The sequence below is a fragment of the Melopsittacus undulatus genome, chromosome 4 (assembly GCF_012275295.1).
Source record: "Melopsittacus undulatus isolate bMelUnd1 chromosome 4, bMelUnd1.mat.Z, whole genome shotgun sequence".
Lineage (NCBI taxonomy): Eukaryota > Metazoa > Chordata > Aves > Psittaciformes > Psittaculidae > Melopsittacus > Melopsittacus undulatus.
The window spans coordinates 110,226,723-110,370,901 of NC_047530.1; the positions used below are offsets into that span (position 1 = coordinate 110,226,723).

General features: G+C 42.7%; 2 protein-coding genes across 2 annotated transcripts; both read left to right on the plus strand.

Annotated features, from left to right (window-relative positions):
• The first annotated feature begins 4,598 nt into the window (after positions 1-4,598).
• Positions 4,599-97,605, plus strand: PTPRE (protein tyrosine phosphatase receptor type E). The gene is made up of 21 exons (XM_034062569.1): positions 4,599-4,666; positions 5,650-5,716; positions 66,337-66,446; positions 72,880-72,982; positions 73,228-73,301; positions 75,091-75,227; positions 80,134-80,224; positions 80,742-80,818; positions 81,156-81,192; positions 81,878-81,975; positions 83,419-83,538; positions 83,981-84,141; positions 87,193-87,328; positions 87,721-87,870; positions 89,275-89,368; positions 90,506-90,582; positions 91,126-91,260; positions 91,986-92,111; positions 92,895-93,055; positions 95,328-95,463; positions 96,109-97,605. Exons 3-21 carry the CDS (start codon positions 66,344-66,346, stop codon positions 96,181-96,183), a joined length of 2,091 nt encoding a protein of 696 aa, XP_033918460.1. The 5' UTR covers positions 4,599-4,666; positions 5,650-5,716; positions 66,337-66,343; the 3' UTR covers positions 96,184-97,605.
• Positions 97,606-108,198: 10,593 nt separating this feature from the next.
• Positions 108,199-128,876, plus strand: MKI67 (marker of proliferation Ki-67). Its single transcript, XM_013127978.3, has 15 exons — positions 108,199-108,290; positions 109,759-109,840; positions 109,922-110,037; positions 110,930-110,999; positions 111,851-111,920; positions 114,532-116,034; positions 116,535-116,773; positions 117,735-118,155; positions 119,952-120,067; positions 120,273-120,444; positions 120,533-120,667; positions 121,352-122,730; positions 123,926-124,001; positions 124,545-127,583; positions 128,209-128,876. The coding sequence occupies exons 1-15, from the start codon at positions 108,199-108,201 to the stop codon at positions 128,355-128,357; spliced, it is 7,659 nt and encodes a 2,552-aa protein (XP_012983432.3). The 3' UTR covers positions 128,358-128,876.
• The last annotated feature ends 15,303 nt before the right edge of the window (positions 128,877-144,179 follow it).

A 144,179-nucleotide genomic window follows, 5' to 3' on the forward strand; every position in this document is an offset into this window, starting at 1 on the left:
TTTCTTCCCCTCTGGGTAGCTTTGCAGGCAGCCTTCTGAGAGGGGGCAGAAATAGGGATTTGTTTCTGCCTTTTGGGACTGGGTGAGGGGAATGGGATAAAGCATCATGAATTTTATGTAGCTGGAGATGAAAAATGTGAAGCTCAAGTGAACTGCAAAACTATTGCAAGAGCTGTTTTGGCAATTGAGAGGGATGTGATCCCAGTGATGTTTGTGTACCCAGTGCTGCTGGGGGTGGATTTGTACTGTTCCATCTTCTGCTTTCATTCTTCTCCTTCAGAGCAGTGCTACTGAGAGAAAAACCAAACACATTTTCAGTGTTGCTTGGATTCCTTCCCAGGAAATGACTCGAATCTTCTCAGCTGAGAACTCAGTCTCTAGATAGTTATTGATTCCTGAGCTCTTATGCTGGTTGGTATTGGAATGACAGCCGGAATATTGTGCTACCCCTCTGAAACAGCATCCTCACGTGAGCAGCCAGTGGGAACAGAGACTGATGCATTTCACCTTGAAAGATAAAGGTGGAAGATCCCAAAGCCACCATGCTGGTCTCAATGCAAGTACAATGAGCAACACACTGTTGTAAAGCTGCAAGAGCATTCCTCCCTCCTACCATCTGAGTACTTCAGCTCGTGCCTTGAGGCACAACCTGTGCCACTCCAGAATATATTTACAATACAAATGTGTTCTGTACTCAAATACCTGAAGAGCTCATGGCCAAATTTCCCTGGTCTTGGTAGAGGAGGAAAAGCCACATTCAGCATCTCCTTAACTTGCCCTAATGGGAATAGCAAGTGGAGGAGATGCAGGGGCAGCCCTTGAAATAGCCTTTACCCAAAGGTTTTGAGATCAAGAAATTAGCCAGCATTAAGTGTTGATAAGAAGTTAATTCTTCCATTGGAACATTTACCTTCTAGAACTTCCTATCCAACACATACAAGGCACAGGAAGGAGAGCCATACCTCGGCAGCACGCTGACTTCTCATTCCTCCTGTTCCTCTCCATTTCCAGACTGTAAAATACCTGGGGCTTTACACAGAGCAACATGGGCCATGCTGGTTAAATGGTTTTCAAAGAAAGAATGAAGGTGTTTTCCATTTCAATTTAACCCCAAAAGTCATTGCCTGCAGTTGCCACAACAGGAGCTCCACTAAAGCCTCTAATAGATCCAAACGTTTTCCCACATCCCAAAAGATGACTTGCAGAACCTTAAAATAGTGTGTTTTCCTATTAAAAAGCTGCTGTTACTCGTGGAATAATAATAGCACGAGTTGAGTGGTCAAGAATAGGATATTGAAGAGTGGAAGCAAAAGCATTCTGGCATTGTAAGAAGGAGAAAATAGTGCCTATGCAATGCTTTCCATCTACTGAAATGGGGCTTTGAAGCTGCTCCAAGGTTTGTAATGTTTAGAGCAAACACCAAAGTGAGGATGAAGGGAAGAGCTGGCTGGGCAGGCTTCCATTTATTGCAATTTCTGTAACAATTATAGAGCTATGTAGTCTTGAATACTTAAATATGTTCCTAGATACTCATTGTTTTAGATTTCATACATAGAAATCTCTGACAAATGTCGCTTTGAAGTCATTACATTAGCTACTGCTGAGATGTTACATCTTCCCATGCTTTTGCCCAATTATCTGCACTTTATATTAGAGTATTTAATGTATTTTCAGGCTGAGATATATTTGCAGTTACAGAAATCATGGGTCTGTAGCTGTTATTTGCTGTGCTGCCTCTGATTTTCTAACTTCTTTAGTACATTAGCATCTTGCCTTCCAGGATAGAGACAGATCCACCAGGATGCTGACAAAGGTGTAATAGCCATTTCTCAGTGAATGTGGGAGCTTTGCATGTATTTGGAGAGCTTTTGTTTAAGTAAGTGAAGGAAAGTGGGAGATTATACTCAGTGTCATATGCTTTAATAACACTATAGGTTCTCCTCCTTGAAACCCCTTTCTCTCAAGGCTGGGACCATGTGTTACCTTTTGGGTTAATAGGAATGTACAGAAAGAAGGAAACATAATTATATATATATATAATTATATATATATTAATCTATGATAAGAAAGAAGTTCTTCCCTTTTAGGATGGTGAGGCCATGGAAGAGGTTGCCCAAAGAAGTGGTAAATGCCCCATCCCCACAGTGTTCAAGGCCAGGTTGGACAGAGCCTTGGGAGACATGGTCTAGTGTAGTGTAGGGTTGGAACTGGATGAGCTTTACGGTCCCTTCCAACACAAACCAATCTGGGATTCTAGGATTCCACATCCTTTGCTGGGGTAACACACCTTCCACAGTGTGAATCCCGGGGTGCAGGTGCTGGGTCTCTCCAGGAGCTGTCAGAAGCCCACAGCATCCCTGGCAAACCAGAATCAAGGGTGGAACGGTTGCCAAAGAGCTGCCATTTCTGAGAACGGATTTTATTTGTGATGGGATGAGAGGAACAGACAGAGGACCAGCGGGATGCGAGGCAGACAAAGAAAAGCCGCTGTTGGAGCTCTGCTGGGCTCCACATACAGACATCTGCCCAGTATTATCTTGTTCTTGCTACAGCCTTTCAGCCTTCCTATTTCTTAGATTTATCTTCTGATGAAGCAAGTAAGCTCTGTCAATAGAGCTAAATTGCTTCAAATCCCACAGCAGCTTCCTGTTTCATCCTCTCCCCTTTCTTATCAGCATAAACTCTGTTCAGACCTTGCCTGGAGAGCACTGAAGGTGGGTTTAAAGATGCCTCATTCTGCAGATCCCTCACTCCTAGGCTTTGTGGAGCAGTGATGTAGTTTTGTGGATGAAGCACTATATGGGAGCATCATATGATGTTTTCCTATAGCCAGCAACTGATGACAGAATCAGCTTTGGGCTTACTCACTCTTGCTGGCTCCAGCTCATCAGTGTATCCTAAAACACATCCACAGTGTAAACACAGGCTTAGAAGTAGCCTGGATAATGCAAAGAAGCAGGGCTAGGACCACTGAGGTGGCGCAGCAAGGCTGTATCAATATCAATATCAATGCTGTATCAATAGGGGTATTTTGGCCTCAAGCAGGGGATGCTGGAGCAAGAAAGGTTGGATGAAGTTTTCCACACCTTTATTTCATGGTTGTGCAGTTTCTTTAGGTTCTCCCCTTATCAATGGAAAATCTCTTTCCCCTCCCAGTAAGACATTAATAATTACATAATGTACAATTTCTTTGGCTCTTTGGAAGCGGCTTCACATTCCTTTCTCCTGACTAATTAATGTGGGAGCCATGGTACTTCTTCACCTGCAGGAAAGCTGGAGAGGGGCTTGGGACAAGGGCCTGTAGGGACAGGCCAAGGGGAATGGCTTGAACCTGCCAGAACAGGGGAGACTGAGCTGAGCTCTTAGGCAGAAGCTGTTCCCTGTGAGGGTGCTGAGGCGCTGGCACAGGGTGCCCAGAGAAGCTGTGGCTGCCCCATCCCTGGCAGTGCTCAAGGCCAGGTTGGACACAGGGGCTTGGAGCAGCTGCTCCAGTGGAAGGGGTCCCTGCCTGTGGTAGGGGTTGGAGCTGGAGGAGCTTTAAGGTCCCTTCCAACACAAACCATTCCACCTCTCCTGGAGGACAGACTCTTGCAGGTAGAAGGCTCTTGTTTTGCAAGAGGAGGTATCCAGGGGACTGGAGACAAAAGGAAACAACATCCAGACGCCCTGATTCTTGCCTTTCCTCAGTAATCCCCTCCTCCCTGCCCTACTTTTCAGCCTGGCATTTCTATTCTGGGTTTCACCGTCCCGGTTCATTGCCCCGTGCAGCCTGAGGTGCTGCTGAGGTTTCCTGAAGGGAAAAGGTTGATGTCAAAGGCTTCAGACTTCTCTTGTTCACCCCAGCTCTGCAATGCAGCCATCTAGAACGTCCTATGGAATCACAGACTTGTTTGGGTTGGAAAGGGCCTTAAAGCTCCTCCAGTTCCAACCCCTGCCACAGGCAGGGACCCCTTCCACTGGAGCAGCTGCTCCAAGCCCCTGTGTCCAACCTGGCCTTGAGCACTGCCAGGGATGGGGCAGCCACAGCTTCTCTGGGCACCCTGTGCCAGTGCCTCAGCACCCTCACAGGGAAGAACTTCTTTACATCCAACCTGAACTTCCCCTGTTTCAGTCTGAACCCATCACCCTTTGTCCTACCACTACAGTCCCTGACGAAGAGTCCCTCCCCAGCATCCCTGTAGGCCCCTTCAGAACAGTCTTCCCCAAAGGGTGCTCAGGCATCGGAACAGGCTGCCCAGGGCAGTGCTGCAGTCACCATCCCTGCAAGTGTTCACACACCGTGTGGATGAGGTCCTCAGTGCCATGTGTCAGTGGTGGCCTTGGCAGTGCTGGGGAACGGTTGGACCGGATGAGCTTAAAGCTCTTTCCCAACCTGGTTGATCGATTCTATGCTTCAAACCCTCGTGTTCCCGCACATCCCAAACGCTGGAATAACCGACCCCCTCCCCGTGTGCCCGGGCAGCACCAGCTCTGTCTCCAGCGCTCTTGCCTGCCGCCTCCCGAGCAGCCTCCGAGCGCCGGGTCCCCTCCGCTGCAATACCTCCGGTGTCCGCCAGGCGGCTCCAGCCCCGCCGCCGCGGCGCCGGGGAGCGGGCGGAGGAGGAGGAGGAGGACGGAGGTTTCCTGCCTGGCCGCCGCCCCGCACGGGGAGCCCAGGGCCGCCGAGGTGAGCGGGGCCGGGGAACGGGAGCTGCGGGGCCGCTCGGGATGGGGGATGCTGCGGGGCCGGGGCTGGTGCTGCCGGTGGGGACGGGGCGGGCAGCGCAGGTGCGGGGGCAGCTCCGTCCTCCTCTTCCTCCTCCTCCGGTTCCCGTCCTTGTTCCCTTCCCGTTCCCCACGCGGTGATCCCGTCGGAGGCCGGGCTGCCCCGCTACGCGACGGGAAGCGGACGGTGCTTGCGAGCTTCCCGGTGCCGGTCCCCGCTGCTGCGTTCGCCCTTCCACGCGTGTCCCTTTCCCCACGGGATGCCCGTCCTCGGGAATTACGGCTCCCGGTGGGAGAGCAGAGGGGACCTCATCGATGCGGGTTATGGTAACGGGAAGGGGGTTTGAGTAATGCGGGACCCACCCGCTGTAATAGTGAGGCCAGGGGAGCGGGCAGGTATTGCTGCTTCGCTTCGGGCATCGCTGTTTACTCCTCTGCGCCCCATCCAAGTGGGAAGCGCGGTGTCCGCGCTGTTCAGGCTCATTCCCGGCCCCTGGGATGGAGCTGGAGTGGGAACTTTAGCTTTAAAAACCCATGTACCCCTGTTAGTGTATCCGTGCTGTTTCCATCCAGCTCTTCCCGAGGCAAACGGGCTGTGGATGCGGTTGGAATTCAGACATACAGGATTAACGACCAAGGGGGTGATGTGGCTGCGCGCAAACTCTTTTACCCTCTCTTGGCCAAGAGTAACGCTGCCTGAAACCCATGTGCTTCCACTTGCTGTTGATCAGTTCCGTTTGATAGGGGCTGCCTGGTTCACATCACCAGCATCGCAGTTGCTGCCTGGCAAAGGCTGTGATTTGGCATCAGATGGTGCCTAAAGGAAGGGGGTTACCGGAGGGACCGATATCAGGGGTGCTGCTGGCAAGGGAAAAGCCCCTGGTTGTGAGGAGGTGGGTGTAAACCTTGCAGCTGATGAGGAACTTTGTGTTTTCCTTCGTACAGGCTGACGGGGAGACATCAAATGAGGCTTTCATGGAAAAGTTCACCTTTATTACTTCCAGAAACAAAGGTATTGTGGTTTAATCTCTCCTGTTTATGGTTTTGGTTAAAATACTGAGAAAAATAATGAGAAACCTTATAAAAGTAATGAAAAAACAACTTTTAACTATCTCCCATCACTGGGTTATATTTCTTGCACTTGAATTGTGGTTATCCAAAGGGTTAATGGATACCTGCCATGTGACTGAGCAGTGCTTTTGAATGGGAAAGGGTATCTCTTGTGTTTGATTTTCCTTTGAGGTTCCTATCCTTGTTTCCATAGAGCGATATGCTGTGTGTGAAGCTGTGTAGCCTCCAAACCACTGCCTGGGTCTGGTTTGGATGGTATAGACCCCTGAGCTGAAAGAAATGGTGCTGCTGAGTGGGGTTCTGTTGCTAAGATGTTATAGGTGTTATGAGAAGACTTAGGAAGTGGAAACTAAGAGGTTGAGAGCTGAAATATACTCGTGATGTGCATGGGGATCTTCTGTGCATGTTGTGCTGTGGGGCTGGGGAAATAAAGTAACTTTTGAGGAAAATTGATGACATTTAGCTGGAAACTTGGTGTCATTTGAAAGAGATTTTTACATGGATGCAATGGGCTCTGCTCATCCAGGAGGTCCGTTAAGTTCCCAGTTAGCTCTGATGGGTAACAAGTGGAACTGTTCAAGTCTTGATGTGCGGTGATGCAGGTGGTCCATGTGTTCTCGCTGGAGGTGGATGAGGAGTCCCTAATGGGGGGTAACAATCTCTAGTTGCTGCTGGTGGGGCAGCCTGCATCTGCTTTGTGTTTGGGGTGGGGTGTCCCCTAAGAGAGAAAGGGGATAAGGATGGAGGTGGGAGAAGCAGAGATGGTGCAGCTGAGGTCTGTGGGTACATGGGGCTGTGCTGGTGTGTGCTGGGGCTCTGCACTGGGGAGGCTGTGAAGGGGGTTAAGCTGCAAATACTTGTTTTCTGAACTGAGGAAAGCAATTGGGTTAGAGATGTGGGAGAAGGGAAAGAAAAAATGTGAGGAGGAAAACGGTGTGGGTGTAGTGTCTGGTTCCTTTAGTTTGTGCTGTCTTTGGGCACAAATGGAAGAATTACATAGGAGCTGTGTTACAGCAGCCATCCTGGCTTGCTGGGCTTTGGCTAATGTATTCTGTATGCCTTAAATGCATTTAGTCACAGAATCCCAGCCTGGTTTGGAAGGGACCTTAAAGCTCCTCCAGCTCCAACCCCTGCCACGGGAAGGGACCCCTTCCACTGGAGCAGCTGCTCCAAGCCCCTGTGTCCAACCTGGCCTTGAGCACTGCCAGGGATGGGGCAGCCACAGCTTCTCTGGGCACCCTGTGCCAGCACCTCAGCACCCTCACAGGGAACAGCTTCTGCCTCAGAGCTCAGCTCAGTCTCCCCTGTTCTGGCAGGTTCAAGCCATTCCCCTTGGCCTGTCCCTACAGGCCCTTGTCCCAAGCCCCTCTCCAGCTTTCATGTGTGTACATACTGCTTGATGCTTGATGTAGTTGTGTATATTGTTCAGGAGCTCAGAGCTAGGCAGTCCTACTGAAGAACAGAAACAGAGGCAAGGCACGTGTTGAAAGCTGCGTGGGATGCAGACCACAAGGATACCAAGGAATACTGAATGTACTGATGTGAGCACAGTCCACCCTGCTCACTGGAGGAGTGGGAGGTTCTGTGGGAGAAGCTGTTCAGTTACACAGAGAAACTGAGGATGGTGTCTGTGCCTTCTGAATGGGACTGTCATTTGTAAATGTGATATTGTATTTCAGCCTCGATTTCCAACAGAGGGTTTGGCACAGATTTATGCAGGGCTTAACACCAGGTGGAGATCCTGTGTCTGCAGGTGGTATCAGAGCACTCAAAGGCCATCAGCAATGAATGAAGATGCTTTAGTAGGAAAAAACCTGCCTTTATATAGAAACATGAAGGTGAATGACTGTGTCTGGAAGCACCCTGACAATTCCTCAGCAACAGAAAGGAAAATGGATTAAAAGCATCTAGAAGGTGCTATTTGATGCTGGGGGTTTGGTAGAAGGGACTGGCTGAGTGATGGTGGCTGCTCTGTGTGTGGAGCAGAGGCTGGGGTCTTATTGCTGCCTGGAGAACAGGGGAAGCAGCAGGGACCTGCACTCTGGAATGATCCCATGGTCACACCTCTTGTTTTGGCAGGGTGATGCTGGTGGTTTGATTTTCATGTGAAGCACGGCAATAGGGGCCAAGCTGAGGAGAATGCTGAGTGTGCAGTTATGTGTCTGAGTTTGCTGAGAGGTGTAAAGGGGTTTTGTCAGGATTAGCAAGCGTGGTGCAAAGGAGGTGAAGAGCTGTCAAGGAAATTGCTGATTGTTTAGGAATGGAAGGCTTGGTACTGGAATTGTCATGTTTGAGCTTGGAAATAACCACTTTGGGGTTTTAGGTTTCTGTAGGAATAGTGTAGTAAGAATCCCAGAACCCCAGCCTGGTTTGGGTTGGAAGGGAGCTTAAAGCTCACCCAGCTCCAACCCTAATGTGGGGCTTGCTCCAAGCCCCTGTGTCCAACCTGGCCTTGAGCACTGCCAGGGATGGGGCAGCCACAGCTTCTCTGGGCACCCTGTGCCAGCGCCTCAGCACCCTCACAGGGAACAGCTTCTGCCTAAGAGCTCAGCTCAGTCTCCCCTGTTCTGGCAGGTTCAAGCCATTCCCCTTGGCCTGTCCTTAAAGGCCCTTGTAAGAAGTCCATAGTGTAGTGTTCTCAGGGAATGGGATATGCAGATTTATCTTGGTTGCTTGCTTTATGTCATTTGCACACTGGGATGTTGTGGCTTTCCAACCCTGCATCCTTGTGTCCTGGGAAGTGGCCGTGGAAGAGCTGAACCTGAGGGCTGCTGTTGCAATGCCCGCAGTGAGCAGTTCTTTGTTTCTTGATAGGCATTTTATTACTGATTTCCTGATACAATATTAATGAAAGCAGAATCCCCTTGTAACCTTAAATACAATTTGGTGCCCCATGATCAGAGTATTGTAAATTGAACGGATACATAATTTAAACCTCTTTAATAATGTATTCTTTGTGGAGCATCCTTTATGGGTACCTTGTATGTGATGCTTGTTTTATGGGTTGAGAGCTGTCTTAGGGAATGATTCAGATATTGCCTTAACTGATTTGCAGTGTGGTGCAGCAGAATTCAAGCTGAATGGAAAGAGGCTGTATCCACGAGGCTGCTCTGTGCAGGCTTTCCACATCCTCCTGAACTGTAATCTTGTTGTTGTCACCTGTGCCCTTCTGCACAGGTTCTCATCCAGGTGTAGTCCTCATCCTGTCTGATAACAATAGGTGTTGTGTGATCGATCCCAAGTGCTGTGAAGGTTCATATTTAATATTGGCTGTACTCTGAACTTCTTGCTGTAATGTAGATAACCTTTTAAACATGTACCTACAACAGACAGGAAAACTTGTATAAGCCAGAGCTGAAATGAGATGCTGATAATACAGAGATAGGAGAAGCACAGGGTTTATTTCTGAAGTATTAACAACATGGAGTATATTCTTAAGGGATGTGCACAGCATTGTCCTTCTGAATTCACTCTGCTTCCTGCAGGTACAGTAATTCCATCAATGATGTCCCTTCATGTGCCTATTCCTGTGTGCTGCCTGCAGAGGATGCCTCTGGGAACTGGAAGGATAGATGGGAGAGGGGAATGCTGTTGGATGGTGTTTGGATTGTGGTGTGCTCGGATTTTTAGAATCATAGAATCACAGAATGGTTTGGGTTGGAAAGCACCTTAAGATCATCCAGTTCCAACCCCCCTGCCATGGGCAGGGACACCTCACACTAAACCATGGCACCCAAGGCTCTGTCCAACCTGGTCTTCAACACTGCCAGGGATGGAGCATTCACAACCTCCCTGGGCAACCCATTCCAGTGCCTCAGCACCCTCACAGTAAAGAATTTCTTCCTTAGATCCAATCTAAACTTCCTCTGTTTCAGTTTGAACCCATTAACCCTTGTCCTGTCACTACAGTCCCTCATTTTTGCTCCTCTGTAAGGCAGACAGATGATTATCTCCAGTGGAACAGCCCCCCGGACAAGCATAGCATTGAAGGCTGCTCTTTGCCCTCCTTACTGGAGGGAACTAGTGCACTTGGGGGTAGTGTGTCCTGGGACATATGGATGTTGGGCATCGGGGGAGCTGCCTCTGTACAACCCAGTCCGCTCCTCCTTGAGTACACCTTCTGTTGGACAGTGATAACCTAAAAATGCCCTTTTTCATATAATAGAATCCTGGAGTGGTTTGTGTTGGAAGGGACCTTAAAGCTCCTCCAGCTCCAACCCCTTCCACTGGAGCAGCTGCTCCAAGCCCCTGTGTCCAACCTGGCCTTGAGCACTGCCAGGGATGGGGCAGCCACAGAATCACCAGGAAGTGTTCAGTCTCAGAAAAGCATTGGGTCAATGGTGCTATGCATTCTTAAGAAGCAGCAAATAGCAGACACAGGAAGCAAGTGAAAAGGGTTTTAGTTGTGTCACAGAAAATCAGGACAACATAATTAGCTAATAATGATTAGATAACATAATTGGCTGGAGGATGGACTTTTCTACCACAGCAGGGGGGTTAGGTGAACTAAGAGGTCTCCCCTTACCCTAGGTTCTGCTCTGGCTCCAATAGAGGGTAATTCAGAATGAAATATGCTCTCCACGTTCATATGGAGACATCACCACAAGATCTTGTTCTTTTGAGACCCGTCAGTGTCAGGTTTCCTGATGGTTGGGTGTTTCTTTAACTGCTGTGTGTTGAGTCTCCTTCCTCTTCAGGAAAATCAATATCTCTGTCATCTGAAATGACTTTGAGAGCAAGCTTAATGAAAATGCAGCGCTGCTGTCACCGGTGATGGTGCCCCTTGTATGGGACTGATTGAAGACTAGCAGAGTAATCTTGATTATTGGCCAGCACAACCAGACTGAGATGAATTGTGGGAGTGTGATGCTTTAAACATCTCTTCCCTATGGATGTGGTGCAATGGGGATTGTAATAAGGATAGAATAATTTAGCTGGTTGTACAGAGCTAGTATTTCTCTGGCCTCTGTCTTTGCAAACTAAAGGTGATGGTCCCCTTGGTCTGCTGGGGTCTTTTCTATGTGTTCCCAAGTTGGGACCACGCTCAGTGATGTTCATTCTGTTTTCTTCTCTCAGCATTTGCTTCCATAATTTGTTACCTGTAACAAATACTTCTTTTTATACCTTGGTTCTTTTAATGAAACCTTTAATCAGAAACAAAAGCTAACTCTGGTGAATGATGGGAAGCCCACATCATCATGACTTGAAGGCAACACCGAGAATTTGGGGCTAAAGACCCTCTGGTTTGCAGTGCATTTGATAAAGGACCTATATCTTTTTCCTTACCAAGAGCTCTAATTCTTTAGCTTCAGTGTTCAGTTTTCACTATTACATTTTAATTTGTTTCTTAGAGGAGCAATTCACTTTTTTAACCAACCTTTCTGGTTTTTAGCTTATTTGGGGTATAATATGGCAATTTGTGAGCATATCTGTGTGCAAAACCTGCAGAGAATTTACCAGGGCTTACTTGGATACTGTCTTGTGTTGCTTGAGCAGTGCTCAATCTGCTCTCACTGGTGAGCTTCAGTTGCAGTTTTACACATCTGATGCTGTAAGATTGTGGTTAGAAGAGTGTCAACCTTTCAATGCATACTTAACACTGTTTTCTTCCTAACAGATTTTATAGCTAAACATGCAGATTTCTTTACCTGTAGCCATTTCTCAAGTGATTTCCAAGCTACCAGTGCAAATTAAAGGATAAAGAAGCAAACAATCGTGTCCAACACAGATATATCTATTAACCTACCTTCACCTTGCTATTTCTTTAGTAAATCCCCCTTTAATTGGCTTTAGCCCTGCAATCTTATCCTGTTTGCTTTTGTCCTTCAATGGTTATTTTCTATGCATTCCTAGCCTCAGTGTCTGCCCTGATACACAGAATATTGCTTGCACTACGGTGCTGTGATTTACCATGAGTAGTGGGCTATTGATTTAAACAAGCAATGAATTATGCTTATATCCCATGTTCTATGTGTTTAGATTAGGTACTTTCTGAGGTTATTTTACATTAGGGTTGGGTTTCATGACTGTATTCGGTCATACAGCACAAGGTCACTTAGAACATTTAACTACTCAACACTATTAATTTAGTAGCTGCCTTTGTTTCTACTGATCTGTTACAATTGGGTGGAGTTAGCACATTGCTACTGGGAGCAAGACTGTGGGCAAATGCCTTTCATATTGCAGAAGAAAAGCCTCTGTACCTAACCAAGTCAAAATGATGCTCTTCCTGTTAAATACAGGCATGAGTTTAAATGGGTTTGCGTTATTGTCTTGTTTGCAGTTGCCAAAATCTCATTAATTTCAAGTCAAACTACTGCTGTTCCAAATTGCTTTTAAATTACACGTGTGCCGATCAATCCTGGAAAGCCAAATTAAGAACCCACCTGAGGGCACATTTCAAGGCCACAGATACAGCACTTACTGCTGATCTGTTTCTCACAGGCTCTCCTCCCAGCTCAGCACCTCTCTGGTTCCTGATAGGAATAAGGGGAGAGGAGGCTATAGTGACTTAAGCATACATAGGAAGGTGGGGAGGAAAGGGAAAAGTGGAAACAGTTAGGGTTAGGTTAAGGTTAGGTTAAATACATTAAATACATTTAAATAATGACCTATTTGCATGACTTTAAGCTGTGAGATTCAAATTTAGGAAGATGTGATGTTGAGGTTATTGGGACTGCCAGAATATGGGATTTTTCCAGGAGACCTGCTCCTATGCCACTGTAAATCCCTCTTGAGACACAGGCATGGAACACACAGTGATGTACAGAGCATGTGACAGCCAAATGCTTCACTGTTTCTCAGTTTAAGACTTTGGCTATTGAACTGCAGACGTTATTTAGAAGTTCTGTGTAACTTGAGTTGTAATTTGTACTGAAGGAGCTTGGAATTGCTGTACTACATCAAACTTGATATATGGCCTTGTTTACCAGCATCTTCAGGGGAAGAAGCTTGAATAATTTCCTTGGAACATCACTGAACCCTCAAACCTTTCTCTGTAAGCAGTGTTTTACATGTCTGAAGGCCCTTCTATAGCAGTTTAGTCTTTAAAATGCAAGCTTAATGCCTTCTGAAAGAGATTACGTGTTTTATCTAGTGCAGCTCTGTGTGCATTTAACATCTTGGGGCTCAGTAGCAGTATGCCTCACCAGCAGGTCTACATACTGCTTTATCCTCTGGTGATGTTGTATTTAAATATATGTATATTATATATATAATAAACCTTAGCAGGTTAAATATGCACAGTATCTTTTAGGTGTTTGTGCTGGTGTTGGTACTCAGTCCTGCCTTCTTTACAAGGCTCTTCCACATCAGTTGTAGCAGCTGTAATGTCTGTATTCCTGATGCTGTTTTTGCTGTAAAGAAATGGCAAGAAAAGATCCCACAGTGATTGAGTCTTTGTGGCATCCCTTATATCTGAGGAGAGAAAACCCTGTGGAAGTTCTGTTGGCAGAGTTGGAAACAGCTTGAACCGATCTGTTCCTTGATAATCATGGAATAGTTTGGAAGGGACCTTAAAGATTATCTATGCTGATATAATATATTAGCTTCTTTAGGGCATTCCCCTTTCTAGCTGATACTTGACTTCAGTTGATAATTTCATAGAGGCCAGCCTCCTTGGCAAGTGGAGGCATCTCCTGGAGAAATGAAACACAGGGACTGTCAGATGGATGAGGGGATGGAGCATGGGAGTCACTGCAGGTTATCTCTAGCCTGCCCTTGTGATCCATACTGTGCTGATGTTTTAAGCAGTTAACACTATGCAGGATGCCTTGACACTGAAGATGTTCTTAAGGGCCATTTGTGCAGTTTTCATGGACTCAAAAGATGGATGGAGCATCCCCGAGCTGTGGTCCTCAGGGTGCTGTGCTCCCAAAGCTGGGCTGCAGCCGCCTGCCCCATGGGATGCTGCCATTGCTGGGAGCTGTAATCGGAACCAGCTCCGGAGCGTGGGAAAGGAAGGAACTATCCTGCTGGACAGCAGCTTGCATGGGTATGCCAGCTGTTGAGGGGCCGGGGAGAGGGGGAAGCAGTGTTCTAGCAGGTTTTTGGCTAGAAACCCATTCACAGCTGTGTGTCAGTATTCAGAGGTGTCTTGGACGTTTGAGGATGTTTTGCCTTCGTACCTGAACTTACATGTATTTCAAATAGATATTCAATGTAATGGCTTATTCTAAATGTAGTATCCTTCAAAACATCCAGGCTCTCCTGTTCTCTTATAGCCGAGCATGAAGTGTGCTGTTCTCCTGTGCTGCTACACAGCCCCAGATTTATACACCACTTTGGGCAGATTTAACCACTGTATCACAGAATCCTGGAATGGTTTTGTTTGGAAGGGACCTTAAAGCTCCTCCAGTTCCAACCCCTGCCACAGGCAGGGACCCCTTCCACTGGAGCAGCTGCTCCAAGCCCCTGTGTCCAACCTGGCCTTGAGCACTGCCAGGGATGGGGCAGCCACAGCTTCTCTGGGCACCCGGTGCCAGTGTCCCACCACCTTTGCAGTGAAGAATTTCTCCCTTATATCTAACCTAAATCTCCCCTCTTTCAGTTTAAAGCCATTCCCATTTGTCGTGTCTTGAATGATGATGTTGTTATGCAAAGACATGTTGAAAAGCTGCTGGGTTTCTGCTCATCCATTGAACACATTGCTCAATGTGCTCTAATGTTTCCTAGTGTTGGTGTGTGGCCATCCCTGCAGGAGCATTCCCAATGCTCCGTCCTGCTGCTCTCGACCCTTGTTGCATCTGAGTAACTAATACCCTCATCACTGGTTGTATCCACCAGGTCTGGGTTTTATTAAGCTGCTTGCAAACACATTGCTGAAGCCGTGAGTCACTCTGATGGGTGACAGTTACTTCCCCAAAATACCTTCAGCCTGGGAGCTGTGTTCTTATTTTCACTGTAGTGCTAAGTAATAACTGTTGCATGGCAGATAACGGAAACACCGCTTTGTAGCAACCATAAAGTAAGGGCCTGGCGTGGTTTATGTGGTTTACAAGTGTCTGTGTTACTGAAAGCAGCATATCCTCAGCTCTTTCTGTATGTGTGCTTTGTTATAGCCAATAGAGGGTGAGGACTCGGGGTCAGTAAGACAGCCAAGCAGCAGGATGTGTTAATAGATACCTGTTAATACAGTTTGTGGTAGGGTCACTCCAAAGTCATTCCTTTTGTTGAAGTATCTTTATGGAAAATGTTTGTATTTTACTTTTAAAAACACAGAAAAAAAGAAAATCTCTTAAAGACCTGTCCTGCAAAGAATTGTGTGCCCTTTTAATTGTACTTTAATGCTTAGGTTGATGTGCTCCCTTCTGAAGCTGTGGCTGCCCCATCCCTGGCAGTGCTCAAGGCCAGGTTGGACACAGGGGCTTGGAGCAGCTGCTCCAGTGGAAGGGGTCCCTGCCTGTGGCAGGGGTTGGAGCTGGAGGAGCTTTAAGGTCCCTTCCAACCCAAACCAGTCTGGGATTCTATGATGAAGTATATGGACAAATTGAAGTTCAGTGGAGAATAGATGCTGCATCACAGTTCCTCGCATGCAGAACATCAGACTTAAGGTCAGAGCTGGGATTTTCTGTGTTCCTCCCAGTAGTTTTTGTATTCTTACAACAAGGAGAATTGAAGATGCCCTGCAGCCCCTCAGGGAAATAGTCCTTATACATAGTGTGTGGATGTGAACTTGTGTTATTTTGCTGTGTTTGGGGCCAGGTCCAGCTGCTCAGGGTGATGGAGTTTCTATCTGTGTATGAGATATGCTGCTGGTAATATACTTCCCAACCTCAAATGTCTCATTTAATACTGTGTTTGGTTTGGTTTTCTTTTTCCCAAGACTAATTTAATGTATTCATGTGTTTTCCAAGGGAAATTACTTGTGAATGTCACATAATTCAAGTTTCTAGTAACCTAGATACATTGCTATTTTAGTATTACTGGAAATATGGTATTTGTTAGTTTATAAACTTGGGTATGTGCACTCCCCAGCACTGTACCCCTAAACTATCAGGCTGGATTACTTAAGCTCTGTCTTTAGTTATAGAACCATAGAATGGTTTGGATTAGAAGGGACCTTAAAGATCATCTAGTTAGAGACAGTTGTCTGTGGGGATAATGCAGGCAATCTGTGGGCTTCTTCCTGGCATTGAGGTCACTTCTTGTCTCAAGACACTTTTCCTTCCTCTCTGATGAAGGAAGGGAGCATGGGGAGATTAAATGGTTGATTTCCAGTGCTGGGTAATGTTTATTTCATATATATGGGTCTACAGATGTGTAGAGAATGATTCTTATCATTAAAAGAAATGGTACAAGAGAAAATTGACTAAAATATTTTTGATGTGTTATTTCTACTGTATGAATGACTATGATCACCTATGAGATATTGGTAGGCAGAGTACATGGACAGGTTGAATGGGAATAAGGCAAAATGTGATTTTTAAGGTTTGATTTGAAGTGAAACATTAGCCTGTTGATGTTTAGCTCCCAGGGTTGGGAGGTGGCTGTGGGGGCAAGATGAAGAGAGCAGATAAACGTGAATTCAAGTGAGAGCTGTGCTGGTGTCTGGGTTGAGTGGCAAATGGGTCAGCTTATGAAAAACCTATGTAATGGGCAGGGTTGGAAAGGTGGAAGTGGGTTTACAGGTTCATGACTCTGATCAGCACCTTCTTGGTACAACCATGTGGAGGACAGAAGTTGCAGCTGGCAAGGGTGATGGGCTTGAGTAAGAAGAATCTAAATCCAAATCACAGAATCCCAGACTGGTTTGGGTTGGAAGGGATCATAAAGCTCATCCAGCTCCAACCCCTGCCATAGGCAGGGACCCCTTCCACTGGAGCAGCTGCTCCAAGCCCCTGTGTCCAAACTGGCCATGAACACTGCCAGGGGTGAGCCATCTATAACTTCTTTGAGCAACCTGTTCCAATGTCCCACCACCTTCATAGTAAAGAATTTCTTCCTTATCCTTATATGCATTAAAGCCTTTGTCATAACAAGTGTTGTAATAGCAAGACCTGCCCTCATTTTTTAATGAACTGAATCTGGCTGTGCTGTAGCTTTTGCTTGGGTAGGCACATTTCCCGATGGCCTTTCAGCTCAAGGCATTCTACAGCTTTGATGGCAGTTATTGGAACTTGCTTCAAAACACAAGAATGAAAGGAAAAAGCTACAACTTTAAAGGAATCTTGTCTTTCTTCTGTCTTTCACCGGAGGTGATACAGCACATCTGTTGATGTCTGGTAGGCTGCTGCTCAACCCTGACTTGAGGAACCACAAACACCCATTGTGTTGGGCACCAGGACCGGCTCTGGAGCTCGCTCGTCACGCAGCGCCGAACACTGCAGCTATTCATGGTGCCTGATTTAAGGGGCTGACAGCAATCTTTATCTCTGCATAGAAACTAGGATTGTTCTCGGGAAAGCAACAGAAGCAACAAAGCCAGAAGGGAAAAATGACTGTGTTCAGCACCGGTTTGTTTCATCCTGTCACCGGCAAGACTGGAGCGTAGGGAAGTCCCATCTTCCTTGAGGCAAAGGCAGGTGATACTGACTTTCTAGTGTCTGGGGCTTATGGTTGTGTATTATATATGTTCATCTTTGTCAGAAGTAAGGCTTTTTATTTGTTATTCCTGATCTTACTAGATTAGAAGGGTGTAATGCTTTTCTTAAGGATTTCTTGTAGCATTGGTCTTTATTTACTAAATACTGTATTGATCATATACAGTTCATTAGGGACTGTAGTGATAGGACAAGGGGTAATGGGTTCGAAGTTAAACAGGGGAAGTTTAGATTGGATATAAGGAAGAAATTCTTTACTGTGAGGGTGCTGAGGCACTGGAATGGGTTGCCCAGGGAGGTTGTGAATGCTCCATCCCTGGCAGTGTTCAAGGCCAGGTTAGACAGAGCCTTGGGTGCCATGGTTTAGTGTGAGGTGTCCCTGCCCATTGCAGGGGGGTTGGAACTGGATGAGCTTAAGGTCCTTTCCAACCGTAGCTATTCTATGACTCTATGATATATGTATTGATGAATTATGTCTATGGGATATAAATGCTTTTCAAATTGTTGTGATCTCAGGTTCAGGGAAACGGGACTTTTCTGTTGAGTTTCAGCATCTAAAATCAATGCTTAGAGTGATACATCATACATACATCAGAAAAAGTACTGCGTTGCTGAGCATTAGTGCCATGTCACCATTTGCTGCTTAGGGATTTGCAACACTCGAGCAGTAACAAATGAGTTCTTAAAGGAATTAAAGAGACCCTGTTAGTTTTCAGAGCCAAAACCAGAATCAAAGCCCAGAAACCACAGAGGCATTTGTGTAATTCCTATCTCTGTGTTTAAGACCTCCCAGGAGAACCTCTTAAACCAACAGGTGTGTTCTAAGTTTTTAGATCTTTATTGTGTTCTGGCTTTTTAGGTCTCCCTGGAAACATTTAAACAGTTGCATCACATCAGTGCTCTTTGATCTGAGTCTTTAAGGGCTGAACCTCTTGTTTAATTGCAACACAGGCTGTTTGGTAAGATGTTTGTGAAACAGTGTCCTTATAATAGCTTCACACCGAGGTCATGGTAAATAGATGATCAAGCTGTTATAGATATTCAAGCTGTACCAGGGTAGTAAGTAGTGGCAGTTGGCAGTTGCTGTACTAATATGGATACAAGGATTGCTGGAGCAGTGATATTGGTGTGTTTCTTTGGTTGGGTTTTCTTTTGCAGTTGAATGAAATTATAACCCATGTTAAATCATTAAGGATGAAGTTTATGGCAGCAATTCCCTAGTGTTGTATGCCTCAAAACAGGAGATTTCTCCGTACCGAATCCCTATAGCCTGTGATGTTTCTGGACTGCTTGTCAGCAGTTCATTTTCCCCAAGGCATGCAAGCAGGATTGAATACATTCACACTGTCGTGTCTTTCTGTAGGAAGAATGGGCAAACAAGGCATTGCCTGTTTATAAAGTTTCTGGAATGCTGGAATCATTTGTGTGCTTTGTTTCCAAGCAAACAAAGTCAGGACAATGGGGAAAGGATATTGTGATTGGGCCTCTGGGACTCTACTGCTGCATTTGATTTTGAAATAGCCTTTAATATTTGTGACCTGATATCCTGAGCAATAGAAGAAGATTCCAAGTGGGCAGCAAACCTTCTTGCTTGTGGGAATGTCTCTGCTTCCCCTCATTCTGGCTTTTCTGAAGGTGCAGGTTACTTTCTTAGTGGCAGAACAGTGTAGCTGAGCATGAGAAGCTGATTCTCAAGACAAATCAAACCAGCAAATTCAGTGTCAGTGACTGCCAGAGGGTAAAGCAGGAAGTAGAAAAGGGAAATAAACTATGCAAATAAATAGCATAGCAAGAGGGAGACCTCCGAGCAGTTTCCAGTATCTGAAGGGGGCCTACAAGGATGCTGGAGAGGGGCTCTTCATCAGGAACTGTAGTGATAGGACAAGGAGTGATGGATTCAACCTGAAACAGGGGAGGTTTAGATTAGACATTATGTGTAATCTGTTAGGGTGCTGAGGCACTGGAATGGGTTATCCAGGGAAGCTGTGGCTGCTCCATCCCTGGCAGTGCTGAAGGCCAGGTTGGACACAGGGGCTTGGAGCAGCTGCTCCAGTGGAAGGGGTCCCTGCCTGTGGCAGAGGTTGGAGCTGGGTGAGCTTTAAGTTCCTTTGCAGCCCAAACTATTCCATGATCCTTAGTCTTTAAAAAACAGTTCTCCTTCCACCCTTGAATAGTATTAACAGGCATTATTCCATAGATGTCTGCTACAACTTCATTTTAAATGCTCTTTCCTGTTGCCTGAATGCACCGGAGCAGGCAATGATCTCTCCTTCCAGCCTGAAGGAAAGCACTTTGACAGCCCTTCAACACAACAGCCTGGTTTGATGCTGTCTGGGTTTAATTTAGCAGATCTGGGGCGTTTTCTGGGGTTATTTTTACAAGAGAAGGAACAACTTCCTTGCTGGGAGTGCTGAGCTGTTGTTGTTGCATGTGGGTGGGCTGTGTCTGGGCAATGTTACACTTCATTTCAGCTCTTGTCTTGGGGGACACCTTCTCTCCATTGATGTCTTCAATAACGTGTTTACTGTTAGCACTTAGGAAATCTGCTGCTTTTCATTTTCCTTTTGCAGCGTTTCTGCATAACAAATGGAACAAATTCATTGCATGTTCTGGCTGAGTTAACCACAGTTGCTGTAACCCACAAGGACCAGCCAGGAACCAACTTGCTCTGTGCAGACTCTATTTCAGCAGCACTTCTGCTTCAGTACCCTTGAAATAGGAAGTTTACTGATATCGTGAGGTAATACATGGTTTGTGAGCAAACTGAGTTTATCATTGCGTGGTATTGAGAGACTGATAGGGATAGATACCTGGGCTAATGTTGTGGCCTTCTGTGCTGTTCCTTTTGAGCCTTAGGCTGTGTAATTATAGAATCATAGAACAGTTAGGGTTGGAAAGCACCTTAAGATCATCCAGTTCCAACCCCCTGCCATGGGCAGGGACACCTCACACTAAACCATAGCAACCAAGGCTTCATCCAACCTGGCCTTGAACACTGCCAGGGATGGAGCATTCACAACCTCCCTGGGCAACCCATTCCAGTGCCTCAGCACCCTAACAGTAAAGAATTTCTTCCTTATATCCAATCTAAACCTCTGCTGTTTCAGTTTGAACCCATTACCCTTTGTCCTATTACTGCAGTCCCTAATTTTTGAGAGGATCTCCAGTACCAGCCTGGTGGTGATGGTTTTGGTTGATATGTAAAGTGATTATTCCTGGTAATAAAAAGGTACTTCTGCCATTTGTGTCTGTTAAGGGGACAAGGATAGTTGTCAGCAGGAAACAGCCATCAAAAGAGGAGGTAGGAGTTGCTGTCAACATCATTTTACATTATGATGTGCTAAACTTGCCATGTGTCTGATGAAGTCTTATTGGCAAATGTAAGTTTTGGAGAAGAGGAGCTACAGAAAGGTGCTGCTTCTTATAGTAAATGCAGGAGGAATGAAGAGAGAGGATTCCTTCCTGCAGTGCACAGATGTATTTGCTGCCATCAGTGACAGTGACTCAGACATCCTGTGTATTGTCTCAAAAAGATTAAGAAAGTATCTGTAATAGTTAGAGGACTTTATGACAACTTGGCACTAACCCTCATCTTCCACCATTCTTGCCATCATTTAACTCCTGAAGACCCTGCGCTCAGGTGATGTTCTCTTTGGTTTTCCCTCATGCTATTATGGTTTTAGCCAGTGAGAAGCTGCTAAACTGGTCTTAGCTCCTGAGGGCTCTCAAGTTTAGATTGAAGGATGAAACAGAGGTGTTGTGTCCCCCTGAAATAGATCTCTCTGGGTACCGTGGTTGTCATAGGGGCACTTTAACCTCCACAAGGGGGTGTAAAACTGGGCATAACTTTCATCTATATAAGTGTAAGAGACTGAGGCAGCAGAAGAGCCCATGGAGAGTCAATTGTACATCTTGACTTTAAAACCTTGTCATATGTGGACTTCACTCCAGACAAAACCCCATGGATAATATATGCATTGAAACCTATGGGCCTCTGGAGGTTGCAGGAGTCACTGTACCAGTGGTTGTCATCCTCATCCTAGAGCAGTTCTTGGACGTCTCCGACAATATATTGGTGTTCATTGTGTGTTTCAGTTTAGAGTTGCAGAACTCCTTCCTCATTGTATTCTTGCAAAAGGTTCCTTATGACATCTCATGTTTCTGAAAGGAGATTTATCTGTCTTCGTTTCCCACCGGTGGTTTTTGTTTTGCATCAGGATTTAAGTTGTTTACTCAGTCTCCAAACATGAATGTCTGATATGCTCCTGGAGCCAGTAGTAATGATGACTAAAGGAAGAAGGAAGTTTACCATTTCTCTTCAGATAATTGCATAGAATAATAGCCGAAATAAGCAAAACCTCACACAAGGTTGAGTTTTCATCTCCTACGTTAAGCACATAGTGGGAGATACCCGAATGTCTTTGGGTAGCAGCATCCACGCAACAAGGTCAAGTGTCTGTAGGACAAATCCAGTATATTCAAATGAAGGAAACTTTGTATAAATGCAAACATGAAATCCTCCCTGAGGGCAAAAGCTTTTATTTATCCCCTCAATGGTACAGAAAACAGACTTGGAACCAGTCTCTGCTCTTTAAAGCATCACTGTCAGTCTCTGGAGGATGCTGTTGGTCTTTCAGGCCTGTTTATGTTCTCTTTGCCCACAGGGAGCTGTTATGTGAAGGGGATTTTTAGACAGCAGAAGTTACAAACTGAACAGAGGGGGAAGCCTGAACTAAATGAACTAGCAGTGTTCTTGTTTAGCTGATCTGAATGAAGGCTGATGTCGTTATGTGAATGGCTTCTTCCAGCAAAGAATCCGTTAATAGTTTTCTGCCTGTCCCCAGTTACTAATTCTGGTCCCTGAGCTGCCACTCAATGAGGATGTATAATGTTATTTGCAGGCTGTAAATCAGATAAGGGAGATGCTTCCTTCTGCAGGGCTCATTCTTTTGTATTTTTTAATGTATTTATATATTTTAACCCAAATATCTCCTTCGGCTGGCTTACAGCAAACAGTTAACCCATCATCAGTGGTGGCATGGTGCAGAGCAGTTGAGGAGATCCTCAGCTATGGAGGGTGAGGAGTACAGAAGAAAGGGAAAATAAAAAGGAGCCTCTAATCTTGGATGTTGTTTTTCTTGCTGTTTCTATTTATGCAAGAGCTACACTCTTGCTTTCTGGTGCTGTGAGCTGGGCTTCCTTTCAGTGTTATGTTGGAAAGAAGATGTCTATGCTTATATTGTTGGAGTGAGTCCAGAGGAGGTCATGGAGCTGCTGCGAGGGCTGGAGCAGCTCTGCTCTGGAGCCAGGCTGAGAGAGCTGGGCTGGGGCAGCCTGGACAAGAGAAGGCTCCTGAAGGGGAGACCTGAGAGCAGCTCCAGTGCCTAAAGGGGCTGCAGGAAAGCTGGAGAGGGGCTTGGGACAAGGGCCTGTAGGGACAGGCCAAGGGGAATGGCTTGAACCTGCCCGAGGGGAGACTGAGCTGAGCTCTTAGGCAGAAGCTGTTCCCTGTGAGGGTGCTGAGGCGCTGGCACAGGGTGCCCAGAGAAGCTGTGGCTGCCCCATCCCTGGCAGTGCTCAAGGCCAGGTTGGACACAGGGGCTTGGAGCAGCTGCTCCAGTGGAAGGGGTCCCTGCCCGTGGAGCTGGATGAGCTTTAAGGTCCCTTCCAACCCAAACCAGTTTGAGATTCTATATGATGATTTAGATGGCTGCATTGCAACTCGTGGTAGTGTCTTAAAGACATCCCATGAAGAGAAAAGTAAAGAAGTTGGTCAGGAAGAGTAATAACCTAGTTATTACTAACAAGGTATGAAACTCAACGAGGGAGAACCCTGTTTCTGTAAAGGCTGTGAAGGAGCTGCCCATTCCTTGGGCAGTGTCAGTAGGTGCCATAGCAGTGCTGCCCTTAGGGCAGAGGTACTTGGCGTTGACCAATAACCCAAGACTCCAGCTTCAGTTTGTTGCTTTCCCTGTACATCCCTGTTTGAGAGCACAGTCTTGCACCTGTGAGCTTGTCATCTTTGTGCTTTGTGTGCCACTTCTCTGATTGTCCTGGAGGAAATCACCCATGTCTCAGTGACCCTTTGAGCATGAGCCTCTTGTCAAACCCCATCATTACTTATGGGTGTTGCAAAGTGAGGTTGTTCTCAAGATGTATATTGCCACTTATTGATGCAGAGCTTAGTTATCAAGTTCTTTGCATGGAAATCTGTTGAATAACTGTTTAAAACTATTAACTAAGAAATGTATTTTGGCTATGTAGAAACTCTACAATAACAAACACATCTGGGCTATTTAAATAAGGCAAGAATCTCCCATGTCCTCTGTGTAGAACTCCTGTTATCTTCAGAAGTACAATTCCTCCACCAACACAGAGGGTGAATCCAGAGCTCCTATAGCACAACCCTACCATGTTTGCTGCAAACACACATCCCTTGTTAACTCGTATTTACATAAAACATGCTGACACCACTTTGGGGACATGGAGTAGGATGCTTTCTCAGCTGTGGAAATTTGCACACGAGATGGAAGATGTTTTGATTCAAGAAAGAAAGGGGGGTAGCTGGATATTGCTTTCCACTTATTCCCAAGTGACAGAATCAAAGCAACATTTCTCCAGGCGTTTTGCCCATTTTCTTCTTTTTTGTTCCTCTTGTTGTTTGGGTTTTTTTCCCTCAAGGTTTGGGTTTTATTGTTTTTTGTTGGGTTTTTTTCCTCTTAATGGAGGAATTCAATCTCTTAATGGGATAAATGCATGTAAAAATGCTTTGTTGACAGAAATGAGCCTAATATTACTGGGTTTAGGTTCTTGTTTATTTATAGTAGTGTTTGTAAGTTTATTCTTTTATTTATAGGCATAGAATCATAGAACTGTTTGGGTTGGAAAGGACCTTGAGATCCTTTAGTTCCGAGCCCTAATAGGCAGTGGTGAACTGGGGACACCCAGTGGGAGACCTGTGAGACTTCACCAGTAACATCTTCCTGCTGTAACAACAGTCATGAAAGAGATGGCAGCAATAATGCCTATTTTACTTCTACACATTCTTCTGCCTTGTAAGTGTTCTATTATGGAGCCATTTCTGTGCTAACATTTTAGTCTGTGATTGCTTAGTTTATTTTTAAGCTGTATTTCCAAAGCCTTCAGTCGAGGAGGAGAACTCTGGCTTCTCTCATCCATGTTAAAATAGCTTCTTAAAAGCATAAGATAGAATCTTATCTTTTTTCCCCTGATGTGAGAAGCAACATTCCCATTCTCATTCCTTTGTTTTTATTTGTTCCACGTGGATGCTCGTGCTTCTGGCCGCTCAGAAACTGGAGTAAAATCTGGTTTTAGAAACTAGAGCAGAATCTGCATATTAAACCTGATCTCGTGCAGATTTGGAGCCTCCTTTGGGGGGATGTGAGGGAAGGAAGTTGGAACTGGGGAGGGTTAGAACCCATGTAACTTCAAGGATGCGTATTCTAAAAAGCCTCCATGGATTTGCTGCTGCTTGGATTAGAAGACCCTTTAATTTGCTTTTAATTAAAACGATTTTCATTTATTCTGTGCCTTCTTCAAAGGTCCCAAGGCACTTCACAAACTTGTGATTATATATGTGAAATGCAAAATCCATATTCATGCGATGCTGAGCTTCCGCGTTCAAGTTAAGGATGAAAAAGAGTTTTAGCCTCCTTTTTGCTATCAGTATATTTAGAACTACAATTCCCCTTTATGGAATTTAAAGCACTGTGGTTGGACATATTTGATCTCAATGAGGTTGCAGTCCGAAGCGTAAACATTGACCTTCCATAAATACCTTATGTGAATATTATATTTAAATAGCCAAGGTTTTACATAAGTATTTATAAAGAAAACCCTTTCCTAAAGATGACTGTGCTACACTGCATTTTTCTTGTGCACTCCACGATAACTACTAAAGAACGAAAGAAAGAGGATCATCAACTGGGAAATATCCGTATTTTATATGACTTCTGTGATTTCTTTCTTTTGGGATATTTGCTATGGAACTAAACCTGGTGATCAGCATGGAAACTTGGAGAAGTCCAAGGTGTAGTGTGGATAATGGAGTGTTGGGAATGAATTGGATGCTAAGGTGATGGTGATGGAGCTAGTGATGGGAGAGAGAAGCAGCAAAAGGGGAGACTGAACAGAGCAAGGATGTGCACATACTTCATTTTTCCAGGCTGGAAGAATTGCTTTTATGTTGCTTTTTGTTTTGAAAGAATCATCAAGTGCAGTGTCAGAGATGCTAAGATTTGAAGTTTTCTCATGCTCATGAATTTAAATAGCTCTAAATTAATGTTGGAACCTTTTTGTAACCTCCCAAGGTCTGCTGGAGGCACAAGTTCTCTGTGTACTTGTGCACAATGTGGGCAGTTGTATATATTCAGTAATGGTACCATGAGTTTTTAATGTGCAGTAATGAAAGTGGGAAAACAGAACTTTAAAGTCCTTAAAAACAATTTAGACATTTATTTCACAATAAAATGGTGTCTTCTTCCATCAGATAAGAAAGCCTGAACCTTCTGCTTGTTTATAGAGAGCCAGGAATGTCAGTGCTGGAGTTGGGGTAGGCAAAATGCCACTTTTGACATTACACTGTTGGTTGAGGATATTACACCAGAATTGTGAGCAGCATATTTTCCTCATAATGCTGGGTTTGTGTTCTGAATGAATGCAGCAGTGTTGGCTTCCATGGAGGAGTTGTTCATGAGGAGTGCACAGAGGAGGGTAGATGGCTGTTCTCAGCAGTTTGACTGACATTTTGGGGGATTAACTTCTGAAGGGCTGGAATCTTTGTGGGGATATCTAATGTAGAGTTTAAACCAAAACCCTGATGTACTTGTCTACAGCAGCCTGTTGGCAGCCACCTGCTGAAGGTGTGCAGGTAGGGTACAATTGGTGCTGGAGGACACTGCGATCGAGTAGCAAGAACTGAGTGATCCCAGTGAAGGGATAACTTTGACTTGCAGGATTTTCCTCCCTAACACTTGAATGTTTCAGTTTGAGGCTTATGGGTTATTTTAATCTGTTTCTGTTCCACCATTATGTCCCAAATCTGTTTGCCATCTCTTGCACTACAGTCATAGAATCATAGACTAGTAGTATGGGTTGGAGGAGACCTTCATAGGTCGTCTAATCCAACTCCCTAGGTCATGTAGTCAAACCCATAAAGTCTAGGTATTAATTTCTGGCATAACTGGTCAATAAAGGTGAATGAACATGTGAAGGGGTTGTTATTTGGAGAAGCATCAGTAGAACACTTTATAAGGCAAAGTGTCTCCTAAGGGCAGGTGCCTCCTTCCTGCTATGTTGTCTTCTGTCCTCTGTGGTTTATTGTGGGAGGAGGTTTATGGGTGAGTCTTTCTCCAGACTTGCAGTGGCTTGTTTGCAATGACAAGTTGCTTCCAAACTTTGGCCCAAGGATCCATGGATTTCTGTGTTCTGAAAACACATCTGGCAGTAGGAGAACTGCATTTTGAATGCAAGTGATAGTTGCAGAGTAAATCTGGAAAGACCTTTCAGTTCTTCTTGTTTTCAATTGGTTCTTACCTTGAGTAAGATGTCTGACTTGGAAAGATGGTTATAACCATCTTATGAAATCACTGTGTTCTGTTGCAATGTAAATAGGTTATAATGAATGGCTGGTTTGAGGTTGTGTTCATCTGAGACCAAGGAAATGCTGCTGCAGGGTGATTTCTTGTGAAATTTAGGCTGTTCAGATGATGGACTGAGTGGCAGCTATCCGTGTACAGCTTTATTAAGGATCGGTTTATGCATTTGTGGTGAGAAACATAGCAGCTGTGTATTTTAAATGACTTTGCAAGCCATCTGTATTGCATCTACTGTGCTTCGTTGTTTTATTTAGGCACAGATGTTACGAAAAGGACTTGAATAGAGTTATGTAAAACTCCAGTGGAAATTGTTATCCTCTTTGAAATGAGGATGTCATTGTCTTGTTTTGGCTCTGGGGAGGTTTGATGGAATGGGCTTCTTAGAGGAACATCAAATACCATTGTTTTAGCTGAATGTGACCCCAAATGCTTTGGGAGAACTCGCTGCTCTCCATCCCTTTAGTGGTGCTACCACCGTGTGGCATCGGTGTGAATTATGATCCCCAGGAAAATGGCATGTACACTGTGTGTCACTGCCCTTGGGAGGATGTAAAGTACCATCATGTAGGAAATCCAATTGAAGAGGTGTAGCCTGCTGTCCTGATGTGCTGCTTCAGGACAACAAGGTGTAAAAACATACCTGGAAATCATATAGACTCCATTGCACAGCCTCATAGACTTCCCACAAAGCAGTGGTCACTGCTCTTTAGGCAGTGGTTTGTATGTTGAAGGCAAGGAGAAGGTATATGGTATTCCTGACATAACCCATGTAACTGCTGAGGGGTTTAGCTGGGTTCGTTCTGGTGCAGCTTCACCTCTGCTATGATGAGGAGTTCATCTGTGAGTTTATCTAAATCTAGATAGGCAGCAAATGCTTCAGAGTTGTTGTCATCTTGCTCATGCACGAAAGGAAGCTCCTTAATGAGCACAGGGTAAAAGTCATTTTCATAATTGCTGTTCTAAATAAATCTATGAAATACTCATTACTTTACTTGACTGTGCCTGGAAAACCTAATCTGAGGCCTGGCTTTCCACAGAAGATGGGACTGGGTGGTCTCCAGAGCTCCTTCCCAACCTCAGCTTTCCTAGCATCTATTATAGAAGCACTTGGTGTGGACTTGCAGCCTTTCAGTAGATGCAGTTAATTAATTTCAGGTAGAAAGAGTGCTTAAAATTAGCCTTTGGGGGGTACATGTAAACTGGTTCTAAGCTTTTTCTGGAGGATGGAGGGGTGGTGTGTGCAGACCCTTTCAATACATGCATTAATGCAGGGTAAACAGGATGTTAGAAATAAATGGAGTTGCACACCCATCAGTGAGCATCCGAGTTGAGCTGTTAGTATTCCTGCTGTGCTGAGGTGTAGTGATACCTGTGAGCTCATATCTCTCCAGTGCCTGTGGCAAATGGTCAAAACATGAACAACTGAAGAATGCTGAAGTAACATGCATAAAAGCATGTTATAGTCATCAAGAAACAGGTTTTGTTTGAGATGCAGTACAAGAGCTGGATGTTGGTTAACGCAGCCCTGGGTCTGCATTCTGTACACATGTAAAACATCCTCCCAAACATCCTTTGTACCTCATGGGAGGCATGCAAAGCCTGACCTCTGAACACAAGGGTTTCTTCCTGTTTACATTGGCCAAGGCCCTTAAAAACAATTATTTATTTAGTTTTGAAGAAGACTCCCAAATAAGTTCACATCTGTGGAAGCTTGTGCAAGGCAGATAGTGAAACTTGGCATGTTCCACGTGTTCTTGACCTTCCAGGACATCATTCAGGACTTTTGTGTAGTATCATCGTCTTATCATGGGAGACACATGGATCAAAATGACATGACTCCTGCTGTGGTCTAGCAGGGAGCAAACTCTCAAATCACATTTGTCCAGTATCTGTTCCTCATTTAATCTGAACAAACACGAGAGTGAAGGTCTTTATATGTCATATTCCACTGGAAATGAAGACGTTCCACCATGTATTCCCATGTAACATCTCTACCATGTATTCCCATCTAACATCTCTACCAGAGCCCTGGGTGAAGGGGTGAAGTGCACACTCAGCAGGTTGGCAGATGGCCCCAGTTTGGGAGCAGCGCTTGCTGTGCTGGAGGGCAGGGATGTGAAAACCTGTGCAGAGGGACGTGAAAACCCCTCCTGTCACTGGCCAAAGGCAAATGCAAGGACATGAGAATGTGAAGTAGGAACCTAGAGGAGAAGGTTTTCAGGGGGGAGACTGAACTGCAGCCTTCAGCTACCTGGAGGAAGGCTGTGGACAAGGCAAGGAGAATGGCTTGAACCTGCCAGAACAGGGGAGTCTGAGCTGAGCTCTTAGGCAGAAGCTGTTCCCTGTGAGGGTGCTGAGGCGCTGGCACAGGGTGCCCAGAGAAGCTGTGGCTGCCCCATCCCTGGCAGTGCTCAAGTCTTATTTATGGAGGAAGAGTTTTGCTTTATTACTGAAGAATCGAGTTGCACATTCTCAGCGGGTTCACCCGTCACTCGCTCAAAGGCACTTTAAAGAAGACATTGCCTTATCTCAGTAGCACATCTTGGAAAGTCATTTAGTGAGCAAATTGCCAGATAATTGAATTGATCTGCGGCTGAGAAAAATGCTGAACGTGAACTGTTCTTAATGCTGATATCAGAATGGTGCTTCTGTGCTATTAATTAGCATGCTGGGAAATAGGGTATTTTATTTAAGGAAGCAACTTAAGCTGCTTTGGTTTGCTTTTTGGTTTTAGTTAACACTTTTAGCTGGTTCCCTGAAAGAATCATAGAATGGTTTGGGTTGGAAAGCACCTTGAGATCATCCAGTTCCAACCCCCCTGCCATGGGCAGGGACACCTCACACTAAACCATGGCACCCAAGGCTCTGTCCAACCTGACCTTGAACACTGCCAGGGATGGAGCATTCACAGCTTCCCTGGGCAACCCATTCCAGTGCCTCAGCACCCTCACAGTAAAGAATTTCTTCCTTAGATCCAATCTAAGCTTCCTCTATATAAGTTTTAACCCGTTACCCCTTGTACTATCACTACAGTCCCTAATGAATAGTCCATCCCCAGCATCCCTATAGGCCCCCTTCAGATACTGGAAGCTGCTGTGAGGTCTCCATGCAGCCTTCTCTTCTCCAGGCTGAACAGCCCCAACTCATCAAAGCTCTATGCCTGTGTGTGAGAGGGAAAGCAGTTTCTAGAATGTGGATGAATGAAAACACAAAAGGTTTTTCCACACAAGAAATGTTGTGTGTTTCAGGATTTTGTGCTGAAACATTTTACTCTTTCCTCCAACAGCACTGTTTTACTGAGAGTTGTCCACCACTGACATCATGAGCTCTGCTTCTGAACCAGTTGTTAGCAGCACGATGCCTACATTATCATTGAATCCCAGCCTAGTTTGTGTTGGAAGGGACCTTAAAGCTCACCCACTTCCAATCCCTGCCATGGGCAGGGACCCCTTCCACTGGAGCAGCTGCTCCAAGCCCCTGTGTCCAACCTGGCCTTGAGCACTGCCAGGGATGGAACATCTTAGTTTGTCATTGCACATCTGTGTTTTCTTCACTGGCCTGGTCAGAGAACATGATGACTGAGCAGAGAGGACCTGTGGAAAGGGAAGGAGTTTGGCTCTTGCCATGAAGTTTATACCTGTCTTGGTGGTTTTGGCAGAAAAGCTTCTGTTCAGACATCATAGAGTGTTTATGATTTAATTTGCTTTTCTCTCACAAATACACTTTCCTGTATAGTCTTTACTTGGCCTGTGGGTTGTTGGATTTAGTTCTTGTTTTCAAACACTTTTATGCAGACTAAGATTGACTTAGTGTTGACCTAAGTTTAGTTATCATAATTGTTGATTATGATAACTAGTGCTTGTTGATTATTAGACCTGGCTTTCTGCTCTCTGGTATCTTTATGTAGTTATTTGTGTGACCAAAATGACCAAAAAGCTATGACAGTGAAATAGGTGCAGAATCAGTTGGAGCCTGGAAATGAGTTACAATCCTGTTACTTGTCTCATTTATCTCTCAGAAGTACAACTGTAGCTTTCTGGTGGCCTTTCAGCAAAGGTACAGGGTACATTGAGTATGAAGGGAGAAGAATTGAGGATGTGATTCCTTTTAGGATTCCACTGGTGCTACTTCTGATAAGGCTGAGATAAGTTTTATGTGGCACTCTGGCTTGCACTAAATTGGATGTGAATGGCTTCAGCTGGAAGAGCAGGTCTTAATAATCACATGCATGCCACAGGGCAGGCTTTTGTAGCTAATGTTGTGATGGGAATGGAAGGAATATGTTCCCAGACAGACAGCAGAGCTGCTTGTAAATGCAGCTTGGTTCCATTGCTCTCCATCGTTGCAGCATGCTCTATCTGGAATATGCGTGTGTGTGTGTAATATATATGTGTATATGTATATATACCCTTTCAACCACAGGATTGAGCAGTTCTGCCAGGTGTACTATGCTTGAAACTATAGGAGAAAATTATCCCTGTGTTCTCTCAGTGCAAAGAGGTTGGCTTGAATCTAGCAAAATCAGAGCTACCCACTGTTGGTTTTGCAGCTGCCAGAAAGATTTCTTGACAGAAGATCAGGTTTTCCATCTAATGATGTTCAGCATCCATCTTCATCTCCATCAGGTTCTTCATGAGTCTTGCTGGGACTTCATTAACTCAAGTTTGTCTGCTTTTAAAATAGCAATTGCTAATCATAGAGTTCTGGAATGGTTTATGTTGGAAGGGATCTTAAAACTCATCCAGTTCCAACCCCTTCCACGAGCAGGGACACCTTCCACTATACGAGGCTGCTAAGAAAAAGACCTTGTTATCTGAACCAGTCCCACAAAGTACATGGGTGAACTCTTCCTCTTCCCATCACCCTGCTCAGAATGAATGTGAGTTATACATTAGTTGCTGTGGCTTCCGAGGAAGTTATTTCTCTGCTTTTTTATATCTTACAGGCTTCAAAAGAACTTTTCTATCTCTGAGTATGGCTCTTGCTTCTTTAAAATGCCTGTGAAACACGCAGCCTGCTGAGCTCCCAATACAGAATATGGTTAAAATTGCCCTGACTGGGGGATAAAAACCTGGTTACTCTTTCTAAAGGTGCCTTCTATCTCAAGTTGTCTTTTTCAACATTTCTGTTCTTTCTTTCCTTCTTGTGGGATGTTTCCCTGTGTGTATGAACAGATAAAGCAGTCGGAGATGGGGTTTTGAATTCAAGCTCATACAAAGAGGCTGCAGGAACCCACTTTGCAAGCTGAGTTGTCCCATGGCTGGGGGAAGCAGCTGGTGTGGGAATATGGTGATGATGTGCTTGTAAGGAAAAGGGAAAATTACATTAAAATCAGATTCCTGTAACTTCCCCTTCCTTATTCCCCCAATGTGATGAGCCTGAGGACTCTATGTGGAATATCTTGTTCACCTATACCACAAGTAGATTTTCCCCTTTACTTCCTGGGACAGAAATACATGGCCACGTTCTCAATAGCTGCTCTGTTAAGAGGGGGAAAAAGAGGTGACTTCACTTTGTTGCAGTTTAACCAGTCATTGATCAGCCTGAACGTTTACTTTTCCAGTCACAGGAGGAAAATGTTGATGTTCCAACGTGGCCAGAGCCTCTGAGGTTATTCCATTGAATCCCTGGGATGAGCACGTATCACATGCTAAAGCCGCAAGCTAAATGTTTAGTGATCAGGGTTTCCATCACCAGGATAGGACTATACAAACACACTGAATTTATCCTATAAAATAGCTCACCCTTTGTTTTGGCTGGTATATCCTGAAAGACCAGTTTGAAGGCAGCAGGGTTCAACTGATCTGAGAAAATGGATTCCATGGGGGAGCAGTGTTTGTTCGTGCGCATCTCTGCATCAGTTGGAAAGCAGGTAAATGCAAGGGAAATAAAACCAATCACTTTGCATAATGGAATTTAAGGAAGAGTGTTTGTATTTCCAGATGTGTGTTGTCTTTGGGACCACAGAAGGGGAATACAGGAGATGTGTGTCTCCTATTTTACCATGCAGGGGTATATGTGCTCAAATGGTGCTGGAAGAGGAGAGCATAGCTGGGGGTGCAGGGTGGTAGAAGGGATCACTTGAGACAGGTGATGGGGATGGAGACAGTAGAAACACCTCCGATACTCAAGTCTTGCTGGGTATTAGAAACACCCAGTGTGTTCTAGTAATAACAGAAATATAACCAGTGTATTTAGATAGAAGGACTGAAAATCAACCCAGATTACTTTCAGTAGGCTAACCATTTACTGACCTGAAATAGTCTCTTCAGGAATATTAAGTAAAACATAAGGAAATGAGGGGCAGGAGTATAGAACAGCCAAATATGAATTACTTGGGTGAACAGAGTTGGAAATATATTTGGAGGATCTCCTTGGACCTATATGTTTTATATTCTAGATTTAGATATATATATTTCTATATTTCTATATTCTAGACTCTATAGATTCTTGGACCTATATGATTTTTCCCCTCTACACATATGACTTGTCCCTGAAGCTGATTCTATGGCTTGAGCTTAAAAGTATGGGTGTATATTTGTGCTTTGAGTGGTTGAACATACAGGGGAGTGGAAAACAAGTTGATGTTCCCAGGTCCAGGAAACAGAGAACTAAGAAGGTGTTTTAAATATTTACTGCTTTTGAAAGAGTCACTGTAGTGACATTTGTTACAATGGAATAACCCATTTCTCAAAATATAGCATGAAAATGCAAACAAACCAAAGGAAATAGAGATATTGGTACCTATGTGTTTGTAAATTATACTGCTTCTGCACTGTGGGTTTTGGTCATGCTGTTTTAATCCTGTATCATCGTAAAGAGGTATTAAAAGGATGTAAGGTTGACTGGTTTTGTGTCTGAGGCTGAGTGTGTCATTTAAGTAATTTTAGGGGTTTTCTGTGTCTGGCAAGCTGATGTGTGGTTATGTTTCTGCAGCCTGAGGCTGTCTGAGCTCAACTGGAAGTTTTATAGTTGTCTTATTAAGAAGTTGCTGTTAAATTAGCTATATCATACTGATAGTGTCGTTTTATTGCATCAGAAGTAGTAATGGGAACATCCTATGGTGTATAAACATCTGGTGTGACACTAGTAAAATTGCAGTTCTAGTGAAAACTTCATGTTCTTTTCCATACGGAAAGAAAATTCATGGAATCACACAATGGTTTGTGTTGGAAAGGAGCTTAAAGCTCATCCAGTCCCACCCCCCTGCCATGGGCAGGGACACCTTCCACTAGAGTGGGTTGCTAAGAAAAAGACCTTGTTGGGACCTCAGAACCCCCCTGTGTCCCTGTAAAATCCCTTGGCAGGAGACAGAGATCATAGAATCCTAGAGGGGTTTGTATTGGAAAGGACCTTAAAGCTCATCCAGTCCAACCCAATGTTCCTGGGAACCTTGGCTCATGCTTCTCCTGGGGTGTGAAATGTGCTTTTCACCTGCCCTTGCCTTCAGCCCCCAAACACCCCCTGCTTGTGTGATCCTCAGTGTGTGATGTGAAATGAGTGACCTCCACATCACGTAATCCTGTCTGAAGCACACTCCTTTTTGTTTGTGCATCCTCCACGTGAGTCTGGGCTACCAGCAGGTTTCCAGTAAGCAGAAACAGATGGCTCAGGCAGATGCAGAGCTCTTGCCAGCTTCCCGTTTTTCAGAGGAAGCCATAAGGAACACTGGGGAAGGAAAAAAAAGACATCTTTTTACTAAAAAATAAAGAAAAATAGGGTCTGCACTTCCAAAAAACAACTGGTTTTACAATGGGAGGAGCTTTCCTGCCCTGTTATTCTGATGGATGCTGGTGCTTTGTGCCGATGGGGAGCCAGGGCTGGATATGTGCCTGTCAGACAGCACCAGGTTGTAGGCTCTGCCCTTGCTGTTGTGTGTGGAACTAAAGCCTGCAGATTAGGGAGCTCTGCTGTACAAATGCTGGGTTAGTATTTCTTTTAACACTTCTTTTCTTCCAAAATAGAAATACTCTTTGGTCTTAGATCCAGGACACTGTCCCAGGACAGAAAGTTATTCCCATGGTCAGAAGCCACATTTGACCAAGTGGTATTTTCTACCATGAAATACTTTTGGATGATCTTAAGGTCCTTTCCAACCCTAACCAGTCTATGGAATAGGCCAGTATCTGTAAACATGATGGTAGAATCTACAACTTCAAGTGTGTCACTCCAAGGAGGTTCCAAATGGGACTGTCCTCTGTATTTTCTACACATGATGACTTAGAGACAGCTGTCAAGGGCTGGTGGGAAAACTCTGCCAGTTTTTATCCCTGTCCTCAAAGAAAAACATTCCTTTATGCAGGAATCCAACTGACAGAGTGAGGAAGAGGAGTAAATGCTCTTAGAAATCCTTGCAAAGTTGTGTTTCACTGAGCTATAACAAAATCGGCTGTAAATGCCCTGAGCAGCACTCAAAACTCATTTGTGCTAAATACTTCCCAAGAGGATGCTGCTGTATCATTGCTATTATTACTGTACTATTAATCACACCCAGTTTTTCTTCTGTTCCTTAGTAAACATGGTCAACAGTAGCAATTCTCTTTAATACCATGCCTTGAAAAGAATTGATAAGGATTTGAATGCTGGCTGGCTGTGGATGTTCAGTGCTTTGCTTGGGATTTAAGATGTGTGTATGTTTTATCAGCACTAATGCCATCAGGAATTCTGGTGATGGTTTTAAAGCACATTAAATAGTAAAATATCAGTTTATTCTGTGGAAAGGCTGTCAGTAAATGTACACTGTTGTTGACTGCAACCATCATTGGAAAGTAAATATTCCTTAGGTTATTTATTTGTAGGCAGCAGAAGTGATGACAGCAACCTATAGGAAAATCAATAGCTGGATTTTCCATCAGTCACTGCCTCCTGCCAAACTGCTGCTCCTGAATGAGATTGCTTCAAATTAGATGTGTTTGCACACTTCTGTGTTAATTAATGTTGGTGATGGCTGAGCAAAAGGAAGAGGGGATTGTGTTTTAGTAGTGGACGGGACAAATGGCAAAGGGAGGAGTGAGGTCTGGTGGTTGGGTTTGGGAGTGTCGTGGTTTAAGCCCAGCTGGCAACCCAGAAACACACAGCTACTCGCTCACTCCAACCCCTTCCTCCTCCTGCTCCTGGAGGGATGAGGAGGAGAATGTAAAGGATGTAACTCCCACGGGCTGAGATAAGAGCAGTCCAGTAACTAAGGTATAGCACAAATCACTGCTGCTACCATCAATAACAATAATGATAAGGGAAATAACAAGGGAAGAGAATACAGCCGCTCACCACCCGCTGACTGATACCCAGCTCGACCAAGCAGTGATCTAGCCCTTCTGGGTAACTGTTCCCAGTTTATATACTGGGCATGACGTGCTGTGGTATGGAATACCTCTTTGGTTAGCTTGGGTCAGGTGTCCTGTCTCTGCTTCCTTCCGGCTTCCCCTCTTCCCTGGCAGAGCATGAGACTCACAAAGTCCTTGGTCAGACTGAACATTACTGAGCAGCAACTAAAACCATTGGTGTTATCAGCGCTGTTCCCAGGCTGAAAGTCAAAACCACAGCACTGCACCAGCTACTAAGAAGGAGAAAAATTACTGCTACTGCTGAACCCAGGACAGGGAGCATCACTGTTTCCTACCAGTGTACTCCAGCCATCATATCCAGGGGATTTCACCTTCCTTGGTGTCATCTCTGCTTGTGCTTTGGGGAAGAAGCGTCATCAGTTCTTGATTTATTTCTCATCATATTTTTCCCTGTTACTGTACATCTGCCAGTTCCTCTTCCTTTCCTCTGAGTGATGCTTTCAACCTTCCTTTATTGCTTGGAATTTACTGCTGGAAATTATCTGCTGATTCCACACTGGGTTTTTGATTGAAGTCCAGCCCCTGCCAACCTCTTGAGAAGGACTTACAAGGACTTTATTAATGAATAAGCAGTGGCAAACTGGAGCCTTTTAGCCACATCTGCTAATGATCCCATAGGGAGTTCTTGTACAGGCTTTAATTTATCTTCCAACTTTGAAACCTGACTTTAAATCTCTGATGCTACATGATGTTCATCCCTGGGGAGGTCCCAAAGGAGTGACCAGCCTTCCTGATGGTACCACAGTTGCCCTGCTTTTTATGCTGGACCTTTCCTTCCATGGGTCTTTCTGATTTTCCTTAAATACACAGTTACAGCTGTATCTCAGAAACTGGCTGGTATCCATCTGCTGCCTTCCACTGCAAGTTTTGCCTTCTCTTAGCCTTGTTTCCATGTGTTGGAAGTGCATTTTTCCCTTCTCTTTCACCCACCCACTCAAACCATGTTTGAAACAAGTGAAGCAGTGGCTTTCTGCACCGAGGGTCAGGCAGAAAGAGGGACTATAGCACAAGGAAGGAAGAAGTGATATTAATGGTGGAAAACAAGCACTTGAAGTTAATTGAGGCGTAAATAAGTGTATGTTGTACACATCAGCATGGGTGAAACTGAATGGGCTGTTTGGTAATTGCAGTGATGGCAAGCAATTCTAAATCCAGGCTACTTCAGATATTTTTAGGTATCCCTTCAGCCATCCGCTTCCGCTTTTGTCTGTTCCCAGCACCGGTGGGAAAATCCAGCAGCTCTTTCTCCAGAAGGGTCATGCTGTTCTGAGATGTGATTTCTTTTACTTCTTTTTGTGCATGAAGGGAAAATGCAAGGGTTTGAGTTCTTAGAATTATGCTGGTGAATACTTATTCCCATATAGATTAGATCTAAGGCAGAAGCTGTTCCCTGTGAGGGTGCTGAGGCGCTGGCACAGGGTGCCCAGAGAAGCTGTGGCTGCCCCATCCCTGGCAGTGCTCAAGGCCAGGTTGGACACAGGGGCTTGGAGCAGCTGCTCCAGTGGAAGGTGTCCCTGCCCGTGGCAGGGGTTGGAGCTGGATAAGCTTTAAGGTCTTTTCCAACCCAAACCAGTCTGGGATTCTAGGATAAACACATGGATATTTCCTCTGATGAATTATCTTCCATCCAAACTGTAACACTCGGCAAAACATGAAGTAGCAGCACACCTGGAGATGTGCTTTCATCTTCTGGCAATCTGCTGGGTTTGTATTGAGTTGGATAGCTACCAACAGTCCGAGCAAACTAAACCATTCTTGGCAATCTTCAGTGAATTGCTTTAAAATAACTTAAAAGCTTGGCTGTGTGAGGCCAAGTCTTATATCCAAGAACTGCCTGGTTTATGGGTCTCTGTGTGGCTCTGTCTTCTTGTGTGTATCTTAAATGCACTAAGTGAAGGATTATGAGGGAAAGGAATATAGTGAGATTGTATATAAAGGTTTTAAAACTCTTTCTTAGCTCCTTTCTTTCTGGAAAGACATTCTGCTAATTCTCCAGGAGTCCATATAACTGGAGGCAGGAACATGGTGCTTTCCTGGAAATGGTGATGTTGATGTGAGCATAGAGAGGAGTATCCAGCGGAGGGATGCTGAGGGCATCTGCAGACATAAGAGAAGGGTGGGTTGACCTTATAGAATCATAGAATCATAGGCCTTCCTCCTTTTCCATCTGTTGTTGGCCTGGACTATATTCCTCTGTATCACGTTAGCAGCACTAAAACATGGTGGTCTGAGTGAACTTCTATGGTGAGCCGTGCTCATCAGAAGAGATGGATTCAAACACCATTTACATGCCACAGCTTTTTGTAGCTCCTTCAGTCTATAGGTCAATGTCAAGTTGGTGAAGAAGAAATTCAGTATCTTAGCAGGAAGGCTTTAAGAGCTTGGACTCTGATGGAGTCAGGGTACCAGGGCTGAAGCTCTCCCTAGCTGAAGGCCTATATTGTACTATGGCTCATCCACAGTACAGTAATCTTTTCCATTTTGCTATTTTACTCCACATAAAACTTTAGAAGTAGTTTGAGGCTGCTATACTGGTTAATAAACCCACACTGACTATAACAGAAATGAGTGGGAGCAAACATCAGTCACAGCTGAAACCGCATTGGGATGGAGCAACATACAGCAGCAGCAACCCACTGTTTCCCATGTCAGGCTGCAGCAATAATTGAATATAGTCAACTGCATCCAAGATCTAAAGCAAGGTTTACAGCTGGCAGGCAAAGCTGGGATGAAAAGGGGAATGTCATGCACAGAATAACATAGCAGATGTGTTGAATGGTATACAGATTGTCTTGAGGATGTAGAAATGTTCCTTTTCGTTTGCTCTTAGTCTATGGGGTCAGGAAAGCCCTTGCTGTTGTAAATTAGGGCATATACCTACAGTTATTCACAATGATAATCTTGTGCAGTGCTTGTTACCTGCAGAAGAGTGGCTGTAAATCCACATGGTGTTCAATGATGTGGACACCTACTGTAACTTGGTGTGTGCACAACTGAAATACAAGATGAAATATATTCTTCCAGAATAACTGGGCTTCGCTGTCTGCATTGGCAGTATTTGAACATATGTTTGCTGTCAGCTTGGCTTGCAGATGAAAACCTGAATGTTTCATTAAGGGGAGGTGTAGCAGCCCCAAGAGCCTCCTCTGCTGACTCAGCAGTGCTGCTCTTTGAGAGCTGGTGATTCATTTACTGTATTCACAACAACATTTGTTATACCCCAAGATTATCAGTATAGACTTATATAATAACTCCATATATTGTTATTTAATTGCTCTTAATGCTGTTGAGATACCTGATTTGCTATGCAGGGTGTTCAGTCATTGTGCTGAGGTGCATAGGTCCCTTTGCTCAGTGAGACAAAGGGGGGGGTTATGTCAAAGCCCAGCCGGGTGTCTGCTCATCGTGCTGACAGTGCTGGATGTGCAGGATAACCTAAATACAGTCGTAGCCGGCTCGAACTGAATTGATTTGACCTCCTTTTGTAAAACACAGCAGTTAAAGGAGAGCAGGCAGCTTCTCTTGTTCATTTTTACTTTCAGTCTGACTGTTGAGCACCCTCACCTTTGTATTCAAAGGACATTACCTTAAACAGCCCACTTTGCTGTTAGGTACCAGGTTGGTACAAGTGGTGTGTTACTGCAAGGAGCTGCACGTGCAGACCAGCTCATTAAGTATATATCATCACGTTTAAACCCATTAGGTATTCTTCCAGTGCCTCCGCTGCTGTCATATGATTACTCATGAGTATGAAAGGAAGAGAACAAAATAAACCCCACAGCTTGTTGGGGGCTTTTTGGGTTGTGGGTTTGTTTTTTGCCTTGTAGGTTTGTGAGTATGTGTTGGCACACAGTCATTTTCAGTTCGGCATCAGGAATTGCTGGAGAAGTTAGTGCTTTCTCTGAATTCCCTTATTGTAAAGGCAGATTTCTATGGAAAAGGTATGTCTCTAGGAGGTGAACTCATTGTATTTTCATTTTGGATGTTATAGTCTGAACGAATTTGCAAATAGTGGGTGGAAATGTTTGTGTGCGTATATACAGGCTACAGATCTTAACCCAGAGGATGATCAGATAAAGCCATTGCAGCCTCATTATCTGCTATCTCCAGAGGCCCACCTTATCTCCACCTTCTCCTTCCTTGAGGAAGCAACAGGGCTTGTGTCTGGGGACTTGGGAGTGTTGCAGAGGGATGCTGCCCTCTCCTCTGCAGGAGCAAGCCACTGTGGGGATGCTGCGGCAGAGCTTTAGCACAGCTGTGATTTGTAACCTGCAGTTTGCTGCTCTTGCCAAATATTCCCATTAAGAGTGGCTAAACCTGTCAGTAAATCAGACTGATCTGCTCATTCCTCTCCTATGTTTCAATAGTGCCAACCCCTGTTTTACTCCTCCAAAGCAAATGTAGCAGCCAGCTTACATAGCAGTTGAATTAGATGATCACTGTAGATCCTTTCCAACTGAAGTATTGTTCAGCCTGCAGAAGAGAAGGCTCTGGAGAGCCCTTAGGGCATCTCACACTGCCTGAAAGGGCTACAAGAAACCTGGAGAGAGGCTTTGGACAAGGCCTATAGGGACAGGACAAGGAGAGACTGAGCTGAGCTCTCAGGCAGAAGCTGTTCCCTGTGAGGGTGCTGAGGCGCTGGCACAGGGTGCCCAGAGAAGCTGTGGCTGCCCCATCCCTGGCAGTGCTCAAGGCCAGGTTGGACACAGGGGCTTGGAGCAGCTGCTCCAGTGGAAGGGGTCCCTGCCCGTGGCAGGGGTTGGAACTGGATGAGCTTTAAGGTCCCTTCCAACCTAAACCAGGCTGGGATTCTCTGGTGCTGTGATTCTGCTCTGTTTCTCCAGCATAAAGCACTATGTGATAGGACTTTGTACATTTGTCTGCCTGAATTTAGGAGTTGAATCCTGTTGTCCTATATGAGATCTCTTAGTAATGGTGTAGTCCAAAGTCTTGTCTTTTCTGAAAGGAGAAACCACACTGCTTAGGCTGCGCTGAGAGCAAGCCTGACTGGCGGTTAATGTACTGTGAATAATGTGAATAAATGCATCCCTTGTTCCAATTCAGCAGGAACTTTGCTGGAATAAATGGAGAATGTTCTCAAGTAAATATTTTAGTATCTCCAAGGAGTGATGCAGACCTTGTCTTGGTCAATGGGGAACTGGAGGATAAGAAGTGAACTGGGGTTAGTTTCATCTCTTTAGAGGACCATTTTCCTAAACCTACTCGAAGCCATTGGAGAGATTCCTCCAATCAACCTGTGCTTCATGGGCAGAGGTTTTGGCTTGGTGGCATTCCCCCTGGCATTCCGTGGATGGCAGCATGTGTAGCACCAGTTGGTTGTGGTCCTGCCTGGAGCACTCCAGTAGAAGACAGTGATTGACTTTTATATTGGGTAGGAGTTAGTGAGGGAGCTGTACACTGCCAACCAAAGGGCTCCTCTCCCCACTCGGTACCATGAACCGAGGGGATGCTACAGAAACCTATAGCAGCTATATTACACCATCACCATGGTAACCAGCAAATTAAGGGCCCCATCTGGGGAAAGGAGAGATATCACATTCTATTGCAGCCAAGAATTATTATTAGTGCTGATGGCAGCACATCCATCTCTCAAAGTTTCTCATCAACAAAAGCAAATGGCAGTGGGTATCTCTGTAGTGCTCAGGTGAAGGTACTTGAAAGCCTGTACTCTTGGTCTCCTTTGCCAGTCCTAAAGGTATCCGTGGTCTCTGGTTCTTCATACACAAATCTCTGGAACTGGTGGGGTTTGGGTTTTGTTTGTGTCATGTTATTTAAACTACTTAACAAAGCTCAAAGCCATGCCAATTAAAATGGGGAGCTTGATAATTAGCACAAACAGTGTGCTGTTGAATCAGAGCTTATTTTGCATAGAATTATCATTTCACATCCTCTTTAGCTAAGAAACTGATCTATGTAAGAAAATAACATATGATATTACATATGGCATCTTAATAACACCTATTTTACATAGCTTCTGCTCAGCCTAACCCATAAATGTGAAATGTAAAATGTCAAAGGCATCTTTTACCCTTTCTAATGGAAAGTCAACTTTGCTTGGCAAGTTAGACCTTGCTGGGGCAACCTCCATTCTTCTCTTCCTCCTTTAATTGCAGGTAGTGACAGCTCCTTCTTAAACACAGGCTCAGGTGAAGATTAGGGATCTTTTCATGTTAATTCTGGCTCCTGCATTTTAACTATTGATCCTTGTTGATGAGAGAGGGGAGGAAGATGGAGAGGAGACAAGAGACTGCAGCCAGTAAATGGAGAAGACCTAGGAGACTGGAGTGATCTATGAAGACACTATCGTGTCTGGATTTCTGTAAATAAAATAAATATAATATAATAAATAAAGGCTAGAGAGTTGGAGTCTTGGTTTTATCTTATGGCTTTACGCAAAGTACTTGTATGTTTTGGTTTCAAAGCTTACATCCATATGGTTTTAGGTACTTAAAGACATTCAAAGTTGCCCAAAGAAGTTTCCCATATTATCAAGGTGTCTTCTACAAGTACCTTTGTGCTGTGTTTGAAGACCTGATGCTGTACCTCACGTGTATGACATTTAGAAATAAATATGAACTGGTTATTATAGATTATAGGTATGGATACTGTGGTTTGATCTGTGGGAAAACTACTTTTCTCATAGAAACATTAGATCTTGAGGGAGTATTTTTAGCCCTCTACATAATTTGGGAAGTACCGTTTCCATTGTAGTGTTTCCAAGATTGACCATGAACTCAAGAAGATAAGGAGCAGTCACTCAGGAAAACATAGTTACTTGTTTGTAAGTATAATCTTAGCATTATGTTATCTTCAATAAATGTATTTTGGTCCCTTGCATCTGCCTTTCCTAAGGTGGAGAACTTGCAATAAAGACCTGACCTCTACCCTTTTCCTCCCATGATTAACATCTGAAGCCTGTGATGGTTTTCCTTTGTTTGCTTATACATGGATAAAAGTTGACAGTGGGATCTATCTGCTCCATATGCCATTTCCTTCCTGAGAAAGTGGAATGGTTTTTTCCTGCATGTGTGTGTGGGATGAGTATTGAATATAGAATCGTAGAATAGTTAGGATTGGAAAGGACCTTAAGATCATCTAGCTCCTATAAGTTCTTTTGATCATTTAAACCTATGATGTTTAAAATGATCATTGCTACTGTTATGTTAAAACCAGGGGTTAAGTTGCCTTCATTGCAAAGTAGTTGATTGAGGCAAATATTGGCAACTAAAGAGTATTTCAAATTCAGAATTGGAAGTTCTTGCATTTGATAGAAGTGGCTTGACTGAATGATGCATCATTTGTGGATGTCATGCATAGCTGCAGAGGGTCTTTTGGATATTGGGCAAGCAATAAGTAAGTAAATAAAACCTTTTCCTTTTAAAATCAAAAGTCAATAAGGTTGAACACTGCCCAGTGTTCCCATTTGCAGACCAATGTAGCTCCCTGTTGTTAAGAGATGGTGAAGGATCTGTGGCCACACTTCTAAAGGGAAGTTTAACGATTACTGTAATCTCAGGTTGTACTGCATTTGAACATCAAGCCTCCAAGGACACTTTACAGGTACGTTAACGGTAGATACAAGACATTGCTGAGTGTTTGAAGTTATATATTTTCAAAGGACTGTTCCCAGGTTAACATCAAACAGGAACATTTTCACTTTTCAAGGAATGCTCTTTGAGTTTGCAGTGAAGTCCTCAGACTTAATCTAGATTATCGCATTACTGACGGACCCATATAAAATACCCATCTAAAACAGCCCCGGAGAAGACTTTTAAAGATAATTTTCATGCTTTTGGGCTTAAATTTCTAAGGCTTTGCTGGGTTTGCATGAAGAATTTCAATAAATACACGTTGGCTGTATCAGTTTAAGTGGTGAGGAAGACACAGTGATGGGAATGGATCATAATCTTTTGGTTAACAGGAATGGAATAGAAAAGTCTTACCGCTTCTGTTGTCAGGAGTATAAGCGTGTTAGGCTGCTTTCCCCTAAATCATGCACGTGTTGCATATAGGCAAATTCATGAGTGTATCTAAGTGCATTCCAGCAAATGCATTCAAAAATACAAAGTTATTTGTGATTAAAATAATACCATTAAGCAATTTAAATGTCACAATGAAAGCCAGGTTTGTATGGTGCACTTACTTGCTGGTCTGACTTCAGTACAGGCTGCAGAGCTATTCTGCAATGCAAATGAATATCCCAGTGTTTCCTGTTCAGACTACCTGTGGATAGCCACATAATGTTCACCTTCCCTGGAAAGCAACAGATTGCCTGGATCACAGTTTTTGTCCTCATTTCAAATGTGATTCTTTACCTTTCCCCCAGGTTTCTTTGGTGCCTGGCTTTTCTCATGGGTATCATGCTGCCTTATGACTGAATTAAACTTGGCTTACTTTCAGATAAACCATATATTTCATGTTGATTAAAAGGAATTAAAGATCATAGGTGTCTAGGCAAATAAAAATCCTGAAAATGTCTTAGAAATGAGTATTTACATGTCATGAAAGTATTCTTTGACACATTTATATATAGTGGGGCTGTTCAGCCTGGAGAGAAGCTGTGTGACACCTCATAGCATCCTTCCAGGTCTGAAGGGGGCCTATAAGGATGCTAGGGAGGGACTCTTTATTAGGGACTGTAGTGATAGGACAAGGGGAATGGCTTGAACCTGCCAGAACAGGGGAGACTGAGCTGAGCTCTTAGGCAGAAGCTGTTCCTTGTGAGGGTGCTGAGGCGCTGGCACAGGGTGCCCAGAGAAGCTGTGGCTGCCCCATCCCTGGCAGTGCTCAAGGCCAGGTTGGACACAGGGGCTTGGAGCAGCTGCTCCAGTGGAAGGGGTCCCTGCCCGTGGCAGGGGTTGGAGCTGGAGGAGCTTTAAGGTCCCTTCCATCCAAACCATCCTATGATTCTATAAACTATAAACATTGTTTTCTAAGTAGCTTTCATTTTGTTGAAGAACTGAACCATAAAACTGTACTTTCAGATCCATATGTGCATTTTAGAAATGACATGTGAATGTTCCCCTTTTCCAGGGGTTACAGTGAAGTTCAGTTGAACACTGGGCAGTTCAAAACCCTGGTGCACTGGATTTGCCACTGTTACTTTTGAAGATCGGTAGCTTTTTGGGGATGAATTTTGTTTGTGTGTTTGAATCACTAATTCTTGCCTTTTGAGGCAGTGTCTCAAAATTACTGAGGGGCTAAATTTTACTTGTAGTCATCTCTGTAGCTTGCTCAGATGTCGAGAGAGCTAAACTGAAGTGTTGTCCTTTGTCGCTGCTATTGCTGTTGAAGAAAACATGTTAGAACTAAGTGCCAAAGATGGTCTAGTAGAAGGATCCAAGCTTCACTTCAGCAGGTCATTGTGTGTATCATAGTGTTCTTCTGTTTTCTGAACCACCAGGATATATATATCCAGGATGGAAAACACAAGGTCGAGTGTAAACCTCTCACATCAAAGGAGGCCATTCAGTATCTTGCAGCCTTCCTTTGGCTCATCTTTGATGAGAAAAACATACTTTTTACTTTCATAATGCAAAACCATCCTCCCCTTCCTCAAACCAGCCTCTGAATTTACTGGGGCCAGGAATAGTGAAAGGTGGGAGTTGGGAAATGTGTGGATTGAGGAGTACCAAGGATGCAGGGATGGTACAGCCCCAGGGGCAAGAGCAGGGACTGACGCTGAATCCTTATGCCAGCTATGTTTTTGAGCTATACCTCTTCAATACAGCTGTGAGGATGTGCCATGCTTAAATGTTGTGGGTAGAGAGTATTGTGACACTCACATAATTATAGCTGCAGTGGAAAGACCTTGTTTTCTAAATATAGTTATGATATTTTATCTATCTCTTCTCTTCTGTGGGGCAAGAAAAGCTCACTCTGCTGCTCAGGCTTCTGGGTTGGTGAATGTGACTGTTGAATGGGTAGGCAGCAGGGGAAGTCATTTGTAGACATGGAGGCTATACATAAATTGTATGTGTTGTTCTCCTACCCCATAGGAAAACATATAGTGCTGCATGGTTCTGAGGCTGGTGTAACCATTGCCCACTTTGCAAACAGCAGCAAGCTGGAAGGGTGGGAGGTAGACCTGATGGCTGTGTTGCCATCCAGAGGGACTTGGACCCACTGAAGATGTGGACCAGAAGGAAGCTGGTGAAATTCAACAGGAACATGCCAATTACTGGCCCTGGGGAAGATTCCAGCCTGCAGGAAGGCAGTTGGAAGAATGCCACTGCATATTTAAATCTGCTTTAGGACCTAACATCTGAAAGGTGTCCTTGGGTCAACTGACATTACACATGCTTGGCTTTAGCCCTGTGTAGTGCATTAGGATTTTAAACCTGGTTCTTTAAAGAGGAGCTCTTGCAAACCTGGCTGGCATTTAAAGTTTGGCCATGTGTATGCAAATACTCATTGTGGCTTAATGGCTTTGCTCATTTTTGGTAAATCAGCCTGTGGTTTTCCAGTGATATTTCAGCCCTATAAGCAGAACACGTGTGTGCAGTACACTGCTTCCGTGTATGAGCTGGACGTAGAACCTATGGGAAGGTTGGTGGTAGTAAGCTGCAAGGTCTGATTTTGTACAGGGGAAACCTTCCACGTTCCCCTGCCAGCTCCTTCTGTTTTCTTGACATCCTTTGGGCAGTGCTGTAGGATGGCAGCTGCACAAAGATGAATATAAGTGTTGACATGTCCCTCAGTGCTACAGGTTGGCTTTGCTGTCAACACTCACGATTGCTTTTCCTGGCTTTCTTGTTAATGGATTAATGCATTTCAGGCAATTTGCACCCTCTGGCATGATTTTGTCTGTCCTGGACGCACAACATAGTAGGCTGAAACACTGAATGGTCCAAAGCAAGAGATAACACAGCAATCAGCGTTTTGGAAGCAGTTCTAAAGTGGATGAAGCATCCTCTATTCTGACTATTCAGACAATATGAGCCTTGTGAAGGTTGCGCAGTTATCTATGGGAAGATAGTCTGCCCTTGCTAAAGCAGTGTATGGTGGTACTTCCATAGCTGGGAGGTCTCTGGCACGCAATCACATCTCACAAACACAGTATTTGTGGGATAAATCTGGTGCTTTAAGCAGCAGTGAGTAATGTGGATTGTTTTCCTTAAGGTTTTCAAGAGGAATCTCAATGTGGTATTATTAGTTCACAATAAATACCAGAGTTGACCAGAAAACCTATTTCTGTAGTGAGGGTTGATATTTATATTTAGGTGACATTAAAGAAAGACAAATCCTGATGGAATAATTTAGTGAAGCCATCAGAATCATATAAATTCCATGTCCTTGGCCGCCTGATCTGATGATTTTCTAAGACGCAGCAGCTCCGCTGCAGAGATTCCTGTGCTCTGGGTAAGTAGCACAGTTTTTGGAGGAGGCGGGGAAGCCACTGACCTAAATCCATGTTTATCTGAGAACTGTTCCCTTACAAGGAGGCTTTTAGATAATAGCGATTTTAATCTTAGCCCTGTAAATCAGTGGGGGTTTGGAGATCTTTAAGGTTACAGGAGCCAGTAAATTAGGATGGATTTTTCTGGCATTATTCTGTGTTTGTTACACGGTTTCTTAAATAATCTTGCAATTTATCATTGGTTTGGATGTTCATGTATTAGTAATGTGAATTTAGCATGAATGGCTTGGACCTGCCAGAACAGGGGAGACTGAGCTGAGCTCTGAGGCAGAAGCTGTTCCCTGTGAGGGTGCTGAGGCGCTGGCACAGGGTGCCCAGAGAAGCTGTGGCTGCCCCATCCCTGGCAGTGCTCAAGGCCAGGTTGGACACAGGGGCTTGGAGCAGCTTCTCCAGTGGAAGGGGTCCCTGCCTGTGGTAGGGGTTGGAGCTGGAGGAGCTTTAAGGTCCCTTCCAACACAAACCAGTCTGTTTAAGGTTTTGTTAAGTGTTTTATATGAATATTTCAAAGGAGATGATTTTCTGTCTGTAAAAGTTCAGATTTCTTTAAGGCTCAGAAGCAGCAGGTACAGGAACATGCTTTGCTTTCCTCGTGAGATGCTGTCAATAATTCTCCTATGTTATGAACAGTGATTTCTATCTCTTTCCTGATGCTATTACATTTGTAAGTGGTATCTCCACTGCGCTACAGAGCCTGCAGATGTGCTGCCTGGTGCATTTCTTCCACTTGAACTCACTTGTCGCTGCCTGCCAGCTGCTGTCTCCAGTATGAGCAATACCCTCCTGTAACCTACCTTTCCCTGGAGGCCCCATGGCTGCTGGCTTGTGCTTTGGAGAAGAAGGGGAGGCTGGAAAGGAGGGGACAGAGCAATGATGGGAGCATTCACAAAGGCCTTGTTTCTTCTGCTAAATGACAATAGAAACCAATGAGACTATTAGCTGTGCATTGTCATAGCCCAGGTTCTTCCCTGAGCAGGAAGAGCCATTTGTCACATAGGGCAGGGCTCTGGATGTTATTTGTGAGGATGAAAATCAAATCAAGTTATAATTGCAGCAAACTGTGCTGCCTGTGAAGGATTTTCCACATAACAAGGATGAAGATGGAGAGATTTTAAGGCCAGGTTGGACAGGGCTTGGAGCAAGCTGCTCTAATGGATCGTGTCCGTGCCCATGGCAGGGGGTTGGGACTGGATGAGCTTTGAGGTCCCTTCCAACCCAAACCAGTCTGTAACCTTGAAGAGTGAATTGAGTGGGAAGGAGCAGGGCACTGTGTGAGGCAGAAACTGATCCTCACAGTTGCCCATGTATGGGGAAGAGGTTTAGTTTTGCCATGTCACTTCAAGGAGGAAAAGGAAAACTAGTGCAGCCATCAGCCCTTATTTAAGGAACACTTTCTGTTGACTTGCATGAGAAATCATGAATTTGGTGAACGTTTTCACTCTGCAGTGCTAAGGAGTTTACTTGTACTTCTACTTTGCAGTGGAAATACCGAGAACTGCTCACAGATACCAAGAGTCACAACCCTCATTTTTGCCAATCTAATAACTACAGCACACTATATAGCGTGTGTTTTACTACTCAGCTTCATTTCCAGTTAATTGTTAAGTGGTTAAGTTCTCGCCGATCAGAGCCTAAGGCTGTGCTCATGGAGAGTTGGGATGCTCAGATGATGATAATGGTTTTCCAGAGAGGGGGGGAAGGAAGATTTAATAGTATTCCAGTAATGAAATATATATTATCATTCAGGGGAAACAAATTAGAAGCCATTCAGTGTTAAGCAGAAGTTACATAGGAGGAGTCATCTCTGTGCGTCTTGATGCACAAAAGCATCAGCCTTAAGCTTTCTGCCTGCAGTGCACAGCTTTGGGGCATGTTAATTATAGAAGGTGCATGGATTTCTCCCAGTTTGGCTGTGTATTTTTGAATCACAGTTGAGAATGTAAATGATTTTTCTAATTAAGAGTTTTAAGGTTTCAAGTCTTCACTTAAGATGCTCAGTGTCCAGGGTCATAGCATCGAAGCTGGTACAGACCAATGCTTCTGTGCTACTGTCCACAAGGAAGCTACACAAAACCTAAGTGACCAATAAATACCAATTTACAGCAGTTTTATCATCCTTTAAAGATGTATTTTGAGGGGACATAAACACCAAGAATGCTCTGTGTTTATTGTCTGTGAGGCCAGGAGTAACTGTGTAGTTACCTCTATGTATGAATTAGGAGCAACCATAAGCAATGACCAGCACCGCAAAAGCATTGCTCTGTACCAGCTATTTTGAGTGACTAGGGAAATAGGTCTGAATGAGCACTGATTATTTTGCTAGCATTTTCAACACGCTTAGGTCCTCACGTTAAATGTGGTTCTGGATGTGTTTCATTGGTTTGATGCTACCATCCTGCTTTTAGTGCCAACTGGCAGAGTAATGGAAACGCCACCACAGTGTTTATTCTGAAGATGAATTCCCTTTTCCCCCTAGTTAGTCTTTGGACAGGATTGCTGTACCTCTGCTGAGAGCAGATGTGCAACACCAGCTTCCTCAGCAGGGTACTCGGCATGGAAGTGAAAGGCTGTTGTTCAGTGCTGTCAGCTCAACAAACAACTGCTTTGGTTACCCCTTAGGTACATAAAAAGAACTGGATATCTACTTACATCTGCATCAAATATACATACAGGAATGTAGTGATTTTAATAGGGGAAAAAAGGCAAACCTAAGGTGTTGGAGCAGTTTCTGACCAACATTACAGCAACTGTTACTCAGCCAAATCAAAAGCGTGGTTGATGGTGAATGAAACAGAAAACCTGGAAACCTTCACTTTTGTTTTGAGCTGTTTCCTCTATTAGAGTAACAACCATGCCTGGAACTGGCAGGCTGGTTTCTGAGAACACTGCTGCTTCACAAGGCTGGTGGGTTGGCAGCGGCGAGCGGCTGGGGAGGTGGATCAGGGAGCAGGACCTGAAGGTTTACAGGGGGTGCTTGGGGAGGAGAAGGGTCCAGACTGGGAAGAACAGAGAGGAGTGAAGAGATGAGAGCAATGAAGTCAGTGGGGCAATAGGTGTCAAGATCTGCTCTTGAAGAGGAGGGGGAGAAGAACCCACTCCTGTCCTCTTTGGGAGCGAGTCTTAACAATAGGGAACACTGTCAGCAGTAATATTTGTTTCTATTTTGGCTTTTTTCATCTCCTTTTGATGTTCTTTTAATGTGTTTCTCACTGTTTTGCTTTCTCTCCATACAGTGGACATTTCATCATTGTCATTTATGGTATTTCTATGCAGATTAGGTCTGTACGCAGTCCCAAAGTGTGGCCCAAACCCCAGGAGCAAGGTGAACTGGTTTGTTGGGGTGTTACAGGCTTTTTATCTTCTTTCATTAACTTACTTTTGTCAAATTCTCACTGTTGATCTCCAAGTTAGGGCTCAATCCAGTATCTCATTGGGACTGAGCAGAATGGCCTTGCTTGAGAGCACGTTATACATCTGCATTAACCCCAGAGTCACCCGCATTGGCCGCAGTGATGGTTGTGGAGAAGAGCCCACGCTCCCAGCTATCATTTGAAGGGGTGACAAATGGTCTTTTATAGCTCATCAGGAGCCTGGCTTTGCTATATCAATGTCACTGCCTCAAGGAACGAACGTGAATCCATCAATTTGCAGGGCTGTAAAAGTGAGGAGATGACGATGATGAATGGGGGGCAATATCAGTGCAGGGAAAGGACATCTCCAGCAGTGTAGCTGTCAAGAGTTCATGCAGCTCTGTGTCTGTTATCAGTGCAACCATCAGAGACCATCATCAACAGTAGATTTTTACCCCAAGTCTCTGTATCTTTGATTTCAGAATCATTTCTCTGCAGTGATGCTCAGTTGTTGTGTGATTTGAAGGTGATACTTGGCATTATTTCTGAGTGTCTGCAAATCTACAGCTTGATTTTTAAGCTTAACTGGTGATAAGAAAAACTTGTGCGAAGCTTTATCCTTTTTTTAAAGCTTAATGTATTTTTCTTGCTTTAAAGCTTGCCTATGTCATACAGCTTATAGTAAAGAGTGTCTGCATCACTTAGTAATCAGTATGTATAGGAGAAAAGATAGGTAACACTGCAGGTTGTTTCTAGACCCAAATCTTATGTATTATTTTCTTAGTGCCTTGCCTACTCCCAGCTATGTATTGGTCCCGTTTCAAGGAGACTTTGCTAGTAGGGTGAAAAGCTTAGGGTGAATAGCTACACTTGCATATGTGTGTTAGTTAATTCAAGAGTGTTTTAAAGCCAATTAGATAACACAAGAAAATACTGGGCGTGTTTAATTCCAGTGCACTGGAGGTATATTGTAATCTATGGAGAAAGGGTGAGTGATTTAAGTCAGTTTTAATACAGCCCAGACTGGGTCACTGGCTAAACTGGGATTGTAAATCCAATTTGTTCCAAATGGGATGGGTTATTCCACTAGTAAAGACTTTCCTACAGGGTTAATGCAAGTTGTGCAGCAGAGTGGGGAGAAGGAAAACAAGGTGCTGTGTGTATAGAGTGAAATGTCTTTGTAGGAGATCTGTGATACATAGAAGAAGGCTTTGAGAGCGCAAGGACTACAGAAGTAAGCACTGTTTGCTCCTCCCTGGCAAAGCTTCATGAGGAATCTCTGTGTATTTATACCTGGGGGGATTAGTTTTCCTTTCCTAGTGATGTTTATATACATGTAGAAGAAGTTGAAGAAGTCAAGCTATAATCTGGGGTCAGCTAGAGAAAAGCTAACTTGTTTTTCCCCAGTGAGGAAGGCATTGGATCTTTCTACTTGAGGCATTGTGACAAATACCTACATTCTTCCTCCTTTTTCTTACGTTAATTCAAAGCCCAGAAAGCAACCATATTCTGGGCTGCATCCAACGGAGCGTGACCAGCAGGTCAAAGGAGGTGATCCTGCCCCTCTACTCTGCTCTCCTGAGACCTCAGCTGGAGCACTGTGTGCAGTTGTGGTGTCCTCAACATAAAAAGGACACGGAACTGTTGGAACAAGACCAGAGGAGGCCACGAGGATGATCAGGGACTGGAGCAGCTCCTGTATGGAGACAGGCTGAGAAAGTTGGGGCTGTTCAGCCTGGAGAAGAGAAGGCTGCGTGGAGACCTCAGAGCAGCTTCCAGTGTCTGAAGGGGCCTACAGGGATGCTGGGGAGGGACTGTTCATTAGGGACTGTAGTGATAGGACAAGGGGTAATGTGTTGAAACTTAAACAGGGGAAGTTTAGATTGGATCTAAGGAAGAAATTCTTTACTGTGAGGGTGCTGAGGCACTGGAATGGGTTGCCCAGGGAGGTTGTGAATGCTCCATCCCTGGCAGTGTTCAAGGCCAGATTGGACAGAGCCTTGGGTGCCATGGTTTAGTGTGAGGTGTCCCTGCTCATGGCAGGGGGTTGGAACTGGATGATCTTAAGGTCCTTTCCAACCCTAACTATTCTATGATTCCATAAATAAAAAAATTAAAATTAAAACAAAGAATCTGTTTTAGGAAGCTGCCAAAACAAATTATCCTTTAGATACAGAACTGAAAATTCTCACCTGTTCCTCCTTATTATCAGGAAAGCCCCTTCCACTGGAGCAGCTGCTCCAAGCCCCTGTGTCCAACCTGGCCTTGAGCACTGCCAGGGATGGGGCAGCCACAGCTTCTCTGGGCACCCTGTGCCAGCGCCTCAGCACCCTCACAGGGAACAGCTTCTGCCTAATAGCATGATGACTTGAGTAGAATCACCCAAGTGACTCATTTAACCCCCTTTAGGGATGTTTTTGGTGGTGAATTACCCTCATGATCAGTGTTTTACTGCCAGAGGCAGATTTACAGGAGGAGGTAGGAGTTCTTGCTGCATTTAACCTCCCCCGACTGCTGCAGAGCACAGGGTGTTAGGCAGCTTGTTACTAACGTAGTGTTTCTATCGGGTGGATTTTCCAGCCTGCATCAGCATTTTCCTATTGGGGTTAAATTTGTTGTTCCTCTTTTATGATACTAATTCTTCTTTTTCAGTTTTGAGCAAAGGAAAATCTTCTGCCCCTGCAAAGAAACCTTAATCCTCTGCTATGCATGGAAAGTTGCAGGTAGCTTTATCAGGAGGGATTTGGTTTTCTCGGTGCAGAAGAAGGACATGTGTTAACACTTTCAGCTGCAAGCTGATGCTGAAGCTGTGCCTGGCGTGGCAGTCTCTGCCCTCTTGCAGCCCTTATTGGGATGTGTGGGGAGTCCCAGGGATGCAGGCACTCAGCATCGCAGGGATGCTGCCCATGTGGACAGGCGTATGTACCTGCATCCCTGGGATTCAGAATGGGCTCTGGGAGCTGCCTGCACAAACCACACTGCAGGCTTGGATTGTTACATTTCTAATAATTCAGAGCCTTGATAGTTTAATAGTAAATGCAGTTGCTATTTATTACTTGAGCCTCGAGGCTGTAAAGAGCTTTACTATCCCTTGAAATTTGCATTGGTAATGATCTGCTTTTGAGATAAATGGCTTATTAGCAGGCCTAGCACTTAATAATGGATGAGAAAATTAGGTGCTTTTCATGTCCCAAAGCCTTATTTTGAACTGAAGCTGCTGTTACTTCATACATTTATAACTATATAAATTTAGTTATATCAAGTAAATATATGTGCTAACTTAGTGAATGTCACAGGCAAAGAGAAACCCCCAAAGCTGGTGGCAAATGCTACAACATGTATGCAATACAGGTCCTGCTGTTGCTTTAGTTCTTAGTGCAGGGGAGCTGGGAGAGCAGAAAGATGACATCTGTCCCTGAGACACTGATGTCTTTCAGATAACTAATTGGAGTATCAGGCTTTCAATGAAGGCTTAGCAAGCAACTAATACAAAACCAGATGTTACCCTCGAATCTCTGCACACATTTCCGCACACTGTTATTACAATACACCAGCTACAAGGCAGGTGTTACATGAAACCATCTGGGGTGTAAGTTCAACATCTGGCAGGGCTTGCTTCATTAGGTTTCTAATTGTTTCTTACCCATTTAATTAGCTGAGTAGCCTGGCTGGTCAATGGGAAGTGCTTTTGGGTTAGAAGGTGTGGGGTGGCAGCAGTAGCAGGAGGGCATTTGGTTTATTAACCTTTGATTTTTGCTGCTCTGCTCTGACTGATGTCTCGGGAGACTGCATATATAGATTGTATGAAGGATGTACAGTATGGGGTAACTTCTAATAGTTACAAGTTTTAATGCTTCTATTAAAGGATTGTATGTGTATATATATGTGTATATATGTATGCACACATGCACATCGAATCATAATGGTTTGAGTTGGAAGGGACCTTAAAGTTCATCCAGTTCTGATGTGTATACATATATAGACAAACATGCTTCCAAAGTGGAAGCTGCAGAGGGAAAAAAGCCTACAAAGAGTGTGGATTTATGACTGTTGTAAACTGCATGCTGTGTTGAAGCTGCTACTCTCTGTGAGCCTTTGGGATGTATGAAGTGAGCGTGGCCCCCTGCTCACCTCCTGTGATGAGTGGCTTAGTTTGAACATCAAGGACTCCTGTTGCTTTAGCTTTAAAAATAACCCTCAAAGTGACACTTACCGTGTTGCTCTCTTGTACTTGAAGGACTCTGGTTCATGCTGTTGTCAGGGTTTGGATGCAGCTGCTGCAGCATAAGGAAGCTGGATCCAGGTACCACCACAGAGGGGTGTTTTCTGGGATAGACCATGGCTCGGTGGTAGTCACTCTTTGCTGTTGCCAGCTCAGGTTGTGGATGGGGTGTCCTTGCTGCTGACACGGGGGTCCCTGTGTCCAACCTGGCCTTGAACACTGCCAGGGATGGGGCAGCCACAGCTTCTCTGGGTGCCCTGTGCCAGCGCCTCAGCACCCTCATAGTGGATATACCTTCCTTTCTATATTAAACTATCTTAATGTATCAGAAATGAGTTCTCAAACCTCCAGATGTCATGTTCTTTTCTGCTGTGTCTGAATACGTAGACAGGGCACGCACTTGTGCTTTTGTGTTTTCCCTTCCTTCCCTTCTCTCTTCCAAATCAAAACACTTTGCTACTGAAACACAAGCATTTAATCTACCCATTATGCAGTATGTAATTCTTCTGTATATATTTTCCATCATATATAATTAGTTTGCGTTTTCAATAAGCTATTTTAAATATTCATGGAGCTCTATTATAGGGGAGCATCTGTATGATGATATGTTTCCTGCAACTGAAGAATAAAAGGGCCACTGGGATGGAACAAAAGGCAACTTCTCAAGTTAATTGTAAGATTTTATTGGTGTTTCACTCCACTGCTCAAGGGTTTCTCCTGCAAATCAATGGCAGGCTGCCTAATGTATGTATGAGCCCAGGTTGAAAGGCATCACAGATTGATTTGCTGACAGCACACGGGGAAAGGTGACCCTAATTTGTGACTTTGGGCTCCAGCATGAGCCTGTTGGGAGAGAGGGATGCTGGCAACTGGCACAAATGGAAATGCAAATGTCTGTGTTTGCTGGAAACGTTCTCTGGATGAGTTTAGTAACACATAATTCAGTGGGGTTGTGGGTATAGCAGTTGTTTAGTATTAAAGAAGCCATTAATGAGATTTAGAACCAGTCAAGGTGTTTTCTGCCCCACGTTTGTTCCTGTAATATTCCATAGTGAAGTCCTGGCACTTTATAGATGGCCAGTGTTGAATAGTTTGCTCAGTGCCCTGAAAACCCGAGTGTGATGAGTCTCTTTTCCTTCTCCATGTTGCTATGTTAATGAACTCACTCCTTTGGTGAGCTTGCAGGTAAATTATTAAGTAATGCAAAATAAAGCCTTGCTGCAGAGATCTTTCTTTATCTAAAATGAGGCCAAGGAGGATGGACAGTGAATATTTATGCAGTGAGAAACACATGTGGATATGAATGGGAATGTGAAATGGCTGTGGCATAGAATTTATGGCAGACAATGTGTACTTCTAGAATAATCCAATGGGGTTTTTTGCTTTCATTTTCACTACAATAACATTTTGTGCTTAATCTCATGACAGTAATTCCATGGCTTGATCTCTACCTGGGTGTTGGGCAGCACTCCATGCTGGGGCCGGTGTAAGCATCCTTGGGTACCATGGCCATGGTGGGGTGTGTTGAGGCATATGGGGTATGTGTTTGTAGCACCAATGGGCAGGAGTCACAATCCTTTCCATTCTGTGTGCTGCTCCGTGCTGGAGTGTTGGCTTCCTGCTGACTCAGCACCAGGGTCCTGCCACCCCTCTCATTGGCCATGAATTACAGCTCATCCTCTGGACAGAGTGGCCCAGGGTGTTTCAGTTTCAAGCTGTAACTCATTATCTGGATGCAATTTGGTCTGTGCTCATTATCTGCCTCTAAACTTTAAAGGGTCTTTTAGGATTTAGCCTCTGATCTAGAGTTTCTAGTGTCTCGGGAAAGGGATCAACAGGGCAAATGGAGGTTAACAGTGAGAGCCCAGGCAATTCATTAACCTCCTCTGCCAAAAATGAGGCCTTTTCTCCCCCACTGTCTTTGAATTAGATTGACTCTTCTTTGAACTATCCCAAAGATGGGGTTATTCAGATGTTCCTCAAAACATTGATATCATTGTTTCCTATGCTGGAGAGGGCTGGCTTCTCACCGATTATCAGCTCTTCTATATATAACATTGCATGACTGGGTCATGGAAGTGCTAAGTGCAATACAGAATGTTTTATTAACTGTTTAACTGTGTGCAGTTCTGGTGTCCCCAGCATAAGGGCATGGAGCTGTTGGAACAAGTCCAGAGGAGGCCACGAGGATGATCAGGGACTGGAGCACCTCCTGTATGGAGATAGGGTGGGAAAGTTGGGGCTGTTCAGCCTGGAGAAGAGAAGGCTGCGTGGAGACCTCAGAGCAGCTTCCAGTATCTGAAGGGGGCCTATAGGGATGCTGAGGAGGGACTATTCATTAGGGACTGTAGTGATAGGACAAGGGGTAATGGGTTCAAACTGAAACAGGGGAAGTTTAGATTGGATATAAGGAAGAAGCTGTTCCCTGTGAGGGTGCTGAGGCGCTGGCACAGGGTGCCCAGAGAAGCTGTGGCTGCCCCATCCCTGGCAGTGCTCAAGGCCAGGTTGGACACAGGGGTTTGGAGCAGCTGCTCCAGTGGAAGGGGTCCCTGCCTGTGGCAGGGGTTGGAGCTGGAGGAGCTTTAAGGTCCCTTTAACCCAAACCAGGCTGGGATTCTGTGGTTCTCCAACCTGTGTGTAATTCTCCTGTGAGAACAGGCTGGAGTGACCTCCGGGTTTGTTTCTGGGGCTTGCAGGGGTCAGGAGATGTTGTATGTGCAAGCAGAGGCATTACATGAGTCCACCTTGGGAAGGAACCAAGGAGCAGATGGAGGTTTCTCTGTTGAACTCCTTTTCCAGGAAAATATACTGAAACAATTAAATTCCAGCACTGGAAACTGTTGGAAAGAAGTGCAGAGAGTGACTTGTCCTGTCAGACCAGGGGGTTTCCTATGACAGTGTAACATGCCTGATGGATCCCAGCAGGACCTGTACATGTTGTAGTGGGGTTTTGCCCCTGTCTCAAAGAGGTGATGTTTTCTCTGTTGGGAAAAGAGGGATGTGATGAAATCGATGCTTTGAGAGCAGCTATTAATTAGAAGAGCTCTACCCTTAAGAGTGCAGGTGTGTAGCCTTCACAGCAGCCTGTTGTGTATGATGTATTGTGTCTGTTAACAGCTTGGCTTGCATGGGAAGTGCTGCATTAATGGCATTCAAAGCAATCTTGGCTAATTAGGGAAACATTGTGGAGGGGACAGCATGCAGACAGAGCAGCTGCAAAGTCTGAAGCAAGAGCAATCAGCTGCACTGGGTGAGCTGAAGATGTTGCCTCTATGGGATAACTTAGGACCTGCCTGGTCCTTGCATGTCGTGATGCATCGAATACACCAACCTGTGAGGCAGTGAACTGAGGTTTGCTCTGTGTTTTGGGGTGATGAGGCTCTTACCTATGGCATCAGGACTTTGGGTTGATTGAATCAAGAAGAGAGCAGTATGAATGGCAGAGGTTTAGGAGTGATGTATTCAGAGCAGCTGAAAGAATCACTGCTGTTAATGAGCCTATAGAAGAGATGACTAAAGGAAGAATCCTGTCTTCAAGCTTAGGAAGCTCAAATATCTTTTCCAGGTGGGAGAGAAAGAGCTGACTTTAAACAGGAAAAATGGCTTGCCTATAAAATAAAACATGAAGGACTTGGAATATTGGAATATAGAGCTGAGGGAAGCTGGAGAACTGAGGATTTGGGTGCCCACTTCAGACTAACATATCAGGGAATAGGTAGAGTTGATTAAGCCCATGGGTAGGGAATGGCCTTGGTGGGTGCACAAGGTCCTTTTTTGCCCCACCGAATTATTAAGCACTTTACAGCTGTATTGGTTATATTTAGAATCAATCCTCTCAAAGTTGTGTAAGCACCTGAATAAAACATGACTTACTTCAATAATGACACTGAAATCATGGGGCTTTACCCTTAGCTTTAGGTAGGAGTTATTTCAACACCTTCCCTAATGATTAAAGCCTCCGTTCATGCCATAACAGGTATGAATCTTTAAAAACATATTATTAGGGGATTTATTTTAATTAAAGTCAATATTTATGTCTGGAGGAGTGATCATGGAAGGAACTTCAGGAATTCTGTCTAATTTTCCTGGAATATTTGAACACTTTACATTGGGTAGGAAAGTTGTGAAATAGAGTCCTTCATGCCAGGTTGGACAGAGCCTTGGGTGCCATGGTTTAGTGTGAGGTGTCCCTGCCCATGGCAGGGGGGTTGGAACTGGATGATCTTAAGGTGCTTTCCAACCCTAACTACTCTGTGATTCTTGACTTTGGAAGTCTAGCTTCTGGTTATAGCAGTGTGGGCTTGACAGGCACCCATAATGGTACTCATCACATCTGAAGACAGTGCTGCCTCTACCAATGGTGTTGGTCATTGCACCAGCAGCTGGGGGGGGTGTTTGGTTAATTATAATTCACTTCCTGGCTTCTTCCTGATTAAACATATTTCACTGATCCTGGTTAGTGTGGACTGGCTTGCCCTCACTCAGGTTAAATCAATACCCGTCTCAGTGCTAGTCAGGGGTGGTGGATTATGACTACATCAGAAATGCGTCTGTGAGACTGTTTTTACATCAAAAGCTGCTCACAACTGCAAAACCCAGCAAAAGAGTGCTTTTAAGAGTGTTTGAGAGTGAATGTCCATCAGGGAGAGCCAGAATCTGCTCATCATCCTGACTGTTTTATTGCAGCGTGCAAATACAGTTTTGAATCTGAAAGCAGTTTCCATGCCCATCTCTCCCTGAAGTTGCTGTTCCTTCTCTGGTTTTGGTGCTTTTTTCCCAATTTTGAATGTTTGGGGTATGAAAAGTGCCAGTTCCAACTTTGACCTGTGTGGTTTCAGATGGGATGTCCCCAAATCTTCACAGCCTTTTGCATTGCTTCATTGACAGCAGCTCAGCACAACATGGAAAAGGAATTCCTCCCTTTGTTCCCCGTTATTTGCATGGGGCTGCAGATAAGCCATATATGTAATACATAAGCAGGAAAAGTACAGTTTTCCAAAATTAAGGCTGCAGCCACAGTTTATGCTATTCCTGGTTTAAAACCAACTAAAGCAATCCTCTCTTTAACACCATTTACCATAGAGCATATCTTTGTAACTGCTTTGAATCTCCGCCTGGGGAGCAATAGTCTTGGGTGCATTTATGGGATGAGATTGAAATATTCCTCACTAGTTTTAATGCAGCAAATGTCACTTTGTAATGGTGACACATCAACCCCACTGTCAACACTGTCATTTAATCCTTCCCAGAGCCGACCTGCTGATGCTGTGCTTAATCTGCCAGTGACAACCAGTGATTTATATTCACTGGAGATCCCAGCGTTGCTAATTGAAATGGATTTGAGCTAGTCTTTAGCCATGCTAGACTGGGTTCTGAGGCTTGCTCATGAGACTGAGGAAGACAGATAGGGACAGGTAAACAGGGTCAGTGGGATTGAGAAATCCATGTTACAAAAATGGTGATTTTTGTCTGTGTGTGTCTCTGAACATCACCTTTTTGAACAGGTAACGTTTTCTCTATAGTATCACAGCCTGGTTTGGGTTAAGGGGACCTTAAACCCCATCCAGCTCCAACTCCTGCCACAGGCAGGGACCCCTTCCACTGGAGCAGCTGCTCCAAGCCCCTGTGTCCAACCTGGCCTTGAGCACTGCCAGGGATGGGGCAGCCACAGCTTCTCTGGGCACCCTGTGCCAGCGCCTCAGCACCCTCACAGGGAACAGCTTCTGCCTAAGAGCTCAGCTCAGCCTCCCCTGTTCTGGCAGGTTCAAGCTATTCCCCTTGGCCTGTCCCTACAGGCCCTTGTCCCAAGCCCCTCTCCAGGTTTCCTGCAGCCCCTTTAGGCACTGGAGCTGCTTTAAGGTCTCCTTAGGCTGCTCCATCCAGTATCCCCCAGCCTGTGTTTGTGCTGGGGTTGCCCCAGCCTAGGGTCAGGACCTTGCCATTGGCCTTGTCAAACTGTATGAGGTTCACACGGTCCCACCTCTCCAGTGTGTCCCTCTGGATCCCATCCCTTCCCTCTGGATCCCATCCCTTCCCTGCAGCGTGTTGACCGCACCACACAGCTCAGTGTCATTGGAAACTTGCTGAGGGTGCTCTATCCCACTGCCCATGTCACCAACAATGATGTTAAACAGCCCAAGAATGTGGGTTCCATGAAGACTACTGGTATGCTCACATGGAAAGCTGACCTCTGGCACATCAGAAGTGGTCATTGCTCAGCCATCTGCTGCAACTGTTCACCACATACATGCTCTGTGCTGCGTGTGTGCACTTCCTCCATGGGAATGAAAGCAAATGTCATCATTTGTCCACCTCGATTAGAGACAGAACGACTCCACACGTAGGCAGTCTATCAAGCTTGATTACTGTGAATGGAAGTTCATTTGATTCAGTTAATTGATGCTTTGCCTCACTTCATCTCTCATGTGTAAGTGATTATTCTAATTTGTATTGTTTAATCTAATTTCCATCTCCTTTAAATGCTCTTTATTGCAGGTGTTTGTGTAGGATATACAAGGAGCTGTCAGGTTCTATTTTGTGAGCAGTTGAATATTAGCCATGACTTCAGGATTAGATGCTTATCCCTTAAGTTCTCTTGCTCTTCCTAAAGAGATCAGAAACAAGCTTGGCTTTATATGGACAAGAAAACCCCAACAATGAGTGTGGTGCAGATGGTCCCATTAAAACTACATTTTGATGCTGAAATGCAACTTTTTATCACTGGGTGTCTTCTAATGTGCCTCTGAGGAAGGCACAGATGAATTCCAAGGAATGTTTCCCAAGCAGAGAAGTTCCTGCTGGAGTTCCTTGCTGTTTGCTGGGCTGTAGGGATACGTACTCAAACCTCCCAACAAATATCTCCATTCCTTTTTTACCTCTGGATTTTAGGACATGCTAAGTCAGGATTACAGGGATTCAGGAAATGACTAGGGGAAAATACTGGATATATTCATTTCTTCTAAATCTGCTAAATTTTAAAGCAGGTCAAGACATGGGACTTTTAGCAAACCTCTGGGCACTTGATCTGGGCTTGGTGTGTAATTCCATGGAGCAAATCATTATTGCCCCATCCCTGGCAGTGTTCAAGGCCAGGTTGGACACAGGGACTTGGAGCAGCTGCTCCAGTGGAAGGGGTCCCTGCCTGTGGCAGGGGTTGGAGCTGGAGGAGCTTTAAGGTCCCTTCCAACCCAAACCATTGCAGGATTCTGTGACTGAGTGGTTAACGAAAACAAGAGGAATATGGAAAAGCTCTTTCCAAGTGGTTTCCCATGGAGTGGTGGGATGTGCTGGCCTGCTGAGCTGCCCACAGGAGCAGCTCAGGGTCCTGCTGTCCCACAGGCTTTGATGCCCACCACCTGAGACATGGATGGTGGTGGTGAGCCCTTAGCATCAGAGGGCTGTGCTGGGGCTCAGTGCTACCCTCTGCTGTTTATTCAGGTTGTCTTAAAGTGATGTATCTTGAGTTCATCTTCATGCAAGTTCCCACTTTTCCCCTGTTCCTTCAGAATGGAAAGGAGTGTTTCTTTTCCCAGTTATTTTGTAAAGACATAGCTCAGGTGAATTATTTAATTGGAAAAGCTGCAGTAACACTGTCTTACCTATCTCATGCAATGACATAACAGTGTAGTCGAGTCCTAACCAATACCAAAGTCATGCAAGAGCTATTCCAGTTTAACTCAGTGTTGCCTGGTGTGGTGCCATGGGTTAGCAGGGTTGGGGTGGGAATGCCAGAGCTTCACCAAAGAGCAAGTGAGATGCTGGCCTAACCAGAGCGATGTTCCCAGTGCCCAGGGTCCCCATTCAGGGGGGATGCTGCTGTGCTGGGTTCTCTGCTCCGGGTAGGGAACATCCAGAGGGAACACAGGCACTTGGGCTTGAGACTCCAGCGGGACCAACTGTGTTTGGGGGGGTTATGGGTGGAAATCAGGAAGAGCAAAAGGAGAAAAAACAGAGCAAGAAGAGGGGGTGGCTTTTGCCCCTTCCCTTTTTTTAGTTTAATTTTGTATATTTTATCGTTTTTGGGGTTTTTGGTAGACACGAAAACTCTGGGGCATGCCTGAGCTGCATCGTGCCAACACATAGGGGAGAAAAACCCCAAACCCCGACAGTCCCTCCACCATCCTCTGTATTAGATGGGATGTTTTGTTGGTTTGTATTTATTATTTAGGAGGATGCAGGGAATGGGTATTTATTGAACCAGCTCTGAAGCAGCTTGTGCTTTAGGCTCCACAGGACAGCATCACGCAGCTGTAGCAGTGCCAGCACAGCATGGAAAAGGGTTTAGTAGTGTATTTCCTTAAATCCCAGGTTTTCCTCTTGAGCTGTCACATCAGGTGAGGATCCAGTTCTGCAGCCAAAATAGGCATTAAGCATGTGTAGTAATCCAGTAATCCCTGAAAACAAAGCTGTTTTAGGAAGCTGGACCATTCCCTGTGGCATCTCCATGCGAGAAGCGGTGGCAGCGATCCTGATGATGGGAAGAGCTGTGCGCATCTTCACAGCCTCCCCTGATTCCTGAGCTGATCTTCCTGGTTTGCAATCAGATTTCAAGTGAATCCTTGGCAGGATTTGAGTGAACTGTGCAATTTTACATTGATTATTTTGGATTCGGCCTTGGTATCGAGTCCTCTGTTGGACACAGAAGCATTTGTCCATAGCAATGCAGACTTCTAAAGCTGTGCTGGTCACAGGAATCTGGCACCTTTTTAAGGCTTCAGAGAACCAGAAATAGCCAAGAATCCTCCCCTACATGGGCTTTAGTTGTCCATAAAGTTAAAGCTTAAGTGCCTGAGCCATTTACCCACACATATCCAGGAAATAAAGGCTGGAGGTAGTAGGATATGAGTAGATAAAAGTGCATTGTATCCCCCTACGGTTATGAAAGCAGTTCCTGTATCTTTTCCCAGGCAGGGCAGCAGTTGCCTTCCAGCAAAGCCGGGTAATAATGACAGTGTCTGTCTCTACCTGTATCTTTTCCTTTCTGATTTTATCTCCAAGAGGCATCTTTAGTAGTGCACAGTTGTCCTTCCTTGTTCTGCAGTGCTTTTCTACCTGCCTGTTCTCTCTGGAGAGTTGTTGTTATTATGTTTTACCTTTTATATTGTTGTTTTCTAAGAGACTATCGTGGAATTGTCGTTTCTTGAGGATGGAAAATGCTGCTGTGTCTATAGTAGGGTGGTGTTTCAGCTCAAAGAATTATATCATTGTGATCCTGTGTTCAAAGTACCTAAATACACATGTATATATAAATGTATATATATGGTAAAGCTTACAGTGGTTTTACATGGCTCGCTTCTGAGTAACAAACGTGCTAGTGGTGAAAAGATGATGTGAAAAACATTGTTTGAAGTGTTTTTTATGCATTTGTTATCCAGGGGTTATTTCTGTGGGATTATCCCAGAATCCCATCATGGTTTGTGTTGGAAGGGACCTTAAAGCTCACCCAGTTCCAATGCTTGCCACGGGCAGGGACCCCTTCCACTGGAGCAGCTGCTCCAAGCCCCTGTGTCCAACCTGGCCTTGAACACTGCCAGGGATGGGGCAGCCACAGCTTCTCTGGGCACCCTGTGCCAGCGCCTCAGCACCCTCACAGGGAACAGCTTCCTAATTAATTATCCCATGTTACACTGAAAGAAATGATTTCCTTATGGTTCTAATTGTTATTCTAATGACTGCCAAGTTCCTGGTTTTCTTTGGTGTGTCTGTAGTTAGGCAGCACTATTTAATAGCCTGTGGAAATCATAACATTAAACATATTAAACTGAAGCATGGAGGAGCTTTGTGGTGCAGCATTACGGTGGTTATAATTTTAGCAATGGATGTAGAGCCACCATCTGGATGAGTTCTGCCATTTGCGAGATACAGAATGTGATGTTTACGTGTTATGCCAAAGAAAGTATCTTTAAATCGAGCAAGAAGAGCAATTGGCAGCCTCTTGTCATTAATATGTTTATTAGGGACTGGAGAAATGTACAGTGCCATTAATAACAACATGTATTTTTTTCCACAAAAGCCTCTATTTAGAGGCACAAGAGTATTTCTAGACCAACATATTGATCTGCAGCTATTAATTGCCCTGAATTTCTTTATAGTCTTCAAAGCAGCAGCACATTCTCATCACACTTTGTCTCTAAGCTTCTCTACATTATTTCTATATAAATAACATAAATTATCCTCCAGTCACACAAAACCTGCAATTCTTTGTGTTTGGAAGGCTTTGGTGCAATGTTTTATAGCTCTCAGACTCATAGTTGTGGCATATATGTTCTCCTAAGGAGTGTATCTGTGGAGCATCCGTCATCTGTCTGTAGAAGGTCAAGGATAAGGAAACTCTGAAACGTGCTAAAGGCTTTAGCTTTAAAGCTAAAGGAGCTTTAAACTTCGTGGTTGTTGCTGATCTACTCAGTGGTAAAGGCTTTTCCCCTTTATTTCAGTCTCCAGGCACCATTGCTGGTCTAAGTTACACGCTGTAGTAGTATTGGTCATGCAGATCCATGCCCATTAGACACTTAAGGCAGGGTCTGGGATTTTGGGCTCTTTCCCCCTCCCTGCAGTCACATTTCTGCTCTTTGCACAAGGTATGATCCATTACTTACAGCAGGAACTACCAAGAATACATTATATTTGCATTTATTCCCAAGGTTTACGTTTATTCTCTGTATTCTGGCTGCTGATACTCTAGGATTTTTCTCCTTATCTATGGAAGCAGCTTCCAGGCTCCCTCCCTCAGTGTCCTCATGTGTTTAATAGATGTGGAGTAGCTTTTTTGGCTCGGTTTCTGTTGTTGTTTTTGAACTGAGCGTTGCCTTCCTGTTCCTGGGTTTAAAACGTCCTTAATGAATTCTTAGCGCACGCAACTGGTATTTTCCTTTTCCTTCCACATCAAAACTGAAAGTTAAAGGGTAAGGCAATGGGAGAGCGTAAATCAGGTTTTAACCCTTTCCTTGTCTAAAGTAAACACTGCTTTTTCCTTTAGCTCTGTTGTGATGTGAGGAAAAAGCATAATAGCAATTTGACCTGAACATTCCTCTTTTCCTTTCGCTTTCTCCTAGGTCCAGGATGGAACATTCCTGCTCGCTCCTGCTGCTCTGTGTTAGCTTTCTGTTTGCACAAGCTTTACCACCCAATGGAACCGAGTTGCCAAAACCAACAACAACAACAAGTAAGGATGTCTCTTGATTTGCCGGGATGGGAGTGGATATGGGAAGGAACTTGTGGTGAGGTCCCCCCAGTGACAGAGCCTGTATGGTTTTCCAGGACTTTGACCCCAGTGATGTGCTTGTGTTCTTGCCAAGTGACCTCTGTGTTTGAACTCCATATGATTGGTGCTGTGTGCTTTACTTTCCCTTTCCCATCTATGGGAAATGCCAAGAATAGCTCTGGGAGAGGTAGAGCAGCACAGGATGTCCCCTCTGCCTGGGCTGCAAGGTCTGCATGGCCCAGGAGCTGTCACTGTGGATGTCAACGTGATGTATGGGACCTAGATATAAATAATATGAAATAAAGAAGTTATCAGTTGCAGAACAGGATGAATATATCATGAGGAACTACACTCTTTAAGCATGTTGTATGTTTTCTAATGATACCAGCTAAGGCAAGACTTGAGGAGATGGGTAATAGTGCCTAAGATTAGGTCAAGTGAAAAATGGAAAAGCCTTTTTCAAAGACCTGAGAGCAGTCCTCTTCTCATTGGTCTACCACAGCATCTTTTATTCATCCTCAATTCTGTTGTTTGGAATTTCTTCCTCTCTCTTCAAGCCCTCCTACAACTATATCCTAACATATTGCAGTCCTGGAGAGGGGTTTGTTCAAATCAAATAAGGCTTCATTATGTATTTGTTTAAGATATTGATTCTACTATTATGTTCTGTGATGTATTTTACTTGCATATAGTCCTTATCCTTCATAATCCTAGCTAGCTACCTTCAGTATCCCTGTACTGTTTAGGTGGTAGCAGTGTGTGATGCCATGCTTACGTCAGAGGGGAAATTCCAAAGGGATGGCTGATTCCTGGGTTTGATTGAAGGGAAATAACGCTGATGATGTTCCATATAAACAGTGTCATGATGAATTATCAGGTGGTGGCTGTTGACACCCAGGCTTTATAGCAGGGTGGTTTTCTGGGTGGGTTGGTTGGTTTGGTTTGAGTCTTACTGTGAACTTCAGACCCCTATGGAAGGAGAGCCATGTGAGTGTTCAAGGCCAGGTTGGATGGGGCTTGGAGCAACCTGCTCTAGTTGAAGGTGTCCCTGCCCATGGCAGGGGTTGGAACTGGATTTAAGGTCCCTTCCAGCACAAACCATTACAGGATTCTATGGTTTCACCAAAATCTGAGGTTGGAGAACAGTGGAGGTGCAGCTGAGGGCTGCTCTGCCTGGTAACAGACCTCTGCAGGGGAAGTGGACTCTTAACAGGGAGCAAGGGCTCTGCCATCAGCAGCAGCTGCAATCTTTGTGTTGTTTTGCTTAGGGCTATCAAAAGAAGTACATTGCTAATATACATGAATATTCAGCTGAGGATGAAGTTGCTATTAAATGGCTCTGAAATGTCATCAAGTAGTTGTCGGTGCCCTGCTTCTTGGCAGGCTCCTGGAGGAGCAACAGAACAAGTTAATGAGATTGGTCTGAACACGTAAGAATAAGGGAACTGGGAAAGGGAAGTAACTTGTTGGGGGTATCACTTCCCAAAATCAGTAAAAAGGGAGTTTCTCCATAGATGGAGTTCACCTTCAAAGCTGAATTCAAAATGGTGCTGGATTTAAGTATGATAATAGGGATAAAAGTCATCTTATCTGTATTTTAATTAAAATTCCATTTCTGTGGTTTGATTTAGAAATGATGAGTATGACTAAACTGGTTTTTTCCTAAATATCAAAGCCTTCATTACTTTGCAGTGAGAAGCAAAGATGAGTTTTGGCTGATAGATAAGTACGTGCACGCTGAAAATATACTGGTGTATAGGCAGTTCCAAGGTAATAGGATCACCTAATTCATTTGATAACCACTTGATCTAATATATTGATAGCTAATACAATGGTTTTTAATACAAAAATAAAGATTTGTGATGTATCAGGAAAACTTCGTTTAAATGAATATGGAAAGAACTGTGGGATACTAAAGGATATAATCTAGCTTTCCCTTTGCGTGCTAAGTTGGGGAATGATCCAAAAAGATAAGATGCTTTTGATTCTGAAAGGAAGAACTATATTGTATTGCATGTCATTAGTTTAACTGACTTGATTATTAAAGCCTTTGTTGAGTGAACATGTTGGGTTTATTCCTGTTTTAAACATGGGTAGCCGGTCTGTATGGCTCAGTTTTGCAGCTCCAGTTTGCTCCCCACAAGAGTACCATGAAATTGCTACCATGAAATTTCCCTTTCACAAAATCAGAGTATTCTGGGGTTTGTTGCACTGCCATTTACTCAGTGTTCAACTGTATTAAATAAATATAAGCCAGGTTTTATGTATTTGGATTTGAATAAGTGTGTATTTCAAGCAGGTAATACTTTATGCTATAAAATATATACGATAGACCATTTATACGTGATGCTGCCCATAGCATTCAAATAATTCCTGGTTGCTAATATTTATCAGTTATCCAGTGTGAATCATAGTCAGGATTCTTTTTGCTTCTTGTATTTTCACTTCTTGTGTGGTTTAAATGTGGAATGGGATCTGCAGTACTAAAGCTTTTCAGTCCTTTCCAAATGGTTCAATTCCTTTTACTATTTACTCCATGAATATTTCATGGGCTTCATGCCCAACTTTACAGTTTCTTTCCACTACCAATGTATTAACACACAGAGGTGGTGAATCCATCGGATGGTGGGAGGTTGAAAGGCAGCAAAAGGTGTTGCTTTTGGGGCCCTTATTTCTGATAAAGTTTGAAGAGGTTAGTGGATGTCTTTGAAGCCAACTCAAGCAGTGCATAGAAATAATAGAGTTTTGCTATACAATAGCCACAACAGGACCCAGAGATGGAGATTTCCATGCTGGATTCGTGGTGCTTCTTTCATGTAGAAATTGAGGCACCACTGGCTCTTCTTCGCTGTCTTTTTCTTTTGCCCTTCCTATATTTACTTAGTTTTGTAACTTGGGTTTGTTTTTCATCGTTACCAACCCCATCTCCTGGTTATCAGCTGTATCTGCTGATATCTTCTGATACCTGCTTCCTCTCTGCAGTCATGTCACAGCGATTCTTTGCAGGGTTGGGGTTTTCTCTTCCAAAGACAGAATGAGATGGCATAGTCTGGACTTGGTGATGTCTCCATTGGCATGGGGGGACTTGTGCCCAGTGACTACAGCACAATTGCAGCCGGTCCTCAAAGAGGCAGGGTGGTTTGATGAAAACAGAGAGGAGGAGAGTTCTGCTTTGGTTGAGTTACCCTGTGGGGTTTCAGTGTATAGGAGTCACACACTGATGTGCAAGAGGCTTAGTTATAATCATAGAATCACAGGTTAGGGTTGGAAAGGACCTTAAGCTCTTCGAGTTCCAACCCCCTGCCATGGGCTGGGACACCTTCCATTAGACCAGGTTGCTCCAAGCCTGTTGTGGGATTTCTCCTGTGCTCAGATATACTATATCTTGTCTGTTCTTTGTCAGTCAGTGCAATGATTCCAGGTACCTGCCTTGCTGTCTAGGGCAAACCACTCACCTTGCCTCCTTCATTTACTTTTGTGGAGGGAGGGGGAAAAAGTGCTTTAAACACACTTATATTCAAGGGCAATTTACCATTCAGTTCCTGCTTGCAAAGGAAGTGATCCAGGGATGAAGAAAATCCCAGTTTGGGAGAGCATGAGGAGGCAGGGTGATGGGGCAGTTACTTGATGTGCATATACTGCTGTTAGTTCCCTATTTTCCTGTGGGTGCTTTTGTTTTTGACACATTCGGAAAGTGGGAACATCACAGCCCTGAGGGAAATGATGTTTCCAGAGCGAGCCGTTCAGTGGCTGGGCCAGCAGCACAGGGAATGAAGCCAGGAAGAACCCATGAGTCAGCCTCAGTGGGTGGCAGGGGAAGCACAAGGGGTTTACACCATCCTCCTGGTGATAATCCCCCTCTCTTGTCAAGGCAGAAGTCACTGTTTCATTGTAATGCTGAAAAATACCCTTAGATGATCATTTTGGTGTGGGTTTGGACCACAGCACGCTCTGTGCTGAAGCACTGGTAGTAGCTGCAGTGGAGATGTGCTTTAGAGGACGTCTGCCTCTTCTGTGTGCATCTAACTATTCTATGGTTCTATTTACTCCTATGTTCCAGTTGTCAGTTTTTGAAGCAGCACTGATTAAACCAGTGTTCCAGGTCTGCCTTTCAGTTTCCCCTCAAAAGTCCCATGTTATATGTAGTTGTGTTGGCCAAGGATCTTACAGCCCCTCAGTGTGCAATGGCCTAAGCCCCATTGAAACCTTCTCTTACATTTTAGGGGGCTACATATATAAAACTGCCAATGCAGCTGTAGAAGGAAATAGAGTTAATAAATGAAGCTGTTGAAAACCACCCTGTGCCTTCCACCCAGGCTCTGCAGAGGTGAAGCCATTGGTGTGCCACTGCAAGGCTTTGAAAACAGATGTGCCTGTGTATGAGGAAGATGGGGCCGTTTGTGGGTTTTGACCTAATTTCCTTGTGAAATGGTAGGAGGAGAGGTGAGATCTTGATGCATTAGTCATTGCAGGGGTGCTCTGTGCTTCACTATGGAAATGGAGGCAGCAGGTTGAACAACTTCTGGGTTGGATTGAGGTTCTGTGTGTTTGGGAATCAGTTTTCCAGAGACATCTCCAAAGTGTGATGTGGAGTACACCCATTCTGAAAGGAGGAGATGGGTGATTTTTGTCTTGTGTAATAAGCAGAGGGAAATTTTAGTTCCCTCATGACTCAAAGTTGTTGTTTTTCCCCCTTGTGTCATGGGTCTTGACACAGAGCCAGTGATGGTTCTAACACAAAACCCCAACAAGATACCGAGTTGGAAATACCTAAACTTAAAATGGGCTAAAGTGGCTCCTTTTTGCTTATGAGAGGCAAAAATATCGAGTTAGTTTGTTTGTTTGCCAGCCTTTGGTTTCTATAGAGGGTATGTTACTGCTAAACACCACCCAGACGCTGTGAAGCTGTTCCTGGTGATGCATGTTCATCCACACACTGACAGTGCTTTTCTGCAACCCTCTCAAGTGATGGTTTCTGATTACAGTTTTGTCATGCCTGTCACTTTCATCTTTATATCCCACTTAAATGTCAGGTTTCATGCATTTTATTGCCTTCCCTGTCTTTGTACTATTATGTTGACTTGAGATACCTTCTTTCCTTGTATGCCCCTAGTACAGCTATGCTCTGTAAAGGAAGTTTTTCTGTGCCCAGATATCTTGTTTGAGCATCCAGAGGGTTTCCAGCTGCTCACAAGATGCAACCAAACCCTCATATCTATATGAGCTCTTTTCTATAATACTGCAGGTCTTAGGTACTCCTATATATTTACTTGTAATCTTGTGCCTGTAGAGGCTTTTGGCAAGATCTCTTCAAGATCTTCATTCCTGGGGTAATGGTTGGTGTTGATCTGAAAGGTCTTTTCCAATCTGTTTGATTTTGTGAGTCAAAAAGCCTTTGCTGCCTGTGTCAGGGGGTTGGAACTGGATGAGCTTTAAGGTCCCTTCCAACACAAACCATTCCATGAGTATGTAAAACAGGGAGCATGGCTGTGTTTTACTTGCTGGAGGCTAAGGTTTTGCTTTCTTAAATAAAACATGTTGGGGTTTTAATGGTTTTAATGTGTTCTATAGTGAATTGTTCAGTAGAATGAAAAAGTTATAGAAGCATAATGAAACTGAGATGTGAAGGGTCATATACATAAACCCACTATTAACGGAAAGATGGGACTTGTGATGTATACTCGATGTAACAAAGATTTACTTTTTTTAATCTTCATTCTAAGTATTTGTTAAAAGTATCATAATTCCTGCTAGTTCTTAATTTTTAATATAATGTAATATAATATGCAATAATATATTATATACAATTATATAAAGTATATTATATAATATGTAATATAATGTTATATTCTATTATGTTACATTTGTTTGCACTGTCCCCTCCTTTCTTCCCCTTCTACCATGCTCAGCATGTGCTTTAGAGACTAGTACACCAGCAGCAGTGTTCTGGCCTGATACATGAGATGTGTTTAAAACACATGTTCTATCTCTGGATTCAATATAATCTCTACAGAGGGTGACATTCTTGGTTATGTCCGTCTGGCTGAGAAACATCTGATGTGCATAGAAATGTTTTGAATGGGCTTCAAGTATAGCTTAATATCTTGAACCCATTAAACTTACTCTAATTCCAAGTAAAATCTTTGCTTAACCAGTCATTCCAAACCATCCTTGATCTTGTCAGCAGCAGGTGGTTTGGTTGTGCTTTTGAAGGGGGAAAAAGAGAACAATGAAGGAATCAAGCCTTCAGTTTCAGCTTTGCCTATATTAAACACATAACGATGCTTTTAGGAAGTACAAACAGCTCATTGCACAGGGCCACAGTATTTTGGCACTGTTCCTGTGCCAGCTCAGGCAATCCGTGTCTGTAATGTTCCCTATGTTCGATCCACAGACTCTACAGAGGAGAACCATTTACACAAGGACCTGCTCACTTCAATGCTGATCCTGCTCCTGGTCTTCATCATCTTCATCCTGTTGGCTGGGTACTTTTTCAGGTAGGTGTGTGTGGAGCTCCGCTTGCAGAAGTAGCTCAGCCTTGTTTCGATATGATCTAACAAGGAAATGAAAGGCGTGCTTATGGTGAGGCAGGAGCCTCCATCACAGCACAAGGGAGGCTGTCGCTGTGAAGATGAACAGAAAGAGCTTCTCCAGAATTACATGGTCAGTGAATGGTGGTTTAGGAAAACGCTTGTTGCCTTCTCAACAGAGTTACTCACATTAATGGCTGTGTGTATTTCAGGTTCAGAAGACACAGGAAAGCTGTTGTCAACTCCGGGGACAAAAAGATGCCAAATGGGATCTTAGAAGAACAAGGTACAGAGAGATTTGCTTTCCTTCTCATTGGGAATTTGGCTTGTGAATGAGCTTGTTTGCCAGTTTGAGTGAACCTGCTCTAGTGGAAGGTGTCCTTGCCCATGGCAAGGGGCTGGAATTGAATGAGCTTCCAACAAAAACCAGTCTGGGATTCTATGAGTAATGAGGAATTCAGTTATTCAGTTATGTTTGCTTTGTATTAATAATATAATGGTTGTTATTAAAGAGAAGACAGTAAAAAATTAGAGTATTTGAAGTATATTTAAGGCTATCCATATATAATCTTAACTTTCAGTTGTTGGCTTCAAAGAATTTTCACTTTAAGTATGTATTTCTTTGTAAATGTGTTTCCTGCCCTTTCTGTATGTTTTATTAGGATGCCAGCTGAGATCCAGGTTTCTGGCATTGTGATCTTTTTATTTAGAGAAGAAAAGGGCAGTATTTCTTCTTCAAATGGGGGAAAAAGGATCCTTAGCTCCTTGTGAAATTACTTGCTGGTTCCTGAATGTAAAGAGAAAGAAGGGAAAGGGCAAGACAGGGCAGCATCTGAAGCCAGCAGCACTACAAGACACTCTCAGGAGTTGAAAATGTTTTCCAATGGCTTTTTTAATGTGCTGGATTTGGTTCTGTGAGCAGGGAGCCTTTGGGTGGGTTCAAACCCAGCCTCAGTTCAAACCTGGCCAACGTGGAGGGGCTGTTTGGTTCTTGCTTACAAGTGATTTTAGCCATGACAAAGAGAAAAGCTTAGTTCATGATAGAAAAGAGTTCCCTCTGTGCTTTGTGCCGGTTTCACATTGCTGCATGTGAACTGAAGAATGGGTTAACATGGTGGCAGTCATAGATCAAACCTCTAAATATACCCATTGCCTTCCTGTTGGGTCAGTGGTTGTGCTCAGGAACCCTGGCGAGTTTGGTTTGGACATCCCTGCGGTGTCCTGGCACCAGATAATGCCCTTTGGTGATGAGTGGTTAGTAGAGGTACCACCAAGTTGTAGTCTGCAAGCATGGCTGCTGGAAGCCACCTTGTCATTGTCAGCGTGTAGGAAGTGGTCTGCCTTTCTCTTTGCCTTCAGTTGTAGATAAAACTTCACCATACAGTGGGCTTAACCCCTCCACTTCTTCCAGCCACCTATGGGGATGCTCACTGCAATTTCTAGGTGGCCAATTGCACTCCTGAGGGCTGTGAAAGCAGAAGGAGAAGGTGTCCTAGGGCTTTATGTCCCCATGTGAGGGTCTTGGTGGCAAGAAGCATCCACAGCAGCCCCCATACCAAACTGTGCTGGGGCAACTGAGAGCAGCAGCTCATCCTGGGGCAGAGTTACTGTTTGCTGCCAAGTTGAAGATGATGTTATCATCATTATTATTATTAACACTATTATTACTAGTACTACTATTATTATTTCCCCTTCACAAGTGAAATAATCTAGTAGCATCCCTTTTGTAGTAGATGCTAAAAGTTGTCCCTGCAGACAGCAGAGCAGCTTGGGGTTGGCACAGTCTTCATCAGCAGAAGGAGCCTTCTCCTTTTCTAAATACAACCCGGTCACATTTTTAATCCATTGTAGAGACATCCTTAATTTTAACAATATGGTTCTGCTTCTGTTTATTATGTTCTCAAAGCAACTCCTTGGCCTGTGGTTTTGGGTTCTTATTTCATCTAAGCTTTATCACTGATCGAAGTCTCATATGGGAAGTTCATTTTGGCATCTTCTAATTAATTAGGTTGGAAATAACTTACTATCTGTTGCTCTGGACATGCCTTTAACACGAACTTTGCTTGTACTGACAGAACAGCAACGGGTCATGCTGCTCAGTCGGTCTCCCTCAGGCCCCAAGAAGTATTTCCCTATCCCAGTGGAAAACCTTGAAGAGGAGATACGGATGCGATCAGCAGATGAAGGGAAGCTCTTCCGGGAGGAATTCAATGTAAGTTCTCATTGTGGAGTGAAAAGTGGGGGCAAATCCAGATATCTGCAACTATTAGTAATACTTTCAAGAGTGTTCGGTGTGTGATGCTGGTATCTCAAAGTCTTGGCTTTCATATATGCTCTGTGGTGTGTGGTAGCCCTTTTTCTGGACAAAATCCATAACATTAACTGCTTTATGATGTGGTGGTGCCAAACTGGCAGTATATAAACTGCTTGACACTTGCTACCATGGAAAGATGATCTGTAGTGTTTGCCTGAAGCTGGAGAAAAGGAGAATTGAATATGACTCTCCTTAGCATTAATTTTCTTTATGGTAGTGTAGGGTTTTTTGGGACTCAGAGTATTTCACCTCTATGGGAAGTACTTAAAGGAGAAGACACAAGTGTGGCCTTTAATATTGACATAGTGAGGCTTGACTTTACTTGGGGGGGTAATTGCTCTCTGTTACCATCCCATCTCTTCCCCCTCTGCAGCACCCTGGGCACATTCATTTCTCTGAAGCATCTCAACTTTAAGGGTTTTCCTTTAATGTATTGCCTTGGTCAGAAAAGAGGTTTTATTTTCTGCCCCTATCCTGAGCTTTAGTTGCATGTGGTCATATACATGAGTCATAGCTGAAGCCTATGAGCTGCTGCAGGGCCAGTACTGGTGGACAGAGAGTGAGATGTATTTCTCACACGTCTGCATTTGGGGCCTTTTCCATGCTTTTTACTATTTCTGTTCACTTCCCATCCCAGCAGAAGCAAGTAGCTGAAATGTCAAAGCTGGAGTTGTCAAAGAGCCGATGCACACATTGATTAGACAGCCTGTTAAGCCACCTTCTTAATTGGGAGCATATTTATATCTGCGATGTGGTTGATGATATATTTAAACCACATAGTTTCAGTGCAGTAACAGAGAGGGGGGATTGTGGAGTTACTGATCAGAGTTGACAAAATGAATGTGAAAGCTCATTTGAGGATATGTGTGTGTGAATTTTGACTCTCCTGCTTAATTTGTTCTGTAGGAGCCAAACAAATCATCTGGGTTTACATTTAAAACCTGCTTTGCTTGGATCATTTTCTGCACCATGCTGTGGGGGTGTGAATTTGTCTGAAAACTGGGGTCCAGTCCCCATAAATAAGTATTCCAAGCAGTGATGGGACATAAAATCTGATCAATGCTTTATGTGGGTTCATCTGTCCCTGCTCTATCTCCTATGGCAGCTTGCATAGATGTATGAGCTGTTTGCTCAATCCTGAGAGGGGAAGAAAGGGTGAAAGACAGTTGAAAATCAGAGTGATTGATATTGTACCATAAACACAGAGAGCTGACAAACAGAAAGCAGTTATTGCAGCACTGGAAGGAAAGGGGCTGGGAGATCAAGAGCCATCAGCACAGACATCTGCATGATAGCATTGCCTTCAGAGCATCCCCAGAGCTCAGCTCCATCCTCCCACCAGCTGAGGTTATCCCTCTGTCTGCCCCTTGAAGCCATAGGTGCCAAATCCTGCAGGTTTTTGGTGGGTCCAAAGCTGTCCCCTTTGCCCAAGGTGCTGGTTGGGAGTGGGGCCTGACTGCAGCACTAGGCTGGGGATGCTCAGCTGATGGGGATGCTGATGGGGATGCTGATGGGGATGCTGATGGGGATGCTGATGGGGATGCTCAGCTGATGGGGATGCGCTGGGTGATCTCTGCTCATTGTAGTCTTTGCTTCATACAGCCTGATCTGACATGTTGGGGGTCAGGCATATCTGGGACTGCAAATACAGGGTCTCCATTGGGAATTTCAAGCAGGTTTAGACTGAAAATGGTGAGTCCATGAGCCAGTATTGGACAGGCACATGAACCAGCCAAAGAAATCTGGTCCCAAGTGGGTTTTTATGGTGAAAAATAAAGCAAGTGCTGATAGATGAAGTCATGCAGTGGATAGAAAGGATCTTTGAGGACAGTTGTCCTACGTGCCTAATGGTGTTCTTCAGTACTTCTGATTTTATCCCTAAAGCCTAAATTACTCTTAAGAAGTAAATTGCACTTCTTGCACTTGTGCACTAACCAAGATAGCAAATGCTCCTTCTGCTCTCAATTGCTTCATTTTTAATTACTTGATTCCTTTGTGAACACAGGGAATTGGGAAAATGGTGTTCTTTTTTCATAGGAAAAAAGTAAATCATCATAAAACCCCCACATTCCTTTCTGTGTGGGCCTTTAGAACCATAGAATAGTTAGGGTTGGAAAGGACCTTAAGGTCATCCAGTTCCAACCCCCTGCCATGGGCAGGGACACCTCACACTAAACCATGGCACCCAAGGCTTCATCCAACCTGGCCTTGAACACTGCCAGGGATGGAGCATTCACAACCTCCCTGGGCAACCCATTCCAGTACCTCACCACCCTTCCTTATATCCAATCTAAACTTCCCCTGTTTACTTCTATTCATCATCCATACTGCAAGATGAGCTCGTGTTGGATGTTTGTGGTGGTTACCTATTGCCTTGGCTTTCAGATGAATGTCTGAAAAACCTTCCTGTAAGAAACTGCTTTCAAAATCACCCTTTTGACTTGATTGAGATGCCCCTGTGGCTTGTTCTGTGAGGAAGAGGAGGAAATGTGCTCATGCTTGGGGAGACTGAGCCCTTTGTGAAGCAGGAGCAGACAGGGCTGTGGTGGGAACAGATGACCCAGCACCACCAAGACTCATAAGTGCCTTGTGATTCATGGAGTGATGGAGAGGACACAATGAAGTGCATCCCTGATGAATCGCACATCCTCTGATCTGGAGAGGGGTGGGAGCAGCCAAATGGGCTGTGCCTTGCACTGGGGTTCAGCACCTAATCCAGATCATAAAATGCTGTTTTCTAGGAAAGACATCAGGGCTTTTCAGGAATAAGTAGCAGGAAATGTTCCATATAGAATCCCAGCCTGGTTTGTGTTGGAAGGGACCTTAAAGCTCATCCAGCTCCAACCCCTGCCACAGGCAGGGACCCCTTCCACTGGAGCAGCTGCTCCAAGCCCCTGTGTCCAACCTGGCCTTGAGCACTGCAGGGATGGGGCAGCCACAGCTTCTCTGGGCACCCTGTGCCAGCGCCTCAGCACCCTCCCAGGGAAGAACAGCTTAAAGATACCCAATCTAAATCTCCCCTATTTATTCCAGAGGTTTCCCATTATTTTGCCAGAGATAATTCCTTTTAATGTGTTTTCCACATGAAGATGCAGAACTTATGTGGCTCTTTATTGGGAATGTGTTGCCTGGATGTTGAAAGTGGAAGGATTTATGTGTTAGAAGTGCTGATGATGTTGGTTTATGCAAAATGTAAATGAAGTTTCTGTGTTTTATAAATCGTAAATATATTTTTAATTAGCAAAGCCCCAGGCTTCATTCGAATGAGGAATCAAACAGTTTGCTAAGAGCAGCTTTCATTTTCAACTCTTTATTTAACATCCCCTCCCCTTTCTTTTACTTACATTCGCAAGTTAAAGTGATATCTAACAACCCAAACCACACGTGCACGTTGCTGTTTCCTCTCTGGTGGTAGTGAAGTCCTCCCCATACCCCCCCTTTCATGTTATGTCACCTTTACAACACGGGTTGTTGCTTTTAAAGGGAAATTCCAAGCCCAGCTCTCTGTCAGGCAAGCAGAGCACTTGATTTAAGCTCTGCAGTCCCTGACTATTGTTTTCCCTTCCCCAGTGTGATTCACACTGGGCAGTAGGAGGTAGAGGAAGGGTGGGAGAAGGTGACTGTGCATTCCCAGACCACTGGGGTTTTACTGTGGTGGGATCCAAGATGCTGACACTGAGTTATTTAGGAGTTCAATGCAAGAAGCTTAAGGAAATCCAGTTCTTGTTCACACAGTTTGCAGGGAGGGCACAGCTGAAAGCACAGGGCAGAAGGTTCGTGCCATGTCTCTTGATGAATGGTGTGTATCTGACTGTCCCCTTGCCCCAAGGTCTCTGCCACAGCCCCGAGCTCAGTGGTGGTGTCCCCACAGCTTCTGCCATGGCAGTGGAGGGGCTCTGAGACACTTCCTTGTTTTCATCTTCATGGTATCACAGAATAGTTTGGGTTGGAAGGGACCTTAAAGATCATCCAGTTCCAATCCCCTTTAATGAGCAGGGACATCTTCATTTAGATCAGGTTCTGGGAACCACATCCAGCCTGGCCTGGAATGCCTCCAGGGATGGTGCATCCACCACCTCTCTGGACAACCCATGCCTGTGTTTTACCACCCTCACTGTAAAGAATTTCTTCCTTGCATCCAGCCTGAATCTCCCCTCTTTTAGCTTAAACCCATCACCCTTCACCCCCTTCCTCTCTGTTTCTTCCTTCCATTTGATTGCTGTGTAAGAGCCTTGGGTTTTGTTGTTGTTGGTTGGGTTTAGCTTGACTAAATTTATCTGCAGCCTCAGATCTTGCTGATCCCTTGCAGAATTTGACGTGTGCTCGTACAGCAACTTCCCGCATCAAAGAGCTGTGATTTATGTTCTATTGCCTCCCTTTATACCAGTGTTGTGCCCTCACCTGTGGACCTCAGCAAGGTGTTTGATACTGAGTGTTCTTTGCTATTAACAATCAACCTCTTCTGTTGTTGAACCAACTGTTGGGGCTAAAAGTAGGAGCGGAGCGCGGCAGAGCATCGCATCCATGCGCTGGGTCACGGTGCTGTGAATCACCACAGCAGATGGCAGCTTCGTTTCCTAAATAACTCTGCTTCTGTCTCCAGAACTGCTGAACTTGTTCTCTGGAGCGAAATCTGCCAGGATGTAGTTTCCTGTTATAATGAAAGTCGTTGCAAGCCAGTGGTTTGATTCTGTCGGATGCAGGGCAATGGGTATGGATGCAGGCTGTCACTAAGCCATGGTGCAGTCAAGAGTTAACTGTGTTCTAACCCATTGACTTCTCTATTTGTGTTTTTGTGTTTTAGTCCTTAACATCTGGATATGTGCAGGGAACGTTTGAAATGGCAAATAAGGAAGAAAACAGGGAGAAAAACAGATATCCCAACATCCTGCCATGTAAGACATTATCTTTTCAATCAGAGCATTACCTTATCAATCAGAGCATTAACTCTGGCACTGTGCAGACTGGTAGTAGTATTCATTTGCTGTTCAAATAATGCAGTTTCACTGTTCACAAATGTTCTTTCTACAATGCTTTGTGCATGTCTCTAGTATTGATCTTCTCCTGTTAGGTTTTACTATAGCGGTTCTACAGTGTTGTGCTATGAGGTGCTTATGGGCTTCTACCAGAATACACTATGTCAAGTGGATATTGTAGGATCTCAGTTTAGTTTGGAGCAAGCAAACATGGAGTTTGGGCTTCCAGTACTGCAGAGCTGCAGTGACAGTGACCTCCAGGTTGAGAGCAATGCAAAGGGCTTAGGGAGACTGTTAGTTGATGAGGAGTAGGAGCAATACAGGAGAGAGCTACTTTGGATGAAGTGTGGGCTTAGCCTGGCCTCCTGCTTGCAGGCAAATAACATATTTCAGATTGATAAACACGCAAACATGCTTGTAATGTGTTTTCTTCCAGATGACCATTCCAGAGTGATTTTGAGCCAAATTGATGGAGTCCCACCTTCAGACTACATTAATGCATCCTATATAGATGTAAGTTCAGTCTCCTCCAGCCTGTGTTTGTGCTGGGGATTGCCTCAACACAGGGGCAGGACCTTGCCCTTGGCCTTGTTGAACTCCATGAGGTTCATTTGGTCCCATCTCTCCAGCCTGTCCAGGTCCCTCTGGATCCCATCCCTTCCCTCCAGTGTGTCACAGCACCACACAGCTCGGTGCCATTGGGAGCTTGCTGAGGGTGCTCCATCCCATTGCCCATGTCACCAACAAAGATGTTAAACAGCACCAGACCCAGTGCTAAAGAATGGGTATTTTTCTGTTGGCATATGTTGGCATTTCATCTTTTAACTTCTCTGATGTTTTTTTTCTATAGGGTTATAAAGAAAAGAACAAATTTATCGCAGCACAAGGTAGTGTATTCTCGTTTCTCTATTCTCTACACCTTATGGCTGAACATTCACTTTTAGATGTGTTTTCAAGGTTATTTTCAGCTGCAGATTGTGGCCAAGTGTGAGGTGGGATTTAGAGGTTAGTCTTGGAGCCAGATAGCAGTGAGTGCGAGGTAACACACTGCATTTAGACCTGCAGATACTTTGAGTGAAGAAGCTCACCTTTCCCCCTCAACTCCTGCTTTACTTCTCTTAAAATTGCTGTATCCTGATTCTACACCAAGCCTGCTATGGAAATGAACATTTTCACATGAATTCTTATGCTGCTGTAGGCACAAAGTTAGGGAATCCCAGACAATACAAAACAACAGCTGCCCCTGCCCTTCAGAAATCATAGAATCCTAGACTGGTTTGGTCTTAAAGCTCCTCCAGCTCCAACCCCTGCCATGGACAGGGACCCCTTCCACTGGAGCAGCTGCTCCAAGCCCCTGTGTCCAACCTGGCCTTGAGCACTGCCAGGGATGGTTCCTGTCCTGTACAGCAGGATGAGCAGCTCTCAAGCAATGTCAGACCTTGGTATGGGGGAGAACTGCAAAGCAGAAATACTAAATGATGCTCCTGCCATAGTCTGCTTAACAGAGTGTGTTTCAAGAGAGAAGGTACCTGCTACAAGCATATGTTTGTGTGTATGTGCTTCTGTCTGCAGGACCAAAGCAGGAAACGGTTAATGATTTCTGGAGGATGATATGGGAGCAGAAGTCGGCTGTTATTGTCATGTTAACCAACCTGAAAGAAAGGAAAGAGGTAAAGAGCTCTGGCTGAATGTGAGATGTCTTTAGGAGAGCGCACTCCAAAGGCAGTTGTGGCTGCTCAGCATCTGGCCAGTTGTGTTTCTGACTACTGTGAGCACATGGGGGTTTCTGCTCATACACGTAGTTTCATTTCCAAAATACAAATTCAGACAAACTGACCTGAAGGAAACTGTTCCAATAGCTAATTTTGTCCTGGGTAGCCCGTAGCCAAAGCAGATTCTCATGCCTGAGCTTTATCGCACCATAAGGCTGTGCTTGTGGGTGGGTTTGGTTGGAAAGGAAGATAAAAACTGTTCATTTTCCTCAGTATTATATTTCAGATACCTTCTGGCACATGCACAAAACAAACCAAAGCTGCTGCTTTATAACAGTAATGCTGTATTCCTGTCCCCCCATTCCTCCTCATACGCATCTTGCTGCTCGCGTTGTGTGACTTTCTATTGGCTGAATGCTGAGACACACACGAGAAGTGTGAGACATTGAACTCAATTCCTGCTTCACAGACTTGAGAAGCTAGGTTAAAATATTAAGGAAAGGAACAACAAGACACATGAAAGATACTCTTTCATTATCTCCTTATATTTCCTTTCCCCTGTGGGACACTTTGGCACACTGAGCATGCTGCATCCTTACTTGAAATACATCTAAAGTCAGCAAAAACTTATGCCTTAGGAAAAAAGCTTTTGTTTCCCAAGTGGTTGTGGGAATGGGAGGAGGCAGAAGCCACTCAGTAGTGGAGAGCCAGGCTTCTCTTGCCCCCCAAGGGCTCCTGCCAGTGGAGAAATATGGGGATAAGCTGGCCTTGGGAAGGAGATGGATGAAGAGATGGAAGAGGATGCAGTTGTGAGACATTACGGAATCATATTGTGGTGTGAAAGCTGATTTTCTTACGTCTTTTGTGCATTTTTACGGTAAAATATAGTGCAGATACCATCAGCTCACTGCAGGCATGAGGACAGGCGTTCCTTGTCTGCCTACTTCTGCCTTATTCTGCTATTAACTTGATGAAGGTATTTACTATTAGCTTGATGAAGCTCAAACAGCAAAAGCAGTCTGTAAGTAGAGCCCATTCCCAGTCTGAGAAGCCAGCGCTGTTAAATCTGGATGTTCCACATAGCGACTGCCTTGCATTTCACACCTAGAAATTAGACTCAAGACATCACAGTCCCCATTGTTAGGCACCCCCTAACAAAAAACCCATGCAACCCAAAAGCTGTTTAGGTCTGGCTAGGTTAAAAAACAACTCCAAAGCTGTTCTCACCTTCTCTGCATAAATTTAAGCATCAACAGCACTAGCAAAGTGTTAAAGTTGTGTTGTGCCAGATGAGCAACTCTGTATAACTGTATTCATACTTACATATCCTATTTGCATTGTTTTATGAGTAAGCAACAATGAAAGCAGACTTACTATTAAACTCACTGTGTGTTTGAACAGGAAAAATGCTATCAGTATTGGCCTGACCAGGGGTGCTGGACTTATGGAAACATCCGTGTGTCCATGGAAGATTGCATAGTTCTGGTTGACTACACCATCCGCAAGTTCTGTGTTCAGTCAGTAAGTACGGACAGTGCTCCCGATGGGAATTCGTTTTCATCCTGAAAGCAAATTGTTATGGTGTCAAATATTTGCTTCAGAGAAATGCAGGGAATTTGAGTGCCCAGAGCAGTTGTGGCTGCCCCATTCCTGGCAGTGTTGTTTGGGTTGGGAAGGTTTCCATGGGTTGAGTGGAAGGGACCTTAAAGCTCATCCAGTCCCAACCCCTGCCATGGGCAGGGACACCTTCCACTAGAGCAGCTGCTCCAAGCCCCATCCAACCTGACCTTGAATAATCTATGGTAATTTTACTCTGTGTTTGTATTTTACATACGCTGTAAAATTCCTTGAGTCAGGCTCTAAATGTTGCAGGAATTGGTTCACAAATAACCACAGCAGTTTATATATAAACCTTTGCATGAAAAATGAAGTGTCAAACTTGAGCTCTGTGTGTTTCCTGCAGCTTCATGATGGTTGTAAAGCTCCGAGGCTTGTTACCCAGCTTCACTTCACCAGCTGGCCTGATTTCGGGGTGCCTTTCACTCCCATTGGGATGCTGAAATTCCTGAAGAAGGTCAAAACGTTGAATCCTGCCCATGCTGGACCCATTGTGGTTCACTGCAGGTGTGTATGTGCTCCTCAAGCCATTCTCTTAGCTTGGCCTGGGGTTACATGTCTAATATCAAGGCTAAATTGTAATCTGCTCTTAGGCTATGGAGTGTGTGTATGTATATATATATGTATTTGCTAACGTATTTATATATATAAAAGGCAATATAACACAATATAATATATATTATGTAATATATTATGTAATATATATTATGTAAATAAAATATATACATTATATATAATGTAATATTTTGAGAGCCCAGGGTAGAAGCCATTTCAAAAGGTCTTTGCTATCACTTTAATGCTCAATCAGAAGTTGTTGTTCCGTTGTTTGTTTCTTTTTTATCCATGAGTGATATCCAGTGTTCGGTATAAATATGCTCCTTTGTCAGAAGAACAAGACTTGTAATACAGCTCGGTGACCTTTGCCACTAAATGCTCCTCTGGGAATCCATCCCCCACTTCTCCCACAATACAAGTGCAGTTTGCTATGTAAATCATCCATTAAATGCCTCGAGAGTCTGGAATAAAGACTTGCCTTTAAGACGTTTCAGTGCTGCAGTGTTAAGAATGCCCTACATAGCAATGCAGAACATATTCCCACTCGTTGGGGCACACACACATGAACATCCTGCTATGAAAGCCTTGTGCTAAACTGTTTGAATTCTTGTGGTAATGAGACCACAAACTAAAACTCCAGATCAGTTTTAAGAGACTAATTGCAATCTCTATAGCAACTGGAAGCTCACAGCTGAGCAAGAAGTGTCTTTTCAGGAACAATTATCATAGACTAAAAAAAAGCTTCATCTTTCTGGGCCCTGTTTTAAGGGAATGGTTGCAGATTCCTGTATTTGTCTCTTTTTCTCTTGCTCGTATCAGACACTTACAAATTCACTCCAAGTTGTTGAAGTGTGTGCTACTGAAAAAGAGTATGTTTGCCCTGGCCAAACCAGCCTCTGCACTTCTCCATTGCCACCCAAATCTCATCTTCTCTCTCAGGTGTCATATATAAGATGCTTAATGAAAGCATTACATGGGAAATGGAGCTTTTAGTAGGCTCACATAGTCTTTCCTTTGAGAAAGCCACAATGTTCCTATACCCTTTTACCATGATGTTCTATGGAGACTCTTACTAGGTTTGAGCTTTCTTTTGCACCCACAGGAAATTCTGTATTTAGCTTAATTAGCAGAATAAGAGATGAAATAAAGGGAAATATAAAATAAACTCAATAAAAATCTGCAGAGATTTAGATATGATGGGATATAAATGTCCAATGGGACACAGCAGCACCGGCTGTGTCAGTGCTGGGGGCTGGTGCAGCGCTTCAGCCTGTGTGAGGAATAAAGGAGCAGAGAGGTGACACTTCATTTCCGTCACAGCTCAGGATGTGACACTGTTGATTGTTGAGAAGAGGAAAGGGAAACTCATCGAGAGTGAGTAAACCATCCACTTTTAGTGAGCCTTTATACAAACATCACCTAGAAACTGCTCAAGCGGAGTCTTTTGGAGGTTAATAAAACCCTAAGTTAACATTTGGAAGGAGCAAAGAACAGGATTTTCTGCCAGTTTTTTTCCCAGAAGTTTTCAGGAATACAGTTTTTGAGTGAGCAGAGAGCTCCACTGAGGAATAGCTGAGTAATGGAGTACCCCAGCATAGGCTAAGGATGGATGAAAGGGAACTTGCAAGGCAAATGTCAAGGTTGGCAAAACTACCAGCTTCAGCAGGAGCATACAAGGATTGAATTAAGCACTGCTCAGAAGTCAGGTAACCTTGGGGCAGAGGCATGGGGATGGAACAAGGATATGTGCAAAGGGATTGTGTATATAAAAGGCATAGACGTGAGGAAGCTGAGTGTGGTGTTCAGTGTATCAAAGCTCACAACAAAGGGCAAGTGTGAGCTGGCAATGGGTGACCCATGCTGAGGAGGTGGCTTCCAGGACACATCAGGAAGAGGAAAGTCTCTGTAAACTCTGAGTCATGACATTAGGACTTGAGGTGAACTCATCCATTATAACAGAGGTCAAACAGGAATGAAAGGAAGTGAAAGGGCAGAGAGCTTTGGCCACTATGGGGTGGGAGCTACGGTGGCTCTTGGTCTATGGACACAGAGGGGCTGGGGAGAAGGTGTTTGGATTGGGATGTAGCTGGGCAAGGAGAGCGGGGAGCTTGCCAAACCTATCATTAAACACAAAGGCATTTGGAGGCAGAATGTTATAGCAGGGGTGTTGACTGTGAAGAAGTGTGAAGTCTTGGTGGAGGTCCATGGTACTTGGTGGGTCTGGAACAGGAGGACCTGGAGGCACAGGTTTCATACGGTGTTTGCTGTTAAATGATATGTGTGCATATATGAACTAAGTCATATTATGCATGCAATGATTTTTTCCTGGTGTTAGTGGAAACTTAACATTGCTGAGTGTTGATGTTTGTCTTTGAGCACGTTGGGATGGGGGAGAGATTTGTGTCGCGTTTCAGAAGGTGTTTGTGGACATCGCATCTGTTCCTGTACAAAGTGAGCTAACAGGAGGTTAAAGGAGAGCTATTAATGCCTAGCACAGGATGCCATGCCCTTTTCCTCTGAAAGGAAGAGCTGAAAGTGGCTGGAGTGATGTGATTTATAATGATCGTGCTCCCTCTCGTGGCTCTTGAAGGATATAAAAGAAAGGGTTTGGGGATGGTGAAGTGTAGAACTTGTAACAAGTAACTTGTAACAAGTAGCATGAAAGAGCAACCAAGAAAACAGCTAAAAATGAAGAAAAAAACGCTTAAAATATCATCTTAGACTGAATTATTTTCATTGGCCAAGCGGATTTTTTTTCCCAAAGCTTTTTTTTCTAATATAATTCTAATTTCATCATTTCTGAGCTGCTAAGAGGTGACTTTTTACATGAAGAACTTACCTATTTCTTGCCATCATTATTAAAATAATGAAGTTTTATGTCTCACAGTGAGCATTTCAATCCAGTACAAACAATATAAGTTCTACCCGTGACACTGCTATAGCAATTCCTATAGACCTGGTAATTCCATAGAGGTTTATGGTTGTTTCTGCTCCTTTCCCAAGCGCTGGTGTGGGCCGCACGGGCACATTCATCGTTATCGATGCCATCATAGACATGATGCACGCGGAGCAGAAGGTCGATGTCTTTGAGTTTGTCTCAAGGATCCGTAACCAGCGGCCGCAGATGGTTCAGACTGATGTAAGTGGCCTTTAATAAGTTGGAATCATAACTTTTCCTGCTCAAAGAAGACTATTCTCCTGTATTTGCTCTCTGATATGCACCCCAGTATGTCCTGTTCTGTTGCACGCCTGGATAACTGGGAAACTAACAGAGCCTAGTGGAAGGATGGGGCTGGGGAAGAAGATAAAGGCATGTTAGGGTTGTGAAAGTCACCATAAGGCACATCATCTTTGGGTATCTGGGTTTCCCCATGCACATGAGAGTGGAATTTTAGGGAATGTGAGTAATGTAACAAGAAAACTCTATTTTAGTGGATTGTAGACCAAAGGAAATAGATGAGAAAGTGCCAGAATTCATAGTTTCACTTCCTTGTTCTGCAATACGCTTACCTGCCTCGTTGTTCATTGCAGATGCAATACTCCTTCATTTATCAAGCCTTACTTGAATACTACCTCTACGGTGACACGGAGCTAGATGTGTCCTCCTTAGAAAAACATCTCCAAACATCACAAAACGCAGCACCAAACCTCGTCAAAATAGGGCTAGAAGAAGAGTTTAAAGTAAGTATGACACAGGATTAGTAAGTGTGGAAACATGTAAGCCCAAAAGATAGTTCAGAAGCAGAAGTATAACCTGAAAGAGAAGGTCCATCAAAGCAATGACTCGGTTTGTTTTGTGCTTATAGTGAATGGGTCTGCGGAACCAGTGAATGGGGCCTTGAATAACATCCTGTTCTTCAAATGCTCATTGAAAGCTGCATGTTTTAGGGCACTTTTCCGATAGTTTTCTGTTTGTTTAGGAAAGAAACATGGCATTATTCTTTGGGTCTGGTGCTGGGTGCCAGATCAGATAATGCTGGAAGAGGGAGCTGGATTACAGGCTCCTATTTTACATCTCAAGGGGAATGTTAACTCAGCAATGCCTGACAGCAGAGAGAATTGCAAAGAGTTTATATATCTTGGGCTGAATATGCACGTCTGTCAGGAAAGGGAAGGAAAATAAGCATTTCTGTGTAGTGGAGATACCCCAAATGCAGAGAGCAACCACACTGGCTGTTTGTGATAGTGTTTAAAATAGACTTTGTTGTCTGAGGAAGCAGTCAGAACTTTTCAAGAGCTCATGCTATGCAAGAGTACTTATTCTACAGATAGATCTGAAGTGTTAATTGACACCTAGGTGGTCACTGGAGTTCACCCTTCCCTTTATAGGATTAATCTAATTAGAAACTGAGACTGGGAAAAGACAATGATGCAGAAATAAGGTGAAAATAAGTCTGACATAGCAACGAGTTTCATTTCAAACAAATGGAAACATCAAATATTCTACTTTCTCCAGCATTCTGAAGTCTGGTTTTGCTGTCACGCTGCCAGCAAGGCTGCATTGAAGTGCAGAGAACAGCCTTTAGTTCTGAAATGGACTTAAGATGGTCCAGGTTCACTGAGCCCACCTACACCCAAAAAGAGTGGAGCTGTGTTGTCACCACTGTGACAGTCTCTGACATAAAGTCTATTGAACATGGTATTGCAGAGTAGCTGGAAAGTGATTTCTCAGAAGATAGGGGATTCTTTTAATAGCATGTTGCTGCTACTAGAGATTTACTGGAATAGAGTCAGGCTTCTGAAAGCCACATTTGGGTGCACCAAAAGTGCCTTGACCCCCCCAAAAAACCTCCAAACTAACCCAAAATGGTAAAACCCACTGTTATTTTACAGTCTTTAGAGTTTATTGATAAGCCTTGGGAGGATGTTCAGATTCTTAGACATCAGTATGAAAAACATAGCTGACTATTACATGACTATTTTTCCTAATTCAGTTTTAAACACTGGCCAGTGAAGTGGGTTTTGTGCTTTGACTCTGTTACACTTCTGTGCCTGATAAAGACCCTTAGGAACTGTCTTCAGTACCAGGTCTGGTGAGTGAGAACCACGCTGAGTTCCCATCCTCATTTGTGTGTTTGATTGCAGAAGTTAACAAACGTTCGGATAATGAAAGAAAACATGAGAACTGGCAACCTTCCAGCAAACATGAAGAAAGCCAGAGTCATCCAGATTATCCCATGTAAGAGACGGACTTCTTATATGTAGAAATAAGGGCTATAAATACTCAATGACCCTTAGGCTGTTGTAAGTGCACACAGTATTTCTATGTCAACAACAACACAGCTCTATTGGGACAACTCCAGGGTAGAGGTCCTGCCTGGATTTGGAAATGGCAATCCTGCAAATAATCACTGCATATAGTGTCATGGAATCATAGAATTGATTTGGGTTGGAAGGGAATTTAAGGCTCATCCAGTGAAGTGCTGTTTGTCATAGAATCATTGAAATCTCAGCTCAGTCTCCCCTGTTCTGGCAGGTTCAAGCCATTCCCCTTGGCCTGTCCCTACATCCCTTGTCCCAGGCCCCTCTCCAGCTTTCCTGCAGCCCCTTTAGGCACTGGAGCTGCTCTCAGGTCTCCCCTTCAGGAGCCTTCTCTTGTCCAGGCTGCCCCAGCCCAGCTCTCTCAGCCTGGCTCCAGAGCAGAGCTGCTCCAGCCCTCGCAGCAGCTCCATGGCCTCCTCTGGATTCACTCCATCAGCTCCATGTCTTAATGTGGGAAAGTTTGAACTGCTCTGCCTGTAAAACTGAAACACTTTCACACCTCCTTGTACCTTGCAGAGTGGTGGTTTTGGGGTTTGCTTCATTTTAACTAGAATACACTTTTTGGGGGGGTTTCCATTTGCTGTCCCCTTGTGTTTGTTGTTCTCTCTGCAGGTATATCTGCTCTGAATTTCTAAAGAATGCACTGATACAAACAGTATCTTCTCCTTACAGAGTGTAATGGGCTCATAAAGTGTCTGCAGACAATTGAATTAATTGGGTTTTACTCTGTCAGTATAAAATGTGTTACTATCAGGTTATTTTTCAGCAGCTTCACCTTCTAAACCAGTGTATTCCTGTGTGCTTCCATGCACAATCTGGAGCAGCACTGTAATGTCTGCACCTGAAAATGAAAGTTTCAGACCTTGTCTTATCCTGCATGAATGGAAAAGCAACGGCAGCAAAACCAATGCCCTCCTTCTGCTACACACTCTAAATCCTGGATAAGAGCTTTGAGACAGATCAAAGATGTTACTGGTTTTGTTCTTTCACAGATGTAAGCATGGAGCGATCAGTACCTTGTTACCAATAGTAAGACTGTTTTCCTTTCTTTCAGATGATTTTAATCGAGTGATTCTGTCCATGAAAAGAGGGCAAGAGTACACAGACTACATCAATGCTTCCTTCATAGACGTATGTACCAAAAAACTTGGGTATTTAAACTCCAAGTCAGATATTTTGCTGTTGCTCATAAGTCTTTTTAAAGAGGCACAATCAGCTTATGTAGAACATGGCCTGTTTTGTTTGGGTTTGGCTTATGAGAGTTTCCATACATTTCTTATCTGCTGTTCTCATTGTCAGTTTAAATGGTTGTGTAATTTAAATACTCTCTTAATATATATGTCTTTTATATATTGTATCTGCTATATAGGGTTAGCATCTCCTTGTGAAAACTGTTTGGTTCCTTATCACTGCAGAATTTCATCCTTTCAGCCACATCTGTAAAAAGTCATAAAACACAACTTAGGATTGTGAATTTAGGTCTCTTTTTCCTTTATTTCTGGCAATAAGCAAGACTTGGGTGGGCTCAGTGTCACCAGATCTATAGTAACCATCACGCTGTTGAGCAGCATGGCAGATGGGAGGCACCAGTTTAAGTATCGATCGTGTCTCTGACCATCATCCCCATCCCTCTTGCTCTCACATATCACGACATGAACAGATCTTTCTCTGCAGGGCTATCGCCAGAAGGATTACTTCATTGCCACCCAGGGACCCCTTCCACACACGGTGGAGGATTTCTGGCGGATGGTGTGGGAGTGGAAGTGCCACACCATCGTTATGCTCACAGAGGTGCAAGAGAGGGAGCAGGTACGTGTCCCGCAGCCCCCAGCTCCACAGCAAAGCACTTGCTGTTAACACCTCTAAAATATAACATTAGAGCAGCTGTAATAACCTATCACATCTGCCTTGCCTAAGATGAGCCTCTGCTTCACTATTTGGTGTGAGTCAATGTTGCTGCTGTTACTTGAATTGTAACCCCACCAAAACGACTGAAGAAGGACCCAGTTCATATGAAAAGCATTAAATTTAGGGGGGTGCCTGACATGGAATAGCCATGTGGGATTTGGGAACAGCAGGACAAGGCTTTTGTGAGGACTTCCATCCCTGTTCTACCAGTAGAAGCTCCAGTGGCTTATTCTAAACCCCTCCTAGTACATCGTTCATCAATAGAGGGAGTCCTGTAGCACCTCTGTGTGCTGCAGGTTGAAGATTCAGGATGTTTTAGTGCCTTGAAATGTGCTTTGTTTGTGGTTTTGGGAGGGTTTTGAACAACACTGCACTGCTTTCAGGGGTTCATATTTTACTCTATTCTGTTTTAAAGCAGTATTTGGCATCTGACTCCCAAGCCTTTATCATCATAATGGTTTATAATAGAGAAATACCTTATTCCTGTATCCTTAGTTATTAGCCTTTTTGTTGCTGTTTCGGACACGTTTATTGTGTGTGTCAGCTCCTACATCAGCAATTCATGACAACGTGGATAAGTGGGAAAATATTAAAGGAACATTTACATTTCTCTCTCAATTTTGCAGGAAAAATGCTGCCAGTACTGGCCATCGGAGGGCTCTGTAACTCATGGAGAGATAACGGTAGAGATAAAGAACGACAGCCTGTTAGATGCCATAAGTGTAAGGGACTTCGTAGTTACATACAACCAGGTAACGTTTTTATGACATTAAGGGTTTGGGGTTTTTTTGCATCTGAGGCATTTAAAATTACGATTATATAAGTTAAATTAGGGGATTTCTATCTAAAGATAAATGTGGTTCATTAACATCTGGCACAGGGGTGTGGGGTTTAGAATCCTAGAATAGTTAGGGGTGGAAAAGACCTTAAGATCATCCAGTTCCAACTGGATGGGCAGGGACACCTCACACTAAACCATAGCACCCAAGGCTTCATCCAACCTGGCCTTGAACACTATCAGGGATGGAGCATTCACAGCTTCCCTGGACAACCCATTCCAGTTTGTTTGTTTAGGGGGGTTTATGTCTTCTTGTTGCTGTTACTCTTGTGTTTTCTACCATTTCTCACAATATAAAGGGAAATTTAATTCCAGGTTTTTAAATCCTATGAAGCCTTTCACAGCACACGGACCTGCCTCTGCCTCTCAGCTCTTCCTTTATGTTCCTATTCAGACTGATTGTTGACCTTTTCAGCACACATCTCTGCCCTGCATTATTTCTATAGGATCTGATTTGCGTTGCTGGTGAGCGTGCTGAAAGCACCAAGCAACAGCAGAGACACCCAGTGTTTGCAACTCTGTGCTTGCAATAGTTAGACTCATAGACTCATAAACTGGTTTGGGTTAGAAGGGACCTTGTCCTGTCCCTACAGGCCCTTGTCCAAAGCCCCTCTCCAGGTTTCATGCAGGTATTTAAGGTAAAAGTGTGTTTCCATATTGAAGTAACAGGATAAACCAGGTGTTCTCCTGCACTCAGGGTAACCAGGAGAAGCAAAGCAGGCTCGTCCGGCAGTTCCATTTCCATGGGTGGCCAGAAATCGGGATTCCTGCAGAAGGAAAAGGGATGATCGACCTGATTGCAGCTGTCCAAAAGCAGCAGCAGCAAACTGGCAACCACCCCATCACTGTGCACTGCAGGTGAGAGGCACCTCTTCTTCCCACTCTTAGCTAAGGAACAGGCTTGCTTTTGCTTTTCCTCTTCCTTTTTCCTTTCCTTAGTGTTTTTATGACAGTTTTCCTCCGTGATGGAGTAGAGCACATCCATTCAAAGATAACCAATAAAAACTAAGGAAAAGGATAGGGAAAAAAGAAAACCTAGTATTCCATAAAGGATTTTTGCCTTGTCTTTTGCTAAGTCAGCAAATGGTGATGGTGACCTTGATGGGCAGGAGTAAACAGACCTGTTGTTACCTGGGTGCACCTGAGCTTTGCTAAATGCTGTGATGGGGGAAGTGGAGCTGTGGGTGTGTTGTGGGGATGGGTAATGCACCCACCAGTGCAGTGCTGCAGTGTTCTGTCAGCATCAAGATGCTCCTGGTTTTTACACTGTCAGGAGAGTTCAGTATTCCCAGCCCAGAGCTGAAGGTGAAATGTGCTCCTGTCCTCAGAGGCAGAGAGAAAACAGTGCTTACATTAATGGTAAGAGGCAGCCTGTGTGTCACTTGGTATACATCAGCTGGAATATGGCTTTGTCCTGGGCCAGGTTTTCATGGTGGGGATTGTTTGGTGCCTTGCTTTTAAAGTATCTAAAGTTTTACAAATCAATAAAGCTCTTTCTGTTTTCTGTTCCATACAAAGTCAGGCTCTGAGAGCACAGGGACAGGGTCAGACAGGTTTCAAACCCCCAGAAGAAAGGTTCCTATGTTTGGTTTTGTGCTTATCAGATGTGTTCTTTTGTATTTGCTAGAAATAAGGTGAAGCAATGACACGTGGTTACAATTCACCTGCTTATGGTTAAAGCACATGAGAATTTAAGTTTAAGAAATGTGGTGTTAATCCTTATTCAGCAATGCAGTGAACCTTCCACTCCATCTGACTGTTAAAAAATAGAATATAATGGAAAGGAATAAAATAGAATAGAATAGTTAGGGTTGGAAATGACCTTAGGATCATCTAGTTCCAACCAGGGACACCTCACACTAAACCATGGCACCCAAGGCTCTGTCCAGCCTGGCCTTGAACACTGCCAGGGATGGAGCATTCACAACCTCCCTGGGCAACCCATTCCAGTGCCTCAGCACCCTCACAGTAAAGAATTTCTTCCTTATATCCAGTCTAAACTTCCCCTGTTTCAGTTTTAACCCATTACCCCTTGTCCTATCACTACAGTCCCTAATGAAAAGTCCCATCCCCAGCATCCTTTCGAGTCCCATCCTGGTTTTAGTTACTATTCCCTATCAAAGCTATTTCCTTTCAGTGGTTGATGTCAGATAGTCCCTAATTAGTGTTATCAGTAGAGAGAAGGAAATCTCTGTTTGGTTTTGTTTATTTGGGGTTTATTTTATTGGGTGTTGTGGGTTTGTTTGTTTTTTTTTGCTATAGAGTTAGACATAATAAATCCAATAATAATTGCTGAAATATATTTTTGTTTCCACAGATGTAAAACAGATATAAGGCAAAATATACTCATTGGACATACAGAAACAAAAGACACTGGTTGCTTTTAATGCACTAAGTTTCCTATTGTAGTCCAGATTGAGGCAGAACCAGTCAATTTTAGTTTCTTATATGTACTACAGCTTTGTGTGTAGTCTTGCCTTAGTTTGTCCTTATATTAATATATCTGTTTAAGAAATGGTTTTGGTCGTAAGAGTCACTACAATCATTACAGATGGATAGGACATTTTCCATCAAATTGCTTTGGAGTAATGATGATGATAGTAATAATAACAATAATAATGCTTTCATATCTGTCCACCTTGTAGAAGTAGAAATCACAACCTACCAGAAAGCTGTGGGTTTGATTGCACAGTGCTTCTTTGCATTACAACCAAGTATTGGAACTGAAATGCTGAAGGTTGTGTTCTCTCCCATCAGTAATGAAACCAAAAGCAGTGTGTGGGAACACTGAAATTCTCTGTTGAATCTGTTGAATGCATAATTGAGTATGCAGCTTTGCCAGCTCATGATTTGAGTCTCAGACCTTGGTTGAGGGTGACTCAGCCAGCTCAGGATCATCCACCTTCATACAGAAGCTCTCCGTAATGAGTCTTCATTGGTTCCAACTTGGCTCTGAGTTAATAGCCATTAATCCCATCTCCCTTTTGGCACAGGCAAAATGACAAAATAAGGACAAAAAATGAGTTTTAAGTTAGGTAATACAAGTATTTAGCTATTTCGTATCACTGTTACTTCTCATTTAACACTTTTATCCTGCTGTATGTCACAAGCCACTGTGTTTATGTTGCAGTGCTGGCGCTGGAAGAACAGGTACATTCATAGCACTCAGCAATATTCTGGAACGGGTGAAGGCTGAAGGGCTCTTAGATGTATTTCAAGCTGTGAAGAGCTTAAGACTGCAAAGGCCACATATGGTGCAAACACTGGTATGATGTTTAGCAATGCGGATCTTTGTCAGAGGATGTCTGTTTGTAAATATCCTTGTGGGAGGAGAACAAAGGGGTGTTTTTTCAGGTTGACATAAATTATGGATGAAGGCTGTGTATGTACAAGGTATTATCAGAAATCTGTATTTTTACAGATTTCTCTTTTATAGCATTCCTAAAAATACAACCTGGCTAGAGATCCTGTGTCTTTTAGGAGACAGATTAAACCCAACTCTTTGAGCATTGCAGGTGACATAGCATAGGAAATAAATGCCTTTTAAGCCGTGTATCAGTTGTTCTTTCTTACCTTAAAATGTCTCGGCTTAAATTGGCTTGCAGTTGCTCCCAAAAGGGAGAAATGCCTTTGACTTCTTTAAAGTCATCTATAAGTAATATGTAAAGCTTGGTCCACACACTTTTCATTGAATAAACATTAAAAAGAGCAACAATCAGCCTGTACTTGACAAGAGTGAGGTACCATCACTACCGTTTAAGGTAGAATGGTCCAGTCCCCAGCTACAGGTCCAAGTAATGGTCCAAGTTAGAACATGTTGCATTTAGCAGTAGGATTTGCATAAGTCTCATTTTCTCCATTGTGATCAATGTAACCAAAGCACATTTTAATATCTCTCTATTGTTTTACAGGAACAGTATGAGTTCTGCTACAGAGTGGTACAAGATTTCATCGACATCTTTTCTGATTATGCTAATTTCAAGTGAAAATCCCTGCCTTATTTTTTAAGTTCTCTGTACAAAGAGTTGTATATTTTGTTAATTTATTCCATGGCATTTTGTTTGTCGACCTTATTGTAAATAGGACCTTGTGTTGGCTCTAAAAGTTGCATTTGCTGTATAAAGTTATTTCTTAAATATAAATATCTTCTAAAGCAAAGTATAATGTTCATACACAGTATATCACTATGAGATGGTAGAGAAATCTTTATTCTAAGTAAGTTAATTTCTTTGCTTTTTTCCCCTTATATATATTTATCAGTGTTATCTCCCAACTCTGGAAACTTTACACAGGTGATTTATGTTTCCTACTAAGAAAAAGGTGAATTGTGGTACATAGGTTTAAACTAAACATGTTTTGGCCATAAATCTTTCTTCACTCTGAAAATTGATGTTTATTCAGGGACATATGCTGATAACCTGCTTGAGCTTGCTTGTAGTTTATTTCACTGATAGGCTCATTGAAGGCAAGGAGACTGAGTGAAGGGCTGTTAATGGTAAAGGTATCAGAATATGGCCCTTCATGTGTCATAATACACAGTCCACCTGAAAAATATAGCTGTTTTCAAAGTCTGTTTTAAGAACTTCCAGGTTGGTGGCAGTTCTAAGTCTTACCATCAGCAAGATATAATCAGTATAAATTCAGATTTGACGTTTTGATTTAATAGAGCTTTCAAAGTCCATTTCTTTTGTTCTTTCCTAAATAGTACATCGGCTTAAATCAATTTAGGAAGACAATAATGTCACTTTACCACTATTTGGAGAATATTTTGCATATCAGAAGAGTATATTTTGCAGCACCTAAGGGTGTCTGCTTCAAGAAGCTTTACAGCCATTGTCAGAAATGGATTTAAAGCTTCTTTTTATACATTTGCATATTTCCCCACATCTTTGATCATAGGCAAAAGAGATGAACTCTTATTCTTTGATTCAGTTCAGCAGAATAGTTAACACTCTTTGCTAAAACTCTGAAAAACCATTTTACTAAGAGTGTAATGCTGGCAAAATTGTGTTGTAGCAAAATACTCCTCTGTGTACTTCCCCTCCTATATATATTTTATCCAAAAAGGAGTATTTCCTTTATCTAAAAGGGGTATATGATTGTGTATATAGATATATTTTTAATGAAAATGCTACTCATAATATAATTGGTGAAATAGTTTAAAAGTCTTTATCACAGCCCTGCAGAGGATGTGGTTGGGGGTTAGAAACCCCCAAAATCACAGGGCACCCGAATGTTGAATAATGAAAAAGTATATCTTTTCCACTCTTTAAAAGGCATATATGAACTAATGAGCACAAAGTATGTGACTATGTACTTTAATTACATAACTAATATGCAATAGCTCTGTCTTGTCCTGTCGATTGGGGTTTCTTTCAATGCAAACATAAAAGCCTTATTTAAAGTAAGCAACTTACACTGGTCATTTCACTGTTGTTCTTGCACTATTTTATCCCATGGCCGTTCTTCATTTCCATTAACAAATAGCACTGTACTTCAGACCAATGAAAGGAATCAGGAATGTGTGCATCCCTCTCCTTGCATTTCATCCTGAATGGAAAAGGTGCAGTTTAGAAAGTCCTAAGCCCACTGTTCTGAACACTGCCATATACTGCTTCTTGTCTTCCCATTGATGCACTTCTGTATTTATTTGTACAGTAAATTATGCACTTAAAAAAGATTGTTTAAAGACTAAACCTTTGAGTTGCCATGAGAAGATACACTCAAGCCACAGAGTGCTGAGTAATGAATATGAGTGCTGAATAAGTTTACATTACTACTGCTTGCTGAACTTTTATCCAGTTTTAAACAGCCATCGAATAAATTCAGTGTGGAAACCAACCCAGTGGGGTTTTCAGTATGATCATTTGTAGCACAGGGAGACTCAGAGAGGTTGGTTATGGAAAATCATGCAAAGACATTTCCAGCAACTCCAGTATTGAAAGGGGCCTACAGAAAAGCTGGAGAGGGACATTTTGCAAAGGTCTGTAGAGACAGGACAAGGGGAATGGCTTTAACCTGCCTGAGGGGAGACTGAGATGAGCTCTGTGAGGGTGCTGAGGCGCTGGCACAGGGTGCCCAGAGAAGCTGTGGCTGCCCCATCCCTGGCAGTGCTCAAGGCCAGGTTGGACACAGGGGCTTGGAGCAGCTGCTCCAGTGGAAGGGGTCCCTGCCCATGGCAGGGGTTGGAGCTGGAGGAGCTTTGAGGTCCTTTTCCAACCCAAACCAGTCTATGAGTCTATGATTCTATGCTTTCCAAGTCAGTGTATTTTATGGTCCCATTAAATCCCAATACCAGGATCTTCCCATGCATTTAGCCTTACATGTGATAAATGATGTGTCTGATGGGCATCTTTTGGGGTCCCCTGATTAAAAGCTTGGAGTAAGAGCTGCCTCATGAAGCAAACCTCCTCAGGTGATGGCACTGTGGGGTGATGTTATCTGGGAGCTATGGTCCCTGGAGAGCACAAGGAGCTGCAGCAGAACCCCCACTGCTCACCAGCTTTACTACCAGGGGTCATTCTGCAGGACCCAGGCAGCAATTTGTAGTTCTAGCAAGCAGTAGGATGGAGTTAGGCTGCAATGTCCAATACTACGTGGGTACTCAGATTTTAATTGCTAACTGTATGAAGATATGTAGGAGGAAACAAAAATACCTATAATATATTTCAGAAGTCAAAAATAGAGCTACATAATGACTTTATATATATATATATATATATATAATTTGAAAAGCTTGCTTTCCAGTTCCTGTGTTTAGCCAGTTGGCTGCTTGTTGCAGCAGGCGAGTAACTGGGAAGCTTTGGCTTGGTATAGATATAGATTAACTTTCTTTAATTTGTCCTCTGTTGCATGGGATTACTTTAAAATGCCAAATAGCTGATTGGAAGTTGTACATTCTGATCGGTCTGTGGTTTTGGTCACTGTGTGACTCGACTGTTTTCATGTGTCAAGGTAGGTTCCAGTTCACCTAAGCATTTAAGCATTGGCTTTCCAAAGTCTCTATTCCACAAAACATTGAAGTACCCTTGGTTCTTTGTTCCTGAAGCAATCCCTTAAGTGCTTTGCTGAATTGGGCCTTAATGAAGAATGCATACTGTAATTACCAGTGTTTTTTAGGGTATTTTTATGTATCAGGTTTTTAAACTTTCCAAAGGAGCCTGACCACCCGTGTGCAGTATTTTGAACTGTCTTCATTTCCCGAGTGCCATTTCTAATGTAAAGTTATTGCAACTTTTTCTGTATACCAAATTGTATTTAATTTGTCAAATCTTTATAATATATGTATGTATTATACAGTTTCAGCTATTATTATTTTCTTTTATTACATTTATAATTTGATCTTGCTGTGTTTATAATGCCGGTGAATGTTGCTGAATTATTTGTATATGCAAATTGCAAGATCTAATACATTCTGATGCAAGGACAAAGCTTCCTTTTGATTCTCAAACTGTATTAGTTTCTTTAAGTCTTTTCATTTCATTCCTGTGCTGCGTGTTCATTTAAATTACCCTAAAAGAGTTGAAATCCATTATTGAGATAAGTAGTTTTTCAGTACTTATCTGCAGCTGTTTGGAAGTAATATTGTGATTCATGTGGGAACTGAAGTGTTGTGCATGTAAACTCAGCGTAGTAATTGGATGCCAGCTCTTCCCAAACTGTATGAGTAAGTAGGAGCTGGCAATATAGAGCTTTGACATGATTCACCCCACTGCAGCTTTCCCTTTAGGGTATAAATCTGACAATTCAGACCCTGCAATATCATAGAAAAGTAACTTGGGTTTGTATCTCAAACAACTATTACTCACTGTGAATAACACAGGGTGCTGAGGCGCTGGTACAGGGTGCCCAGAGAAGCTGTGGCTGCCCCATCCCTGGTAGTGTTCAAGGCCAGGTTGGACACAGGGGCTTGGAGCAGCTGCTCCAGTGGAAGGGGTCCCTGCCCGTGGCAGGGGTTGGAGCTGGATGAGGTCTCTTCCAACCCAAATCATTCCAGGAATCTATTGAATTATTCTATGACTCTGAGATAAAAACAGCAGTTTAACTTCTGCTGTGTCCCCCATCATTAATTATAAGCTTACTTTCGTTAACCATTTCTTCATTAATTTCAACAGGCTTTATATTGGACCTCATGCAAGCAATAATTAAGGTGGCCCACTGTTGTAACAATGGTCAAGGGAGATTTATGTGAAGTGGAAGTAACTCTGATGAAAGATTAGAATCTTGATGTCGAGCTGGTATCACTGTGATTTTAAAAGGTTGTAAGATACTTGTCAGGTCTGATTTAATGAAGCAGTATTTATGTGTTGAACCTCTTTAGCCGTGTTCCATCTGCTACACCTGACACCCAAAATTGGGGATGTACCTCTGCAATGTAGATAATTTTCTGATTAGTTTTCCCAAACTTGTTTGGAAGAACTTTTAATTTGTATGTCCTTCCTGTGTCCTGTTCTAACATTTAAGTGTATCTCTTGGTAATCACACTGCTTTCAATCTAGGAGTAACACAGTACAACATGTTTACTAAGGGTAACTTAAGTGTTGCTTCCCAAGGATAGAAAGGTGTGTGCATCCTGAAGAGATGTTGCTTCATCAAAAATAGAGGGTTTACTAATGAAGAATTTGCCTATGGAGTTTTAAATACAGGGATACACCACACTGAATACAGAGCCTTTAGGAAATCAGCATTCAGGAAAATACTGCTGTTTCTTCTGTGACACTAAATAGTAATGAGTTAAGAGTAATCTTTCTTTACATGTAAAAGCTATTGATTTTCTTTAAGTGTTCCAGATGAGCTGATATTTTGTGTGATGGGATCATATAATTTTAGCAGCTTGTGACCCCACTGGAGGTTAACTGTGTGTGAGGAGAGGTAGGTTTGAGAAAATAGAGACTCTCAAGTATTAATCTGTTCTTATTTATTCATTGGTTAACTTAAATAACTATTATACTCATAATTATCGATTACTACACCTCTGCAAAATTTCTAGTGTAAGGTTCTGTCTAGCAAGGTAGTAAAATTGTGTAGAGTGTTTAGATTATTCAAGATAAATAATGGGGATTGCAAACAATGAGACAAAGAATAACTTTATTCCTGTGTCTGTCCCAGGACACTTCTTTGGTCTCTTTCTGTGTTGAAGATCAACACTTAAAAGCATCTTTGTTAATGTGCTGCCAATCATAGTGGCTTTATTAACAACAAAACCAAAGTTGTAGAAAGACTTGAGTTCTCCTGATCCTCACCTCCTTAAAGCAGCTTACATGGAGTTAAGTGCTGTATTGATGATAAAGTTTTCATATTTACCTCTAAGATCTCTTAATGACATTATGACAGTATAATTAAGACTAAGTAGAACTATTTTACTCACAGCAGATTTCTTCTGTTCCCTACTATGTCCCATTTTAATGACAAACTGTAACAAAGATAGATCCTAAGCCTTCACTGAAGTACAGAAATAATACAACTATACAGAATGTATGAACCCAGTATCGTTTGCAATCTTATTTACATATACAGATTCCATTTAATTACATTGAAGAACTAGTTTTTATCATTGTGCACTTCTCCAATGATGTTTTTTTTTCTTGGCTCACCTGATGAGGATGTGCACATTATTTCCATACTTTTAAACAAAGAAATCTCATATTCACCTTGTGATTCTTTATGGAGTTTATCTTGTGATGCTGGAGATGGGTATGTTTTTAGCAAGCCCGCTTTTAGAAAAGACACTTTCACTGTAAACTGTTCATGAAACAGATTTAATAGGTTATTCAAACATTATCAACTACACGGGATCAAAGCTGTTTGTTCTGTATAGGGCATGTATGTGAAGTCTAAGCTTTGCTTTCCTAATACAGAACTTGTTCAATGTGTCTGAGAGTTTCTCAAGCAATTGAACTTCACTGTGAATGTGCATCTTAGGTATTAAAGGATTATGTTGTAATTTGGATAGTTTCATAAAAGCTTCCTTCTAATGACTTTTATACGTTTTCTGTGCTACTTTGCACAGAGTAGGAGAATTACTGAATTATTCATGAAGTTGAGACTTTGCCAGGGAAGTTCTTGTCACAAATGCTAATGTTTTCTCCTTCACCTGTTTCCATTAGAAGTTGTGCCAGTGTTTTTTTCTGTATGTCACACTCCAATTATTTATTAACATTGAACAAAAGATGTGAGTTGTGACTGTTCACTAATTCTTAAGCTGCTGCTTGAATTTAGTGCCTCATTTACCTAATGCCTTTATACCTTACAAACACCCTAATCTAGTAAAAGCTCTGGCTGGAGCTTGTGTTTTCTCAGGATTTCAGTTAAAAATCAGTAGTGGCACAAATCTATGAAATATGCTTCATTCATTCAAGTGCTTCCAAACACCTCTTCAGAACACAGAACAAATGGCCTCCCATAAGGATCTTCCTGCAAGGAATTAAGATGTTAATTTATCTAATTCTCTTCACTTTCTTGTTGTTCTTGTGCTCAAAACACACTTCAGTGATTAGGAGCCTTTTTGTATTGTTGGGCCACTGTCTTCCACTGATGAGCGTGATCATTAAATCCTCACAGATCCATACTGCTGGATCTCAGTGAAGGAGATTTCTTCTTGAGTACCTTCTGATTGCTGAAATAAGTTGAAACTATCTAAAAATTAGCAAGGAGATACAAGAACTAATTTAAACTATTTTTCAACACCTTTTGGAAAGTTGGCAGGTTTACTTCAGCGTGTATGCAGATGTATTTGTCAGTTTGTACACCTAAATGTTCCCAGATACAAATGAACCTAACAGGAACTTTAAACCTTGAAGAAAATGTCAGTTTTTACCTCCTCCTATAGATCTATTTTTGCAAATATTTGTATATATGCTGCTCTTGGAGACAGAAAACCTTTATTAGAACTTGTGTTTTCCTGTGAGTATTGAGTGTTTGAAGGGAAGTTTATCACTAAGGATGGGACAGGATTCTCTGTGCTAAGTGTGCTGATAAACCACTCTGTCATGCCAGAAAATACAATTATTGTAATACTGAAGAATTACTTATTTTAAATCACCAATACCCTTGTCAACATGACAACTGGTTTTTTTCCTGTCCTCAGTTTGATCAGATGTGGGTTCATAGAGACTAATAAATTAGGGTTTCAAAGAGTTTTACTGGTATAAACAGTTTTAGACACATAGTTCAGTATAACTGCCCTTGTAAAGGCCCACAGGAAGGTTTGATTTTAATATCTATTTACTGGCAATGATACCCAGTGGCTGAATTCAGATTTTGTGTGGATTTTGCTTTGATCTTCCCTGTGAGGGTGCTGAGGCGCTGGCACAGGGTGCCCAGAGAAGCTGTGGCTGCCCCATCCCTGGCAGTGTTTAAGGCCAGGCTGGACACAGGGGCTTGGAGCAACTTGCTCTAGTAGGTGTCTCTGCCTGTGGCAGGGGTTAGAACTGGATGAGCTTTAAGGTCCTTTCCAATCCAGAGCGTTCCACCATTGTATGAATGTTTTATGGCCAGTAGCATAAAACTATTGTGATAAGCTGAAGGTATAATAATAAGGTCATAACTTAATACACTGAACTAAATTAAAACCCCACCAAAGCTTATGAAATAAAACTTCAGAGTAATTCAGTTCAAAGGAAAAAAGAGCATTTAAAAGCTGCTTACATCTGACTATCACATCTGAAGTACCCTTAAGTCATCACACCACATAAAATAGTACTGGAGGCAAATTAGATAATGAAATAAAATAGAAATATCAAAAGGAGGTCTGCTTTGTGAAAGATCTGAATAGCAGGATTTTATCTCCTGCAGCACAAAAGACTGGATGACCTTGTAAAAGGCCTTTTATTCCCTTCATATCTCCATCCTCCATGCATGCATAGAACTTTAACATGGAATTAAGGTCACCAAATTCCAGATGTCATAATACATTTTATTATAAACATGAAAAATCAGGTATCACTCAACAACCTGTTTATCTTCCCTCAGTTTCCCCACCCATGTGGGAGAGGGGAACTGTGAAAGTGTGATGTTCGGGTAGAAAGGAAGGACTTGAGCAAAATTAGTTATGGTAAAAATTAGGTTTGCTTTTGGAAGGCATTAAGTAACTGAAATTACTTGATTTTCTAAGTTTTTAATAATATGGCATATATCAAACATATTGTGTAAGTTGGAACCCACGCTGCTCCTTCAGGATGTTCTTCCTGTGATAAAAAACAGGTTTAAGTGTTAGATACCGGTTTATGCTTGGTAGCAAGGAAATAGAAGGGGAAGTATCAGAAGTTAAAATTTATGTATGTTATGCAGGGTGTATTTTAAATATAATCTGTATGAGTAAATTGCTTTCCTCTTTTTCCCCAAATTATTCAGAATTTCTGGAAGTACTTTGGGTTTGTGTTCATTTTAAGTGCTCAAACAGAATGTAATTTGGCTTAGATTTTTGTAGAACCATGGCCTGAAAATGAAGTTTCAAATGGTCCAAGCAAACTGATGCAGTCTTGCTCCCTGTCCCATACAGCACTGGCCTGTCACGGGAGGGAAGAGCATTAAGTCTCTCAAACTTCCAAGTGCTGCCTGGCAAATCTCTGTTCTTGTGAGTTCCAAGCACTTTTCTATAGTCACAGAATCCTGGTATAGTTGTTGTTGGAAAGGACCTTAGAGATCCTCCAGCTCCAACCCCTGCCACAGGCAGGGACCCCTTCCACTGGAGCAGCTGCTCCAAGCCCCTGTGTCCAACCTGGCCTTGAGCACTGCCAGGGATGGGGCAGACACAGCTTCTCTGGGCACCCTGTGCCTCAGCACCCTCACAGGGAAGAACTGCTTTCTAAGATGTAAGGAATTCTGTTTCATGGAGGCAAACCCATCCCCTTCCGATCTCTTTTCTAGAAGTCCAAAATGTTTCGTGACTCTTTTGGACACCAAAAAGAATGAGCAAGTAAACAGGTAGCTTGGTTTTAAAACTTGATACCGTGCATCTCATAGAGGAGAATTAAATGAGGGGCTTGGGGCCTGTGTTTGGTGATTTCAGACCAGTGGTGCAGAAGTTCAAGCTACAGGAAGAATTAATGATGGCAGGTCCATTGTCTCAGTGTAACCTGCAATTTTCTGCACTGGTTTTTAAAAGCCCTTTAAAAAGATACCAGCTTTAAAAGCACTTTAAGAAGATACCATTTTTAAAAGGAAAGGCTATAGTCCAGACCCTTTCCAGCCTGAAAGATGTGTCTGATCTGGGATTACAAGGGGCTCAAAGGGACCTTCTTGTCTTTGGCTATTTTCAAATGAGGGCTTCCTCTCATTTTTAATACCTGTGTTTAATTAACTGATTAATTAAAATTAATCACAACAATTTAATTAATTAATTTTAATGGATTAATTTTAATCACATCAATTAGATATAAATTCTTAAGTTCATGCAAACCTATGGTGCAGTATCAAATACATAATCTTCATCAAAGGTAAGGATGGCAACGATACTGCATTTGGTCAGTACCAGCTCTTTCTACCTTGGTGTGATTCAGCTAAGCTCTGTTTACTTACCAATTGCTTGCTATTTTGGTGTTTTATTGTTTGTTTGTGGGGTTTTTGGTTTGGTGTCCCCGTCCCCCCCCCCTTCTATTTTCAAATACATATCAGCACTAACAGCATTCATCGGGATTCTTGCTATTTGTCCTACAGATGCTCAGATTCGAGCTTTAGCAGTTCCTGTCACGGAGGAGAGACGGGAATCGGTTTTTGCACCTAATGAAGGTAACTAAATGACTAAGATTGACCTAAAACACAAGTTTAATTGTTTAGTCTAATTTTTATTGCAACTTTCTCTCCTCCCTGCCCTACCCCTTGCTCACTTATTTTTTATACCTCCTTTAGAACCCCTTATTTTCGTGGCTACTTTTCTCAATCAACACCAGTAGCTGAAGAAGTGAGCATCTGGGACGCGGCTGAGCCCATTTGTGAACCGCTTCCCCTCACAGAGGCGCTGACGGAGCTCGCCCGGGTACAAGCTCAACCTGAGCCCGTGGGGCAGGACGGGGACCATCCCCGTGTCCCCCCGTTGGTCCGGGACCGCTGTTGACAGGGCCGGGAAGGCGGAGGCAGCCCCGGGGCCGCCCTAAGGTGGGAACGGCTCCGCGGCGTTACCTCAGCCCGGCGCCTCCATTTGAAATCAAACCGCCTCCGCGCTCCCCATTGGCTCCGCCGCGCTATCACGTGACAGCCCCCAGCCAATCGCGGTCCCACGCGCGCCTTTTTGAACCGCTTCCGTCTCCGTCGTGTTTTCACCTTTATTTTTTGTTCTCCTTCCGCCGCTTCAAGCCGAAAGAGTCCGGTCGCCTCCGGGCTCCTCTCCCGGCAGGCTCGGTGTGTGTCTCCCCGAGCCATGCCGGCTGCCAGCTAGTGACACTGATGGCAGTGGTGGTGGATCCACAGCCGTCTGCACGTCGGAAGTGTCCCGGTTCGTCTCGGCGGAGGGATACAGCAGCGGGCAAGGTGAGAAGGCCCTGTGAGGAGGTCCGCTGGCGTGCGCGGGAAGGCGCAGTGTGACAGGAACGGGAGGGTGGTGGGTTCGGGGTGGGGGGGGACAGCTCCGCCGTCTCCTCCGCCTCCACACCGGGCCCTTTGTGGGCCGGCTCCGCTCTGCCGCAGGTAGGAAGCGCTGGGGGCGGTGGGTGAGAGCCGCTTCGTGGCGAGGTTGGGCTGTCCCGGCTGTGTGTGCGTTTGTATGTGTGGGGTTGAGGTTGTCATGCCGGGCGGACGCTGCGCTGCGCTGAGGGAGGTGTTGTGTTGAGTTTGTTTACCTCAGTGGCTGCCCGCTTCCCGACTGCGGAGGGAGCTGCGTGGAGCTTGGGCTTGTTACAACCCCGTGAGCTCGGGTTCTGCGGGTCCGTGGGGTGGTTTTCGTTGTTTGACGCTCGTGGAAACTGAACGGGGCGGGTTGTGTAAGGAGAGCTGAAGACTGCCGGTTTTTGTAACGTATATGTAAAGTCTTTCCTTAAGGGTGCTGTCATGTATGTCCCGAGGTGCGTTTTGTCGGGACTTTTTTTCCAGCAGGTGTTTTATCGTGTGAAACCGAGCATAAGAGTTCAGGAGAATCGCTCTTAACTGCATTTAGTTTCTTTGTGTTTAGCCTGCCACCTTCGAGTACATAGTGTGCTTGGTGTGTGTTTTCTTGAGGGGCGCTTGTACTTCATGAAGGTAGAAGCTCTTCCCTGTGAGGGTGCTGAGGCGGTGGCACAGGGTGCCCTTCCAACACAAGCCATTCTATGCATCTGTGTGCCAGGCTGTGCAAATGCTGTAGGATGTGTAGGGTTTGTTTTCTGAGGAGAGGATTTTGCAAGTTAAACACTGTTCCTTCTGCTTTCCTGCTATAGAATCATAGAATAGTTAGGGTTGGACCTTAAGATCATCCAGTTCCAACCCCCCTGCCATGGGCAGAGACACCTCACACTAAACCATGTGCATGCAGAGATGCACTTGCCATCTCTGATGTACGGCAGCTTACCAGATCACAACAAACCTTTCAGCTTTGAGGTCATGCCACAATCTCCTGCTTCAGGAGGATACAGTTGCAGTCAGTTGGTTTCTGTTTACTTAAAAATCAGGTCTGAGGATGTCTATGTAGGTAAGAGAATGTGCAATATTTAGGTGAGTGGCTACAAGAAAAGAGTTGTGAGTTGCTTATGGGATAAAATATACCACGTGTTGTCTCTGAATTTTTGCAAAGGCTTTGCAAAGGTAGCAAATACCTATTGTCTGTAAAAGTGGTATAACTGAGCTGACCTGAATGAGTTCCTTCTGCTCTTCTGTGTGGTTAGAGTACTACCTCTTGGTAAACAGCTCCCAGTTGTCCACACAGGCAAGCACATGTAAATGGCACTGATTCTTTTCTGTTGTACACTGGAAAATGGTTCTTGAACAGAAGTAAGAAAGATAATGACACTGATTTGCTTTCCTAAATATGTAACACAGTATGTGGATGGGTAATTTTGATGTTCCTTTATAGGTAATATTCCTCACGTTTGAAGATGACGCTCTTTGGGAAAATTATTGTCATTAAGCGGAATGGGACTGATGGAATTAGTTTTCCACTCACTGCGAGTTCTTGTTTATTTGGAAGGTGAGATTTAGTTGAGTACTTGCATACAGCAGAATAATATTAGTAATTTTTCCCTGCAGGTTATATCTTTGAATACTTATTTGCAAAAATCAATGTTTGTTTATTTGAATGATGTACAGGGAAGTGAAGGTGAGATTGGACTAAGGTTAATTGTAAGACTAGAAACTTAAATTTTCATTGCTGCTTTTTGTCCTTTACTTACCAGAAGTATTTTAAAGTTTCTGGCCAAAGGAAATCTGGGGAAAGGATTAATAGCAACAAACAGCTGACAAGCAAGTGATTGTATTCTTTTATCCTGAGGCAGTATCCAGATAACTGATGAGTGAAGTGAGGTACATGGCTTCTGTTCAGCCATCTTCATTGCAACAGTGCTTTTCTCAATTTTTATTCTTTTTTTTCCTTCAAAATATCAGTAATGGAATCTATCAGCCAATATCTGTATTATTAAAAATCAATAAGAACTTACGCTTCCTCCTCCAGTCTTGAAACTCACTTTGGCTTTTGACATTTGAAAGATAGATAGGGTTTTGAGCTTGATCCAGGTATTTTGCATTAAAAGCTAAAATCAGTATATCTGAATGGTATATGTGGAGACTTGGCTAGGTGATCTTACTATAAACAGGCTGTAAATAAAATGCTTTTACTTCTTTTAAACTAGGTTTGTTCAGCACTTTACTGACTGATTGATATCTTAAATAACTGTAATTATTCAGTCCAGAATGAGATTCTATAGGGAAAGTCTATGGAAAGCACTTCAGTGTCCATAATGCTGCTCTTTGGCTTCAGCAGAGCTGCCCAGACAGACAGTGGTACAAACGTTAATTTCTGTCTGCTGCACCAGTGAGAGCTGTTATGTACTTCAGTGAATGTTGCCTCTGGTGCGATAGCTGATGTGTTTGCTGCTGAAGGCCTACAATATGTCAAAAGCATTAGAGATTAACTTTAAATAAGTAAATAAGCCTGGATGCTTAGAAACAGCCTTGACTTCCTCACAGCTATTAAGAAGGTAGAAGTGATGAGACCAAAGGTGCATCCACCTAATACTCTGTTTCTGAGAGTGCTCAATAACAAGTTCCGAAGTGCAGACTTAAGATCACGTGCTGGTGTTTTCTGAAAATATTCAGTAGCTCTTCTGCAGCTTGTAAGTTAGGAGAGAAGTAATCTCAAACCAGCAGGCATCTGTTGGAGATGTGTCTCTTTTGGCTTGTTCTGAACAGCATTTTCAGAGCTTGGCTATTTCATGTGTTTTTTCTGATAGGGTTTTCTGGTGTTACAACAGTGGGAGCTGTTATTTTTTACCACACTTGAAAGACTGAGAGTTCATTTTCCTCATGCTTCTGAATATAAGAAAGTATCATGCTGCTATGCAATTATTAGCTGAAAAGTTGGGAAATCACCTAATTCTATAGTAGTCAGATTTTATTGTCTTTTTTGTGTCTTGAAACTCAAATTGTATTTTCACCCACAGGAGAGCAGAGTGTGATATTCGCATCCAGTTGCCTCAGGTCTCAAAAGAACATTGTAAAATTGAAGTAAATGAAAACAAGGAGGTAAGATCCACATATTCTAATGGCACATGTTTTGCATCGTTGCATCTCATCAGGTTACTGAAGTGTTTGTTCTTTTTTTAGGCAATATTGACTAATTTAAGTACAGTAAATCCCACACAGCTGAACGGGGCTGGTTTCCAGCAGCCTGTGACTCTGAAGCATGGTGATGTGGTAACCATTATTGATCGGTCTTTCAGGTAAGTGCCAGTGACAAACTGTTTATGCCTCTGTCCCAGAATGTGTTCTGCAGGCAGGCAATGTGCAGAGCTTTGTGGCTGCAGGCTCTTCTGATGGATGAAGATAGAATAATAGAATGGTTTGGGTTGGAAAACCATTGGGCCTTAAGATCATCTAGTTCCAACCCCCTGCTGTGGGCACAGATGCCTCACACTAGATTAGGTTACTTCCACACCCTTCCAACCTGTGCTTGAACACTACCAGGAGTGAGGCAGCCACAGCGTCTCTGGGCACCCTGTGCCAGTGCGTCAGCACTCTCACAGTAAAGAACTTCCTTATATGCAACCTAAACTTTCCTTGTTTCAGTCTGAGCCAATCACTTCTTGTCCTATTGCTACTGTCCCTGATGAAGAGTCCCTTTCCAGCATCCTTGTAGGCGCCTGCAGGTACTGAAAGCTGCTTTGAGTTCTTCATGCAGCTTCTGTTCTCCAGGCTGAACAGCCTCAGTCTTCTTAGATAGAGAAGATGGCTGTAGAGAAGTGGGAAAAATTAAAATGTCCTTTTAGCATCTTAAGCAACACAACTTAATCTAGTTTATTTCCTATTTTTATAAAGATTTATAGACCTTCAGAAGGCAGGATTGCTTAAAGATATGTTTTAATCACCTTTATATTACGTTAAGCTAAACCAATAAAGGTAGAATTGTCTAGAGACATTCTGGTTTTGTTTCAGGGGTAGTCAGTTTTGGAGAAAAGTTAAGGAGTGTTTTGATGCCTTTAAAGTTTCTAAAACTGATATATATGTGTTGTTGGGAGCAGCCAGCTATTGCCAGATTATTTATCTTAACAATGGGAGTTTTGTCATTAGCTATTGCATGAAAAAAAGAGTTGTCTTTTAAAATATCTCTTCCAGATTTGAATATCCTCTGCAGGCAACTCCAAGAAAGAGGCGTTCCCGGTCTCCGAAAGATGAAACACTGCAGGTAATTCTGTGGGGTTGTTTGTTAACAAGTGCTTTTGTATTAGTAGTGATATTCTATTTCCTTGCTCTGTTTTCTTATTAGGAATAATTGTTCAGCCATAAGCTACTTTTCTGCTTTAAAATACAAATAAACTTTCAGATAAATATTTTTGCTTTAAGAAATAATACTTTATTAATTTCAGACTTGTAAATTTTCTGGTAATAGATATTTCATATTCTGTGTTGTTACTAATATAGGTAAGCTATTAAAGCTAAATCCTTAGCTTTTCCAAAGAGAGGATGGGATGCAGGAAGAGCAGTGTAGGCACTGGATATCCATGAGGAAGTTTGCCCTAGGGCATGAGCATTCTTTCCAAAATAATCTGTTCTTTGTGCTTGTGCACTGATATAGTGTTAAAATTTATGAATATCAAGCTATCTTTTAATAACTTATTTTCATTAGTTGTTTTTTTTCCCTCGGCAAAGTTTTCCCCCTTAAAGGGATACATGTTAGTTTGTAACCACAGTGGCTATTGGAAGATGTTTGGTGTGTGTTGTAATTCTCTTACTTGAGTTAAAAACTTCCACCAGGTCTGGTAGGAAGATGAGGTACAAATGTGCTTCTATATATTCTTCTTCTTCAGCTGCTTTTGGAGCATATTTTATCATTTGAATGATGAAACAAGATTTAAACTCTTGCTGTGTAGGGCCTCAAATGTTCTGAGATTTTGGAATACTGTAGGATTTCACTCGAATGTTTTTGAGTAGTAAATAATGCATAAAGGTTTATAAATGTTTTATGCTTCAATGTGCAGTTGAAAGCTAAGCTGTAAACTGTTTGTTGCTCTGCTGTAATATTGTACAAATTTACAGGTTCTTCATGTTCAGCAGGTGGCAGAAGTGGAATTACAAACTTTGGGATCTAAAAGTCCTCATGCTTCAGGTTGGTACCTGTTTTATGAAGGCTTTGCTTTTTTCTTCAACCTTCACTGCATTTACTTTCAGCATAAGAGGAAAGCAAAAGAAATGAATTTTAAGACTTTGCAATCTAAACACCATATACCTTGCTTTGTCAGTTTACTAGTTCTTTATACTTAGATGCTATGATTTACCAACACACAAACCAGTTTAACTGCATCCTGCCAAATAAATGGTAACAGTTAGCTTGAAATGGTCAAAATCCATATAATTTTACTTAGTGATTTGTGCAAATTGAATTTATGAAGATTAGCATTAAGAAGGGAATTCTTAACTCTATGCCAGCTCTGCAAACGCAATGCAATATCAGTTGAAACTGGTATGTGAAACAGTTGCCTATTACATTTTACTTATCTGTGGCATCAAACAAACATAACGGGTTGAAACTTAAACAGCAGAGGTTTAGACTGGATATAAGGAAGAAATTCTTTACTGTTAGGGTTGTGAGGTACTGGAATGGGTTGCCCAGGGAGGTAGTGAATGCTCCATCCCTGGCAGTGTTCAATACCAAGTTGGATGAAGCCTTGGGTGATATGGTTTAGTGTGAGGTGTCCCTGCCCATGGCAGGGGGGTTGGAACTAGATGATCTTGAGGTCCTTTCCAATCCTGACTATTCTATGATTCTATGGCAAATCCACCTTTGGTTAAAATTTAACTTGCAGTTCTCTGGCTTGGAATACAGCTGGATCACTTTTGAGCTAACATTGCATTGTTTCACGTATTCTTACTTAACCAGAAATCATTTTGGATATATATAGGAAGGGTTAGTTTTGCTAATTCAAATATCTAAATAGCTGTTTCATGCAGACCCAGTAAAAATCATTTAAAACTTCTAAGTCTGTGTGGTTACAGACCATAGACAGGTTAAATGCCAGGACTTTACCTTCCCATCCTTTTTTGTCTTAAGTAGTGTTGATTTTCATGGGAAGATAGAAAGTTTGTTACATGGAGGCTATTTATCTACAGACAAATTATATTTTGTTGTGACTAATGACTGTTCTAGTGCAGAAAGCACAGGTTATTTCAAGGTGTTCCATTGCAGTGGGTGGTTATAAGCACATCTGTACTCAGAGGGGTTGGGCAACAGGTTCCCCAACATGCTGCTAATGATACAAGTCTTTGCTTTACTGTTCCATCAACTTTAAAGGAACAGCTTGTACACGTAGTAAAAAAAACTTACTGATGCATTTATCTGCAGTTGGGTAAAAACTTTCATAGGAAGATCTGATTTCCTCTTCTTTCATATGTCTTTCTCCCCTCACTCCTTTTCTGCCTTCCTGAAAGATAATTGAGAGGCTTTTCCTTGTGTGTCAAAGTCTATCCTTTCACCTTTAGATGTATTCTTTCCCATCACAGCTAAGAAAAGTCAACATGTATCAGCACTAGTTCAGCAGGTGTTCATGCTGACATAAAGTAGTGTTGAGAAGTAGATCTTGTTCTATAGATGTATAGATCTCAGCTTCTTGGGCTTTAAAAAAGCCACATAAGGACATGGAGCTGTTTGAGCAAGTCCAGAGGAGGCTGTGGAGATGCTGTGAGGGCTGGAGCAACTCTACTCAAGCCAGGCTGACAGAGCTGGCCCGGAGAAGAGAAGGCTCCTTAAGGGGAGACTTTAGAGCAGCTCCAGTGCCTAAAGGGGCTCCAGGAAACCTGAAGAAGGGCTTAGGACAAGGGCCTGTAGGGAGAGGCCATGCCAAGGAGAATGGCTTTAATCTACCAGAGGGGAGATTGAGATGAGCTCTTAGGCAGAGGCTCTTCCCTGGGAGGGTGCTGAGGCGCTGGCACAGGGTGCCCAGAGAAGCTGTAGCTGCCCCATCCCTGGCAGGGTTCAAGGCCAGGTTGGACACAGGGGCTTGGAGCAAGCTGCTCCAGTGGAAGGTGTCCCTGCCCGTGGCAGGGGTTGGAACTGGATGAGCTTTAATGGTCCCTTCCAAACCAAACCAGTGCAGGATTCCATATGAAGAAAATGATGAACACTAAGTTTACATATTCTCCTTGCTCACAGAAAACACAAATTGAAGTCTGCTACTTCAGACTTCCTTGGCTGCAGTTTATAGATCATAGGACACATGGTATCACTTGCTATGTCTCATCTGAGGCAGCTCTGCTTTGTAGCCTGTCTTTACCCTACAGAAGCATTGCCATAGTTCAAGCAGTATAGTGCCTATTTAAATACAGAACAAAAACCAGGCTGAATTGTGACAAACTGGCCTAAGTGGGGGTTTAATTCTATGCTCATAGGGTTGGTTTTTTTTTCTCAGTCCTGAAAGGTGGATACAAGCCATTGATTCCAAAGAAAAACAAAAGCCTGAAATATCAAGTGTCTTACCTGAATAAGGGATAAATTCCAGATTACTGCTTAAAGTGAACATTGAGATACTAATGTTTCTATTACAAGAGAAATTGTTACTGTTAACACAGCTTTATTTACAGTACTGTATCCTGGACCCTGTTGATTATCTTGGTAGAGGAAAGGAAGGTATTTTTATATTTATGGAACTTGTATTTATAGTTCTGCAATTTTTAAGTAACTTTGTATTTCTGTTACTTTATGTTTTGCTTTGCTTTCTTTTCAGATAATGCTGAGTGCAAAGGAAAAGATGCCAATGAAAATAAGCAAAGTACAGAGGAAAATATTTCCAAGGCTTTACCCGTCAAAGTACAAACACCCAAATCTTCACACAGAATAGATGAGTCTGCTAAAAAGAAGAATTCACTGTCTCCCTTTAGTAAACTCTATGAAAAGATGAAAAATGAGATAAAAGTGAAAAAACCTCTTCCTGGGGGAAATGCAACTCAAGAAGGTGCAAAAGGAGATGGGAAGAATGTTCCTCTAGAACCAAGCACTCAGATTTCATTGTCAGGTTGTGTTTCTGATCTTAGAAACCTGTCTAAAGAACAAGAGAGAGACAGAAGTGAAAATATTGAAGAATGTAAGGTAGAAATCAAGCAAGATGTGATCACTTCAGAGTTTAACGAGGTCTCAGCTGTTGGAAGTGCTACCAAGAAGAGTTTTATCAAAAGTCCTCGAACACCCATTTCAAAGGTGTCAAGAGATACTGGTGAAAGAAGCCTCTTACAGGATCATAAGGAGCCAAGTACAGCAGGGAAGTCTGGAAGTAATGGAGTTACAACCAAACCCCGTCAGGAGAATGATGGAAGTACAGTGTTTTCACTGAAGCCATGCTCTATAATATGCTTGGGTTATGCAGGTGAAATGAAAATGCACAGCTCTGCAACAGCCTTGGATAAACCAGCACAACCAGGTAATGCCACAAATGTTTCTGAAGTTGATCGGTATGTTCTGTCTACACCAACGTCGAGAAGGAAGAGTCCTCGGTCTAGTTTTGTGTCACCTACCAGAGAGAGTAGTGGAATGGATTCTGTAATCACTGATACTCCAACACCTCGACGGCGTGTGTCCCTGAAATGTAGGTCTCTCTCAGGAGCTGCAGCTGAGACTCAAAGAGAAGATTCACTGTCCATAAGTGACAGCCTCAAACAACTGCCTTTGGCAGAAAATAAGAGTTTGAAACAAAGACGAAGCAGTAAACAGCATACACCAGGAAAACCTGCTGAAGTGCTGAAAGAGATCTGTGACCAGGCAAATGTTGTGAACTCAAAAGAGGAACATTTGGAACCTCCTGCCCGTTCTAATTCCAGGAGTCCCAGAAGAAATAACCGGGAAAGTCAAGAACTGTCAAATAAAATAGTCCATTTGGACACACTGGTTTCAGAAGAGTTCACATCAGAGCTGTCATCTCCTGCTAGTCACAGATGTGGCTCTGGCAGAAAAAGGGGTAGGCCAAGAAGCTCTGGGCTGCTCACTGGGAAACCATTAGAGACAAATGCTCCTCTAGAACACCACGATAAACCTACAGACAGAAGAGACAGTGGAATGAAAGAAGAGGTGGCCATCAAGGAGGATCACCAGGAGCAAGGTTTGGAAGATGCTGGAGTAACAAGACCTCGTAGATTGTCATCAAAGAGGAAGTCCTCTGGAGGCACTGGTCTACTGAAAGACACTGAAGCTGTCTCAGAAATGAATATTTCTGACCTGTTGGCTGGAGAAGAATCAGGTAAAACATGTTTAATCCCTCCCTGGTTGGGTTTGTAACAGAAATTCTCTTCCTAGCATTTACATGAGCATTTTCCTACTAAGGTAAAATGTAGAACCCCCCCTTGCTGGCATACTGCTTCTGAAATATTTATCATGTAGTTACAATTAATCATTAAAATACACAATAATGTCTATAAAAGTTTGCTCCACTGAATCTGTTTCTCTTTAAGATAAATTACTGTCTGACTTGTTTCAACTTAAAAATGCACGAGGAAGTGCTTTTTTTATGTGGGTCAAAGTGTTCATTTGGAGTCTTCCCCATGAGGGTGCTGAGGCACTGGCACAGGGTGCTCAGAGAAGCTGTGGCTGCCCCACTCCTGGCAGTATTCAAGGCCAGGTTGGACACAGGGGCTTGGTGTCCCTGGCTGTGGCAGGGTTTGGAACTGGATGAGCTTTAAGGTCTCTTCCAACCCAAACCAGTCTGGGATTCTTAGATGTGTTTTCACTTGTTCTTTTTAGGCAAGGCAACAAAGATGTCTCTGAAGAGGAAAAGTGGTGAAGTGGTACTTCAGCCTTCAGGAAAAAGAAAGAGAGTGTCTTTTGGTGGTCACCTGAGCCCAGAGCTTTTTGATAAAAGCTTGCCTCCCAACTCACCCCTTAAAAAAGGTGCCATTCCTGCCCGGCTGAGCCTGCCCTGTGGAAACTCGCCACGCGCTGTCCTCAAAAAGGCTCAGGGATTGAAGCACTTTGCAGTCCAGGTAAAGCTTAAGACTAATTAAGTTGCTGAGCCACTTATGGCAAACAGTATAAGTTCTAGGACTTCTAAAAGTTAACTAACAAGTAGTAGTAAAACTTCTTAGGTGCATGTTGGGATATGGAAACTTTAATTGCAAGTTAAAAAGGTATTTGAAACCAGCAAACTTCATTCAGCATTGTTTTAACTTCTCCACTGTAGGAAAGGGCTCAGTTTGCCTTTTATATCTACCTGTCTTTACCCAGGAGGTGTGTATGAATTCAACTCACACGCTATTGGTCATTCTCATGCTCTAACGATAGGACAAGGGGTGATGGGTTTAAGCTTAAATGGGAGAAATTCAGTATAGCTCTTAGACAGAAGTTCTTCCCTGTGAGGGTACTGAGGCACTGGCACAGGGTGCCCAGAGAAGCTGTGGCTGCCCCATCCCTGGCAGTGTTCAAGGCCAGGTTACACAGAGATTGGAGCAACCTGCTCTAGTGGATGGTGTCCCTGCCCATGGCAGGGAGTTGGAACCCTTCCAACCCAAATCAGTCTATGATTCTCTGCATATGCAGGAGTACATTTCTGTGTGTCTGTGCTTAGCAGCAGTGTCTGAGTGTGCAGGCTCCAGTTTGCCACAAATAACAACAAACAGGACAGTTTGTTGCCCAACTCTGCCTGCTCCTGCCATGTGGTTTGGCAAAAAGCTGGAAAACATTTACTGTGTTTTAAGCTAGTTACAATGTGTGAGGTGTACCTGAGGTGAACAGGACTGTTGAGTAAAGTAGAACAATAAACTCAGTTAATTTATTCAATTGAATTTGCATGTATCTTGGGACACTTAAAGGTATTTAAGACCTCATGAAATGATCTGATGATATTTTATACTATTGTATTTACCTGTCAGAGATGTAGATGAGTGCTTGTGGTCCAGCTACCTGCAGTAACATTTGATCTGTATGTATTTATCTTTTCTCTACCAGGAACTTCCTGAACGTCTGCAGAAAGAAAAATTGTCACCAAAAAATCTGCCAGCTCAGAAGTCCCCAAGTGCCTCGTCCCCTTCCTCTGGGAGGGCAACACCTAAACTGCCTGCAGGCTCCCCAGCACCTTACAAAAAGGGCCGTTTCTCCGTTTCTCACATCATGGCACCTCTACCAACTGTAGAAGAGAGAGATGCTGTTCAAGAAGCCACGAATACAGAGGAGGAAGATGGTGCCTTAGTGAAAACACCTAAATCTTCTCTCATTAACCAAAATGATAAACCTTTTTTGACGGCTACGCCTGACAAACTAACCAGAAGTGCCCAACTTGCTCTGAAGGTTCCTTCCATGAGGAGAAGTGGGGCTGTAGCAGTTTTCAATGCAAAAAGAAGAAGTGGTGCCTCCAGCGCCAATCTATTAGGTTTGTTTCAGCAGTTAATCCTTAATATTCATTTTAATGTTTTAAAATGCAGGAATAAAACAGAAATTGGCCTAATTTGTTATGTAGAGCCCACCAAATGCTTGGCATAGCTGCTGAGCTATGTTGGACATGTTGGAAACTGTGAATTGCTAAGTGTTATGTTTTCTTATATCAAAGCACAAATCTTAATGTTCAGAAGTTGACAATTGAAAGAATTAAGGTTACTTGCAATAATGATCCTTCAAGTCCTTCAACTTCAAGTAGTGTTGAACTAAATCAATCTGTATCAAATAAGTGGTAAATGCTGCATCCCTGGAAGTGTTCAAAACCAGGCTGGATGAGGCTTGGAGCAACCTGCTCTAGTAGAAGGTGTCCATGCCTTGGCAGGGAGTTGCAACTTGATGATCTTAAGGTCCTTTCCAATCCAGTCTGTGATTTTATGATTCTATAATTACACCAATTTTGATTTGAAAACATGCATTTCATAGCAGTCTAGCTTCAGTTTGTTTTTTGGTGCCTTTTTTTATACACAGTTCAAACCTTTGGCCATGGACGGGACTAAACTGCTTGCAGTGGTACATAACATATATAATTAGTGAATAGGATAATAACTGGGTCTTAACCTGAAAATTTGAAGTTAAAGCATTTGAATTTGAATGTCACTGGCTTTAAGTAGTTTTTATAGCACTGGAAACATTATGAGAGGGGAGCTGTGGCTCTTGAAACTTTGAAGAAGACATCTTCTGGAGAGTACTTCACAAATATCGGTGACACCATTTTTCCCCACGTCTCTGTAATGTGTAGAGTGGGTTTTCATCTGCAGTTTCCACCAGAGTTCTTGAAAACTGTGGATGTCTGCTTAGTATCCAAAATAAAACTGTGTTTCCAATGCTTTTTCAGGCAGTTTCTTGCAGGCTTGGTATGTGTCTGTATCCCGAACGCCCTACCAGTGACACCTTATGAAAGTGCTTCTTATTTACAGACTTTCCCCAAGTTGCACAGCAATTCTGACAAGAGAATAATAAATGTGAGGAACAGCATTCCCCTTTCTACCTCTACTAAAAAAAGTAACAGTTTCTTTTATAAGATCCCTGTCTTCTCATAACCTATTTCTGAAGCAAACAAGGCAGATGTGCCACCAACTTACAGCCTCATTTATTACACAGCTCTAACTAATTCCCCAATTCCTCTGCTGGACAGAATGATTCTGTGATAAATGTAACCTTGCTTTGGGAATTTTTGATGTATGTTACAAGGAAAAGGTGATATAAAAAAGATTATGGAAAGCCTGTGGAGGTCTAAATGCTGTAAGCAGTATAAATAAATAGTCTCCTGACTACGATGTTCTTTGGGAAGGTGGTGAAAGAAAAGCTGGATATGTTTCACTTAGAAGCCATTTCCCTGATGTTAAATCTCATGTCCCACCAGGGACAAGTGAAGACATAATAATAAAAGAGACTTGAAGGCTCATGGCAAGTTTTTATTGGGAAAAATTATTTCCTTACAAAAACAGTGAGGATGGAATTGGATCAGCATTTGGTTCTAGGATCTAACATCTTTTTTACACTGCATGAAGCTTGTTCTGTTGAGGAAAGCCGCACTGGGTACTTGGACACTTGTTAAACCTCAGCTGAAATTGGGGCTTTTTCACAGAGCACATTAAGTATAGCTGTTGTCAGGTGATACCACTACTTTTCTGTGCCCAACAGCAGCAAATCCATTGGAATCATAAATAATTGTGAACTTCCATTTATACAGCTGAGAATTAAAGTGCTTATTTCTCTTTTCCTTTCTAGTGGCAAAATCTTGGGCAGAAGTGGTAAAATCAGGGGTTGCAAGACCACAAGCAAAGGCTGTTAAAAAGAGTGTCCGGAAACGAAGACTCCGAAAGAAGACAACCCAGTCACCAAAGGTATTCTTTTTAGATTCTCTTTGTTTTTGCATAAGCACAAAACAACTTGTAGATATTTTGCTACAGAAACTAGAAGCTTCTGAGCTTTTAATATGATGTGAAATGGGTGTTGATAGCTTTTTCACTATAAGAAATGTAGTTTTTATTTAAAAGGGATCTTCCTTTACTAACCTTTGTTTTTTTCCTTTCCCTTTCCCCTCTGCAGACTCCAGAAAGTAAAATAAGAGGTCATTTTAGCACAGGACATGCAGAGTCACCTGCTACAATAGTTGTAGGTAGAGCTTATGCCACCACAGTCAGAACAAGTGGACGTGTCCCTAAAGTGGTGAAAAATCCTATCTTGAAGCTAAACATGAATATGGACGAAAGCTTCACAGGTATCTTCTTAAAGCCTGTTGCTCACTCTGCCAACTGTGTCCCTCTCTTGTCAAAGCAAATGCTCATTTCTCCAAATCTCATTTGTAGGGATGGCTGAAATGTTTCAAACTCCAGAAAATCCGAGTGGAAAAACGTTACCTTTGGCTGCTGTTCAGAAGGTGGATTTTACACCAACATGTGCTGCAGTGGATCTTTCTGAGCTGCACACTCCTGAAGAAACTGGTATGTTTGTTATTTGAAAAGCAAGGGACTGTTTAGGTATATTATAGGATAGCACTCACAGCTTAGATAGAGTTGATATATTGGGATGAAGCATCTTTCAACCCATAAAAAAAAACATTGACTTTGATCATGTATTAAAAGACATTTTTGCAGATCCAGTTAATTTTTTAGTAGGTATTATTTTCCTATTGAATCCAATTGAAACTGCAAAGTGGAAGTACTGCCTCAGGTAAATCTTGCACTGAAGCATGGCATGTTCTTGGCCAGTTGTCTACATCTAAATCCAGTGACAAAGTTTCACGGTAGGGAGAGGTTATTGTTCAGTCTTGGAGAAAGAGGTCTATTTAAAGTGTCATATTGGAAAGAGCATCTTTTGCTAATAACCTTCCATATCAGTCTTTGCTTCAAAACACAAAGGGAATTGCAATGAAAAACTTGTACCACAAGGAGTTTTAGGGACAAAGAGAACTAATTTGTGTATCAAATAAGAAAAAATATCCCAGTTTTGATAGTCACTTTTAAATGTGTGTTAGTTTCAAATCAATCATTGATTATCATTTTAGATTTGTTGAAGCTGATCAGCTCTGGCTGACTGAATGCAGTTTTACTCAGTTATAAAGTATTGCAATGCTTGGGTCTTGTGCTTAATTCTCTTTCCACATTACATACATCTACTTATTTCAGGAGAGATGATGGTGTCACCTTTGAATAGTTCAGATGCTTCAGAACACAAACAAGATAGTCCAGGCATCTGTCACTTTTTGAGAGAGGAATCACCTTTGAAGTCTGTATTTGATGCAGTAGCCACAAAAACTCCTGAAAAACGGAATGCTATGCTGGAAGAAAATACTGGTGGGAATAGTTTGTCAGCAACTCCAGGAAAACAACCACCTCGAGGGAAGTTAGGAAGTAGAAGGAGGACTCCAAAGCAGAAACTGGAGCCAGCTGAGGTCATGTCAGGCGTCAGGCAGCTGTTAAGGACCCCAGAGGAAAGGTCTGAAGCAGCTGAGGCCTTATCGGGCATCAGGCAGCTCATGAAGACCCCGAAGCAGAAGCCAGAGCCTGTAGAAGCTTTATCAGGCATCAGGCAGCTCATGAAGACCCCAAAGCAGAAGCCAGAGCCTGTAGAACCTTTGTCAGGCATCAGGCAGCTCATGAAGACCCCGGAGGAGAAGCCAGAGCCTGTAGAACCTTTATCAGGCATCAGACAGCACCTGAGGACACCAGAGCAAAAGTCAGAGCCAGCTGAAGTCCTGTCAGGCATCAGGCAGCTCATGAGAACTCCAAAGCGTAAGTTGCAGCCTGTGGAGGCTTTGTCGGGTATCAGGCAGCTCATGAGGACACCAAAGCAGAAGGTGGAGCCTGTAGAGGATTTGTCAGGCATCAGGCAGCTCATGAAGACCCCAAAACAGAAGGTGGAGCCTGTGGAGGATTTGTCAGGCGTCAGGCAGCTCATGAAGACCCCAAAACAGAAGGTGGAGCCTGTAGAGGATTTGTCAGGCATCAGGCAGCTCATGAAGACCCCAAAGCAGAAGGTGGAGCCTGTAGAGGATTTGTCAGGCATCAGGCAGCTCATGAGGACACCAAAGCAACAGTCAGAGCCAGCTGAAGTCTTATCCGGCATCAAGCACCTCCTGAGGACCCCGCAGCAGAAGCCAGAGCCAGCTGAGGTCCTGTCCGGCATTAAGTTGCTCATGGAGACCCCACAGCAAGAGTTGGAACCTGTTACAGATGAAAGTGCCTTTGAAAGATTGCTGAAGGCTCCAGTGCAAACCAGGGAAGCAGTTACTTTAACCAAGAAAACTCCAAAGGTGAAATATCAACCAGTAGAAGACATGGTTGGGGTCAGCCGCATTTTCAAGACACCGAAGGACAAAGCTGAACCCACAGAAGATGTGTTTGATGTTAGTAGACTAATGAAGACTCCAAGAGAGAAGTATCAACCAGTTGATGATTTTGTGGGTCTGCAAAGGCTTATGGCAGAGCCCAGGCAAAAATGCTCTGACTCTGAAGTGGACTATGCTGGAGTTATGGAGATGTTTGATGCACCAGAGGAAACTGAGGTAAAATACTTTATCTTTTGGAGGAAATGCTTTTAGACTTTGAAACCTATGGTTGAAATGAATTCTTAGGCCTCCTAGTGTCAAATCTTGTATGTTACAGCACTTCAAATATGCCCATAACCTCTGAAGAAAACCAGCCTGGAAAAGTATCCCATGTTGACTTGAGAACTGTAAAGATGGCAGTCTTGAAAAATGATAATTACTTAAAAATTATAATCAAATGCTTTCTCAACCATCTTTTTCATAGCAAGGGATATGGTTGGTTGGTTTGCTTTATACCCTATAGATTACATTTTAAGCTTTCTTTTTCTTTTCCATCCAAAGCTTTTGACAAAGTGTTATACACAGGGCCAGTAGATTGCTCTCTATGTCCCTAAGTCTTTCATTCACTGCTTCTGGAATGGATGCCTATTTTATAGACATATATATATGTGTTAATATATGTTTTTATGTTAATATGTATTTTCTTTGAAGGAGACCCATGTAAGTAGTTACTGAGGCTGCTCTGGGTCACAGTTCTGACTTTAGCATTCACAGCTTCATCACTGGCCATTTGTGAATTTTTAGTATTCATTTTTACATTCATTCCAAGATCATAGAACCATGGAATAGTTTGAGTTGGAAGGGATCCTAAAGCTCATCCAGTTCCAACCCCCTGCCTACAGGCAGGGACACCTTCCACTAGAGCCTGTTGCTCCAAGCCCCTGTGTCCAACCTGGCCTTGAACACTGCCAGGGATGGGGCAGCCACAGCTTCTCTGGGCACCCTGGGCCAGCACCTCAGCACCCTCACAGGGAAGATCCATTGGTAAAATGCTGCCTTATCACTGGACTTCATGCTCATCAGTGGAGAACCACTGCAAACCACTCAAATCATTTGGCCTCAATACCCCAAATTCCTTTTGAGCATTCATTTAGACACTTGTCAGTCATTTTATTAATGACTTTTAACTCTGTGAAGCGTTTTTTACCTTTCACTTTAAAAACTGCTACACTGGCTTCGATGGCCAGTGTTAAGTTTGATAGATTTATTTGCAAGTATCATATACGGATACAGTCATAAAACTGATTTCATTTTTATAGAAAAGTACTTACTAAGACTTCAGATATTTCAATACACTGACTTTGTATTGTTTAGGTCTAGTATTTGTTGTCTTCTCAGACATGCATTTATTGATTAATGTTTATTTCCTTAGGTCAAATTGGTGAAAGCTATGGATTCCAAGCAAGAAGATGCTGCACCTTTTTGTGCTGATTCCACTAGTAAATGTGGTATGTTCAAATATGTTAACTAGAGAAATAATGGGTATATAAGTTAATATCTGTTGTTATGAAGTTTTAACATGTTTTAGAAACTCCAGAATACATAGCATGCAGGGTCTATAGCTCATGGAGTTTGTGCAGTCATCCCTAATGAGCACCAGGTGATGGTAGAAGTAACAGTGTAATAGTTTGTTGATATGGGAACGTTGGTTTCTCTTTACATACCAGTAAAACACCTTATGTGAAGGTCTCTGCCTAAAGTTATCTTTCTTTGGAAAGACTTTCAAAAGCACGAATTAAACCTAGGAATGCTGCCTACCAAATGATCCAAGTTGGTCAGAAGCCTGGTGTTTATCTTAGGAATTGGTTAAAATTTGGTTTTATTTTTAAATGAAGAATAATAAGTGTAATTTGTTTAAGCAGCATGACTTAGGGAAGTGTTCTTAGGAATATCAAAACTCACAGATCTTTGATCAGGTGTAGTAATGTTTAATGTTTGTTTCTGCTTTTTTCTATGTAAAAACTTTGAATGGGGAACAAAACCTGGTTTAGAAGACAAAGGAAATATTTCAGAAGGTGAAGAATGCCAGCAGAAGGAATCAGCTAGTGCAGTTCAGTCTACCCAGGGAAGAAGGGGCAGACGAAGGAAGAGAGTACATCCTGCTTCAGCAGAGCACTGCAAAAGGGAATTGAGTTTAAGAGAATTGCGAAGTGTGGAAAAAAAGAGCACCCAAGAGGAGACAGAAGCTAAAAATGAAAGAAGAGGAAGGAGAGCCAACCGTCATATACAAGAAGAAACTGTTTCAGAGCCTCCTGAGCAGGAAAAAGTTGATATTGTTTCATCTGTGGAACCACATGGAGCTACTCAAAGACTCAGAAGAGGTAAAAGGAGAGACCAGAAGGAGTTAAAACATCCAAGTGAGAATCCCCAGACTTGTGATAAGGATTCTTCTGTGCTGCAAGAGAAACAGACTTTGCAGGAGTGTGGCATCAGTGACGTAGTGGAAACTGAAGATGGTCCAATCATAAAGACAGGAAGTGCACCGAGTAGCACTCCAAATGAAAACTGTCAACTGCAAACAGATTTAAAAGAAACTGAAAGCAAATCTAATGAAGGTGGTGTTGAAGACAGTGAAAAAATGCTTCTGTCACCTAGGAGCAGAGTTAGAGGAGTAAGAAAAGTAGCAAGCCCAGAACCATTGATTCCACCTAAAAGAGGAAGAAGAGCTAGAAATGACCAAGTTCAACAAACTGCTTCAGAGACCCTCCACAGGACAACAAGGAAACTTCGTAAAGACCCATCAGAAAAGATGCTACAAAGAGAAGAGACTTTTGTCAAAGATACTGAGACTGCCACAGCAGAAGAACCTGAAAATGGAACTAAACTTGAAATAAAGATACCAGAGAGAAGAGTGAAGACTTTAAGAAGTGCTGGGAAGTACTCAACTGAAGTAAAAGCAGACATTGGTGGGATGGCACTTGAAAATATACAAACCATTCAGAAAACTGAGGAAAGCTCGGCTGAAGCTGGTACTGAATCCATTAAAAATGAGGTGAAAGCATCTCAGGGAGATGAAACAGAAAATGCTCAGGAAAATACAACAGAGGCATCTCAAAAATTAAAGGCAGAGTCACCTTCTGGAGAGGCAAACAGAAAGCCAGTTACTGCAAACAGAAGTGCAGTGAAGGAAACAGCAAGAACTAGAAACAGGAGAGGCAAAAGACACTCCTTGGAGAAAAAGTCTGATGAATTTTCCACAGATACAAAGAACCTAGAACAGACTGCTCCCCAAATCAAGTCAGAAGCAGAAGTGGGTGAATCTTCTCTCAAAGATTCTATGGGCTCTGTTTGTGTCAAGAATACCTACCAAGTCATGAAGGACCAGAACACCCCAACTGCCACACCAGAACCTGCTGCAGACAGTGATGCTCTTGCTCAGAGCCGTCCAAAGCGGACAAGAAATGACCAAAGAATAAAAACCACAAAGCAAACTGAAACCCTGCAAGAGAATCAAGCCCACAAGCGTGGACTGGCATGTACAAGAGGTAGAGGTAGAAAAGTTAAATTTGATCTTGAAGAAGCCAGTTCCAAAGCGGTAGAAGGAAACAAGAGTTTACCTGAGGATGACAGAGGAATGACTGACAAAGAGAGTCTACAAGAGCCTTCAGAAAATCCTTCATCACAAATAAGGAGGAGCAGAAGAAAACAAGCTGATACTATTCCACAAATAACTTGTTCTACCCTTATGGAAAAACAAACATTAACTGCAGAGCATAGTAAAGATGAGGCTTCTACAAAGGAGCAAGATTCAGCTTTGGAAACTGCTCCCACTTCAACAGAAGACATTCCACAGAGACGAGGGAGAAGACGAGAGGTTGCTGCAGCATCACAAACATCTCGATCTCTTTCTACCAGAAGAAGATGTGTGTTGCTGGAAGGTGATGGTAAAAAAGTGACTGTAAGAGAAGATCAAAATCCAGCTTTGGGAAATGAAACTTTGCAGGCAAAAGCAAATGCATCAGCAAGAGACGAAAGGGAAAAGACTGATCTAGCAGCAGAGGCAAAAAGTTCATCTCCTCCCCAGAGGAAGAGTGACTTGTCAGAAACTCATGGTAAAGAGGAGGGCACCTGTGAAGAACAAAATGTGCCTTTGGAGACAGTGTCCTGTGCAAAAGAGAAGCCATTGAGAAGGGGCAGAAGGAAACAAACTGCTCTGGCATCACACACAGATAGTTACATTCCTCTTAGAGGAAAACGTGGTTTGCCAGCAGAAAACGGTAGTGAAGAAGCGCCTAAAGAAGATCAAAATGTTCCATTAGAAACTTCTGATTCGTCTGTAAAGCAAAATCAACTGAGAAAAAGCAGAAGGAAAGAAGCTGTCCTCTCGTTAGAAGCCACAAGTTCTGCTTCTCTTGAGGGAAAACAAGGCTTAGCAAAAGAAAGTGGTAGAAAGACTAGTCATAGGGGAGCAAAAAAGCTGCTTTTGGAGAATTCTATTTCCCAAGAAAAAAACAATCCTTCAAAAGGGAACGCGAGGGAAACAATCACCACACAGGCTGTTAGTTCCACCTCACCTCAGGCTTTGCCAGAAGAGGGTAAGAGTGAAAATCCTGAAGAACAGCAGAGTGTACTAGAAGCAGCTCCATCTGCAAAAGAAAATCCATCAGGAGTGGGCAGAAAGAGAACAACTTCTTCCGCATCTAAGGAAACTAGTTCAACTTCTCTGGGGGAAAAACCTGTCTTGCCCAAAGTCAGAGGCCAAAAGAGGATTCGGAAAGAAGAGAAAGGTACATCTCTAGAAAATAACTCATCTCAGGAAAAAACAAGGCAACTGAGGAATAAAAATAGAAGGGTACAATTCAAATCGGAGGCAGCTACTTCCACTCCTCAATGCAAAAACAGTGACTTGCCAGAACGTGGCAAAGCTTCAGAAACTCAAGAGATGTGTTTGACATCCACTGGTTCTGAGGGAAATCATCAGCCTGGAAAAGGAGAAGAGAATACCCCTGCACCACAGGCAACTCCCCCTTCTCGCAATAGGAAACGTTGGTTGCCAGCAGATGATTTGCCAACCAAAAGACTGAAGTCAGGTGGGGCAAGAATTTCCTCTCCATTTTTGAAGTGTAGCTCAGTTATCTATAGATACAGCAGTAACATGCTCACAGTTTTAATGTTGCTGGGGACTGCCATGTTCTAGTGGAGACAGAGAGTAGGTCTTCAATATAGCAGGAAGACTTAAGCGAGTGGGATCTATGTTATAGAATCATAGAATGATTTGGGTTGGAAAGGACCTTAAGCACCTACACAGGTGCTTACAGTTAAAAACTTGACTTTCCAGCTCTATCTGGACCATAAAACACCTACTAGATACTTATTTCTGCAGGATTTTCCTTTGGTGTTGGGTATGTTTTGTTTTACATATCAGTAGAAGGAATTTTAGCTAAAATGGCAGCTAATTGGTTTTGGTGCTCTCATTAATGTTAACCTACTTTCCGAAATAGCTATAAATCCTAAGGGATCTATCTTAAAGGATATCTTAAAGGATGTGCACAAGTATGGGGTTTGTAGCTGGCTTGGTGAATTCATAGATGTAATCTTTGGGATGTGGTCACTGGGGACAATGCCATTAAAAACAATGTAGCTGAGGGTTGAATTTTGTATAAAATGTTTGATTTATGATACAAATTCACTTTGGTTTTTTTTGTGTGCAAATAGAAAATGATGGAAACCCAGCACCACAAAAAGGAAAAAGACACAAAGATAAAGAAGAGCCTGAAGGGAATTTAAGAGCTACTCGGAGTGCTGGAGGGATGGACAGGAAGACAAGATCAAGCACAAGAACAAGTGCAAAAGCAAGAAAATAGTCTCAACAACAGTCACAGCCCCAGTTTTTAAATCAATTCAGTAACTGAAATGTCAGGTTCTTAATGTGAATTGATTTGCACTTGGATTTTAAGCTCAGATTTTGTAAAGCAATCATTGAATTGTGTTATGAAAAGATATTTCTTATTGTGTTTACAGGTAGGATGTAGATTCTGGTTTTAATAGTTTCATGTCTAGTGGTCTCTGACCCATGGGGTGCTTGTGCAAATCTGTAAACCTTAAGCCTAAATCTGTTTATACCAGTATTTATCCCTTTTTCTGTTGATCAGCAGCCAGGAAGCCATATTACTTTACTGCTAGTTTAATTGTAAGCTATTTTCTGCTTAGATTTTAATGTGCTTAAGTCTGATTTTTCACGACAGTTCTGTAAATATTCTTTAAAAGAAGCTCTGGATGTATCAGCAGAATTCTGATGCTGAATTTTTAATAAGTTTTAAAAAAACCCTTAAGTTCATTGTATTGAAAAATGCAGTTTTGTGGAAGTCATTAAATTTGTAAACAATTTGGGACTGATGTGTTTTGTGTTCTTGACAGCAGTGAAGTATGTGTCATTCCTGTCCTCACAAGAAAACCATGTATGTGAGGCTTTCAGTGATAGGGTTCATTGGTGGTCTTTACAGTGCTGGGGGAATGGTTGGACTTGATGGTCAGAAAGGTCTTTTCTAACTTGGTTGATTCTGTGATTCAAAGATTCATTCTCTGCAGCTCCATGGCGTGGTTTTGAAGGTGGGTCTTCTGCAGCACAGGCACTTCTGTATGCACATCTGGATGCTGCAGCACTTCCACGTGTGAGCAAGCCCTGAGCTGAGGAGACATGGGACTGGTGAGTGTATGGGGTGGTAATGGGGGTTCTTTTCCTGAAGTTGCAATTACTGTGAGTAACCAGTGTAATCTGGAGGTGAATTTTGGAGATGAGTGACTACAGGGTAATAGTTTGTGTTTGTCTTTAAGGCCTGTGGATTCCTGTTACTGTGTTAAGTGCAGAAAGGGAGGAAATTCATCTGAGGAGTTGAAGTTTTGTGCAGTTGTAAGACTACAGTTACATTTTTGTGTAGTCAAAGAGGAGTTACAGCTGTTTCTACAGAAGGGCAGTTGGATGCTATGTTTGGATGTTCTTGTCAGCTCTTCTATTGGGGGATGATAATGAATGGCCCTTCAGGTGAGTTCATGTTAGTGAGCTCTGTGGGTTCTCTTTAAAGCTCAAACCAGTCAGATTAAGAAGCAATGCACTGGATGCTGTCCAGATGTTCAGAGTTCAGATGTCGTATGATATTGAGATAAATTTTTTAGTTGAGCTGGGTTCTTTATATTTGGAATGTGCTGTGTCCATATCCATAGCTCTTTTAAATGCTTTGGTCATTTTATCCTGTTATAATGCACTTATTTCTATACTTCAATTGTCGTGTGTGCATTTAAATGTAATATGCTGTAGATCTAGTCATATTTTCAAACTAGCTCTATTAATTCCTGCATGTGCTTGCTCTACCATAGTTGCATGATTTCCACTGACCAGGACCAGTGATGGTCAGTTCCTCTCAATGATCCCCAACCCTTTTTCTGTGATTAGTGTCAGTACTTGGTGGTGGTTATTGCTTTAGAATTGGGGATTGTTTTTTGCAGCTTTGATTCAGCCTTCCAGATGTGAGAAACATCTCTACCCAAAATGTTTTATGGGTCTGTGGCGCAGGACTTGGGGTCTCCCTAACTTTCAGGTCATGTGGTTTCATCTGTCTTGTCACAACTGAAGCAGTGCATTTCAGTGCACATTAGGAAGTTAGAAAAGAACTTTGCAACACCCAAGTGTTGCAGGCACTGCAGTAGCTTTAAATCCTTAAGCTATGTTTGTATTTGAAACTTGTGCTAAGTGGAAGATTTGTGTTGTTAGCACTGATGAATCATTTCTTACTCTTTTTTTCCTAATGTCTGACATTCTGTTGTGATGCCTAATGGAAAATAAGGTTGCTGTCTACAGCAGAGAACAAAGGAAAGACCTAGCAATGCACAGGAGTAAGTGACAATATGCAGTGAACATGAACTGCTGAGCATGATATCGAGGTAATTGAGTTGGACTACACTGCTGTGCTACGCTTATGTATGTGGCACTGTACTAATCTGTGTTTCCTACCTTGCAGAGGACACTTCTGTATGGAGTACTCATTTTCCTTGGCATTCAGCTCCCCAAGAAATCATTTATGTCTTTTTGGTATTCTGTTCAGTATATCATCCATCAGAACAAAGGTTTCTGCTCAGAACTTGGTGTTTCTGCTCAACTGTTGCTCAGCTTTCATATTTATATTTCACCGAGCCATAAAGTTTTTGTTGCTATGTGTCCTGATTGCATAAATACTGCAAGCTCTCCTCATTTGGACTGGGTAGAACTTGCTATGAAATGTGGAATATAAAGAGGAAGTACTGCAATGCTTTCACCTCTTGAGGCTGTTAACGTAAGTACCCTTCTTTCAGGTGCCCCCCACAGTCTTGCTGCTGTCTGACAATTTGCTCTGTTCTCACAGTTATATGAGAGAAGCAAGTGCCTAGAAGTTGCTGCATCTCTTTTCAGTCTCTAACATTATTCTGTAGTTATACAGGGCAGTAATTTCTGCCCTAAAGATAAACCAAGATCTTAAGGCAGAAGCTGAGACTGTTCTTCCAGAGCAGCAACAGAAAAGTGCTGAAAGCTATTGCTCTGTGAGATAATGCTCCATTTTTAATTGCATAACATGCAACGGTTTCTTAAGATCTCAATGTCCCAAGCCATCTTCTCTAATTTAGAAAGTGAGCACTGACATAGAGAAGCTGTGGCTGCCCCATTTCTGGCTGTATTCAAGGCCAGGTTGGACAGGGTATGGAGCAACCTGCTCCAGTGGAAGGTGCCCCTTCACTTTCCTACATACTCAGTATCTTATTCCTGTTCTTTTCAACAGAAATAGTGAACTATTCTGGTCTGACTGGTTTTTAAATATGTTTAATCTCATCTATAGAGCCTGTGTACTTTATTGGTGCTACAGATCAAAAGAATGTTCTTTTTGGCTAATGTGTGATCATTGCAACATTATTCATTTATCTATCCCATACCCACCCTGAGCCTCAAGCCCCTGAAATCCTTTGTTTTCTATGGTATATAAAGTATGATTATCAAATCACATCTTTAATATAGATATTTTTCCAGTGTAGAAGGATGTTCACATTCTGCCTTCTAACGTATAGAGAACATTTCCTTCATGGTTTGTTAATTATTTATTCCCAGTTAGTTAAGTAATAGGCCAGAGGGAGGAAAGTTTAATTCCTGCCCCAGTTCTGCCTGGAAGTGTCCAGCAACCAGCAGCATTTCTCAAATCACACAGGAGCACCCTGCAGACCTCTGGGAGAAGTGCTAGAACCTGTGATCCAGATGAAGTGATGAGTTTATGAATCTTAGAAGACCTCAGAGAATTGCTTGAGTTGATGTGTATGTGACCCTAGGGAGAAAATAGTTAAATAAGGATTTACATTCCCATGTCAAGATCTCCTCCAGTGAAAGCAATGCTCAACATTAAATACAAATTTAGATGGAATTTGTATGTGGATTAGAATCTAAGCTATGAGTTATTTAAATCTTTTAGTTGTTTTCTGGCTGAATGAAATGCACTTTTTACAGCTGGTTCCGGTACAAGTAAGTATTGCTTTGTTACTTCAGTTTACCTGTTTCTTAGAATGCTGTGTAATTAATACTTGATATATATTTAATATCTATGTGGCAGTGAACTCATTTACTGCTTTTACCATGATATTTCTTGGGATTGCGGATTAAGCACCTGTAAAGAAGAGCTTTTCCTTTTTTCCAAGGAGACACGTGGAAAAGACAAGGGGTGATGGGTACAAGTTACTTCTGGGGATATTCCAACTGGGCACAAGAGGAAACTTTCTCAGTGAGAAAAACCAGCCCCTGGAATAATCTCCCCAGGGAAGTGGTAGTTTCCCCATCATTAGATACTGTTAAGATTCATTTACACAGGGTGCTGGGCCATCTGGTGTAGGTCATGCTTTACCTAGAAAGGTTGGACCAGATGATCCTTCAGGTCCCTTCCCACCTGGGATTCTAGGATGCTATAAATGATGGTGCCTCATTCCTGACTGAATGGTGATTCATGGACCTAGACTACAATACTCATCTCCTGGTTGCTGGCACTCCAGCACAGTGCTCAGAGATACTAAGAGGTGTAACACAGCACTGCTTCACGCATTTGCACAGGGCAGTTTGGGAGCTGGCAGTAGAAAACACTAGTTTCGGAGCATCATCTAATGACAGATATTAACTGTGTCATCGTAGTAATTCAGATGGACGGAGAGAAGATGCCTTCATCTCATGAGCCTCACAGCCTGTAATGGGAGAACACAAAACCTAGAATTATTTTCTGTAAGAAAGCACATAAAAATTATCTTGCAATTTGTTCTGAAGTATAGAGATGTGTCTCAAGTTAATAGTTTCTCAAACACTTTGCTGGAAATATGAATGTGGGGTTGTCATCCCATGTCATGTGCCATTTGTTGCCTCTTGAATTTCCACCTACACTCAGTTCCTTTCAGGAAACTACTGGAATTTCCAAAATATGGACCCTCTGTATGTTGTAAGTACTACTAATGGCCACATGTTTTTCCTTATGCAGGAAACTCAGTGCCTTGTTTGAAAGAAACCCTACAGAGCTGCAAAATATCTGACAATGGAATTCCTAAAATATCACACATCTATTTCACTGTCTCTTTTAAATTTGCTTCTGGTAGGGTTTTTGCTTTTTCTAATAGACCTCCTTTTGATCATCCTGACAGAAGATGAAAGCAGCTGGGCAGATACAGAAATCAGGTAAAGCACTTGGGTCTTTCTTTTCTATGAAACCTGTTGGGAACCAGAAAATGAATTCCAAATGGGTGGTGGGATCCTCAGAGAATGCAAACTGCAATAGTTTCCTCATGATAAAGTGGCTTCTGAAAAATGGGCTGTTATTCTAACTCTTATGACAAGTAAATATTTCAGGGAAAACTAAGGATCCCTATGCAGAAAGTTAAATGACATTAAAAGAGTTCAGTGATGCTATAATGTTCCTATTTGATATAAACTAAAATATTCTGAGAGGAGATGTTTATAGCTATCAACTACCTTAACTTACCTTTGGGATGTGAGCTACACTGTCATTTTCTACCCTATGTATGAGCTATAAGTGATTGCAGCAAGGATGCAACCAAATTTATTAGTGTATTGTTTGAAGAACAGTTTGTATTTCATTTAAGGAAACATTTGTATGATTTTAAAGGGCATAATGTGAAAATTAAAACTGGATTAAGGGATCACCTCTAGTGTTGGAAGTTTTTGCAGTTCTTAAGGTGAGGAGGGATCACTGTGTCAGGCAGATGTTGCTGTAATGTGTCTGCCTGCAGTAAAGCAATGTGTCCCAGATAGTGCACTGCTTGTCCACCTACCTAGGATGTTTGATGGTGAATTTTGAAGGAATTGAATTAAGTTTGTATATATGCCTCACTGCTTTTAGTTCTTTGATCCTAGAAACCTTTTGCTTGATGGTGGTAAAAACCATTCACTTTTCATATTCTTTTTATAGTGATTTTGGGTTTTAGCGATGCAGAAAAATGTGTTTAGTGTTAACCATGGGTATGTGTGTGTTTACATTTTTCTATGTGTACATATCTATATATTTTATATGTAAAAACATATTTAAAGTATGATTATAGAGGGGGAAAAGGCAATAGAGAATAAGTAGTAAGTAGTGGTGAACATCCATGGTCAGGTAACACAAAACTCCAAACCATAACACCAGGCTTGTCATCAAAAGCATGTTCACTTTAGACCTAAGAAAGAGGAATAAAGAACAGCTAAGTGGTGCCAAGTAATGTGCAGGCCTTTTTATTCTCAGTGTGATGTATTTCAATATTGCAGTATGAAAAACTAATCCAAGTGTATTTTTTCTGTCCAAAACAACCAGTAGTATTTCAGAACTGCTGGCAAATATGTCAATATAAGATCAACTAAGTTTTCAGGAATGGTATAACATACACCCTTTAAAAGGCTGTTACTTTGCAATAGATTGCAATAAAATCTTACATGGATATAGTAAGATAGTGAATATACAGAAAGACTATTCCTGGTTTGGTTTTGTGTTTAAGAGCATAATAATACTTTATTAAATGTGGCCACAAAACTATTACCTTCTAAGTCTGGGCTTTAGTCAATTCACTGTTCAGATTTGTTAAGTAATCTTGAAACAATAGTAAAGAAGAAATAAATCTTTCAATCTTGTTTTCAATAGAGAGAGTTAATCTGATGGTATTTAGAATCATAGAATCATTCAGGTTGGAAAAGACCTTTAAGATCATCAAGGCCAACCGTTAACCCAGCACTGCCAAGTCCAGCACTAAACCATGTCCCTGAATGCCACATCTGCACCTCTTTAAAATACCTCCAGGGTATCTGTTATTTAAGCAGGAGATGTTACTTTTCTGGGAGTATTAACATGAACATCCTTTTGATGGCATTTTTGCTGCTGTCTGTTGACTGTCACTGGTCTACATTAGTTCACTGTGGGAACCTACGTATATACTCTAAATTTAATCTCCACACTTATTAAAAATATATGGGCTTTCTACTTCCATTACAATAATAGGGTTGAAAAAGCAACTTGATTGTCAGGAAGGGTTGAAAAGCCTTCAAAAAATTCCTGACAACAAAACTGCATTTTAATATTTCAAACCTGCATGGTAATCAATGCCACAGATCTTTCTGTTCTTGACATTCTCTTTCACATCCAATATCCTTTCAGAGTGCTGCAAGTTCTTGGCCTGAATAAGTTTCATGACAGCAAGATCAGCTGCTTAATTACATGAGGTGTGGAAAGAAAACTTGTGTTGGTTTGAGTTTTCCACCTTTTAATTTGCATCTTTCCATGGTATTCCTCTCCTGACTTGACACTGAGGTGTGATGCTATTTTGAGAGAGCGGTATGATTGTCGTTGTTAACCTTGAAGCAGCATCATAAACACTGTCAGGTTTGATGATTTCCCAGAGGCTGGGATCTGATGGAGGCAATTCTCAAAGATTAAAAGATATCAGGTAATTGATGATCTTGGAGGATGCTGTCTCCATAGATTCCCACTTCAGCTTCCTTTCCTGTTTCTTTGGAATATAATTTGTGGCTGGTACTCAGAGGAGGCCACAAAGAACCTGGAGACAGGTGGGACTGCCACCCTTGTAAAAGAATTGCATGTGAGGTTACATGCAACTCCAAGAGTCATAATTAGTGAATATTCTCTGGCTTGCAACTACGTACGTGCGCTTCAAAGGCTGGAGTTTGTGGAGGCAATCAGCTTGAGGAACATCTTGTGAAGTAACCTTTCCTTTTATAGCACTGAAAAAGGAAATGAAAACCCAAGGAGAGTTTTAACTATCATGTGTGTTGGGTCATCTCCTAGCTTTTTATGGTACCCCAGACTCAGACTAATCAGGTTTTATGGCTCACATGAGTATTTGTGCCTCATGGGTGTTTTAATACCTGTCAGCTGTGACAAGCGGTATCATCACTGCTTTTTCCTCACTAAGGCATCTGTATGATAAAGAAAATAGCAGTAGACATTAACACCAGTAATTAAAACTCAATACAAACTATTGATTGGATTTTTGGTATTACAAATATGATTTTTATTTGTTTTAATGAGTTTAAGCAAGGTATTGAGGTAACCATATTGATGTAGTCTACATTATCAAGAAGCACTTTTAAATTCTGGTAGAGTGCAGTCTAGTGATGGCAAAAATACACCTTTATAGTCCAAAACTGATGGTTGGTGGCCACAGCATCTACAGGATCGCTGGCAGAAGTAACAATGAGTAAAACCTACTATATCTAATGGCAAAGTACCGGCTTTAACAAGAAATGGATATGAAATGTTTCAATATCTAACCAGTTTTGATAGGAGTTTTAAAACCTGTTGTGAATGCAATCATAAGCTATTGCAAACTACAGGTCTTTATGTGAAAATCAGAAAAAGAAGGCATTGTACCATTTAAGAGTGTGAAAAGTTAATTGAAAATGATATTCCCTCTTAAGGTGCCTTATGAACTCAGAGACCTACAATTGGAGTCCAGACTTCAGGGTAAGCACAGGAAGGGAACAAAGCACTTCAATGTCCAGTCACATCTGATTCTGAGCGTCAGATTCAGGATCACCTTGTCCTGGTCAACCTAGAGTGTCTGGAAGTATTTTAGTCAAACCCAGAAGAATTCTAAGCACTTTGACATAAGCATTTCTGTGGCTATGTATATTAAGGGAGAAATATAGACAACAAATCAGCATTTATTTTTTTGCTGATTTTAATCAGGTACTATTAGAATTGCATGGATAAAATGACTACTTTTTAAAGCTTATTGTGTGATACTGAAATTAAGTAATCAAACCAGAAATCTTGGTAGAAAATATCTTGTGTTACCTCCTTAAAATGTATGGATATTTAAAACAAAACCGGTGTGAGCAAAGTCTCACTCTTAAGTGTTAGTTTAGGAATGAAGATACCTATTCAGACTTCAGAACAGCAGTTTGAAATATGGTGCTGATGTAGATCCTCAACCCGAATGTCCAAGCTTGGCAAGAGAGCTGGGGTCACTGAACTGCAATACTTTGAAAGAGAAGTTTAATCAAGTTTTAGTGCTCGAGCAGACACAATAGTTTGTTGAGTAGTTGTTGTTTTAATGTACACACAAATATTTTTCTACTGAAAAAGAACAGTAAAGGTATGATAATATCTAAATAATAGCTAAAGGGGCTGGCAAGAAAGCTGGAGAAGGGCTTTAAACAAGGGCCTGTAAGGACAACAGGACAAGGGCAAGGCTTGAACCTGCCAGAACAGGGGGGACTGAGCTGAGCTCTTAGGCATAATCTCTTTTCTGTGAGGGTGCTGAGGCGCTGGCACAGGGTGCCCAGAGAAGCTGTGGCTGCCCCATCCCTGGCAGTGCTCAAGGCCAGGTTGGACACAGGGGCTTGGAGCAGCTGCTCCAGTGGAAGGTGTCCCTGCCTGTGGCAGGGGTTGGAGCTGGAGGAGCTTTAAGGGCCCTTCCAACACGAACCGGGTTGGGATTCTAAGATAAGGAAACTCAGTAAACAAGACTATGATTGCCAAAATTGTACCATTTTTTCACCATTGATAGTTGTAGGTAAAAGGACTGGACACATTTGCAGCAATCTGAGGATGATTTCTGAACACAATTTTATTTCTAGCAAAACAATTAAGTTTTAATATTCAGCTTTTAGATTTGATTTTCTTACTATTATGTTTTTAAATGAGAAGATCACGTTTTCTACTAAACAACATAGTTTTAGAAGTGCAGGTGTGATGGATTGGAAATTGGGACGTGTAATTAAGAGTTTTCTCCAGGTTGCTGTATATGTACAAAAGAATATAAGGAAATCTAAGTGCCTACTGTATGGGATAGAAATGAGCTTCTGATATTCTCTTTTGCTAGTTTCATGGGGAGTTGTGTCTACATCTTTTCCTACCATACTTAGTGTTGCAGCTCTAGAAGTATTTTTAATTGCAGTGGTCATAAATACCAGGAAAAGATGCAGGACCTTAAGAAGGTCAAATAAATTTTCCTAAAAATCAACTAATTTTGTCAGAAATCACACATCAGACAAGTGAAGGGCCAAATTCGTTTGAATTGAACTCGCTGAGAGTGTGTTTTCAATCCAAGCCTGAAACTAAGCTTAAAGCGAAAACTGAGGCTCCCATCAGTCTGAGCTGGTAGCTGGTCAGGTAAAAATACAACTTTTATCTGTTGAAATTCAAGTCTGTCAATTTACAAGCTAGAATTGTCTATATATTACATACTTGTATATATACATTCTTGTGTCTATATATAAATATATATATACACACACTGTGGTCTCATTCAGAGTGTGTGCATTACTTTTTAGCCCTCCTCTTAAAGTGTGTGTGATTACTATCAGCAAAGTCAAGACCACCAATTAGCACCAGCTAATTTTCCTCCTTTTCCAGTGTGTGCTTCCTTTGTTAAGCTATACATTGTTCATTAGTTGCTATAGCTAATGCCAATTAGGGAATGAGGCAGGCAGAAAGACTAATTTGATCATCGGGAGAGTTGCCTCCCAAGGTCCCTGTGTAGTCAGCAGAGACATGGCAGTTCCTTCAGGGCACTTAAGCTTGGGTTTCTGCTCTCATTCACCCTCTAGAGAAGCCTACTTCTTTCCATTAACTAAAGGGAAAGCCTAGTGTCCCCAGGCAAAAGATGGCCCTTCGCAACCGTGCTCCCATTTCAATGAAGCAAATCACAGACCAAGTTTGACTTTTTGAGTTTCAGGGCAAAGGCTGCTTGTTTGCTGCTTTGAGAAGAGGCCTGTTCACATCACCCCATGAAAAATGGACATGAGCATCCCACTCCACAGTTCCCAGCTTGTTTTTGCCCATAGATATAGCCTGCTGGTCTGTAGGATCAATATTGTCCATAGGCTCAGCAGCTGCCTTTGGCAAGCTACTGTGTATTCTCAGGACAACATCAGGGAGGAACAGGAGAGTGACAAACCTCTCTCATGAGTTGAAATTATGAAGTAATGGTAGATAGAGCACCTATTTCATAGGTCTTTTAGTTTGGAAAAGACCTTTAAAGTCATCAAGTCCAACCATAAGACCTGTTTCACAGACCTATAGTTATAGATGTAAACTTGAAGTTTCACTTAAGTTGACCCTAAAGAGAAAACCCCTTTGCATTGCATGCTGCTGTTCCCCTTTCAATGACAACTTTTAAAAGGCCATATCCTTTGAAGGGATTAATCCTACACTCTGTTCGGCTATCAAAGCAGATCCTAGCTGTCTCTTACAAGAGACATTGTAAAATGAGGTGAGTCCTCCAGAAAGGTCCATGAGAACCCACATGGATCCAATCTTTCCTCCTTAGCATTTGACCATAGCACAGCTGTAAAGAGAGACAGCTAGTGAGCAGATTTAATACCTTTTCCTATTTAAAAGTGCCTTGTCACTTGAGTTATGAGTTCTGTGCTTTATGATGGGGAACATTACAACTGAGGCTGAGTTTCAGTGGGGTAGCCCACTCAATTGCTGAACCGCTTTGGCAGCCCAGGTGCGTTGCGAAGTGAACCAGCATTATTAACCTTAATACAATTTTTAAACAATTATTAAGCTAATCGGATGCAAATGAAACAAAATGAGCCTATAAATATATGTGTTTTTCAAATTAGTAATTGGATTTTTTGATGATCTTTGGCTTGACATTGATAAGCTGCTTCTCATAACAGTCTAATTAGGCAATATGTAAACTTTGGCATTCGGTTCTGTCCTAGTGGCTTTTTCAAATGATGTTTGTAAAATTTGCAATTTCATATTACAGATTAAAAATTAAAAACTGCAGGAGGCTAACATTAAAATGAGAATTCATTTCATGGAAAGCCCTGTAGACAAAATTCACCCTAATAGAATTGTGCATAAGGGGCTGCAAATCATGATCTATAGTTACACAGGGGAAGGCTTGTCAAAACCAGTATTGTTGGCCTGTAGTTCTATTCACAGTATTAAACCCATCAGTGAAGTCACTTTGGGGAAAATGCGAACATTATCAAAGAACAGTAAATTAGCAAGAAATTAAAGCATATACCCTTGCATTTCCAAAACAAAAGATCCCTTCATTAAAAACCTTTCATCAGTGGTTTAATATTCATAGCAGTAATTTGCATAACTAAATCAGTTTTCACTGATGAGAGACGACCAAAGTTTTTTTTTTTCCCCACTAATTTCTTTTTTGAATGAGCTCTCCAGTTTTTTGATTAAAATTTTACACCAGTAGTTGAGCAGAATTGAATACACGGCTTAAGCCTATTTGTGAGCATCATCTTTTAAGGCGCTGGGTTAAACGTTGCTACTGAGCGCAAAAGAAGTGGCTGGGGTGGCTTTGTTCACCTCCACGGCACATCCCTCCTGTGCCTCCCATCCTGAAGTTCCTGTTCAATTCCAACCCAAAATGATAAAGCTTGCTTGGGTTTTACTAGCTTTTTCTTGTTCTCACACCTGTGCATATACCCAGAACAAAAAGACAACACAGATGATCTAGTAATAAAGACATTAGAGTACAAATGTTAAGAACTTTCCAATATCTCTCTGAAAATAATACCTTTTTTCCAGGTCTTTTTTCTTTCTTTCCCAATGTTTGGAAAAAAAGCAATTCCCATGTGAAAAGCAGGCAGGAAAGAGGAAATACATTTGCCTTAGGGAATGGAAAGCACAGAATGAAAAAGACAGAAAAGCCTTTTTTTCAGTGTACAAAATAGATGTATATTATGCTGGCTCAAGGCCACATAATAGCCTTTACTGGAAATCATTTTAAACGCTGTGATTGAGAAATAATGGAGTTAATGCTGTCCCAGTCACTGGGAGCTACAGTGGGTAACCAGTCGTGTGATATTTACATGTAGGTTCTCCAGGCAGTGATTTGTTCGACTCAAGTAATTGAATTCATTTGAATCCTGACGTAGCTTCAGTTGCACAACAACTGCGTGGAGAAAGGACACTCAGATGCAGTTTGTGTGTTTTCTGACACATAACCTGATGGCAAGTAAATTAGTTTCAAATGAATAAATGTCCTTGCTTGGAAAAGAAAGACTGATTCGCAGTTGCTGGGTTTTATCCATTCACTTTTTAATTGGCTGGCAATGAAGCTTAAATTAAAACACAAAAGGGGAAAATGAAGAGGTCTGCTCATATTCCAAGTACAGAAAACTGTAATAACAGATAGTGAAGTCTTCATTTCTCCCCCAAACTCTTTGTCATCTTATTATTAGAACTGGATGATACCTACTTTAAAATACTTGATGTTTACCAGTGTATCCTGTGTCCTCTTAGTTGTTTGAAGGTGCAATCAACCCAAACGTTTCTGCTTTTAACCAGTAGCTATGCTTCATACAATTGTATTTTAGTTTAACCATTTTGTAAGTATATTCTGATGTTTATTACAAGTGAAGGATGCAGCAGGTCTCAGTACAGGTGTTTCCTTGGTAAGTTTTTATGCCATTGTTCAGCTGGGGGATGTGCTGGCTGTCAAAGCCGAAACTTCTTGTATTTGCTCTAATAGTTGATGCGTTTTGCATGCTGTATCCTTACTATCAAGCAGAAGAGTTGATTTTCAGCAAGCCTTGCTACCTGTGAGACACCGAGAGTTGGACACCCATGTGTCGCTGCTTCTTCTGACTGCAGATTATTGAGGTCTGACAAGGTGAGAGCAGCTTTCTGTCCAACATACATCCTGCTCATAGGCTATGGTAATGCTGTCCAGGTAGGGATGTAGACGCTTCAGTAATGAACATAAAGGTGCTTCACATGCTAGTAATTCTGCATTGTCCTTAAAAGTTCTTTTATAAAGAAGCAAGTGAAGCTCTCTAAAAGAGATGATAAAATGTCTGCAAGGACATGTGGAAAACTTGTAACCAGACCTTGTCAAGAAGTGTAACATCAGTTCATGGAACACGTTGTCCCACAGAATAACTTGGGTATGTCTGTGATAACAACACTTAAAGATGGGGTTGAGGCTTGTTCTTGATGCTCTGGAATTCCAGCTGAAAATATTAAGGTTTTACTTTTAACATTTTCTTCATGAATATTTGGTGAGGAAGTTTCTATGGGAGCAAATCCACTAAAACAATACCCTGGATGCTGAATGCTTTCCTGCATGCCTGATGCCAGGAGCCACACATAAACCTGATTGCCTCCCAGTCTCAGCAAACAAATAGTTTCTTCAGCCTTGCCCATTCTAACATAAGTTCTTTACAGCTCCTCTATGAGAAAAGAAGAACAAACTTGAACTACATCCATAAGCTTATCATAGGATCCCAGGGGTGGAAAGGACCTCAAGATCTGATCCAGCCTTTCTAGGGTAGTTTGTGCCCATCACCCCTCATCTCTTCCATGTGATTCCTTGTAAAAAAGAGAGTCTCCATCTTCTCTGTAGCCACCCTTTAATGGGTGGCTAATAAATACTGGACCAGTATTTTAATATATTTATTTAATATATATATATTTAATATATATTTAATATATATAATAAATACTGGACCAGTATTTTAATATATTTTTAAATATTTTAGAACATTTTAGATATTGAAATATTCATGAAGTCTCCATTAAAAAAACCTCAACAAAACAATAAAAACCAAAGGAATTTTCACTTCATGTCTAAAGGACAAGGCAAACCCACAAAATAAGGACAGATTTATTTTGCCTAACTCTGCAACTATAATAAACTTGGCTAATATGATATTTATTGTAGTTTAAGGTTCTATGTAATAATGATAAAGACTGAAATTGTGTTGGTAAGCTGTTACTGACTTACTACAAATTAAAGTACAGATTGTGGTAGGAATAGATTTAAGTATAAGGCCTCCATCATTTACTATCTTTCCATGCTAATTAACAGTTAAAATGTAGAAAGCCCATCTTACAATGGGAGCTGAGACATTAGGGGAGGTGTTTACAGTATATAAATGATTAGATAAGATAAACTTTGTTCTAAGTGTTATTGATGCCTATTTTTCAGTGCTGGTTGCACTGTTACTGCAGTAGCTAAACAATCCTTGTGTGTGCAACTAGCCAAACAAATCCATATTGCATACAAAACTTTCTTTGTGGTTTGAATTTCCTTTTAATACAATGTCATCTGGCTTTCTAAAGAAATCCTAGTGGTAGCCCCTGACCCAAATGTACATCAAGTGCTGTTCCCCTATGGCCCTGGCCTATTTATTGCCTTCCTAAGTACTCGAGTTCAAATAGGAGCTCAGAACAAAATTGAAAATGAGCTTGGGGTCTTTTTCTAGTCCCAATTTGTTCACTTCCAAAACCACTACCCAATTTAGTGCAATTGGCAGCGTCTGCTCAAGAGAGGGCAAAGGCTGGAATAACAGGGATGCAGAAGGGCAGGACTGAAGGGTACTGACAAAACAGCATGGAAGAGCTTTCCCCACACTACGACTCCTGATGTAATTTCTCAGCTGTATGAGCACGACAATTAGCATGCAAAAGAAGGCAAAAAGGAAGCTTTTTTGTTCCAAGTGCCTACTCAAAATATGCGTGTTTAAGTGTGAGGTTTACTGTGGCAGCAAGGTAACTGAATCATTACTGCTCATGACTAAATATCAGTGCATTGCTGTTTATTAAAGGTGCTACTGTATTGTAGCAATGGAGAAAGACCGGATAATCAAATGGGATTGAATGTTATTATAAGAAACATTTCTGGTTTGTCCCTATTGTAGGAGGAAGTACCCTATGTATATAACTAATAAGGTGCTTTCCTGTGTGGAGAACAGGTTTGTGGTTGAAACAGCAAGATGCTGGACTCCTTCACTGCCCACTGAAACCACTGTGAGTGCAGTGCCCAGCACCTTGCAGAGTTACTTTACAGTTTAGTTGGTTGCCCAGCGTTGAAACACGTCTTTTCTTCTTATACAGAGACATGACTTGTGCTGAACGGTTTACGTGAATTGCATTCCCAGAATGTAAAGAAATCATGTTGATAGGTAAGTAAATATTTGTCTGTGAAGGTGGCAGGAAATATAAATAAGTAAAACAAACAGGTTTTATTCTTGTCCTAGTGGAAAATCTGGAGAAGAAAACAGCATTAGATTACTTAAACTGCTGCTCTTAGAGTAATCTCTTTACTCTGTTTACTAGGACTCATCTTTCTTCTGCTTCAGGTTATTTTTCAGCATCAGCAATTGCTATGTATCCTCTACACTTGATTTTGTAAATACCTATTAA

Excerpts from the sequence above, each read along its gene's own strand:
- PTPRE (XM_034062569.1), top strand. The coding sequence starts at position 66,344 with ATGGAACATTCCTGCTCGCTCCTGCTGCTCTGTGTTAGCTTTCTGTTT. Across the intron at positions 80,819-81,155 it reads TTAATGCATCCTATATAGAT|GGTTATAAAGAAAAGAACAA; the intron begins GTAAGTTCAGTC and ends TTTTTTCTATAG. Across the intron at positions 91,261-91,985 it reads AGGTGCAAGAGAGGGAGCAG|GAAAAATGCTGCCAGTACTG; the intron begins GTACGTGTCCCG and ends TCAATTTTGCAG.
- MKI67 (XM_013127978.3), top strand. The coding sequence starts at position 108,199 with ATGACGCTCTTTGGGAAAATTATTGTCATTAAGCGGAATGGGACTGAT. Across the intron at positions 122,731-123,925 it reads ATGCACCAGAGGAAACTGAG|GTCAAATTGGTGAAAGCTAT; the intron begins GTAAAATACTTT and ends TTATTTCCTTAG. Across the intron at positions 127,584-128,208 it reads AACCAAAAGACTGAAGTCAG|AAAATGATGGAAACCCAGCA; the intron begins GTGGGGCAAGAA and ends GTGTGCAAATAG.